The sequence below is a fragment of the Ammodytes marinus genome (genome assembly GCF_949987685.1).
Source record: "Ammodytes marinus genome assembly, chromosome: 17".
In the NCBI taxonomy this organism is placed as follows: domain Eukaryota; kingdom Metazoa; phylum Chordata; class Actinopteri; order Uranoscopiformes; family Ammodytidae; genus Ammodytes; species Ammodytes marinus.
In genome coordinates this window covers 21,667,591-21,811,769 of record NC_137221.1, presented here as the reverse complement: position 1 = coordinate 21,811,769, position 144,179 = coordinate 21,667,591, and the positions used below count along the sequence as shown (strand labels likewise).

Below are 144,179 nucleotides of genomic sequence, written 5' to 3'. Positions count from 1 at the left end.
AAGACTCTGCCATTATTGTACTCTTGATGTGGAGAATGAGTTTCATTTTCTGTTTTATTGCCCTCTGTACCATGGGTTGCGTCAGAGATTGTTCGATCAGTGTGGTGATGTTGATTTCATGTGGATGAATGATGCAGACAGGCTAAAGTGGCTCTTTGACTTTAAGGTATTTGCCCTTGCTGGCTATCTGGAGAAGGCCTGGGCCAAGAGAACAAAACATACTTATCAATGAGATCTTCATGTTTGCTTTTCTTTTCTTTTCTTTTGTTTGCTTCTGTTTCCTTGTTTCCTTGTTGTCCTACTGCGAATTGTGATCTCCATTTATTTACAGGAAGTGAATGTTATCATGTGAATTTGATTTAGTTGTTGGTGTCTTATAATCCCGAAGGGGATGGGTCCTTGTTTGGACATGACACAATAATAAAAATTCATTCATTCATTCATTCACTCACACACACACACAAACACTCTCATATTACATCGTAAGAGCAAAGGCTTTTCTTCATTCTATCCTCATTCACTGTGTGCCAAAGTGTGAGGATTAAGATTAACTTGGTGGCACATCTGATGTGCCATATAGTATTTGCGCTGCCATGTACATAGTTTGCATCTTTAGCATTCCTTTCATCTTTTAAATCAAACCCATTTGTGTTCACACCCTCAAAATCCAATTCAATATGAAAGTGGCAGGAACCCTTCTTCTATCCTTTTAACCATAAAGATAAAGGAGAAGCGATATGGTCCTTTTAGCTTACTTTCTGTAAGTGACTGCAGTTAGCAGTCCCTTTCCTCGTCTCTACATCACCACATGAACGCGCAGCAGACATCTGCGTCAGATAGTGCCACGATGAAGAGCAGCGAGTCATCGTTCACGGGCACAGAGACCCGCCTCCTTATAACACCCTGTCTCCTGATTGGATGAAAGGGAGTGGGATACTCAAAATTTTATCTGGCAATTACTGCAAAAATGAATGACTGTGATGAACTGTGCATACTGTTCAAGGGATTCCTGTATGAATATAGAGTGATTAAACATGTAGAAAACATGTTTTGCTTACTTCTCCTTTAACAGAGAGGTGGAATGCCTTATAAATAAATTAAAGTACTTTTTTGAAACCAACCTTTAATAATTCAAGATGTTGATATTTTCTGCACACCATGTTCACATTTCACCTCTCTCTCTCTCTCTCTCTCTCTCTCTCTCTCTCTCTCTCTCTCTCTCTCTCTCTCTCTGTCCATCAGCAGGTGGCCGTTGTTGTGACCGAACCAGATTCCGAGCAGTTGGAGGAGATCTCCACCCCACCAACTGAACCCCAGGTGGAACCCATAGAAGATCCAAACACAGAACCCTGATCTCAACCCAACACTGCCTCCTCCTGTGGTCTCATGTCATTTCATGTCAAGTCGGAATGTTAACTGGGATAAAAACTAGGCCTGAGTTATATCCCTTTATAGCCGATATCTCATGTATCAACTCGGGAGACGAAAAAGTGACTGCAAATCAATAAAATGTAATGTGAATGTCTCAATAAGTTGGAGGTTATAAAACAACAGGTTGCCATCCTATATCCTTTCTTTTTCTGGCATGACATGAACACCACATTATGTTAGTACGTACTTAGTTACAGTATATGATATGGATCAGTGTTATTGGCAATGTAGATTTATTCTTCAAATACTAAGATCACTAAAATGTTTAGTGGAGAGAAAAAAGGAAAGAGAACCAAATTCTCAGCCTTTACCAGAAGCTGAGCTGTCAGCCACAGATCTTTGTCACTCTGTACTGTGTACCATATATTCACTTCACTAATAGTGTGTGCACATGTTGTGTTCATTATAATGAAGGCAGATTCCATTATGTAATCTTGAACTATTTGGGCATTTTAGTCCCTGGTATCAAGCTCCAGAAACACTGGATCATACCATTGCATTAATACTAATAACCTCAATAGCATCTTTGTTAGGATCTTCCAAGACTGGTAAATACCCACTTTTTCAAACTCCGGTCGCCCTGTTTGTAACTCTGGGTTCCTCTGTATTAATTACTATTCCAGAGGGTGCATTAAGACATCTTTCCCCCCCTTTGCGGACCTAAAGATATCTTACAGTTCTAGAGTCCAGGCCCCTAGTGACATCACAATGATATGATTGGGGTTATATTTTATTATTTCATATTTTCAGACTTCATTCACCTGTTTTTATTTATTTTGAGATAAGATTCGATAGAAAATGTATCTAATCTGATGGAAATTGTTGCGCAATAGTTGCAGGGCAAAAAATGACACATGGTGTATGATATCAATGAAGAGATATCAAAAATAAACACAATGCCAAAAATGTAAGACGAAGGGTCATAAGTCACTCCCATCTCAAGTGTCTCCTTGGTGAAGTGCATATACAGTAGACATGTATGGTATCCATAGAAGTGAGCAGTGCACAACTCTCCTACACAGTATATGGCATTTTGGAGAAACTGAATTCATAGACTGAATGTATAAAATCTAGTTAACACTTCTGTAAAAAGTATATACCCTCAGAATCAGAAATACTGAACACGTTAACTTTAAACTTGTTTGTGGGAGCCATTTATATAAGAAAATGCTATTGTAGCTTATAGTCATTGTATTTTCCCATTGTTCGAAACAAACAGGCAAAACCACTTGTTCTTCATTCAATGGAAGTAATTGGGACTGATGGCATCATTATTTTATAGTCTAGGCTAAGGCCATGGCTGCCTGACGTCATTTTTCCAAAACACTGTTTTCCTGTACTGACTTGCGAGTATTCCTTGTGGAAACCACAGGAAGGCATGTTTAACTGTAAATTAATGAATAAACATTTTAATCACAATGAAAATAAAGTTACTGAAAAAAATAACAATATATGTCCTTCACTCTCCCTCACCAATCACTGATAATCACTTTCAGTCCTGTAGTGTTGCATTGTAATTTAAGATTTATTTTAATTTGAAGGTAGTACACACAAGAATTATGAGTCCATACCACAGTTTTTGATTTTCTTTTACTTTATTTTATATTTTGTTGAGTATATATAAGGGGAGAACGGGGGAATCTGAGGCATCAGGTAATGTGAGCCACCCCCTGTATCTAGGCAACGGAAAACATTTGTGGTCATGTGAGATATATGTTTTCAAGCCCCTCTCATTTCCCCATGGCCCTGAAAGAGAGGACCTCATTGTGCTGTGGTAAGCATGTTTTTTCACCAAAATAGGTATTTTGCATGTAAAAGTAAATTTTCTTGCTGTCAACTTAATCAACTGTTGTGCCAAAGCAAATGTATTCACGTAGAAAAACTTCTATCATACGTGTTGATGAACTACCAACATATGAAACCATGTGATGCTGATAACTGAAGATTAGCCTGAAATTCTAAGAGAGGTAGTTTTTTCTCAAATTGTGGTGGTGGGGGAAAGTGAGCCAAATGCTGTGGGGGAAAGTGAGCCACTGTCTCACTTTCTCCCACCATGAGGCACAAGTTAAGTTTAGTCTTAAACATATTTTAATGTAATATTACATGACATATGTTTTATTTTAATGTCATACACATTGTAGAAAAGCCATCATGCCAAGGAAATACACCAGGAAGACGACCTGGGGCAACCACACGGAAAGAGCACCTTCTCATCTTTCCCTGTAACCTTCAGGTGTAACGGTTGGGTCTGGAGGACACAGGCGCGGAGACAGTATAAGTAAAAGAAGATTTATTTCAGGAGAAACCAGCAGGGTGTTAGGACCGTGATCCGGGGAGGGAAATTGGCTGGCATGGGGGTCCAGGGAGAGAGCAACGGGGCAAGTCCAGGGGGCTGAGTGGAAGCAGGCTAGAGCAGGCAGGCAGGAGGGGTCCGAGGAATAGTGCTGGAGAGCTAGGGCTGGAGCTGGTGGCTGGAGTCAGGCCGGGAGAACTGCGGCAGAGAAACAGGGGTTAACCAGGAAAAAATGCAAAAAGCGGAGCTGTAAACAGGTGAGCAAGAGAGAGCACTAACTGTGTGAAAACAGAAGCTACAATCTGGCAGTGTCTGGAAGGTAGGACCGGGTATATATAGAGCAGTTGATGATGATTGAAGGCAGCTGTGAATGTTGGTAATTGACTCCAGCACACCTGACTCCAACCCTGCAATTAGACCAGCACACAGACAAGGGTGAAAGGGAAAACACACACAAGGCCAAGGGGCCCAAGCGGGATCATGACATCAGGGCTGGAATGTAGAGTAGGCCTAGTTGTAGAGTATGACAGGCTGATGTTATAATCCAGTTGGGTCTTCGCCTGTGTTCTGAGTCCCAGGCTGTTCTCGCTGGTTCTGATTTTCCTATGCTTTGACCCCCAGACACTAGCTGGCTCTAAGGGTGCTGTGTTCTGACCCCCAGACTGTGTTCTAATCTAACTGGTTCTATATTTCATTTGAATCTTATTAAAACCTATTGAATTATAATATGTTGTATTTGATTTTGTTACTTTCAAGTGTTGAGAAAATTTGCTTTGCTTAATTGACCAAACCTCATCATTCTTTTACTAGTTCTGGAATGTGTGGCTAGCTTTCAGGATTCTTACTGTTACAATATGTGTTGTTATGGTAGTTTCAGAGTGGAAAAAGTAAGTGGATCAGTTTACCCCACAGATGGGGTAAAGTGAGCCACACTTTTTTTTAAACAATCATATTTTCACTGCCCTTTGTCTTGAAAAAATTCTGCTAATGCCCATTTCTAGGAAACATCCTGAATTAATGGGAAATGTGTAAATTTGAGTGATAAATAATTTTAGCTCGCTTAAGGTGCCAACACACTGCACTCCGCGGCGCGGCGGTTGGCCGCGCGAATCGCAGGTTCCGCGCCGCGTGATCATATTGGGTCATATTGTGTCCTCCACCGGCCGCCCAACCAGAGTAGCCTTCTCCTACTTTGGGGATATGCTGGCGCTGGTGCTAACCGGTGCTGAGAGCACCAGTCTGCTGTGCTGATGGTGCTTTACCCAAGCTAAGGTGCTAACTTGGTTCATAAAGCAAAACTGATAACTGTACACAGCAGGCAACAGACACATAGGCTATTCACAGAATGAGCAACGAGCAAACTGTGACTATTATGTTTTCATCCATCTTAATTTCCTCTGTCCGTCGTCCCGAAGTGAGTGACGTCGGGAGGAGCTCAACGCTGATTGGCTATCGCGGGGCGGCCGGCGGCAAAAAGTTCAATATTTTCAACTCCTGCGGCGGCCGCGCCGCCCAATTCGCGCCGTCATGGCCGCACGAACCACTCGCCGCCGGCCGCCCATTCGCGCGGCGGCGCGCAAAATACATTGACTTTCTATGTGAACTAGCCGCGCGGCGGTGTGCAGTGTGTTGGCAGAGCAAATGTAAAAAGTGGCTCAGATTACCCCGTTCTCCCCTACACATATATTTCAGTTAATTGCAATTCTTTAGATTAAAATAAAACACCCAAGCCGTTTCATTAGGAGATTGGCATAGCTATTTATCGTGATTAATTTGTAGCTACATATCCATATACAGGGAGTCCAATGAAATTAAGCAAATTAATCCAGGCAGGAAGTGGGAGAAGAAAAAATCTAAAACTAGGCATAAGAGTTTATTTATTTTTTAAACACAAAGACTAACAGTAGGAAAGGTCTGCAAAGACATGAACACACAATAGTACATAAGACAATCTGGCTATGGAACACGGGAAGTTCACTTGTGTGTGTAGACAGAATGCTGATGGGATGAGGTGCAGGTGATGCCAGCAGAAAAAACTGTATTGTTGGTGTGCTGTATTCCAGACCCTTTTTCATATCCCAGAGCCTATATTGTACTTGGTGCAATTTGAAGTATAACCCGACAATTTGTACTGAACAAGTGAATAGTTTTGTTGCTCTGTTTGGTTCCTACAAATCTTCTAGAAGTTATTAGCCTGGAAATCAAGACATGAAATTTAAATTTGCTCAGCCTGTTGGTCTGGACACGATCCATTGAAGCTCATTTATGGAATGAATTCAGTCTCAATATTAATGAATGCACAGAGAAGGATTCACACTTGTATTTTGTGATTTATATATAAATGACTCTCTTCTCACAAATACATTTCAATGCACACACAAATGAAAACCGTCATATATAAATGTAAAATAAATCCATCTATAAGAAAAACGTTTCACAAACACATTTCCGATCCACACACAAATGTGTATTGTTTTAAATAAATGTTATATAAATCCATAAATATATTAATTTAAAAAAGATTTGCAATTTTCATCAAAAATGTGTTTGGATGTTATTACATTTATATACAAACTGTTACATTTGAATTTACAAAATGCTTTTAATTTGTGAACTTCCTTGCATTCATGTGTGAATTGGTCTGTATTTGTGTGTGGACTTTTGAGACTGCCCTGAGGTCGCTGGTTTCACAAATGTGTTTTTTTCAACCAGGAACTACCTATAGCCAATCGGATGTCTTCCTCGTTTTCAGCCAATCACATGAGCGCAGTCTCACAAGGGTCCGTTTACGCCCAGAGACAGAGGACGGTACGGTACGGCACGACTGAATGAGCTCAACCTCAATGCATTATTTTTAAAACTGCCGTGGAGTTGTTTTGCTGCAGTGGACCACGTTTTTGGTGAATCATAAACGAGTCACCAAAAATTCCAGCATTTGCAGCGTCCATTTAATTTTAATAATACTTTCTCCAGGTCAGGAACGAGGTGCTTCTGGAGCATCCAAGGTGCAGGACGCTTCTTCAAGGCCTTGAACCAAATGTTTCTCAACCCTTATGCCTTAGAAGCTGCTCTACGTATATAGGGAACATTATGGAACCCTGCCTTTGAGAGGGAAAGCAGCTTACTAGATAACTCAATATGGAGTTGCCAATCATATCGTTCTATCTGATATGGGCGGGCCAGAGCCCTTTGTATGGTGCTCTGGGGCGGACGTAATCGGATGAGGACAGTGCTGGGCATGCGCCGTTGAAGCCGTGATAGTAAACAATAAAGATGGCTGCGGATATGTTGTTTGAGTTTGAAACGGCTTTGGCCTCGACCCTTTACGATTTGGAAGACAGCACTCAAATCTTTCATTAGCAAGAAAGAAGAATTTTCTGTTGCCGACTGACCACGGAAAAAGTTTAATTTACCAGTTAACCCGCTGTTCGCTAAATGAACGGGGCTTAATACATCACCTTGTTCATTGCTCTGATTGGTCGTAGTGCTATCCAATTGCAAAGTGGTATTTGAAATGCACACGTAGGCGCCACCCCTTGAGCTGGGTAGGTGTATTGATCGTGGCCAGACCCTCTATCGTTCTAGATGTGGGTCTGGATTTCCAGGCTAAGAAGTTAATCAAGGCTGAACAAGAAGAAGAAAACTGGCCACAACAGTTGTAGTTAATAACACATCTCAATTTGTGTTTTATTTTGAACCAGAATACAGCATGCTAAACTAAATCTGAAAAACGTTCTCCACATTGCTTGACTGCATGCTGGGAGCATACGGGCATTGCATTTCAACACTTGTATTCATTTCAAGCCAATATCTTTACTATATCTTTTTGATCTTTAAATTGTATCCTCATTTGTAAAGCACTTTGTCAAGTATGTATTGACATTAGTGCAATTAATTTATCATTGCCTGGCGTTCTTATGTTTAGTTATGATGACTGAGATATCGCAGCCCATTATGCTTTATAGATATGGTGATAAATGAACTGAACTATAAATAGCAACAACCAAGTAATGACAGCTGCTTAGAAACGGTTTGACCAACAAGTGATGTATCGTATCCATATGCAAACAAGTGATTCAGGGCTTATCTACATCAATTTATATATTTTAAAATAGAGCCAGGTATGTATGCGCCTTTATAAATCTGCCGACAGGAATGTGTATTTTTGTATAGTGCTCTCTATTGATGGAATTATAGAAGAAAATAACATTAGTTTCTCTCCTGACCAGGCATTTTCCTCATGTAGATGTCATGTACGTTATTGATGATACACATATGATGGATCTCCAAAAAACACGTGACAATGTTTTTACCAGTATAGCAGTCGTGCGAACAGCAGTGTGGATTTGAGTGCAATGTGCAAACCCTGAAGGCACTCCCTTTTTCTTACATGGTCCTTTATCTGGATAAAAACGGGGACTGAATGAAAATGATGTCTGTTTAATAGAGTACTTGATAAATTAGACACAAAGCATTTGTGTGACGCTTTCCTTGAACAGTATGACGCTGGTTTGCTTAGGGCAAGTCATCCACTCTGTTCCTGTAAATGGCAATCAAGCTGTCCGAAACAATGCACTATAGAACACATAAAAGGATTTTTCCCTGCAGGAAGAAATGGACTTCTTAATTGAGCGTAATCAGGCTTTCATTATCAGTGTCAGTTTTTATTTTAATCCAACATTTTGAATGAACCCATGCTATTTCACAGGCATTTGAGAAGTATTGAGATGCTCCAGCCATTTGTGTCCTTTTCTAAGATAAAACCTGCTTGAAGGGTTAAACAAGTGTTTATGCCTTTATATGTTAGTACGCCTAAAGGTTTAGTGTCAAAATATGGAAGGATTTTCAGAATAAAAGTGTTCTTTTGAATCAAATGCCCTATAGGAAATAAGTATAAAACCTTTATCTATAGAAATACCAATAGTCTATTTTATCTAATCTAAGTTTTTTCAGCTTGATTGAGTTTTGCCAATATTCTACTAAATGTTAAGGAATGCTCTCCTATTCAAACGTTGAGGGTTTTCTCATTTCCATGATCATATCTATTTAATATTCTTTACTTTGTTAACCTTTTAATTTCTTATTTTAAATGAAGTTGTAGTTTCTTTAACGTTAATCCCGATGGGAAAGGTGGTTTGTCACTGTTTCAGTCACTGATCCTAGGATTGTCACTTTTCCTTTCACTTTCCATATTTGCAGCTATCGTATATGAGTATGCATAGTTAAAATATGAATATATAGGGAGAACGGGGTAATTTGTCACACGGGTTGGTTGTCACAATCGTTATATCTCGGAACCAGAAGGCGCTGTCTGTGAAATTTTGGTATGTAAATATCCAGAATTGGGATAAGGGGTCACCTACATAGTCTTCCTTGGAGTTAGACTGAATTTGAGGTGAGAGGACTGTTTGTGTTTTTCATGTCAAATTGAAAATATTTAGCTCCTCGGTATTTTTCTTCTAGGCTTTTACAGAATGGGTTTATAACAAAACACTTGTTACCCATAAAAAGTGTGAAGGGTAAACTATAGTTTAGATTGTGGTTAGCAAGCTAATTAGTTGTCAGATGGTTGTTGGCATTGATGCTAGCAAAAAATTCAAGTTGGGGTTGGTCGTCACATTTTTGGGGGGGTTGGTTGTCACAAGTTATCCAAAGGCTACAGCCAGAAAAGGAACCCATTAACGAAATAAATTGTCAAGCTGTATCCTCACTGACACCCCAGAGAAGGAAAGAATAGAGCAGGAAAAGGCAGCTAGCATGCAAAGGAAAAAAGGGCAACAAAATCAAAACAACCCAGTGCATCCCAAACTAGACAAGCTGCCAAGGCTACAGTAAGTTATATAGGCCTATTTTTCAACTTGACAATGCAATTGCATTTTCAAATTTAGTCCTACTTTCTTTCCTTCTTTTCAAGATTATTCCCATTAAGATAACATTGTGACAAACAACCCCATAGTGTATGACAACCGACCCCTTGATGGGGTTGATTGTCACAATGTGTTAGGGTGTCTTTGATGATTAATTTCTTCTTTATTACAATAAGATAGAAAAAGTGAGGGGTACACATTTTATTTTTAATCCAGCCTGTAACATAACGCAATCTGGAAAAAGTGAAGCGCTGTGAATATTTTCCGTATGCACTGTAAGTCCATTTACATGTGATGCGTATAGTGACTTAACTGTTTTTGAAAAAAGTGAACTCCAAAATATTTAATGGAAAGTCTGAATTAAAAGCACATTTCCATTTTAACACTCTGACAAACAGGCACAATCCTTTTCTTCATGTGCATAAATAGATCCACACCTCCTCAACAATAACCGCATACCAGAGATACTGAAGTCTTACTTCAGCACCAACAAGATGGACAGCTGCTGGAAAAAGAAGGAGAACAATGGGAAAAAACGAGAGATGAATCTCAAAGAAAGTGTGTGTGCTTACTTGTTTGTGGCTTTGGCACATTCGAGTGGCCACAATAGCATTGTATTTGGTTACACCCTGTATTGTGTGGTTGCCTTTTCACAGTGCTATTTGGTGTTGTTCCTGTTGAACAATTACCATAGCCATTAATCTTGTTCTTAATAGCTCTGAGTAAATGTGCTTCTCAAACATGGATGAAAGAGTGAAGGTAATCCCTTGATAAGTGCATTCACAATTCTCAAGAATTTTATGATTGAAGTTCATGCACTGATAAACAACGGGACTCCAAGTGTTACCTGCGCAGTACTGTGGTAACCCATAATACCAATTAAACAAAAGTGACAATTAGACAATAAGTTCCTAGCAGGTATGTATTTGTATGCTAGCGTCACAGGTCCATGAATAGCCTTGTGAAAAGCCTCATCAAATATTTACATTCTTTAAAACAGGACGCACTTCTTCACTCCACATAATGTTCGTCAACGCATTTGGTGACGCTGTTAGATAGTGATTGATATTGGCCTGATAAAGAAGAATCAATAAATGGAAGCCCAATGAAATGTTCATAATTGTGACAGCTTTTGATGAAGAAGAATTATATATATTTTTATATACTATGAATATAATTAAGAACGAGCCCAATATGGGGCTGCAGGCATTGCTGATAATCAAGGTGTAGTTTTCTTAAAGCGATGTATTGTCTAATGTGGTCTGAATGGAGAAAATGAGGTTATATTGCTTTTCTTAAATAAATCAAAGTCACAAACAAATCTGAAAGTGGCTTTCAAACCGTTTTAAGGCCTGTACTATGATTTCACAACTCCACAAATCTAAGTGGTGCAAAAACGGAGTCGACTAATAGTGTCTGCCTCAACCTAACAAAACAACCCTCACTTTAGCCGCCAACTTTAATGAATCATTTATTGTTTGTGTGCAGGGAATATGCTGTTATTAGGACTATGTTCAGTTTGAATTGGATATGTATGTATTCTAAAGATATTTTTTTGGCATTTTTATGCTTTATTGATAGTGTAGAGACAGAGTTGAAATGGGGCAGAGAGGGGAGTGACATGCAGAGAACGACCGCGAGCTGGAATCCGCTGCTGGCCGAGGCCCACATACGCCCTACTTGGATATGTATGTATGTATATATCTATATCTATACTGTAATTATATATATGTCATGCATTGGTGTGTTTGTATGTATATGCGTAGCAACCCACCTTGTCCTGTTTTTACTCTGTGATGTAGAACAATGCCTAAATCACAACTAAAAGCAATCCCCCGTAATTTGTTGTTGTTGTCACCTTTATTGTAAGTATTGTTATTCTGTGCCTTTATGTGTTTTTACACTTTGCCTCGTCTTATAATTCAGTATGATTCACTCTTCAGTGCAATCACTCAAATACTTACTACTTCCCTCTAACGTGCATGCATCGGGAAGGTTAAAGTTCCAGTCTCATATTAAAGGAATACTTCACCCATACGGAACCAGCGTTCTATCATTATAAAATAACTATTATAATATAATGAATGAGGTTTTTCTTCCCTCAGTCTTCCCTTAGTCTTCCCTTGGCCCAGCTGTCCTGTTAATCCTAACCCTTACTGTGATGTCACAAGAAGGAAACTGTAGGGTTAGACAGTGAGACCATAAAACACTCTTTCTGCCTTTTCTCAGGCTAAGATGATCCGATTTCAATTTTTTTTGCACATTTATACTAAATAGGATCTCCGAGTTTAATACACCTTCATATTCCAACCGGTGAAGTAGGCCTTTAAGTCTCGTGCAACTACAATCTGTGATTGTCTGTGATACTGTAAGAGTAATTTTTTATGTATGCAAATGTGCTTTGTGTGTATATGTAGATGAAAATGAACAGAGGTTTAGCCGCCTGTTAGGTAGAAGTAACACAGTAAAAGGGCCAAACATGCAAACACACCAGCACCTTGATCATATTTGGCACAGCTTTAATTTGATTTGCTTAATCATTCAACATAATATTGAAAACATTTGAAATTAAATGTGTAAACATATTGTATATTGTAATACTTATTTATTTTGTGATAAATGTTCCAACAATCATGCAGATAAAACGTATTAAAGAAACTGATCGGCCAGTCCTTATTGGTTTGTAGTGAATAATTGCTATTCGGATAAATAATGTTACCACACTTTATATTGGTTATATATACAATATTTACTTATATTAATCTTAATTTCGACATTCTGTTAAAAAGAATTGAAATGAAACAACAAAACAACAACAATAATGTAATAAATTAACATTTCATTTCATCCATTAATCCATGATGTTCGCTGTTGAAGGAGCTCATGCATCTTTCCTCTGCCTCTGTTCACTGCAGTCTGCCTGGACGGACAAGCACATATGGGAATAATACAAGGTTAATTTATGTTCTGTTACATGATCATCCGTTTGGAACCTTAGCCACAGTCCTACTGTTTTAAGTTTTGAAGTTTGAAGTTGAATTATCATTGTCTACAATATTACACTTACTGTCTGAGTAAAACAAATGCAGTCATTTTAGGCATTTCATTGTAGGACTTATTCAGCTTTAAATGAGGATGAATAGTGTGGTCACACCAAATAAAAACAGGCTGTGTTAAATGCATTATTAATTGTTAGACTATTTGATTACATTGGTGTCGCCAGTGTCATCATAAATAGTATTCACACAAACGACTGAGCCATGTTTGAGGTGCCCACTTCATGTATTAAAAATCTTCTGTAGGCATGGTAACATTACCAATCCTACATAGGAGACACAAGCAAACCAGGCAGTGTATCTTCAGAGTATTTACAGCCCTCACTTAAGACATATCTGCTCCCAGCTCTGTCCTTATGCTCGAATGAGTCAGTTGTTGTTGTTGTTGTTGTTGTTGTTGTTGTTGTTGTTGTTGTTGTTGTTGTTGTTGTTTGTTTATTTGTTAGGGACAGTGCATATTCATGAACAGCTGTAACATTTACAGCTGTAAAAATGCCAGATTTTAGCAAAAATGCTAGATTTCATCTGTTGTCCCTGGCATGCAAAGAAATACAGGTTAAAAAATCAATACATATACAAAAGCACAAATAACACAAGAAAATAAAAGAGTTTAAGGGTGGTCACAGACTTGGTTTTCTTTTATCCACTGTTTGAGGTGTGTTTTGAAGGCTGAATAAAGTTGAGTCATAGCATCGTTGTTTGTTGAATTGTGTGCTTTAAACCCTCCTCACACCTTGGTAGAAAAATGTCCTTTGTTGTCCGAATAAAAAGGCTTTCTTCATAAATCTATACATTCATACATGAACACACAAAGCCCAGCCTCCTTTTATTGTCAGACAGAGCCTTGATTTGAGCATCAAACAAACCGTTAATGCGTAAGCAGTGATTAAGATCCACTGTTGAGAGAGTGGGAGAGGTCAGAGACACTTCACTCCCTCTGCATCACAGCAAGGCCTTAGATAAATAAAGGTCAATTTCAACAGTTTTGATTTATGTATCAATAAAAGTTAATGTTGCTGTAGTTACAAACCCCTGACTCACCATTAACAACATAGCCTTTGTGTTGGGCTTGGTGATGAAGATGCATATTTTATAATCCACTGAGTTTCTATGAGTCAAATATAGGTAGGACATTGTCCTACACCCACTGAGGAGAATGTACTGCCTCAACTCATCTCAAAAAGTGACAGGTAAAAAAAAGTCACCAAATATGGAGATAGAGTGCATTTTCATAAATATGCACTCAATTCAGATGTGGTACCCTGAAACCCAGTATTTTCAAGGTGTGTGGTATCCAAAACTGAAAAAAAAGCGAAACTGAAGTTTAAAAATGTAAAACATTGAATGTATTTTTAATGAAAAAATTAAAGAATCACGTTACTTCACAGATAGTGACAAAACTTTAATAAAAACAACTTTATTACCTTATCCAGTTAGCGAACTAAACTGTCCAAAAAATCAAACAGCCTTTAGAACCCTGAGCCTCCCATCAGAACTAAGTACTAAGCCTCTGACACAGGATGTGACTCACATGTGACAGATTACCATTCAGATGGTACATTAATCAAAAATTGGCTTGATTGTTTAAAAGGTTAAGCAAGTACAAACATGCCAGAGTTGGTTTTGAGAGGAACATGTGGCACCTCATTACATTCTTTACAGTCAGTAATCACTGTATGCATATTGATAGAAAGCATTTTAGTCAACAGTAAGTATTTAAAAACTTATCATTTTTATACTACATACTGTATATAACTTTTTTTATACATTTGATGGTGTTAGGCTATGTGTCATATACTGTACATGTATGGCAAAATCTGTAACAAATTAATTAAGTATCATATACTTTGATTAATTAATTAGGCTACCTGTTCCTTGATGGCTCCCATTCATCAAGGGAAACTCAGGGGTTCACTGCATAGAACCCGAACCTGTTCTTTTTGGGCGTGCCCCCCTGTTGAAAAACATGAGAGCATCAAGTTCAATCAATGATAACTTGCTGTGCTTTGCATTTTTATTAACAAATGTATACGAAAATGATAAACACTGGACAGGTCTTACTGTAGTTTGAAGTACTTACAATAACGGCTGGGGCCGACCCTGGTTTGTCTGTCACTGGGGCTTGAGGTGTGTACACTGGCAGAGGGGCCTGGGGGGGTTGTTTCTTTTCAGTGTAATATGGATCCTCGGTGGTGTCCATGTGGCCGCTTTCTGTTTTCTGACAACACCACCGTACCAACTGAAAACAGCAGAGCATCAAAGTGGAGTTCAGAGAGAAGAAGGTAGAAGGAACAACCATGTCAGGAAGCTACTTTATCCCCCAATTGAATTCCTTCTACTGTTAAAAGAGTGATCTTATGGTCCTGAACCTATGTCATGGTGATGGAGAACCCTAGCCTGGAAATCCAGACCTGCCGCTGGTAATTTAAATGTGCCCAGCCTGACGGTCCGGACACAAACCAATGGAGCTCATTTAACTATGTCAAAAAGCTCACATATAGGCCTATGTTGGGCTTTCTTAGTGCTGATCAGGGAGAGTAAATTGGGGTTCCCAAAACTTTTTTACAGAGCTGCCCGCTGCTGCTGGAACTAGTAGCCTAATGATGGGTGCTGTGACACTTAACAATATCTTTAACATTACACAACGTCATGTCATATAGTTTATACTGTATGGTATACGAATATTAATGGCCCCCAGCTTCAGATTTAATGTAACAAGATTTTCAGAGGTTACGCTGTATATGTAAACTCAGCTGAAATAAGCAGTTAATACCTCACATGTAGCTGAGCAATAAAACTGTGGATCCTAAATCAGTGACATAACTCACCATCATGATAAAGATGATAATGAGCAGCAACAAGATGGCAGCAGCTAATACCAATAGGGCAATACCCCATCCAGGTACCAAGTCACTGCTCCCATCGCTGCTGCTGCTGCTGCTGCTAGTGCTGCTGCTGATGTTACTGCTGCCACTACTGCTAATGCTGCTGCTGCTAATGGGGCTTCTGCTGCTATTGCCACCGCCTGCTGTCAGAGGATCATTGGGCTTTGCCGTTGAATCACTGTAGGAATCGGGGTGTGTGTTATTCTGATTCGCCGTTGTACTGTTGTTCACTGCTGGGTCTTGCGTGGTCATTGTTTTTCCATCTGTTGTATGATTGTCAATGTCACTACGGTTCCCATGTGCTGTCGTTGGTGTTGAAACCACTATGTTGTCATCAGTAGAGGTGTTTGTTTTGCTTGCGGATGTTGTCAGACCCCAGATTGTAGCTGTTATAGATGTCTGTGCAGCTGTTGTAGTTTTTGTGGTAGTTTCAGGTGTTATAGTGGTAGTCGCAGGTGTAGTTGTGTCAAGTGCATGTGTGGTTGTGTTAGGTTCAGGTGTGGTTGTGGTAGGTTCAGGTGTGGTTGTAGTTGTGGTAGTTGCAGGTGTAGTTGTGTCAAGTGCATGTGTGGTAGTGGTAGGTTCAGGGGGAGCTGGTTTAGGTGTAGTTGTGGTAGGTTCAGGTGTACTAGGTTCATGTGTTGTTGTGGTAGTTGCCGGTGTAGTTGTGGTACTTGCAGGTCTAGTTGTGTCAAGTGCATGTGTGGTTGTAGTAGGTTCAGGTGTAGTTGTGGTAGGTTCAGGTGTAGTTGTGGTAGGTTCAGGTGTAGTTGTAGTAGGTTCAGGTTCAGGTGTGGTTGTGGTAGGTTCAGGTGTAGTAGTAGGTTCAGGTGTAGTAGTAGGTTCAGGTGTAGTTGTAGTAGGTTCAGGTGTAGTTGTGGTAGGTTCAGGTGTAGTTGTAGTTGTGGTAGGTTCAGGTTCAGGTGTGGTTGTAGTAGGTTCAGGTGTAGTAGTAGGTTCAGGTGTAGTTGTAGTAGGTTCAGGTGTAGTTGTGGTAGGTTCAGGTTCAGGTGTGGTTGTAGTAGGTTCAGGTGTAGTAGTAGGTTCAGGTGTAGTTGTAGTAGGTTCAGGTGTAGTTGTAGTAGGTTCAGGTGTAGTTGTGGTAGGTTCAGGTGTAGTTGTAGTTGTGGTAGGTTCAGGTTCAGGTGTGGTTGTAGTAGGTTCAGGTGTAGTAGTAGGTTCAGGTGTAGTTGTAGTAGGTTCAGGTGTAGTTGTGGTAGGTTCAGGTTCAGGTGTGGTTGTAGTAGGTTCAGGTGTAGTAGTAGGTTCAGGTGTAGTTGTAGTAGGTTCAGGTGTAGTTGTGGTAGGTTCAGGTTCAGGTGTGGTTGTAGTAGGTTCAGGTGTAGTAGTAGGTTCAGGTGTAGTTGTAGTAGGTTCAGGTGTAGTTGTAGTAGGTTCAGGTGTAGTTGTGGTAGGTTCAGGTTCAGGTGTAGTTGTAGTAGGTTCAGGTGTAGTAGTAGGTTCAGGTGTAGTTGTGGTAGGTTCAGGTGTAGTTGTAGTAGGTTCAGGTGTAGTTGTAGTAGGTTCAGGTGTAGTAGTAGGTTCAGGTGTAGTTGTAGTAGGTTCAGGTGTAGTTGTGGTAGGTTCAGGTGTAGTTGTGGTAGGTTCAGGTGTGGTTGTGGTAGGTTCAGGTGTAGTGGTAATTGTAGGCATTGCAGTTGTTATGGTAGTTGTTGTTGTCGTTTTGGTTGCAGTAGTTGTTGGTTTTTGGGTCGTGGGACTTGCAGTTGTGGCCGTTGTAGGTTTTGTTGTAGTCGTAGTAGGTGTGGGTGTTGTAGTTGTTCTAGGGTCTGTGGTGGTGGTGGTAGTTACTGTTGCAGGTATTACATTGTCCGCTAAAGAAAGAAAAGTATTAATTACTATGAAAAATGTCACTTCAACACACAACATGCAAATGACTAAGGAGGAACAAATGGAATTGTATGTACAAAAGAAAATCTTACTGGTTGTAAAGTCCATATTAAGTTGGAGGGTTTTGGGTTCAACTTTGTTGGCATTCCTTGCAAATATTGCTTGGACGATGAATGGATTGGTGATATAGCTTCCATCAAAGACTACAATTGCATTTGCGATCACTGATCCAGAGCTGTGAAAGAAAGTATTATTTAAACCATATAGTTTAAAAGTTTTATGCAACTATATTTGTAATTTTTGTAATTCTGGCCATATAATCATATCAGCTGTTTTTGTCTGTCAAAATAGTCCGTCATAGAATATACTGTACATTGAAAATCACTTACTCCAAGATAAAGAGATCAATTTACTACAATATACAATTAACAATATACTAATGATACCTGAAAGTCATTTCCGCAACACCTTCATAGAAGGTCTTTGTTGGGCAGCCCACAGGGCAGCGATAGATGCCTTCAAGCTGCAAAATTAAAATAAATGGTTCAGAGAAAAGGACATTTCATTTCTCTAGAAAACATCTTTTCTGGATTTGTTTCTCCTTGCATCTTTTCCTTCATCTCTCCTTGGGTCTACAGAGACGAGGGAGTAAGCTGTGAGGAAAAGACACAATTTAGGGAAACTGGCTTCAACTAAGAGCAGAGGGATGTAGCAAGTGAACAGAGTAGGTTTCTACAGCAAACTGGGTATCAAGTTTTTGGTCATTCTGTATCCTCCAAGCTGCATCCACAGATGCGTGAAAACTGTCAAACGTACGACTCTCTGCATCTGGTACTCATCCAAAGATGATTTTTGAGGGATAAAGATCCACTCTATAACACAACTATTATAATTATAGCCCATCGATTGTTTCTGTAGATCCAATTTCCAACCAGGTGAGAAGTCTTCTCTCAAGGTGATCAAATCACATCTATTTCAAAAGACCCACAATTTCACAGTTAAACTTGTAGTAACATTTTGATTAAGAATTCAATATTAGGATCAAATCAGGATTTTAGAAAATCCCCGTCTAAAATAATACATTTTGTATTTACATGATGTTATTGTTACTTTTTAGGAATTTGCAACAGAAAGGCCTGAATGCATTTGTAAGTATTTTCTTCATCATTTATTCTTATGCATCTTACCAAGTTATTGACTTCTTCATACATGCTCTTATATTCCTCAGATGCTTGGTCAAGCAGTGCAGCTGTGAATTGTCTGTTGGTGATCTCCATTGGCAATAAGAAGGACTTTGGTGGAATAGAACTGAGTTGCTCTACTCTCTGAAGGTCTTGCAGAGGAAGAGACTGAACTGTCAGAAGCCCTGCAGGTTAGTGTGACAATTAATATATTTACTTGAGAAACATGTACCAGAATATCACTCACATTCAGTGATGTTTTTAATTAATTGGTTTATAAAATAAGAAAGCTAATCCAGAGTTTCTAGACTCTTTCTTGAGTATGGCATTGCTATGTATGTTGTTATTCTATTTTCAACAGCATTGAGAGAGCTACAAATAATCAATTAAAAATGTATCATAAAAAATATTATTATTATATTTTACCAAAATGAAAGGTCAATGACTCACTTTCATTCCAAAGTCAAAACGGACAAGTTGTTCAATGTGCTCTGAGTAATGGATCATTTACGTTTAGAATTCCATCACAATTGGGCAACACCTTTGGCTGATGTAGATGTTGCAATACCATTGAAAGCCCCAGAAGAGCCACTATAGATATTCTGGTGAGATGTATTTGCCAAAAAAACAATACTGTTGACAATTGTAGACTCTAATAGGATTATCAGGTATTTTAATCACACCTGCATGTCTAATTGCCATTAGGATTTTGGAATGTATTCTCTGGTATATGTTCAGTGAATCACTAAATGTTACATTCCCTGTTATTTGGCAGCTTTAACTTTTTCCAACAAGCTATAAATGCACAAGTATTTTCTTACCTGAAATAGCCATGGTCACTAAACACAGAATATTGGTCGAGAGCCATCTCAGTTGTACCATGGTGAAGACAAGCCAGTTAGTCCAATATTGCTCTGGTGATCTCTGGGACGTACTTGCTGACTTATGTAAATGTCTTGCTGGTCTTTCATGTCAAGGGTTTTATTCATTCATGATAAGAATGGGCAGGGAGTAAAGGCTGGTCCAGAAGTGAATGATATCTCCTCCTCATTACTGATCTATGATTCAGTCGTACAACCCTTTGAGTTTACTTTGGCTAGAAAATAGTTTAGCTTTGGTATCTGTGTGTTTTAATCACTATCATTATCTAATCAAGTTTACTTGCAAACAAATTCAGTGGCGAGGGCGTGCTGTATGGGCTACTGTCAGGGTTCATGGCGAAACTAAAGGCCTTACGAGAATGGTGGTATGAAGAGAATGCTGCTCACTGTGAATGCTGATCCTTCTGGCATTTCATGGCATTTTATAATGTTAACTGTGCTGGTTCTGCAGAGAGTCAAAGAGAAGTGGAACTTGCATTTAGGCACCTAAAATACCTTTTATCATGATTAAACAGACCTTTATATGAGGTTCAAGGCTTAACAACATAATCCAACCAATTTTGTGTTTAAAGTCCTCAGTTTTACATGCTGTTACATGCATTAAAATCAGCAAGACCACAAGGGTTCCCATATTTTTGCACAGCCAGTTTTTCACATTTTATTTAATTTCATAAAACTAAATACTGCTTTTCAAAAAAACTTTGTTTGGAAAACATCCCAGTACTTAGCTGTTCCTGGTAAATGAAAGACATACCACTTTTATCTTTTTTGTGTTAAAGCAGAGTCAATTATAATGCTGGCTGAGGCATATATGACTGTATATATATATATATATATATATATATATATATATATATATATATATATATATATATATATATATATATATATATATATATATGAGATGGACTTAAAGATCTAAAATTCATTCCAGATACACAATTGTACCATTTCTCTCAAACATTGTTCACAAATCTGTCTAAATGTGTGATAGTGAGCCCTTCTGCTTTGCTGAGATAATCCATCCCACCTCACAGGTGTGCCACATCAAGATGCTGATCTGACATCATGATTAGTGCACAGGTGTGCCTTAGACTGTCCACAATAAAAGGCCACCCTGAAATGTGCAGTTTTGTCTCACAGCAAAATGCCACAGATGCCACAAGCATTGAGGGAGCGTGCAATTGGCATGCTGACAGCAGGAATGTCAACCAGATCTGTTGCTCGTGCATTGAATGTTCATTTCTCCACCATAAGCCATCTCCAGCAACTTCGCACAGCCATTGAAGAGGAGTGGACCAACATTCCACAAGCCACAATTGACAATCTGATAAACTCTATGCGAAGAAGATGTGTTGCACTGCATGAGGCAAATGGTGGTCACACCAGATACTGACTGGTTCTGAGTCCCCAGACCCCCAATAAAGCAAAAAAATGCACATTTCATAGTGGCCTTTTATTGTGGACAGTCTAAGGCACACCTGTGCACTAATCATGATGTCAGATCAGCATCTTGATGTGGCACACCTGTGAGGTGGGATGGATTATCTCAGCAAAGCAGAAGTGCTCACTATCACACATTTAGACAGATTTGTGAACAATGTTTGAGAGAAATGGTACAATTGTGTATCTGGAATGAATTTTAGATCTTTAAGTCCATCTCATGAAAAATGGGAGCAAAAACAAAAGTGTTGCTTTTATATTTTTGTTGAGTGTATATATATATATATATATATATATATATATATATATATATATATATATATATATGAATGTTTAAATGTTCTGAGAGATGTGCAAGAAATTATAGTATATACTTGATATGAACATATGAATAATACATATTTTTTTGTAAAAAATTCTTTATTTGCATGGTTGCTGGCTGGATGAGTTATGATGAACCTCTATGTTCTGGGATCCACAGAACATGAAAAACTCTTTGCTTTAAACACAGTATATGTTCTATTTTTCTCACATCATCCCACCACAAGGTTATTTTCAAATGGTTAGCAGCATATGTTAGGGTATTCAGGTTAAAACATGCACTATTGAATGGAGCTCACTCGCTAAGCTGCCATCTTAGTCGCGGTCATGTGACCTCCCAATCTATTAATCCTTAATGTTTCTGGACAAAAAAGGTCCTTATTGTTCTGCCAAAGAATTTACGAATTCTTTTGAGCCGTCCATTCTTGACTTTAACAGGTGGGCCTTCATCAGGTGACCCATCATTGGGCAACAGCTTGTCAGCTGCTACAATTGAACCTTGGCTGACCGCTGAATCCACTTCAGTTGAGTCAGTAGTGTCTTCGACTTGAGTAGCTGCTGGTCCAACATTTGAGGAAGGCATATTTGTTAGGCAATCAGAGGAGCGACGTGTGGCTGTGCCTGTACCACTTGTAAGAATGGCAGAGGTGTCTCCATTTGTGCCAGGCATGACTGATGGCATTTTACCGCCACCCTCTTCATCACCCTTGTTCTTAAGAGGTAGGTCCTCTTCTGAGTCTTTTATTTTGCAGACCAGCATTGTGTCAGGAAACCCGTCATTGGGCGACACGTCCTTAGCTGGACCTTGGCTGACCACCAACTCCTCTTTAGCTCGAGCAGAAGCCTCTACAACTCCAGAAGTTGCTGCTCCAACATTTGAGAGAGGCAGATTTGTCATGCCGTCAGAGGAGCGAGGATTGGCAAAGCGTTCTCCAGTTGTGCCAGTTGTGGCCAGGCCTGTGCCAATTTCACAAAATATGACTGAAAGTATTTCACCTTCAGTCTCTTTATCACCCATATCCTTGAGCTGTAGTTCCTCTTCTAAGTCTTCCTTTTGGCAGAAGATACTTTTTTCACAGGAACCGTAGAAACCTTCATCAGGAGACTCGTCATTGGGCGATATCTCCTTAGCTGGACCTTGGCTGACCACTGACTCCTTTTCAGTTGAGGAAGAAGAGTCCACAACTCCAGAAGTTGCTGCTCCAACATTTGAGAGAGGCAGATTTGTCATGCCTTCAGAGGAGCGAGGAGTGTCCAAGCTTTCTACAGTTGTGCCAGTTGTGGCCAAGCCTGTGCCAATTGCACAAAGTATAGCTGAAAGTATTTCACCTTCAGTCTCTCTATCACCCATGTCCTTGAGATGTAGTTCCACTTCTGAGTGTTCCGTTTGGCAGACCAATATTTTTTCAGAGGAATTGTAAAAACCTTCATCAAGAGACCCGTCATTAGGCAGCATCTCCATAGCTGGACCTTGGCTGACCACTGACTCCTCTTCCACTGGGGCAGAAGCCTCTACAACTCCAGAAGTTGCTGCTCCAACATTTGAGAGAGGCAGATTTGTCATGCTGTCAGAGGAGCGAGGAGTGGCCAAGAGTAGTCCAGTTGTTTGCGTTGCGACCGGGCCATTTGTAAAAGGTGCGGCTGAATGAGTTTCACCTTCTGTTTCTTTATCAGCTATGCCCTCAAGAAGAAGTTCCTCTTTTGAGCCCTCTATTTGGCAGATCAGCATTTTTTCAGAGGAATCTTCAACACTGAATAAAACATGACAATCAATTAATTAATTTTTCAATCAGAATACAAAAATGTCCATTTCTTTAAAGAAAAAAGGTCTATAAATGTTTACATCAGACACTTACTAATAGATGGTGTCAATCTCATTCTCCAGATGGACCATGGTGACAAACGGGTGCAGGAGAGCCTTCTCAGGAGTGATCCTCTTTTCAGGGTCCGTATGTTGAAGGCACTTTAGCAGACTCACAAATGCCCTCAAGTCTTCACACTCAATAGGTTCCTGCATCTCTGGGTTGCGCTGGGTTTGAAACAAAGTCAATGGCAGTTCAGTTTCTCTCCTTCCTTTCTCTTAGCCACACGGAAAATTGGCTGATGTAATGGACCACTTACTGTTATCAGGTCATCCAGGCTTGCAATAGTCCGCAGCCATTTTTTCGATGCAATGCCAGTGTCTGACTGGTATTCAATCGGCGTCTACAAGAACAAGATTCATAAGTCAGACTATTCTATCTAGGTTAGATTTCATTTTTTAAGGGAGTTGTTCAAATTATGGGCACAGAATAAGTTTAAGGGCTCAGGGAGAATCAAATGTTAAAATACCTTGAGCCACCACTTTGGGGTTTCACAGTACTTATTCTCCTTGAAGAATTTGCTGGTGTTATTGCCAGCACTGAGGAGGTGGTCAGCTGGCTGGCCTAAGATTTTAACAAGGCCACTCATCTGGAAAGATAAAATAAAGAATCATAGCTGACATCCTACATCAAGTCCACTGTTTGGTTTAGACATGTTTCCAGGTGGTAGTCTGTGAATTCAAACCTGGATATGGGTTGGTTACTTACCGCCTGGTACTCGCAGTTTATTGAAAACAGGTGCTTGCCAAGGAACAAGTAGGTGAGCAAACAGCCCAGACCCCACATATCTATGGCTTCTGAGATGGAAAGACCCAGGAAGACTTCTGGTGCTCTGTAGCAAGATTCAAAAGAGCTGTTTAGTACATTGTTTAACGCTTTGACTGAAGCCTCTGTTGGGTCTTTTCAAAATGTGTAAACACACAACTCCAAGATTTTAAAGCATGCACTTTGCAGGTTGAACCTACCTGTAACCCAAAGGTTGAATTGTCATCCCACAATATTGTGCCTTTTCTGTGGTTGTGAAAGACAAGCCAAAATCTATCAGTTTGACTCTGAATGGCTCACTCAGGTGGTTTGTGAGCATGATGTTATCTGGCTTCAGGTCTGCGTGGACCACACCGATGCTTTTCAGAGCCTCAAAGGCCGTCAGCATCTGCATAGACAAAGGAGAAGACGTTCAAAATACAATTGACCAGAGTGCATACTTCTACAGACACATTTTAAACGTGTTCGTTTGATGTTTAACTATCCAACTGTTAACTCAATTTGGCTGATTGTAATGCCGTTACTTGTTAAAAGGTTGTTACAAAGTCTTATACAGTCATTACCTGCTGTGCAATCGGCCGTATCTCACAGAGAGACAGTGGCTCTCTTCTTTCCATCATCAAATCCATTAGACTCCGGTCCAGCATTTCAAAGGCTAAACAGGTGTGTCCTTTGTGTTCAAACTTTTCAATGAACCAAACCACGTTTGTCTTGACTGGGTCAAGAATGCTCACAATTTCGAGCATTTTGATCTTTGGAGAAAAGAGGAAACATTTCATGATAGGTGACACAGCAAGTAAGAAAATCTGTCAAAAAATGTAATCGGTAAAACAAAATAAACAATCTACCTCTCTTATAGAGACCCGGCTATCCTCAGTCTTTAAGATCTTGAGGGCCACTTCCATCGATGTGATTATATTCTCACATTTTACAACTTGGCCAAAGACCCCTTCACCGATGAAGTCCTCAACAAAGTAGTGATTTGAGCTGCTGGACAGGATTTGGCATCTATTCACATCAAAGGTCTCCACCGAATCCTTCTTTTCATCGGTGACAGCTGACAGAGAAGAAGCACATGGAGAAAAGGACTACATGTGAGGGTGATGACAGACATGCGCCAATATGTAGTGAAGTGAAGTCTTGCATTGAAAAATAGTTATAGTTGAAGAATACTTAACATTTCTAAACGTATAATACTTCTTATGTGGGCATAATGCTAAGTGTCATTGTTAATTTCAATATATTATTATTTATTCAATTGCAGCATAACTATTACTGATTCATTTAATTGTAAACAGTATTTGTAATATTATATAAGTTAATGTTTCCATATTTGTGTGTAAAGTACTTCAGTATATCTTATGTAACATTGCAATATATTTATAGGGTGATTATAATTTAAGTTTTTAAAAATCTCAATCTGTAAAGTAACTAGTAGCTTCAACTGTTATACCAATGTAGTGGAGTACTATCACTTTTCTCTGAAATGTAAATATAGTAAATATAATAGCATTACTGATACAATACTATACAGATGCTCAAAGTACAAGCAAATACAGCACTTGATAAACGTACACACTGTGGTGTCATTGTTTGGTCTACCTTACCTGTGTTAGATTCTGTCAAACAGCTGGCTGAATGTGAGCTTGATGGCTTTTCGCAGACGAAAAGGTTTTTCAAAATGTTAAACATCGTAAATTCTTCAAGTAAGTCTGTATGTCTTGTCTGTATGTGTGAAGTGTTTGCAGTTGAAGGCAAACTGAAGAAGTCAAGCAGTTTGGAACACTTCATGACAGAACATCAGTTCCATTCCAAGGACAGGTCATAATGGGTCCATTCCAAAGAAAGCAAAAAGATTCTATGGTCTGTTTATTTGTTTATTTTCAAATCTAAGAAATAAAGGACAATCATTTTTTTTTTTACAGACTTTAGACTTTATTGTCCCCAAGGGGAAATTATTTTCCACTTCACATTACATTACATTTATGGGCTGCACGCCGACAGACAATAGACAGATGGACAACAAACACAACAAAATAAACATGCATAAAGAATATATAAACAAAAAAAAATAAAGAACATACAGGGTTGTCCTCCTTAAACGTGACGCACATTGGCATGTTTTTATTTACAAAGCCTTGACCGGGAAGCTTCCTCGTTATTTAACAGAAATGCTGCAAATTTCAGATGGGCTTTATCAGACCCGCTCCACTGACATGCTTATGCTTTATGTCCCACAAGCCCGGTCTGAGCTGGGAAAGACAGCTTTTAGCTTCAGAGCCCCTGACTCCTGGAACAACTTACAGCAACAAATTAAACTAAATACCTTCATATCCTTTAACCAATTTAAACAAACTATCTTAAATCTGCCAAACTCTACCTGTAATTGTTTTATTTAGGCTATATTGTACTCTATATTCACCCATTTAATTTTAATTGCTGCCACTCTTCACCACTATGTAAATGTTTCAATTGTTTTTTTTTCTCTTCACCTGTTGTTGTGTATTTGATGTATTTGCATTGAATATTGTGTATGTATTGTTGTTTTTCCATAGAATTTGTTTGAACTCGACATCATTGTAAATGAGGGTCACCCCTCAATTGGTCTCTCGAGGATAAATAAAAGTTAATAAAATATTAAATATCAAATATTTCTAATAATGCAAATGTAAGCATATTCACAAGTTGCATGTGCTTGTGATTGCTGGTGTGGAGGGGAATGAGCAGGTGGACATTCAAAATGACACAAGTAAACCTACAGGTTCCACTGAGCAACGCTGAAGTCCAAACATATGCACAAACAACATGGCGGGCGTATTGGGACATTAGTGAAATAGGAAGACATTTAAACAATATACAAAGACACGTTTGAGATGGGAGGAAGGTACTTCAAGTGTAGGTCAGAAAATCTCATCACTTGTTTTAGAATTGGTCTCAGTTCTTCATTATTATTTATAAAATATGCAAAATCCAACTGGAAAATGCACACAAATTACAAACCAGCCAGAAACAGTTGAACGCATTCATCGCACAAAATAGCCTAGATACAATACCCATATAAACCACCTTTTCAGACACATAGAAAGGCCAAATACACAGGCCTATACATTTCACTGTCAGGTAATTTGGGGAAAACAGCAGACAAGGCATATCATAATATTACGATTCTAAGATAAATAATTTGAGAACAAATTATCTAGTTTTAATTCTTTCTCACTCTTTTTTTCTTCTATTTTGCATCTATCTGGTGTTTACTTTCCAGTCCAGTTGGTGGCGGTAATGCGTCTACAGGTTTGTTTGCCAACTGCCAATACAACTCTAAAGAAGAAGAATATCAGCTGCCGTTTACAGCTCAAAGAAGAAGAATCAGTGGCACCCACCAGAGCAAGCGGTGAACAATTCTCCTAGGATTTTCACATTAAGTCATCAAAACGTCGTACGCAATGAGGTATTTCTATTGCGATGCTTTACATACGAAATTCAATTGTTTTTCTAAATTTTCAAACACATTCTCTAGCGGTTTTGTTAACGTAATCCGAAGTGCATGGTACAGTAGCATGAAGCTAGCGGCGTGCATTGTGTGAACGGTGGCTACTAAGCTAACATGTTAGCGACTTAACGTTGTATTAGCATTATCAATTCGTCCAAGTATATGAATGGTATCATGTTTGAGCTGCAGAGGAATGTGTTCCTTTTACACAGGTCATATATCAGTTATCCACTCGGCTAATGTCGGCTAACAGCGCCTGGCCACTTAGCTGAATGAATGAACACAGCAATGGGTGTGTGTGGGGGGGAGCTTGGCAGCTGAGCACGTTAGCTTAGCGAGATGCATTGATGCCCGCAATGGAATTAAATAGAGACTTAACGGAATTGGTTCTCCTAACACAAATGCTGACTGTTATATGATTTTATGTGACTTTGTTTTTGTGCAGAGGGGACCGTGGCAGGGGCCGGGGAGGTCGCTTCGGCTCCCGTGGAGGACTAGTCCAGGGGTGAGTTCAGCCAGCTTCCATTCGCTTCAAGGGAGGAAAACACCATGGTTAAAACAGCCCAGCCCCCCACCCTACCCTACCCTACCCTCCCACCATTGATTACTATTCTATAATCAGTAGATACAGCTGCACTTTAGAATACCTATTCATGAACTGTGTTGGAGGGGAATTAATAATATATGCTCCCCCTTACAGAGTTGATACAGTACCTTGATTTACCTCCAGAGTCCAATTCAATATCACTGTTATTAACCAGAGGAGTTCCTTTAAAATATTTTCAGGGCTGGTTACAAGTGCATTGTGTGTATAATTAACTTGGGCACTCAATCAAACAGAAATTGTGTCTCACCACTAATGATATTGAGATGCTGTAAGAATAATGACATTGACATTGGTTCAACCACTACTTGACTTTGGTGTAAAATATTATCATTCAGCCATATTTGTTTCTCCATGAGTAATTATCACCAAACGACCGGCTGTTGACCTTTTCTTCATTCCTGTTTAGGTACCGTCCGTTTGTCCCACACATCCCATTCGATTTCTATGTGGTGAGTAAAAAAAAAAACTTGGGACGGAGCTTCAACATGTGAAATATGACCGTACCTGTGGACGCATTGATCACGTTTACATGCACAGCAATGATTCGATATCAACCCGTTTTACATCATATTTCGATTAAGACATCGCTGTGTTCCTGCTTGCCTTAATCAGAATTAGGTTCCAGTTGGAGTAAGCCATACTTGCATTAAGACAACTAGAGTTTCCCGATGTTTAAACCTCCCTAAAAGACGAGCTGTTGTTTCTGGCTGACACAACAATGCAAGACAACAATAATGACATAAAGAGTATATTTTCCTTGACACATACAAGCATGTCCACTGTTCTTTTACACGTTCAGGAACAATAACCTTCCGTGCGGTTGTTGTGTAAAAACCACATACCGAATCATATTATCAGACTCGATCGCCCGTCATATTTAATTACTGTGGGAATTCTGTCCAGCGGCGCTGGCAGTGCCCACTTTGAAAACGGAGTGGGTGAGTGTTGACGGATGTGGGCGCACGGAGCAAAACCGTAGGACAACGCACGCGCAGCTCGTGGGATTCCGGCGTTACTCTACCATCGTAGTGTACTAGTGTGAGTAGGACAGTGGCTAAGCAGGTGAGTTACTAACCCAGTGTGTTTGTTTCTGTAGTGTGAGATGGCCTTCCCCAGAGTCAAGCCTCCGCCTGATGAGACGACTTTCAGTGAGGGGCTGCTGAAGAGGAACCAGGACCTGAGCCCCACCCCCGCAGAGCAGGTCAGACCAGTAACATAGCAACCACTCTCACCTACAGTAATCTCTGTGTTGTCTACTTTTGACTGACAGAAAACCCCTGTTTATTGGTCTGTTCAATCTAGTCCTCCATCTTGTCCCTGGTCACAAAGATCAACAATGTCATTGACAACCTGATTGTTGCTCCTGGCAACTTTGAAGTGGTGAGTCCTCCTCTTTTTCACTGCACGTGCTGAATGTGTCAGCCATGTGCACATCGTTTAAATATAGATGTATATGTGACAAAATATTGATTTGAATGGTTTTCTACATGATCATCATACCAATTTCCACTTTTAAACAAACATGAACATAACAAACATCTAGCTCACAAGATGAGCTAGTTCATGATATTAGAACATTGCATGATGTTTCTAATTGTGTACTTTCTTCTCTACTTTATATAGCAAATTGAAGAGGTGCGTCAAGTTGGCTCTTACAAGAAGGGTACCATGACAACAGGACACAACGTTGCTGACCTGGTTGTTATCCTCAAGATCCTCCCTACGTGTGAGTGTTGGATGTGATGTCAAATGCTCAAAATTTGGAGAGGCTATTAATGTTAACTATTAACTCTGGAAATAGTTAGAAAAAAATGTTCAGAGCCTCAGATTGACCACCCATGCTTCCATCAGATGTGGATTTCTATTTTTCTTTTTAGCACTGGTATCACAAATGTAGTTTAGAGTTCACTGGGTCAGTTTTTTATTCTTTGGTAGGACCATTTCACAATTGACCACCAGATAAGGTGAAGTAGCGATGCCATTCCCAAACAGTACAGTTACTGATAGGGTAACTCATTCTCAGAACAATCCAACAAAAATTATACTTTTGTTCAATGATTTATCCTTTGAGAAATTGTGTCAACCTCTACAACATTCTACACTTTTTCTTCATTTAACTTAATAATCCAGGGATCTTAAATGTCTTAATAGAAGACGCCATACCCACTTTTACTTGGAAAAAAGTCACAAAATAAGTGAAAACTGAACCGTCTGTTTCAATGAATAAATCTAACCAGGGTTTTTATTCAGTATTTGACTGTTTTCAGTATTCAGTGCTATTGACACATTTCCATCTGTAAAAGAATAGAGGAAGTTGAATACAAAACCCTTCTGCCAAAGAAATGGACTTGAGTTGGTCATTATGTCTGACACCATTGCTGCCTGCTTACTACACGAGTCTCCTGTGGATCAGTCAAAGCCTGGTACACTTTGTCTTGCTGTATGATTTATGATGATTTTCTTCTTGCACAGTGGAGGCAGTGGCTGCTCTGGGTAACAAAGTAGTGGATACCCTTCGCACACAGGACCCCTCTGAAGGTAACACATTGAGGAAAGGTTCACACCCTAAAAGCATACACATCACAACTTTTCTTGAACCTTTCAGTTGAACAGGACTATACGCAGGAAATGTTTGTTGGTGCAGCAGTTTAGAATGACATTATTTAGTTAATGGAATTGAGTGAAATGGTTTGAAAATAGAAAATGTTCCATCATGCTGCCCACAATTAATTACCAATGTTATATTGCTTATGTAATGTGTATGTTGATTGGCAGCTGACTGTGTGTGTGTGTGTGTGTGTGTGTTGATTTCAGTGCTGTCCATGCTGACCAATGAGACGGGCTTTGAGATCAGTTCAGCTGATGCTACAGTCAAGATCCTCATCACCACCGTCCCTCCTAACCTGCGCAAACTGGACCCTGAGCTGCACTGTATGAACTCACTCAACACTGACTCAATCACTCACACACACACTCTGTATATAGAAGAAATGTGTAGTGTAGCTATAGACCTTTGTTTGCTGCAACGTAACCAATGGTCTGTTATAAATTCCCCAAACAATTTCTTTCAACAAAAATTATCAAATTGAAGCCACTGGCACCGTATAAACATCATATTTACCTTACAACTACACTATATTTATTATGTAAATATGGAATTGTTGTGACTTTCCTTAAAGTAGCTACTTGGAACGTTCAGTTTGTTCATTCTAGCGGCCCCTTTGGATAAAAGTAGTAGTGTTTTTATTATGCCAGCTGTTATTCGTGCAGTGTACCTGGACAAAGGCAATTAGAAAAACTATATACAAATAGCAAATAGAAATTTTCTCAGAGCTACTTTTAAATGTAAATGTTAATTTGAAGACACTCATTGTTTCCATTGTGTCTCCAGTGGACATCAAGGTGCTGCAGAGTGCTCTGGCTGCCATCCGCCACGCTCGCTGGTTTGAGGAGAACGCCTCTCAGTCAACGTGAGTTAAAGTCTCCTTAAACGGCCATTATTCATAGACATGAGCACATTATATGTTGACCTAAATGTAATATTTGCTGTTGCTAATGTTCAGGGTCAAAGTGCTGATCCGCCTGCTGAAGGACCTGAGGCTGCGCTTCCCTGGGTTTGAACCCCTCACCCCCTGGATCCTGGACCTGCTGGTGAGACCACAGTCTCATTCACACCCCTTTTCCACCCAGGAAGTTTTTGGGGCCGGTTCAGAGCCGTGGCCAATCAGGAACTGATTCTAAACTTGTCATAATACGATGCTGTTATTGTTGTGCTTGAATTTAGCGCTAGCATTAGCCGGGAGAGTAGCGACGTAAAAATACGTTAACAGCGACGTCATGAAGTGACTCTGTAACTTGGGAAAAGCAAACCGGTTGTTAATAGGTTCTTAGTTGAAACAGCGGCGGCCCGGAACTGGAACTGGAACCTGGTTCATGTTGGTGGAAAAGGGGAATATGACTCCTCGCATATATACATCTTCTTTTTTTAAGTAAACCCTGTGATAGCATGCACAGCTCAAGCCTTGATTGTTAGTTGTTGTACACTGGAACATTGGGTGTGTAACGATGGTGTGTGTTTTCCAGGGCCACTCTGCAGTGATGAACAACCCGTCCAGGCAGCCCCTGTCCCTGAACGTGGCCTACAGGTTGGTTCCCATCCACCTCCATTGTTGATTTTGATTTACAACAACTATAGATGGGACATTGTCTAATTTCTGTTTGTGTGTGACTTGTGTTTATCAGACGCTGTCTGCAGATGCTAGCTGCTGGGCTCTTCCTGCCCGGCTCTGTGGGAATCACTGACCCCTGTGAGAGTGGCAACTTCAGAGTGCACACAGTCATGACTCTGGAGCAGCAGGTAGGTCTGCTCATACAGCCAGCTCCATTATTCTACTCTTCTTTTTTTTTTTTGCTCTTTTTTTATAATTTATTTTAAAAAATAGGTAAAACATTTTTTTAAAGTTTAGAAACAAATATATAAATGTTGCACAGGCAACCATTTGTATGTATCAGATCAGATGTCAGGTTGGCATGATGTTATGCAAGAGTTTTCAATGTTTAATTGTGCAGTATTTAGTAACATAACATTTGTGGGGTAGAAACAGTTTTTTAAGTCTGCTTAGGTTTTGCTCTGATTGTCCTGTAGCGCCTCCCAGAGGGCAACAGTTCAAACAGGTGGTGACCTGGGTGGGCTGAATCTCTGAGGATGCTGTGAGCTCTCCTAAGGCAGTGTCTAGTAGACATGCATTCTCTTTTAAAAGTTCTGCTATTCATTACTGCTGTTTAATGGAATATGGGGAAATCCTGAGACACCCAATGCTAAGCAGTAGCATTATGGGAGATAGCTGTGATAACTGGCTCCTCAAATGACCCAGATGGTTCACACTAGCTGTTTGAGGAATATCTCTCAGAATTGAAAGGTCTCTTAGTTTTTCATGAATGTGATGATGGTGAATTGTGTGTGTGTGTGTGTGTGTGTGTGTGTGTGTGTGTGTGTGTGTGTGTGTGTGTGTGTGTGTGTGTGTGTGTGTGTGTGTGTGTGTGTGTGTGTGTGTGTGTGTGTGTGTGTGTGTGTGTGTGTGTGTGTGTGTGTGTGTGTGTGTGTGTGTGTGTGTGTGTGTGTTCAGGACATGGCGTGTTTCACAGCTCAGACCCTGGTGAGGGTGCTCTCTCACGGAGGCTTCAGGAAGATCCTTGGCCTGGAGGGTGATGCCAGCTGTAAGTCTTATCTCATTCTTATACAAACTTTGCACTATAGCTTATGTTTGAACATTTTGGCCATTCACATATAAAAGAAAACCAGGGACATTCTTTTTACAGGCAAATGTGGCTGTGACCCTGGCATTTCCAAAACATTTTCTTATCACACACTTTACACTGATAGACACAGTCAGTTTTGGCTAGCTCACAGGACACATTGTAGTGAGGAAAAGCCGTTCACCCCACTAACACTAACCCCGGCCTACCTGTAGAGACGTAGCATTAGTATTTAATTCCCAGTTGTTTGCCAGCAGCATACGTTGAGTGCAGAGAGGCCTCCTATAAGTGCTAGCCTTCAGATGAATGTTACTCTGCAGTGTACACAGAGCTTTTGGAGAATGCTTGTTGTCAAAAGCACTTTTTGTCAGTGAATATCTCCTCATGATCCACTACCTGTCCGTACTCTGTGCTGAAAAAATAAATACATCTGGTGTGAGTACAGATCCTAGGCTCTGTAAACGGGCATGTGAACAAAGTGGGCCCCCCTGTAGCTAGCTACATGCCCGTTTACATAGCCTAGGCTGTTTATTAACATTGAATTTTTCTTCAGAACACAGAAAGAAGAGGTAGTGGAGATATGCACTGATTTTGACAACTAACTATTGCCAGAATTGCTCACTCTCGGTCGTCCAATATGATGTTCCCTTGCATAAGTTTTTGATTTTCTGAATAGATGAATCTGCCGATATGCATTAGCCTTTCTGTTCCCTTGTTTTCCATATGGACTTGTGATAGCACAGGTTGAGTCTACACACTATTCAGTACTAATGGGCCTGTTCTTTCTAGACCTGGCCACAGAGATGTCTACCTGGGACGGTGTGATCGTCACTCCGTCAGAGAAAGCCTACGAGAAGCCTCCAGAGAGGAAGGAGGACGAGGACGAAGCTCTGGAGGAGGGAGGGGACGCAGAGGACGACAGCATGGAGACACAGGAGTGACCAGCAGGTAGGAGAGCCTCCATCTTCCAACACTCATTTTAATGTTGATTATTTCCATCACATAGATACACAAAATAAAATGTTAAAAACAAAGCCTTCATCTTAATTTATACATTGTCACTGTTAATCCTCAATACATTCTTTATTTTTTTCTAGTAGATCCCTAAGGATCTTAGAATCTTTGTTTTTTTTCTTAATTATTGCTATAATTAATTCCTGTATATTTTATACATATTATGCATCTTGCATGCAAAGTGATGACACACACCAGTTTACACATTAACCAGGTATTGCATTAGATTGAGTTTTCTCTTTCAAAATACATTCAGGACCAACGGGTTAACAAGCCATATTAGAGTGGTCAGTTGGCCGCTGTCTTTATCAGCTACTCACCTGTTTCTCCTCTTAAATGGCTTACAATGTGTTTCTTTCCTGCTTAGCCCTAAAAGATTTTAAGCTGTGCAGATAGTATGATTTGTTTAAACTGACGATAATAGCTTTATATGTATATACACACACACACACAATAATATCTATTCATTCATAACACACTTGTTCTGCTCTCCAATCCACAGTGTATGTTTGTCAGCTCATTGAAGAAGTGGAGCCAGCCTGGACCATGGTGTGACGTGTGGAGAACCACCAGCAAGGAGATCATGTTCCATCTCACTGCTCCACCAGCGTGTCCAGACAAAGGAACTGCCTCCAACTGTCACTTTGTAATGTTTTTATTTTCCCTTTGTTTGCTTTTTTCTTAACTTTGTAACAGCTACATTCTTGATTACATTTGTTTTTATTATTTACCTTGACTCTTGTCATTTGTGCCAAAAATGAAAGCAGATATTGAAGGGTCAAAGCAGACACACACACATGCTTTTCACTGCAGAATGCAAAATAAACATACCAGCTCTCCTACAAAAATAACTCATGAGAATGAACAGGTTGGATATGAGAACACAAAATGTCAATGTCGGATAGATTGTGTCGACATCTAGTTCAAGGTCCCAACTTCCAACAGTTATGTTTACTGATGGGGCAAGGGAATCTGTTGACTTGGATTTGTTGTATTCATTGATTTTTAAAGCTGCATTTGAATAATTCCAGTCAATCACAATAATACAGGAAATTATATTTTATTCCATGTTAGAAAATACGTATTTGTTCGAATTCTGAATGTGTCCCTCACTAGTGCATTAACATTTTCAATTTGTAGTAAAGCGAGTAACAGACAGTAGTAAAGCCCTTAAAGATCAGTGCACGAAGAATGTTCCGATTAAATGGTATGTAGTGGCTGTCATTTTGATTTGTTTAAAAAAAATAAGCAGGTTCTGACCTAATATGGGCCTATCAAAGCAATCCGTGTATTATGGTCAGTAAGCAGCAGCAGGTACAGCCTTAGAATGAGTGGTAATTAATCCCTTAGACCTAACAGTTAACTTTATCGGGTAGTGATGGCTATGATGTGACACAAAATACATAAAGATGATGCAGGATGTTTCTTGCTCAATGTACTGGCTTGACTGGAAGGGGCCATTCTCTTTCAGGGTTCATCAAGGTTTCTTTCCCCTGTGTTCTAAATCATATACCTTTTCTTTTTACTATACTACAGCTGACCATGAAAATGATTTAGTTAGCATGCAGTATGCTTCAATTTGGAAATACTTTTAGATAATTATTTCATCATGAAATCACGGCTTGAACTTTTGCTTATACGTCCGTCATTGCTGATTGATTTCACTTGTAGGCTCCGTTGATGTGACGCAACTTCCTCTGCTGCAATGGATTGTGGGTCAGAATCACCAAAAAAGCATGCAAATTCCCACACAAAGTTATGCCCAGGTATAGGACATATTGGCATGTTCAACATGCTGCATTTGACATGAGTTTGAAATTTGAACATCTTCCCTGTAAAGAATTGAGTCTTTGTCCATGAGTATTTGGAGAGATATCTTTCAGAAAGAGTGATTTGAAGAATGATGGTGGTGGATGAGGGGAAAGTTCTATGTAACAGATGAGGACAACCGTGAGCTCTGTGTAGCATCACTACCTCTGTGTAGCCCTGGGTCATTCACAGCTCATCAGGGTTTCAATAGTCCGCTACATGTCACTCTTTTCTTGTTATTCAGAGGGTTTGGGTGCCCAGGCCAGTATTGTAAAATGTGTTAAAAGTACATCGCACAAGTCCTCACACGATGATCAGTATGTTAACCCTAGTCCCTCGCCCCCTCTCTGTCTTTATGGCTTGAGTTTGAGCCAGGGCTGGACTATGGTGAGGATGGAGAGGACAGAGGAAGTCAGGCCACACGCCCCCACAAAGCCTGAGCCGGTGGGGTAGATGCCCAGCCGGTCCAGGGGGATGAACACATCACAGCTGTTCTTCAGCAGGTCCAGCAGCAGAGGAGGGTTGCTGTACAGCACGGTGGCCAGCAGGCGGAGCTGTGTGTGGAGCCGTGTGGGCAGAGAGGGAGAGGGGGGGCCCAGGGGAGCATCAGGGCTGGGGGAGGCCGAGAGCTTGGAGGCACGGTAGCGCTCTTCACCCTCAACCAGGAGGCGCAGCTCGTACAAGTCTCGGGTCAGGTTGAGGATCAGAGCAAAGAGATAGTACCTGCAGAGTTCAAACACATATAGTTGGTATTCTGGCTACTAACAAATGATCAACAATACTTAGGAGTATTAGAGCTACCGGAGAAAATAAAAAGGAAAGGAGAAGATTAGTTTTATTTTTGTTATGCGTGCTATAAAGTTGAAATTCAAAGTTGAAATTCAATGTGGCGATTAAGGGTTCAACAGTTCAAGACTGCGTTAAAGTTGTATAACAGATTTGAATTTCTGGGATCAATAACTCATAATTAAAACAGTTTTTTTTAACAACGATGCATCTGTGCTATGGTCATAAGGCAGACAATGGGCTACAGCCTCATTTTGACTCAAATCTAACGTCCTCTGACTTTATTCTCGAAGTGCATAATGAATAAACAAACTTCCTCCAATTGATTTCTCTCTCTCTCTCTCTAGTTGCTCTTAAACTCTTCTCTAAAATAAGGGTAGCTGATCGTTTGTTCCATTGATTTATCCATGTAGAGATAGAGCATTACCACATTAGTATTAAAGCTCCCATATTATACACTTTTCAGTTCTATTATACACCATATTATATGGTCTTAGTGGTCCCTAATACGTTTTTCTTTAATTGTTTGCTGAAAAAAACTTTCAGATAATTTATTGTACTATGCTGATGTTCAGCTAATCTCACAATGGCCTATTTTTTAAAAAGAGCTGCAGTTCCCCTCGTAAATATACAATCTTTGAGCTGCCCTTGCCCCCTGTCCGGAAGCGAAGCCAGATACGCCTCGCCCTCTGTCTGTCAGGGCCGTGGACCAATAAGAAATAGGGGTGTGGGCTGCACAGTGGAAGCTTCTGGCTTTCCAGTTTGTGAGGTCAGAAAAGGGGAAAATTCTGACTGGAGTATATTGGGGGGGAGGGGTGGGGGTTTCAGAAAGGGGGAGAGTGAGAACAGGAGAGATTGTTATTTTTTTAAATATTTTGGCAGTCTCTAGGCACACCGTGGACCCATGGATATATTGGAACACATTTAAAAAGTGCATTTAGCATAATATGTGACCTTTAACACAAAGTAGCTCACCTGAAGGATCTCTGGCTCCATTTCTGCTGGTCCAGGCTGGAGATGAGGCCAGTCTTTCCGGCCCACAGAACGTTGTCACAGGCAAAGTACATGGCTCTGTTCAGGTGGCTGATGGTGAGACACAGCCTCAGCACGCTGTCAGACAGGTGGATGGCCCTCTTAGCAGCCTGCAGCGCCTCCACCGAGTTACCTAGACGCAGCACTGTGGGACAAACACATGCAAACACACACAGACACATATAAGTGACGTGCCTTAATCTTTGCAGGTTGGAAAACAGTTCTAAAAGTGTGCGCTCCACTCACGCTTTCTGGTCAGGCTCATGTGTGCTTCCAGCTGACGGACGGTTTGGAGAAGTTCAGCCGCGCCCCCACCCTTCTGCAGAGTGTAGCCCAGCAGAGTGCAGGCATACTGTGCAGCCCTGAGGATTCAACACACACACACACACACACATTAAAAGGGATAGTTTTTTAGCTGTATGAGGTCGGCCTACTACTTATGCATTGGTCTGTTCTGTTACCTTATGTGGAGATGGTGGTGTACATAGAACGGATATTTTCTTTTTTAGGTAAGCAATGCATCTACTGTATATATTTGGAGAAAACAAGTTTTTTTTTGCTTGTCCCCTCTGAAGCAATACTAGGCTGACTTCTGCTACAGCAACGTCTCTCCCAATCATAAAGTGATTGCACTGATCTCCATAATGCAACATACTTACTATGCATAAGTACATCATACAACCACACTTATACTGAACTATGATAATGACGTTAATGATACATTGAAGGATTAAGGTAGGAAATCCTCCTCTTTCTTCTTCCAAATAAGCTATTGGATCAGCTGGGTCTGGAAAGTGCCGTTTTTCTTAAGGTCATGAAAAGTTTGGAACTTTCTGGAGAAACGACAGCCTCGCTAAAAACATATGATCTTATAGAATATGATGCATGGCTGTAGATTTAGCTGCAATACAGCCATGCATCATATTACATACAGCAATACAAATGTGCACAGACCATAACTAACTTAAGTACCTTAATAGTTACAGTAGCCCACATATTGCAGATAATTCGTACACATACATACTTGTAATAATAGTTTAAATGCACGATTTTTACTTAGAAGGCAGAGCCTGATACATCATACAAAAAAAACAAAAGAGCTGTTATCGTTTTATGTAGGTCAAAGGTCAGGTTATGTCCCGAGATGAACTCAACATTACTGTGAACGTTCAGGAATCATAGCGCTCCGCGAGAGAAATGTCTTTTTATCATTGGTGATGAATATTAGTTGTACTCCATGTGTAGGCTACGACGAGTCATGACATTCAAATCACTTTGTAGCCGATACGACCTCAGCCTGCTGACCAACTGTAAAGCAATAGGACGAAATCAATAGAACTTTCTGAAAATTAAAGTTAGAAATCGACTGTGTCACTAGAGCTGAAATGATTTAACTTTCATATCATATATATTTAAACCAAGTCCGACCAACGCAGTTTAAAATGTTATTAACACAACTTGTATAGTTGTTTTTAATACGGCTAGCCTAGCGGAAATTGAGTTAGATAGCGAACATATGAGTACTTTGCGTTAGTAGCTACAGATGAAATATTAAACTATCGTGAATGACAGTCGTAACATTACCTAATAACTCTCTCCTTGGCTTGGCTTTGGCCATTAAAGCGGACCCATGAGTCCATAGTGGCTGCTTCTTGTTGTTGGCCTGTGACAGCTCCTCGCAAGTGAACTACCTTCCAAACTACAACTGTTAAGCTAATGTCAGTAGCCTAACTCTTGAGCTGCTAGTTAGCAGCTAGCTAGATGTGCATACGCTAAACGTGATGCTTTCAACCCGTTCGTTTGAATCACAGAAGAGCTTTATCTATTAGCAGTCTGGCTCTGCTCGCACACAGAGATGACCAGCTTGCAGCTTCGGAATACCTCCAACTTTGTTCTTTCCTACTGTTTTGGCGGTTGGCAAACTACTTTTTTGAAGCATTACCGCCCCCTGCTGGACTGGCATATCAGTGAAGGAACAGATTAAAGGGTTATTTCACTGGTGGAAATATGAAGGTTTATTGAATTTGTAGCACGGTAGCACGTCTATATAATAGAACATGCAAACCATGTTGAAATCGGTTCATCCTGACCTGGGAAAAGCTACATTTATGTAGCCTATACGAGGAAGAAAATAGGCTAATCAAATCAAATAAAAATCACAAGAAAAATAATTTTCACTTCATAAATTTCAAATGTTAAAGAGTCCCTGACTCACCTTCTCTTCATACGATCTTGTAATGTCCCTTTACCAGTTCATCTTGAGTGGAATTCTTGTCACAATCACACATTTGATCTTCACTGTACTGTACAGCATAATGAGTTACTGGTTTGAAGCCTATAGTGTAGTTGAAAAGGCCCAGTTCTGTCTGTGCCGTTTGTAGAACACATCCTCTGTTCTCATAGTGCATACATTTTCATTTGTCTCTCAACATGGTTAAGAGTGGTTTGACAGGAGATTCAATTATCAACTGGTAGCAATACTGCATCAACAAAAACTTGTATAAATATGTCATTTGTTTATTTTATTTGAATATACAGTCAACATTAAAGAGTAGCACATCTTTACAATCAAATAACTACAAAATAAAACATGACAAAATGATTGGACTTGTGGAATGGATTACCAGTGGTTTTGATAAGGTATGAAATGTTTCTGCTTATTTATACTGTGAGATATTTAAAAAAATAAAAATAAACCCAAACCTTTTTGAAATGTTTTATTCCGTTCCATTTCATTAATATTTTTTTTATTTTCCAACACATCGTCGTAAGTCCAGGTGCCATCCTCAAAGCCAAAAACTATTTAGAGCCACCTGTCCTTCATCCACAATATTATTTAGCAAACCTTTGTAGATTATTACTTTAACTTGTAACAACAGTATTCTTTCAGATTTTTTAAAAACATTTTTAGAGTAAAGCTTCTTCCCCCCCAACTGCAAAGCATTACCAAAGTCATGTCTCACAGCAACTAGCCTACTGCTACATCCTTCTCAGACGCAAGGTTACTGTCCATCCTTGACATTTTGGAGCCACAGTTTGACCATAATAATCTCAACTCACACAAATTCCATTTACTAACTTTTTCTCAGAGCTTTCAACCACCTCACTTTAGCCTTCATCAGCAACATGGAGTCTGTTCACTTACTGTATACTTAGAGTATGTTTGAATGACTGTCTACCTGAGCAAATGGGACAGTGCTGAAAGGGCAAACAAAGCCAGTATGTAGACCTTGAGTTAAGATTAATTTTGACAAACATCTTTCAGAGCATTTGTAGAGCAGCTCCATATGTCTGGAACAGGTATTGTAAAAAGATTTGACCACCTCCAATGACATACACAGATTGTGCAGTTGTTCCATACACATAAGCCTCTTGCATAAAGAGATTATTTTCTGCATTTTCGGCAATGATTGCATTGATCAAAGTATTTTTATTTGATCTTGTAAACTGTATTCATATTATCAAACCACAGTTGTGACAACCAATCATATTCTTCAACCAATCGTGTGGAGTATGGGGTTTCATATTGTGTGTGGACTTAATAGAAGATATATATTATATGTGAACTATTGAACTTGCTTGGTACCGTCTAATCACCAGGCGCACCGCAGAGTCAGGAGCCTTTTCTCTTATACATGGATACTTCTCTTATTATCTCTATTATGTCTGAGTCCCTTTTCCTTATTTTGTCTATTGTCTGTGTTTATCTGTGAGCTGAATGGGTTTGTGTGTGTGTGTGTGTGTGTGTGTTTCAGCTGTTGTTTTGTCTTGTTAAATTTGATGGTGTGGTGATTGTGCTGTTAACATGAAAAAAAGAAAACCAATAAATATATTTTTTATTTAAAACTGAGGAACATCCTGAAACGTATTGGAACTCTAAAACTACATGAACTTGTTCTTTTCACACATTTTTATTTTGTTGTATATTTCATATCATGTACAGTTATATGTATTTTATGAGGAATCTCGGCTTTCTCCGATAACTCTCATGTTGTCAGCTGAAATGAAAATGTCAACATTTCCCATCATTCCTCCAAGAGAAAGAGTCACTTGTATCTAAAAAAAAAAATGACCTGTAATTTAATCGAATCTGTTATATGAGTAGAAGTGTCTCTCCTTGACTTTTTCCCACTCTTAATGTTAAGATAAGACACTGTTATTATGGCCCCAAATGGCATTTCAATGGGTTAATGTCTAGAGCATTATCAGCTCCATTTTCATTTCAAATGAGTGTTCACAGAAAAAAGAGGAGACAGGAAGCCATTTTCTATATTTTTGGGCACATTCACACTTGGCCCAGTTGATCCGTACCGTGCTTAAGCGTGATTGCCCCCCTCCCTCATCCCCAGCTGGCCAGGCCCGGCCTGCACACTCACACTGCTCCTAAAGATCTGGTCCAAGGCACCATTGCTGCTTTGCTTATACGCCTTATTTGTAATACGACAAACACATTTGATGGGAGTCGTCACGATGCAAATTTTTTCGTTTGTTAAATGCGCACGTTTGGGGTTGGGTTTCAGTGCGTTGCATCATATTGTTTTTGAATATTTTTATCCGGACAAATTTGGGGCAAACATTCCACATCAGACCAACGCAAACCCGGTGTCATTTTTTAAAATAGCAGTTGCAAGTAAATAGACGTCAGGTCCGCCGCCGTCTATGCTCGTGCTCGTACATGAGCATCCGTACCGTGCTGAAGCTCACCTCTTCCACCCGGGCCAGGGAAGTGTACCGTAGGCGTAGCTTAGGCATGGAACGGAGCACTCACATTGGTCAAACCAACTAGACTTTATTGCCTAGTGTGAGTGCACCCTTACTACCCAGATTGAGCAGGCCACTGATTTCAACCTGTTCTCTCATCCTGGCCAAACACATGTAGGACCTGTAGGAAACAAGCCAGAGGTCAAATGGACTGTGAGAAATGATATCCTAAAAGCGGCCAGAACAGAGAGGCACTGGTGACAATGACAGTACAAACAGTCAGGTTATTGTTTCTGCTAGTTTTCCCATTGGAACTGACTATAACCCTCTTTCTGCTTATCACACATCAGTCACCTTCACCCACATTACAGCATGGTATACAACACACAAAGCTTACTAAATCGGGTGATGGATCCTATCAAGAGGGCTTCATTGTTGGCACTTTGCTTTGTTTTTAATAGTGCTTTTTTCTGGTGCCCAGCACAGATGAACTGATTCCTGTCAGTGAATGAAGAAAGCGTGTGTGGTTAATAGGAGGAACACTAAACTGTGACTGTTGCGCTGTAGTTATGAGGTATTCTGGCTTCTGGTGAGCGACACCAACCATTTTGGTTCCATACAGGGCAGCACTGTTTCATTACAAAGAACAACAACAATACTTTTTTAAAGCTCAATGTTTCTTTTGGCTTTTTTTTAAGTCTTTTGGTACAAAAATAATATAGCTTGAGCCGAGCGTAATAAGAGGTCTAACCAGCTATCGATGCTAACAGTTTTAGTTGATATTCAACATACAGTGAAGAGCACAGTACAAGCACAGAGATGACATAACACTGGTTTTCCTTAAAGCCATACTTCTACATGAGTTCTGTAGTTGATAAGACATAAAGAGCACTGTAACACTGTCTTCCACTGACTAATAGCAGGTATGCACTCATCTATCAGGAGTGTTTGTGACTCCTGGGTGACGTGAACCATGCATGACTTTTTGTTTTACATGTCTGTTTGTATGCCTTGTAATGAATGTGCAGAAAGGCTCCTACAATGAGAAGAAATCCAAATTGCATATGAGGAAACTGGATTTCTGAAACACATCCCTGGGTTTCTACAGTGCATACAAATGTCTTTAGTACAGAGACACATTGGTCAGAACACAGGCTCAAAATGTCAACCATCAGAGGTCCCAACTCCCTTGTGTTTTGAGTTTAGATTGTAGAGAGCAAAGCAATAGAAAAATACCAAGGACATCAGCACTTTTGTATCTGTGTGTCTACAGACGTTTTGGTTACAGGTTTTGCGTGTGCATGTGTGTGGGTGATTGTGTGTGTGTGTGTGTGTGTGTGTGTGTGTGTGTGTGTGTGTGTATGCCTCTGTTACAGCATGAGTGATGTGTGCATTGATTGTTACAAGCATAATGTGTGGTTGGTCATTTAGGGTTTCTTTCGGTGGATTTCTAAATGGATTTACTTAGTGTATCAATTAGAGAGTGTATTTGGCCTGAAGCAACAACAAAAAAACTATCCCCCAACCCGTGTGTCTGTGGGCCCACATTGGTAGAGTAATCCAGACTGTAATTGATTGGATGTAGATTGTTGGTTCCTTCAGTTGGCGGGCCCTGGGTCTGCTAAAGGCATAGTGTGCAGCACCTCATCCAGGAGCTGCAGGGCGCGGTGCAGGTGGACCTCCACCCAGCAGGGCGTGTGTTTGATGCTCTGTCGGGGGTAGTCCGGCCCCCAGCCCTTCACGAAGCTCAGCCGCAGGATACACAGTCTCCTCAGGTCGTCCACACCGATACCAGCCGCTGCAGACAGACCTGAGAGAAGGGGCCACGCACAAAGCACAAACATCACATGGGGCTCAATATCTTCTTCATTTTTATACTTATGCTTTATTTTTTCCCAAAATTATTTTCCAATTTCCAATTTATACATCCAAATATACAATTCATCGCAAGGAGAAATCATAATCCACCTTTTCAACCTAACAAACAACAACCCATAAAGTAAAATAAGTACATAAATACAATAAATAAAACACACATGGGGCTCAGTATCAAGGTAAGTTAATTCAGATTTAACCACTGACTCAATGTTAATGTTACTGTAGGCATGATCGGTAGCTTCTTAGGAGCTTTACCTTCTTTAAAGGTTGACTATGCAATATTTTCATAAAAAAATAAAATCATAGAGTCACACAAAAGTAGTCCGACTTAAGGATCACTTCTGCCTCACTAGAATGTGTGGTGGTGTGTTTATCTGCACAGTCCCCCCCCCCCCCCCCTTTGGCTGTATTTTGCTATGTTTTGGTTTATTTTGCTCCGTAGGGACGTTTCTAAGCGTCAATAAATTGAGCAGTGCACATGGAGAGTGTTTAACCCTCAACCAATAACCATGGTGCTGCACGCTGAAGGCGAATCACTAGACACTCGTCAAGCTCTCCCACAGCAGGGCACAGAGCAGCAGTCTCTCCCCGCTTCCTTGACTGGGGTTAGCTTTGGTAAGCTCCGTGGCTAACACACTGATATAATAAAATAAAATAAATAAATAAAATAAATAAATAAATAAACTGATTTGATTTGATATGTACTGTATGAAGTGTCCTCCATCCGGCAAATTTCCGCCAAAGTGTCGGAGGTGCCTGCTCGCGCGTAGTATATGTTGCATTTGAAAAGCTGGTTTCTGTTACTGTTGACAGATGACTAACTTACTGACTGCAGGTGCGATCCCTCCCACGCTGCCCGGCCCAGGGATGTTTCCAGCCACAGCAGCAGCCTGAGCAGCAGCAGCAGCCTGGGCCGTGGCCGCCTGCTGCTGCATCTGTCTGTGACACTGACGCAGGTCAAACACCTGACCGACACAAACACAGTCAAACGTGAACACACTTGTATGTATTATTGTTCCAGTTCATTCTGTTCCCTGGTCACAGCTAACAATGGCTCATTTCAACTGTAGATGTGATGTATTTGTTTGTTTACCACACTGTTAGGAAAACAGTTGGATTCAGACCTTGATGTAGGCTCCGGGGTAGATCTTGTGCACGGCGTCCCCTGGAGCCCTGCCCGCCTCCCTGTCCAGGTAGTAACTCTGTACAAAGACTGCGTGGTCGCTCATACAGCGCATCCACACATCGCCCTCACCACGACACTCCAGCTGCACACCTTTACCTATGTGTAATCTGAAACACACACAGGACAACACAGCAGGACAAATAAGGGCTTGTTCTCTTTTTGATTGTAAAAAAACAATGTAAACAATTGTAAATGGGTGGCAGGATGGCCTAGAGGAAGGAGGGGCCGACCAGTAACCATGAAGTCGCTGGTTCGGTCCCTGGCACCGGACAGGAGGGTGTTAGCAGTAAAACTAGTAGTAGCTGGTATTACATGTACAGTGCCCCACCATTCCTACCATTGTGTCCTTCAGTAAGGCACTTAACCCCAAACTGCTCCAGGGGCGCTGTACTAAGGCTGACCCCTGCCCTCTGACCCCATCTGAAGTGTGGGTAACTTGAGAGGGGATATGCGAAAATAATTGTATCCGATGTGCCTTGTGTAAATTGACAGATATAGAAACTTAACTAAATAGGTTGTCTTTAACTACTTGACCTACTGTATAAGGCGCTTGACATAAAGCAGGACAGGACACTACATTTCTTAGTAATGTAAAAGAGACAACATGAAGAGCGTTAGTCCTCCTCCACACACCTGGCTCTCTCGCTGGCGTCCGTGCGGTGGACGTTACTCAGCTGGCCGAGGCAGAAGCGGTCGCCTCCTGACGGGTCCACGTAACCATCCACCGTCACTATGGGGCAGCTGGAGGGCACCTTGAACATCTCACCCACCTGAACGTCCATCTCAAAGTAGGAGATAGAGCACCAGAACTCTGGTCCTGTAATCAACACAGTCAAACAGAGCGCTAGGTCACATCTGTCAGTGAAAGGCTTAATGTATTCTATGTGAAACATTCAGTTCAGATAAGTAGTGACAATCATCTAACCTGGATGATTGGATACAGACGGAGGGAAAGAAGTTGAGCCGTGATGCTGAGACCCTGAAAAAGCACAATGTATGAGAAGATCATTTACCAAGCTGGTAACTGACGCAGGAAATCTGGGCTATCTGGCGATAATTCTTTGTGTGTGTTCTTGTGTAAATTTACATAAATCTCTTAAACTGAGACACTTAATTCAGAAGTCTTATTAAAAACCCCAAACTACTGCCAAATCAAATTTGATACTAGCAGTGGGACGCCCCATCAACTTCAGAAATGTTTTAAATCCTACAATGTGTCTTTAAACTGCAATGTGAGCAGTCTTACTCTAACAGGTAACTGATACTAAGACAAGTTAACTGCTAGACCATACCGATATAGTAGAATGAAACAATTGTTAGCAATGCAGCACATTGGTGAATGGTGTGATGTGTTACTCTAGAACTTTATTAGTGAGCAACACGTCAATATACTTTGTGCTTTGTGAAATTTGTGTCCACACAAATAAGTAATCCAGTCTTACAGTGGTGGTTTTGGTGATGTTGTTGGTGAGCACGGCCGTTCTGCTGGGGTCCTATGGGGGTGTAGGAGGCTGTGCTGCTGCCTGTCCACACTGCTGAATTAAAGGGGAAGTAACAAACGATCAGTGATGGCCAAGTACAATCAATGTACAGTGAAACAATTTACAATGTCCCTCTCTCCCTCACTAAATAACTGCTCGTTTTGTAACCCCATTGAAACACACAAAACATTTGGCATTTTCTATACAGGAAAAAAGTAAAGCCTCCTCCATGTGTGGTTGTGTTCAATAGTTGGTTGCCACTCAGTCAGCTATGGCATGTACCGATTTCTAAATAATACTTTTATTGAGAGTGTATACTGACTGTGGAAGGCGGCCTTATTGCTGCTGTATCCATTCTGTACGTGCGGGTGAGAGGGCGGTAGCGGGGGCTGTGAGCTCTGCTGGGCAGCCTGTCCCTGAGCAGGGGGCTGGGTGGGGCTGGGTGGTGGTGGTCCCGGGGTCATGACCGGAGCCTGTGGAGAGGCAGTCTGGAGGCGGCCGTCACCTAGCCCGCCCCCCTGGAGTGGTAACATGGTGCCTGAGCCCGACACTGGTGAAGACAACAAACGGGAACAGTGGCTTTCATTATCTTAACTTGTTTTTGTTTTTTTTATATTATTACAAAGAACATGAACACACAACTAAAGGCAAAATAAAATAAACAACTAACGTGGCGTACTCTACTTAACAGGTTTCTAAGGACATTGTTTGAATTAAAAGGTAAATGTTAAGCAAAAAATTAAAAGTCAAAAAGGTGTCATGAAGGTCACTTCAGCGCTGCTCCAAAGTCCAGGAAAGGCTGCCATATCTGTTCAAACTAAAACAGATTTTCTCCATATATACAAGAGAACTCCATGAGCATTTGACTTGGTTTTGAGAGCCCTGTAAGAGCCTGAACTGTAACAATTTTTAATAATACCATAAATGTAATAACTGATCCATAATGCAACTTATGACATTTTGTGTCACTTATTACATTATGGAAAAATATTCAGCTAATTATTTTGTCCCAAAGGCTTTTTCTTGTTGTATTCTGATTGTGTTTTTGATTTTATTGTTAGTGTGTATGTGTCTTAAAATTAAATTAACCAAAAAAGTATATGTATAAAAAAAGAATGGCCAGCATCAGCCCTAAGAAGCAATGAGCAATGAGTAGGGGTTGACACTAACGGTTGCCCGCTTTCCCGGGGCAAGTGAAAATAATGTTTGGGCAAGTTGATATTGCTTTTTGGTTGCCCGACAGGGCAAGTGGATTTTAGATGAGTTGTCAGTAGTCTAAGCTATTTGTTCATGTGTTTTAGAGTCTGCAAAACAATATTTTCCCCCGCTAACTCACACAAAATATATCGGCTATATTTGCAATTGAGCAGCTGCGCGCGGCAGCCAGCAGCATCACGGTCTCACACACACACACACACACAACAGCCTGTGTGCGCGCAGTTTCGCTGTCTACGTTCCGAAAGCCGGCTCTATTAGGCTAAGGACCTGGTTCCCCTATTCAAAACCCAGAAATCAATAACGTTTGAGCTTATCGATACCGCTATGGAGTCTAGTAGGTCACATGATGTAGCCTAATTTTAAATATCGAGTAGAGTCGGGTCATCTTCAACTAATTAGGCCTACTTCAGCGTATAATTCCATCACTGGTCTGCATCATAGACTGTAAAAGTGTTGTACCTTCGACTGTCTTGAAGAAACTCCTTCAACCCGCTTCAACTCCGTCTCAAAAAAAATAAATCCGTCCGCTGAGCCGCTGCAGACGGGCTCGACACCGTCTCATCATTCATTCAAAGCAGAGGTGATCATCAAACGCAAACGAGAGACTGTGTAGTCCCGCAGTTACATTTTTTATAGTTTTTAAATCCATATTAAAATCTGCAGGATAAGAACTAGTTGGCTTTAAAAAATATCGCAAATGGTTCAAATGTGATGTGTTCAGGTCGGCTCAGCAAAATGATTATTAGGCACAGGTCAATAAAATGACATCATGATGTGTTCAAATGTAACATCAAGAAAAAAAGATTTTTTTGTTTTTCGCGAGAAGCTTGAATAATACAGTTTGGGTGAAAAACTTGTTTCCCCATCAATATAAAATAAATAGTATAGGCCTAAATATGGAATTATGACCTGTTTAAAGTCCTATCCTTGGCTCTTCTAATCTTGTAAGCAATTAAAGCAATAATACCAGTTCTCTTTTAACAAAATAATAGAAAAGTATCGATAAAGATTTGGATTGTGGAGTCTTTATAATGGTATCAATATGAATAGAAATTAATGATCCCCCTCCCTACTTACAGTATAACTGGGCAATAGCTTTAACATGGTGGACTTTAATAATTTTATGGCAGACGATCGCTTTTTGGCACAATGTAACCGTTTTAAATAAGTAAAATAAGTTAAATTTTTCTGAACACATTTGTGTGGAAGCTAACATTCAGCTTGACTCTGAGCTAGACTGAGTTTTCTGAGACCCCCAAAACCAGGCCAGGTGCAGGGCAAAAAGAGGCCCTTTTACGATGCTGCAGCAGGACCAAGCACTTGGTGTAGTGTGATGTCATGATATCTAGGCTTATATGTATTGTTGTTGGTCAGGATGAGACAAGTAAGCAGTGTTTGCATTTAAGAGATACTGTTTGCTAAAATGTATAATTCAATTAGCCAGTATATATCATTGTTTAACAGTTTTTTTGTTTTGTTTTTGGGCAAGTCAACACGACATTCGGGCAAGTAAAACATTACCTGTACTTGCCCTATGGGCAAGTGCTTTTGAAACCTTAGTGTCAACCCTTCACTAATAAATAGGTAGCAGAGATAATGAGGGAGCTAACCTTTGGGCGAGACAGGCAGGTTAGTGTATCTGGTGAGAGGTGGCGGTCCGTGGGGCTCTGCAGACATGGGCTGGCCGTAGTGGTCAGGTGGAGGCAGTTTGAGGGCCACCTGCTGGTCAGACAGGGGCATGCCAGGCGGGAGCTCCATCTGGATACAGTCATGGATGTATTCCTCTTTGATCAGCCCTGGAGCTGTTAGGGGAGGACAGATGTTAGCTCCAATGCAGTGGTAGAAAGTGACTATGTTCATTTACCTACAGTACTGAAAGTAGCTACGAGGAACTTTAAAATGTTTCTGAAACAGTCAGTAACAGTAACACATGCTATGACTGCATTACAATTGTTGACTTGATACAAATGCTTGCGTGTGGCAACCAAGAAATGGAAAGGGTTCCATTCTATGTTTTATAAATCAGTGCTGTGTTGCTGTGAAATGCAACTTACCTGTATTCTGTAGGCTAAGGCCAACTGCCAGAGAAAAGACAGAACACATCACCAAATGAAAAACATGAGCAAAGATATCATATTGATAAATGAAGCATTAATACTGCTATAGTCACTTCTAAAAGGACCTACCGATGCCCGGCGACACAACCCTCTCATAATGGTAGGGGTTGACGCACACGTTGTCATACTTGAGGTCAAAGGCGTACTGGCAGAACTTGACGTGCTTGAGTTCATTCTTGTGGAGGTCGGGCCAGCGCCACAGCCGCGCGTAGATGACATGAGGGAAACCTTTCCTCCCTGCCACCTGTAGGAGACAAACACAGAATCATTACAACAGCTCCTAAACCCCTCTCCGCCATGCTCACTCAATCTACTACATTATGTGTGTATTTGCAACTTAAAAACAAAAATAAAAATCTAGATGTTGGATAATACCAGTGTTAAAATCTGGATTTCAATTTTACAACATCTTAGTGTCCACATTTTTTTACTGACCAGATTGTGGATCCAGCCTTTTTTCATTTTATGAATCGAAAAAAGGATAGTTCTTAATAATGCATTTTCTGTATGTTTTTTTTAGAACAAAATGTATGACAAATCAAATCAGACAATTAACCAATCCTTCTGTAATAACCTTCAGAATAGTGCTAATAATGATTATGGAAAGTTTAGTTGATGAAATTGCTTTATATGTTGATTTTTGGTTCAGAGTACTGAACAAAACTAATGTTGAGATAATGGCCGTTAAAGATGACTGTAAAGGAGAAATATACAAACATAAACAGACAGATAGGTTTAGTCAAATAAACACCTAACTGTACGTACACATTGGACCTTGGATTTATGCTGGTATGAAAGAAGATATGTTATGGAAGCTAAATAGACAAAAACCCTTAAATTGACCAGTGGTTGAAAAAACTATTAAACGTTAAAGTCCCTTGATACATTTCAGACGATGGCACATTGTGGTCAGTCTCAAGCTGAGCCTAATAATACAACTTTTTTTTCGTCAGACGTCCCTGAATTGTGTTGCCGGAGCTCCTGTGGGTTGACTGACTGACTTGTATTCAATCGGGGTTAAACACTGGGGTTAGGCACTGTCCATGGTGCTGAACTACAGGCCTGTCCAGACCAGCTCAAATAGCTTCAAACAGACAATATAATACTACATTCACAAATATCATCACAAGAGAGTCAGCTGCTAATCACAACTAAACTACAACCTGATAAGACTCAGAAAAGGGGGCACATTTCCTGTATAGCAGTCTCACTATCTACAATGAACAGTTAAAAGTGTCATCCTTGTAAACATTACTTAGTTGCTGATACTTTTATATAGTTTCTTCTATTTAATGGCTTATTTAATTGTTTGTGGTTTATTCTCATGTGAATATTTGAATGCAAATTCACAAGAGAAAACTCTTGAGAGATTAATTTGGATAAATCAAGTGCAACCAGTGCAGGCATTGGAAGCCTTATGGGACTGTTAGACTGTGTAGGGTCTGACCTGCAGCCGGCCGTCCAGCGTCCTCTGGATGGTGACACACTTGCTGGGATGGACCCCGTTGGTGGTGATGGCGGTGATGAGCGAGTCCAGCTCGTCCTTCTTCTCCTTCAGCTTCTTGACCAGGCTCTCGATGGCTCTCTTGGCAAAGCCCTCGTTCTCTCCGCCCTGCCGGTGGCACATCAGGCTGTGGACGATGCTCAGGCACGCGTCGTTACTGCTGGGAGGATTCACCGACATGATGCTGCTGAGGTCAAAGGACACACAGGTTCTTATGCTTTAAAAAGTTCCCAAAATTCCCCTGGTCGTGGTTTTTCAACATTAACATGGGTCCCCTGGTGTGACTAGATGACTCCCAAAGTAGGAGAAAAAAAACATACCTCTCTCTTCTTTTCCACCTCCACTTTTCTGAAAGCCCTGTGTTCAAAATGTTATCTCCCCGTATGACATCATGAGGGGACAAGCCACCTCCCCCCATCACCAACCTAACTTAACACAACCTCCACCTGCGGTAAGCCATAACCCCAGATCCACTTCAATCTAACTGGCAGTTAGATTCAAACCAGCAGTTAGATTCAGGGCCAATCAGAGCAGACTGGGTTTTAATGGAAGGCGGGGCTTAAAGAGACAGGCGTTTCAGACAGAACAGATTCAACAATGGCACTGTGAGAAATGTAAAGGTTATTTTGGACAATACACCATGAAAACAGTTTCTAGTAGAAACCCAGAACACCATTTTGAACCTGAAAATTAGCATTATATATGAAGGAACCTTTTATATACTATCTATGGAAGGAACACATATTGTCCAAGTGACAAACACCATTCCCTGGATGGGAATCTCATTTGCTGCTTGACTGTGTGATGAAGGGAAGAATGTCCCTGGTGTGAGCCCAGTTATCTCACCTTACACACTCATTCATCTATGTATGATGTACAGTGTTGGGAATAACGCCGTTTAAAATAACGGCGTAAGGTAACGCCGTTCTTTTTTCAGTAACGGGGTAATCTAACTAATTACTTTTTCCGTCGTTACAACGCCGTTATCGTTACTGAACATTAAATTTGGTGCGTTACTATGAATTGATTGAATAAACTGTGTAATCCGAACGCACCCCTGGCTCCATACTACACAAACTGCTAGTGAGGAGACCGGTGTGTTTTAAGTTGTGTTTTATTCAGTGTGGATGACATTATAACTGTCAGTTAGCGCCGTCACGTCAGTCAGCCGGAGCGCCTGTTTAGTGAAGTTTCTTTTTCTTTCTCTCTCTGTTGTGTGAGCGTGCACATTGCCGCAGTAACCACCTACCAATCCACGGTTGAAACGTGCTCTCCCTGAGTTTGTTTGCATCGCCCTTGTGAGTATTGCTATTGTTCTTTTCCTGGGATCTGTATGCTGCTGTGCATGTTAAAGAAGGAAATACATAGGATAAATCCTTATTCCTCCTCTCATCGTCTCATGCTTCATAGTCTGACGTGTTTGGCCTTAGTGTTTTAGCCGACACCCCTGAAGTGAATCCAGTGATATAGCAGATCAGCACGGTACATTCAGCAGTTTCCTCTACTACTTTTGTTGAGAACAAAATACTTGAAGTGCAGGATAAACCTCTTGCTGTTTGTTGATGTGCAATTAGGTCTGTCCCCGACTCGGAATTGTCTCAGTCGAATCGGATCTGCCTGTTCAAACCAGAGATTCGACTATTCGTGATACTATTTGTCAATCAGAAAAGTGCATTGGAGTGAGATCTTTGACCAACCGTCAACCCGAAAACAGTTGAAAACAGACTTCAAGACAGAGCTTAAAATAAACAATCTCCAGGTTGGATATATTTTTTAAAAATCAGTTTACGAGTGAACCGGGGATTAGGAGCACAGCTGAAGCGCGAGCGTACCCGAGCCTCGACGAGCCCGTGAGAGAGAAACAACACAGAGCCGGTGACGGCTGCAGAGAATGGTGATTCGCACGAGTAAAAAAGACGAGATGCTTGCGGTCTACAGGGGCTTAACTGTTTCCAAGGCGACCTATCTTTATTACAGCACATAGCAGAGCAGAATCAATAGGCATATATGGTGCGCAATTTGCACAGCGCAAACATACATCTGCTTTGGTTTTTTCTTATGCCATTTCCTCTTTAGTTTTCACCACTCTTCTTCTATGGCGTTTGACCTGACGTGACACATTACCGCCACCTATTGCCCTGGCATGATAACGTCAGTGTTTTGCTCTTATTTTCTCTTTTATTATAACTAGTGCAGTGCCCGTAGGAAGCAGGTAAACAAAGAAACATATTAGACAGTACATTTGGCTGCTATCATTGATGGCTAATTTTACACTGTTAAAGGTTATTATCAGTAATTTACTTTGTAGAAGTTGGCTATAGAGTAGGGCAACATTCCTTAGTGTATTGTGTAAAGATAACCACAAAGTAATTCCATGTGATTTGTTAAGTGAAATGAAACAGAAAATGTGTAAATTAATTAAGTGTTGAATCCTAAAGAAGAATCGAGCTGTACAGGTGTTACCTATACAATCTGATATTATGGTACCTTGCAAACTGCCATCCATACTGCGCAATGCACTCAAACTTACAATGAGTTGCCTATATAGTAAATGGCTGCACTGTGTATAAAAGGAGGCTATGCTGCACGCCATGACAACATGGTCAACCCCATTACCATTACTGTTAGGTATTTGAAAGATAAGACAGAGTTTGGATAACTGTCAATTAACGTTACTGTCAGTAGCAGTCAGCTGTGTGTGTGTGTGTGTGTGTGTGTGTGGGGGGGGACTTGTGTCCGCGCGCGGGCGTCCGCATCCGAGACCGTGCTGTCAATTAACGTTAACGTGTCAGTAGCAGGCAGCAGTGTGTGTGTGTGTTTGTGGGGGGGGGGCGGACTCGTGTGCGCGCACGCGCGCTCAGTGTGTGGGAGCGGACTTGTGTGTGTGCGCGCGGTCGCGCTCGGGCTTTCAGTTTAGATTTTAAACGGACATAAAACATTTTGTGGAAGCATCCGAGACCGTGCTGTATTATTACAGTGAAAATAGCGTGAAGTGCAGTCTTTACCACTAAAGCGGACAGGTGGAGCAGATGAGGAGTTGATAAGGAGTTGTTGAGGAAGTAAGGCTGTGTCGGTCTGCTGTGTGTGTGTGTGTGTGTGTGTGTGTGTGTGTGTGTGTGTGTGTGTGTGTGTGTGTGTCCCGCTCGTCAGAGGGAGGCGGGGTTTAGTCGTCTCTGTGCACAGTCTTTACCACTAAAGCGGACAGGTGGAGCAGATGAGGAGTTGATGAGGAGATGTTGAGGAAGTAAGGCTGTGTCGGTCTGCTGTGTGTGTGTGTGTGTGTGTGTGTGTGTGTGTGTGTGTGTGTGTGTGTGTGTGTGTGTGTGTGTGTGTGTGTGTCGCTCGTCAGAGGGAGGCGGGGTTTAGTCGGCTCTGTGCGCACGTAAGCTACTATTCGCCAGCATGATATAAATATGATAACTTCTACAACTTCAAAATAAAGGATGAAGGATGAAGGATGCACACCTTCGTGCTGTGTTTAAGCAATATCCGGAAGCTCATGCCGATCTGACCAAAACTCAGAGAGATATGCGAGCCACAGACACACAGACACACACACAGACACACAGACACACACACACACAGACAGACGTTTCTTGCTTTATAGATAGATAGATAGATGTACACTGACTGAAAAACACAACACAATGATTCGACTTGAAGAATCTGCGTCGACTGCAGGGGTTCCCGACTGATGATTCGAATCATCGACTTTCAGAGGGCAGCCCTATGTGCAATAAATATTGAAGGTTATGTAGCCTACAAGTAGGCCTACCTGTCTGTTCTACTCATTTCAACTGACTTGTACCTTTTCTTTCGTGGGAATTGGTTCCCTTTTGATTGTCTAGGTCGCTGTATGAAGGCATTAAGTCCTTGGCCAAAACAAACTCAGCCATGTCAATCATTTGGTTCGTTTATGAGCTTTGTTTCAATCCTAGTATTGTAATACCACTTAGCAACCTTTGTCAGGGTCAAACAGCATAGGCAGGATTGACTTCTTCCTCTACTACTACTAAACTGAATTTCACGCAAATATGAACTACAAATAGAAAACATTTACTTTGGCTACTCCTTCCAAAGAAACACCGTAACTAGAACTTAATATATTTACAAAACTTTGGTCAGGTTTGACTAGGGCACGGTATGGAAGTTTGATCCTTTCTTGGCACCAAGTGAAATGCCTCCATAACATCTGCATGGAGCATGAAAAAATTGTGTGTCGTTCAATACCAGATTCCAATAGCTAAGGGGTTAATCTCATCACCGTCAGTGAGCCAATGAGCATGCAGCATTGCTTGATGTGCCAAGGTGTAAAAGTGCTGGTGATTGGCTGTGTGAAGGCATCAAGGAAAAATATTACACAGTATGCATCAGTGAGCCTTTCATACTGACTGCCGCCTTATCATTTTGCACTGAAAACTATTTGCACTTATTAATTGTTTCCATTTTGTTTCTTTTCTTTGTGTATTTGGTTGGAGCCGCAATGGCTCAGGAGATTGGCCATTTGTGCTATTTTGAAGGCAGTTAGTTCAATTTGAGTTTATTCAAAGTTTGATTTATTCATATTATGTAAAAAGGCCAGAGCTGAAGAAAGGGTTCAGAGAAAAGGTTTAGATTAAGATTGCACATTCTCTGCCATCTTGAAATTAGGCATGGGCTGATAACTGGTTTAAAAAAAGTCAGGGTTCCAAAACAGATATCATTTTCCATCATAGTCACTATAGTTATTACAGAAACTCATACTTCAAACATGAGCAAAGCAATGCAGTTGCACACGGTGTCAGTGTATAAGGCATACTAGACAGGAGGACACCCATTCATTTAGGAGGCAATGTGAGGGTATTATTACAGTCAGTAAGGGACTAGATTATTGCTATTACTCATACACAATGTGTTGCTGTCTTGCTTACCTGGTATTAAGTTGGTCAGCCAATGAGTGACCAGAAAGTTCACTGGCATCATGGTGGCCCAGCTCTGAGTCAGTCCCTGTTAAGCAGAGCGGGAGACCAGGAATTAGTGGATGCCATGTTAAGTGTGCAAATCCAACAGTTATTATTAGAGATAATCAGTGGTAGAAAAAGATTAAATCCCTCTCTCTATAGTAAAAGTAATACCACAGCAATACCCTGTTTAAAGTTAGAGCCGGGGGGAACTCAGGTGGCTCACTGGTGAAGTGAGTTTCAAGTCGGATATTCAACAGACATTCATCAGTGACGTCTTACTAGTTTCACCCGCAGTACACACAGCAACTGAACAGTTTAACACAACCACCTGACCACTGACTTACCGTCCAAAAAATACCATTACGTTAACACAAAACCGATTTCAATACCGAATCTGTAATACAAATATTTTCATAAAATAATAATAACTTCTTCTTTAATAGCTTCCAACGTTGTGTGACCCAGTGTCTCTAGTACCCATCAGCTCATATTGGACTAGGGCTGGGTATTGAAGTTCAATACTGTTTTGGCATCGACCAAAATGCCTCGATACCATCGAGTATCGAAAAATGGTGAGTATCAAAAAGTCACGTATCGAAAGATGACTTGCCGTTCAACATCAGTGAGCCAATCAGCATTCAGCATGATTTGCCAAGATCTAAAAGTGCTGGTGATTGGCTGCAGTGGCTTAGGAGATAGGGCATCTGTGGTAATCTTAAGGCAGTTACTACGATTTTAGTTTATCCAAAGTTTTATATATTGATATTTTGTATTAAAAAAAATGCCAATGAAAAAAACTTTTTACCATAATGTGTAATGTCATCTTGGGGGGGGGGGGGGGGGGCATGTATACCATGTCCTGTAGCGCACACTAATTGATAATATGTCATTTGTTTATATTTTACAAATATTTTCATAAAAAAGAATAACCTTTTCTTCAATAGCTTCCACGTTATGTGACCCAGTGTCTCCAAATTATTCCAGAAAATAGTACTTATATAGTAATACATTAGTACATTCATCTGTGCAGTGTGCACACCTTTATTTACATGAGTGGGGCTGACTTTTATTGTGTTATAAGGAACCTTATCCGGTGGACTACTATGAAGATGATCACAATTCACTTCATTTGGATGAAGTGACCATATTTATTTGAAGTGGACACAGTCATCAAATGAAGGAAAACCTGAAGAATGTAGAAACATACTTGAGTAAATTGGTGGTGTTGACTGCACTGTCTGCTCCATATATGTATATGCCCAGAAAAGAGCACAACAAAGAGTTGAATTATATTGATTTAGCCCTGGATCATCATTTCTTTCCCAGTGTGCTACTGTGTGCATTTCCTTTGGGCCGAACTCAGAGACAAGTGTTTGAAATCATTCATGGTTGCTGTTTTATTGAAAGGCCCGGGTCCTCATGTCAACCAGTACTTATGTCTACACCGGAGCAGGAGAATGCAAAGTTAGAACGACCCATAAAAATGACAACGGCCAGAATTTCCTTTTGATATTGTAGCTTCTAGAGGTGGAGCTCATTTGAACTTCTTCATATAGGCTGTTGTTGAACTTTTCTCTTTAGCAAATTATCAAATCATTGGTTTCAATCTTAATCTGCAAAGTGAAGCCTACTTCATCTAGAGCTCAAATAATAGTAACCAGTTCATTAACAGAAAATGAATCAAGGCTTTTTTTTAAGTCAATTAATTTATTACGTAGTTAACTCGTTTTAATTCATTTTAAACAAAACCTCAAATACGGACTGAATTCATCTTGTCAAAGGAGAATATTTATTGTTTATTTGTTTTATTTCGTTATTATATTTACTGTTCTTTTTTAGTTAACATTATCTCTGGACTGTTGCTCGCACAGAACAAGCTAACAAAGATGTCACCTCTCAGGTTTTTATTTTATTTTATATACAATTTTTCGTTATTTGCGTTCCTAACTAGGCTTAATAACACCTGCAACAGTAGAGGAGAAAAAAGTACTATATTAAGATCACATTAAATGTGGTAAAGCTCATAACATGGCAATGACTAGTCAGCTACTTCAAACCTGTAGGCTACAGTAGGCTACAGTAGGTAGGCTATAGTTACTATTATGGAGATTATAACAGCCTTACAAAGCCTGCATATCATATCTAAGCTTTCTCTACGTAAAATTGGCTACTAACATTTACATGATTTTGATCAAACACACTGTGTTGTGGGATCAGCATTTTGAATCAAAGGCTATAACCACAAGATGTCCAGCAGCATGCTATTTATGTAGCCTATTATAGCAAAATAACCCTACATGCTGACGATCACAGGTAAATGTTGCTGCATACACACATCCTCACCACACACACACACAGCTTCCATCCATGTCTACTCTCAAACATTCTGTTCATCATACAGAACAGGCCCCAACATCTTAAACCAAGGTGATACCACACTGCACATGAAAACTTCCGTCAATGTGATTTGTCAGGTAAACAGAGCCAAATGGACTCTTTCTGCCTATAGAACATCCTTCAGTTTTCCAGGCCATACATTCACACATCCTAATGTTGGTTCAACGTGCGTCACCAAGTCTCCTGTTGTCTCAACCATATGCAGTCTATATGGTCTCAACACACAGCTCAGTTAAAATATAGCCTACATAATAGCCTACATAGAAGTCACACAATTCATATTGTATGAGACTGCTTTAAGTTGAACGAATAGACAGGAATAGGAATAGGAACTATTGGGTGAAAAACAGGATACATAAAGGCTAGTAGCTACATAGTATCGGCCAGTGTGAACAGAAACACTGGAAGACGTAGACACAACAACTGCCATTTGTTGCGGGTAAAAAAAAAAAGCAGGTTACAGTAAGCAACAATTTAGCATGCTAATCTGACTGACTTGCCCCCTTACATTATCGGCTATCTGGTCTGGCTGAGATACCCGGCGAGAGCCCAGGAGAAGGAAAAGATTCCGATGAATTGTTTTCTACTTACACATCAGCCGGAGTGGAGCGAGGAACTTGGACAGAAAGGTCGCTGAGCTATCCGACAATTGCCCCTCAAGTGTTGCACTCGGATAGCTTTACGTGTGCTGCGCTCTATGTGTGTGGACCAGAGCTGGCATTTGTGTTTAATACCGCTTGTATTTTAACCCGTGTATTTCTGTGTGTGTGTGTGTGTGTGTGTGTTACAGGGGGACGTTGCAATAGAATTCCTGTAATGTATGTACGAGCTAATGTTTATTTCTCATGTGTTGTACTGCGCTAGCTTGATGTTCCTCGGTTTGTTTTATCCTTTTATCAGCCTCACTGTCTCCTCGTGCATCCTGTCCGTTCTCCTCGCGCACGCCACAATAACAATAGAGGGGGAGACGTCGTGCGCGTCGGTGTCTCGACATGCCACAGCCAATGAGCGGTCGGGTCTCGCGAGGGATCCGGCTCTCGACCAATCACCCGGCGGTTCTCACAGCAGGGCCGCGAGCCAGGGTCTGTCTGGTTCGTCTAGATTGACAGGTCCACGAGACTGTTTTTTTAAGGTGGCGCCGCTGAGATTAGCGCCCCCTCCTCCCGCCCGCCCCCCAAACACACACGCACACACACACACACACACACACACACACACACACACACACACACACGCATTATTGCAACTGTGATAGGCTACTGATTTGAGGAACACCCGACCTTTCGATGGTCAGAGTGAACATGTTTGAGAAAACGATATAATGCCTACTCTTTGACTTTACATTATTACCTCAATGAAAGTGTTAATTGAATAAATGTAGGCTATTGATTTAATTCAGTCTTATCTAACTATGTCTATTTATTTAGCCTATCTACTTAGCCAATCTATCTATCTATCTATCTATCTATCTATCTATCTATCTATCTATCTATCTATCCATCCATCCATCTATCCATCTATCTATCTATCGATTGTAGTGAGCCCCTTCCTCAAGTGCAACAGCCAGAAAACATTACCCCTTGCACCTATGTCTAAATATTTTAAAGCATTTTCCATTCGATAAGGATATTAGCCTTATTGTCCCCCAGAGAAAATACTTTTAACATTGAATCTTTACAGAAAGTATCTTAACGTCTGTAATAGGCCTACGTAACTAAATAATTGTCTAAGAACGTTGTCTATTTTTTCATTTAAAAAAATAATGAGAACATAATGCATATTTAATAAAAATGCAAAATGAAACTGAATATCATACAAAATACTGAACAACACAAGCATTGGCATTATTACAATGCATAATCATGGAAACACAACATTCTACATGGTTAGTTGTATTTGTTATAATTTAATATGCAACTGATTCGATATCATTATGCCATACGGATATTATGTGTTGACTTGCTACAACACGTATTTGTCAGCAGAGCTTCACAGACAATGCAGTGGCACCCATAAAACAAAGCTTTGAAACACAATGAGATAAGATAAGAGTTAGCTAAACTCATTCATTATATCATATATTTTTTTAATAATGCTTAATATGAGAAGCGCAAGCAGACATGATCTCTCAAGATGGGGTTTGCAGATTGGGAATTAACTTAAAGGGGGACAGTTTCTCCATTTAATGAAATTTGTTTCAGCCAAAAAATTCAATTTTTAGTGTTGCAGCAATCTCTAACAAGGATAAGTCTCTCAATCCTCATGTGCTCATCAACCGTGATGTAATTGCATTCACATGTATTGACATAGTTGACGTGGAAATGTGTGTGTGGTAAAAACAATGCAACACCAGTATCAGTGCAGAAACACACAGCTACAATGATAAGAAGTATGATGATGATCCCTTTGTCTTGTTGCATACAGTATTAAGACATAGGAAAGGACTGCACCAATGGAGGCTTCATATAGCTCGCTTAAAACTTCCATGGGTGCACTACATCATGTTGAGTTTATACAGTAGCTGTGTTCGGCGTAATGCAGTGATTACCCCCAGAACACAGCACACACACACACACACACACATGCATTTTTAAACGTGTAGCCAGGGGCAAGTTCCTTTAGGTTTAGCTAGACCTAATCTACAGTTCAGATGGTCCAATGCTAAGTGACGGAGTAACATCCCCGCTAACTTTAACTTCATACATTATCCCACCCCCACCATAGAGGCTCAGTGCTCTTCACAGCAGACCCGGGTTCGAATAGGGCCCCGGGTCGTTCTCTGCATTTCTTCCCCCTCTCTGCCCCATTTCATCTCCGCACTGGCAATAAAGCATTGAAGATGCCAAAAAAAAACTCTTCAAAATAAAACAAAACAATAACATCAACAAAAAAAGATTTAGACAACAGTAGAACGAGCAGTGGAGGACATCAGCTCGTCATTTGACACGCCGGTGTTACAGGTCCATATATGGCCCTGTCCCTGCTGGTCAGGACAGTTGACAGTGTGTTTGCTGGGCAGAGAGCAGGAGGCTCAGGGTTTAGTGGGGGAGCGGGTCGGGAACACTCCTGAAGCCTCCAGCATGGTCTTTCTCCGGGCCGTCTCCTTGGCCACATTGTGGTTGAGTCTCCTCAGACGCTCCTGGGGACAGAATATCTAGATTATGTTGTTGCTTCTATGTTGTTTGACTGTTTGTTAGCTTGTGACCCCTTTTGTGATTAAACTTTATAATAGTAGTTTTAGAAGTTGTAGCTGCAGTATTGGTAGTAGCAATAGTGGGACTTATATAGCTATTGTGGTGAGACCATGAGCTTCCCATTCGTTTCTCTCCTGCAGATCAACCTGACCTTTCTCCAATCCCTGTGGGGAGGAGCCCAGCCAAAAAATGCCCGGCCAATCAGATCCTGCATTCTTCTAATCCAACGTGCGTCCCTAAAAGTGGAAGGCAGCTTCTGATTGGTTTGTGTGGTCTTCAACCTAGCCTTCAGTCAGACCAGGCCCTCCCCACTTTCCGTCCGTTGTGGCTAGATTGGACGACTACATGAACCAATCAGGGGCTTCCTTTCACTAAGGGTCAACCGTTAGGTCTAAACGCGGACCCTGATTGGCCGCTCATATTTTGTTTCCTTAAGATTTGAGTAATGCCACACTGATCTGCACGAGAGAAACAAATGTGAAACTCAAAGATCCGGCTGGTCTCACCAGGCTATAACATATCTACAACAAGTAACAATTGTCATACTAATAGAAGTAAAGCTAACAGTAGTAATATCAATAGCACTAGTAGGGTCAGTATAAGCAACAGCATTGGCTGTATATAATATACAATAGAAAGCTGCTTTAACTGAACTTCTTATCCACTAGTGGGCAGCAGAGCAGGCCAAGGCAAACAACAGGAGTTTTGTTTGTGTCCACCTGATAAATCTAATCTAATAGATCTAACCCTGCATTCCAATACCCATCCTTCCATATTATTTAGTATGCCAGAAAAAGATTAAGGATGTCCCAGTTCATGCTCGTCAAATGCAGTATGGCAACAATACCAGGCTGTCCTAATACATCCAATTACATTTTGCAGTATGCTAACCGGCATGCAGTATTATATAGTACAGTAAAAATAAAAAGTAAGTGAATTGAAACGCAGGGTAAGTCTCATTTGACGGCATATTGATGGGAGCAGAGGTTGCAGGCTAAAAAAAAACAAAGCAACCAGTTCAATTTGCTTAAAAGTTCTACTAAACTGAAGAGGTGGTGATAATTCTCTCCGTGGGGTTTTTTGCCAAAAGTGACACCTTTCACATGACACATAGTTATTGTAATGCATTTTGATTAGCACAGCTTTTAAGAAATAGAAAAGAAAAGTGCCACTGACCTGGGCATTCTGCAGTATGTTGTTCACCAGCACAACTCTGCGTCTTGCATTCAGCAGCTTCTTTACATAAGGGTCCAGATCTAGAGCCACCTTCTGATGTTCATTTATCCTGCATAACTCTGCAAAGAATGCACATTACAGGTCACATATAACCAAACATAGCCTATGTTACTTCATGTGCTCATACATTTATTCTTCATAAAATACTCTTTAAAACCAATGTAACAAAGAACCAAAACATTCATGGAACAGACATTATAGTGCATTACCTGTGGCAAGATTGTCTATGTGTTCTCTTAATTCCACCTGGCTTTCTCTGAAAAGAATAAAAGAAGCATATCAATCCAGAGGAAGTATAGTGAATGTCAGCCTTTCAGTGAACGAAAAACCCCACATCACACAGCTGAGAGCATTGTTTTTTTAGTTTTTTTTATTTAAGGGACAAAGATGAAGGACATCTGTAGGAGAGGTAGGCCTATGTACAAAAAGTTGCTTCTCGATCTTGCAAGTAGGATAATAAGTAAATAAACACGACCGAGGTCGACATATTGTGTGAAGTCACGAGACAGACTGTCAGCCAGCTCGTAAGACTGAGAGAAGATGAAGGAATAACGTCAATCAGGATTGAGCGAGGAAACAAACCAACCTGACTGAGTGGACATGCAGGTCGAGCTGCTGGATCGCTGGTTTCAGGAGGTCGAGAAGCCCCTCGGCAATAGCATCTTTACCTGCAGAAGTCTCCACTACAGCCGCTGCAGCCATTTTAATAAACCATCAACACAAGACAGACAGGAAGTGACGTCTTCGTGACGTAGGAGTCATAAGCGCCTCTCCATTTTCTTCCCCAGAATAGTCCGGTTAGATAGCAGCACCATTTTAGGGAGACGCGTCGAAAAAGACTACCTCCGGTGTTTTTTTAATTATTACTCTGAAAAAGACTGGAATTCAAATAGTTTGTTTTGCCTACGACGCTAGTGTTTTGTTGTCTATACATTAATTTAAACTGAATAACACAGGGACACCACACACGAATACACCGTGTTGCTACAAGCTAGCTAGCTACTGAAGCTAACCCTAGCTAGCTGGAAGGCTTCTCTCGACCGACGCACCGTTAACTGTAAGTAAAAGTTGTAGGAAACAAATAATAATTGTATTCTGTTGAGTTTTAGTTGAGCTTTTCATATTAAAAGATTAAAAGTAGTTATCTAGAGTTGATATATTGGTCCGCTGATATAAGGCCTAGTTGAAGTGTACGTCCGCTAAGCTAACCTATTTAGTTAGCCAAGTTAACCAGTTTACAGAAATTCGGAATAGGATAATTTTCAAAAAGATGAATCAAGTATGTGATATTAACTCAACTATCACATATTTTTCTTGCCAACCTGAAACTCAAAATGCATCCAGCTTTCCAAACCAACGCTGTGTGTATTAAGGAATGATTCCATCATTTCAAATGCACTTTTGAGTGAAATGGCCATTCTCATGTGTCTGATGTTTTTGAAACCCTAATTTACTTCCTGCAGCTGACCCTGTTTTATTTTCTGTCTGGTCTGTTTCCAGGAGCCTGCAAGAAAAGCCTGTCAAAATGAGTGCTCCCTCCTCCCAAAAGGTTGTCCTGAAAAGCACCACCAAAGTGTCCCTGAATGAGCGGTGAGGCGCCACGCACCCTGACAGCAGTTAGAGACGCCCGATGCAAAGGGCCAGCCTTGGGCTTGTGAAGGTTCTAGTGCTCCCAAAGGAAGGCTTCTGTTGGGAGACCGGACCTGACATGGATGCTATTCTGACTGTCCCCACTGTGTGCACTGCTCACTCAACTTTGGCCGTCCTGTTGACGTTTGTTGATGGCCCGGATGGGTTAAATGTGGCTGCCACATGGGACAAAGGGGGCTTGCCCAGGCCATGCCTAGTATGTATCCCATGATTTTCTTGTGTGAGCAGTGCACACATGTAGACAAAGGGAAAGGGTAGTGGTCATACTTGGTAAGCCTTGGTAAGCCTATGCTGGACCAGACCACAGTCCACTCCTGCTCCCTGTTACTTACACAGCGCAGTATACATCCAGTATACACCTTTACAGGGGAGAGCAAGGCTTAAGCTAAACCAGGGACACAGGGCACCTCTCAATCCTCTCTGCCTCCCTCTCTCAAACCAGTGGAAGCACATGTTCCTCTATCCTCCTGTTCTGTCATGGTCTCTCTCTCGCTCTATAAATGATGAGGTACTCAGTCCTAGCTTGGACGTGACACAGAGCTCCAGTGGTTGAACCACCAGTCACGGTCCATGCTGTAAGTGGCTGGGTGTCCAAGCACTCCTCATGTCCCGGGCCTCTGCTGCTGCAGCATGATGACACCCCAGCCACTCAGTTGGAGGCCTGTAAGTGGCAAATTGTGCTCTTCTGGCACCTTCTCTCTGCTTCTCTCTCTTTGCTCTCTTAACTAGGGCTGGGTATCTTTACGTAAGATCCATTTTAAGGTGATGACATTACAAATTATATTTGAAAATAATTGTTTTATTTATAGCTCCTTGTAATTTTTACATATCAATAAATCAAAATTTAAATAAGATGAAATGTTACTAACTGCCTGCAGATTAGCAAAAATGAAAGATCTCCTGAATTATGCAGCTCCAACAAAATATACGAGCAAAATGGAGAGTTTACAGTGATCGGTGCAAATAGTTTTCAGTGCAAAATGAAAAGGTGACAGTCAGTATGAGAGGCTCACTGATGCATACTGTGTATGGATGGCTCCACACAGCCAATCACCAGCACTTTTACATCTTGGCACATCAAGCAATGCTGCATGCTTATTGGCTCACTGACGGTGATAAAATAATCCCCTAAAGTTTTAAAATGTGGTATTGAATGACGAGGCATTTTTCCATACTCGATGGAATGGTATGGAGGCATTTCAGTCAGTATGAAAAAGTATAGAACTAGATAGCCAGCCCTACTCTTCATTTTCCTTCCTTTGTCTTAGTTTGCCTTTTCTTCCTGTGCTTGTTTGAGAACACATACTAAATTCAATGAAATCATTCTGGAATATCATATGATTGAGAGAGAAAATGAGTGCCACCAAGTGGAATGCTAAAGTCTAACATGACAAAAGAGCCGCCACAGTCTTGTGCGTGGGCGCATCCATGGTATGAGAAATGACTTGATGTGGAACCCTGCTCCCTCCTCTATATCCCCTCTCCCCTTCTTTTACTTCCTCCCTCTTTTTCCCTCCCACTTCTAAAGCTTCACTAACATGCTGAAGAACAAGGCGCCCGCTGCGGTGAGCATTCGAGCCACCATGCAGCAGCAGCATTTGGCCAGTGCCCGTAACCGCCGCCTGGCCCAGCAGATGGAGAACCGTCCCTCAGTACAAGCTGCTCTCAGTCACAAGCAGGTGAGCTCAAAGGGCAGACAACCCCTTTTACCACGCACAAACCATGTTCTAAACTAGAGACTGACCTGCATCAATATGTTTGGTTATTTCTATATTCAATTTTTTTCAGTGTTTTGATTTTACGGCCCCCATATTGATATAGTTATAATAGCTCTCATCAGTTCTCTGTTAAAGCTCCTGGTTTTGGAAGTAAGTCGTGTTTTGCCAAGTTGGTAAGGACTCATAACTGACACAATTTAGTTTCAAAGTCGTGTCTCTGCTCAATGGTTGTTGGTTTTGACTGTGTGTAATAATGCTTCAGGTAAAAAATCATGTCATTACCATATCATAGCTTGACATTAGGGCTGAAACGTGTCAATGCTGGGAGGTGCTACTGTAGCGCTGTGTCTTTAGCACATTGAGTTAATGGGGATTCAGACCAAAGCAGTCAACAATAGGACCATGTTCTAGTGTTTTTTTTTTTTTTTTTTAATATGACCTAGGAAGAACATTAGGTAAGTTTTTGCTAAATTGACATGTTTATCAGAAGCAAAACGCACAACAGTTTGTAAGGATTTTAAAAGCTCTTTGGTCACAACAATTGGAGGTAGACTAAAGTTAACTAAAAGTTGAACCTGGGGTAACTTTTTTTTTTTTTTTTTTTTTTTTTATTATATACCAGACGACCCAAAGTTGTTAAGCTGTAGACTTGAGTAGAGAGACATGCCCCATTTGAAATAAATGAGCGGGCTGCATTTCCCTCCCCCCTTCCTTTTGTCATAATTGTGTGAATCCCTTGTCAGAGCCTGAAGCAGCGCCTGGGGAAGGGCAACATCCAGGCCAGGCTGGGCCGGCCCATCGGGGCTCTGATGCGTGGAGGAGCTGTTGGAGGCAGAGGAGGCATGAGAGGGATGACCAGAGGAGGCTTCAGAGGACGTGCCAGAGGAGGAACTATGAGGGGGGCTCTGTCCCTCAGGGGTGGGTTACACAGCCTCTCACTGCTTAATATGGCTCTTAGCTGGGGCTTGGCTACACATTCAGGGCCTGTCCTGTTTGCCCTTGGTTTGCTTTGAGTGCTGTTGCTTTGTGTTGCACAGGAAAGCGAATGTCTCCGGGTGTGCCCATGCGAGGCCGTGGGGCAGCTGGCCGTGTGGCCATGCGTAGAGGAGGCCGCCAACGTGGAGGACCTGCTGGCAGAGGAGGACCTGTGCCCAGAGGAGCAGCACGCGGAGGAGTAGCCAGAGGTGACAATTGTTTATTTTCTCTATTATTTAAGATTGAAAGAATTGTACCCTTTACTTGAATTAACATGAATAGTGACTTATTCCAACCCATTTTTAGTTGATTATTTTCCTGTTGATCAGCTCTACTGTTACGCCCCTTTATGCTCTGTTTTTGTATTGTAATTTTTGCTTATTTATCTTCAGATGTATTTGCACATGTGTGTGTTTAACCTCCTTACTAACTTGCTGTTGTGTGTTTTGGTGGACAGGCCGTGGTGGACTGCGGGGGCGTGGTGGTATTGTCGGTCGAGGAGGTTTTGCTGGTCGAGGTGGGCGTGGTCGCGGGCTTGGTCGGGGCCGAGGTGTAACTCGAGTCAACATGACCCGGGAACAACTGGACAACCAGCTGGACGCCTACATGTCAAAGACCAAAGGCCACCTGGACGCTGAGCTGGACGCATACATGGCCCAGGCTGACCCCGACAGCATGGAGTGACCTCTGAAAGACTCTGAAGCAAAAAGCACATGTCGAGGCACTGCACAACTGGACAGCTCAAACTCGTACATACAGTGTAGTGTGTTTTACACCAGATTGAAGGTGTTCATAATGTAGAACAGAGCGGTGACCAGTCCAGGACTCTTAGCTTTGGCACAGAAGGAAACCCAAGGTGTCCCCTGAATGTGCTTCGACCACTACTCAATTCTGCACCAACCTGCTTCTGCAAAACCCTTTTTAATTCTGGAAATGACTGTGTGAAGGGACCCTTTTAAACATTAACGAACCCTTTTGTCTCTATACTTGTATGGTTTTTGTTTTCATTTAGTTTTTTTTATATGTGACTTTAAAAACACTTCATACAGATCTGTAATGGTTTAAAACAGTCCAGGACCTTCTGTGGAAACCCATTTTGAATTATATATGTTGTGTGTGTGTTTTTTTTTAACTTAAATTTTGCATTGGGTTTTAGCGTTGATGTGCTCCAGATCTTTTGGGGATCGACTTGTTGGCTTACCTTGGAAACATCGCGATCCAAAACTTTTCTAAATTATTTGTCAAAAGAATGTAAGCAAAGAAGTTCTGCCAAGTATCCATCTTCTGTCTTTTGTATTTGTAAAAAAAAAAAGTAATGCTTTGAAGTATTTTGTTCCTCCATATCTTCCATCTGTCAGCACTCATCAGTGGAGTGCTGGTATACTTTACATTACCCAAAGTAAAATAGGTTTTAATTAAAATGGAAATGTGATCTCACTTATTGTGTCTGAATTTGAAACGAGTTGACCACAGAACAAATTAAAGTGGGTTAAAAAATGTGTATCTGAGACGAGATAATTAAAGAAGCCTGTCATACAGATTGATGTGGATAGATTATGCTTTCTATTTAGGCCCAAAAAATAAACATGTCTTCTTGAGGCCCATCATCATAATTATCAGTTGTATTTTGATTATGGGCATTTTCGTTGTCATTTGAGAGGGTTGGAGAAAACCAAAGTATCTGGTAATTTTTTATTAGATTTTTAGCATTTGTGCTAAAGTTGCCAGAGTTGGTTGACCCTATATATATGCATATATATATATATAGTTTGATATAGAGATATATGAAATAGGTGTATTCCCTACATGTGAGAGATTATTTGAAGATTATTTAGAGGGTTGTCTATGGTAACTAGTGATGTTAACTGTTAGAAATAAGTTTTTTCTAACACTATAAGGACTTTTATTTGTTGCCATAATTCTATTCATTACATGTAAAAGGTCGATTTCTAATTGTATTCTTGTTTCTTTAAAGGTACGTTTACATTTTACTGCTCCAACATTCTCTTTAGAGGCTGAAGTGTTCATACTCTTGTACTTTCTGCAGAGTTGACTGGCTTCCTCCATCAGGTGTGTATCAAGATATTTTCCAGAAATATTAGAATAATGGTCCGGGTTGGGTTTGGTGGTTGTTCGTTGTAGTTGGTTACATCAACATATATAATTGTAGTTTTTCAGCAACAGAGAAGAGTGCTGGTTGACAACACAGAACGAACATATGCTTCTTTGTTTGTATTGTAAAGTGCAGAAATAAAATCTCTGGTTGTGACACACATTATATACAGTTATAACGTTAAATATCTAATGGTTGTATATTATACCCTTGTAATTATCAAGCCTTTTATTAATATGATCAGATGCTGAAGAAAGTCTCAAAAAAAAAACGTACTTTGTAAATATTACTGTGATGTCACAGTAAAAGACATCACAGTAATATTTACAAAGTAAGTTTTTTTTAACCCTATATTTCTCTTTCTGTGATGTCACGAGAAAGAGAAATATAGGGTTAAAAAAAACACTCTTTCTGCCTTTTCTCAGGCTAGGATCAACCGATTTAAATTTTTTTCGCACATTTATACTACATAGGATCTCAGAATTCAATACACCTTCATATTCAAACCGGTGAAGTAGGCCTTTAATGTTTAAGCAATAACTTGTTATATACTGCCCTTAATAACCCCCTCTGGCAGCATCTGAAGTCCTCCTGCATCCACACTATTCGCGCTTTACTTTTAGTATTACCATGTAAACATCTCGTCAATTATCAAATTACTTCGTGATTTTCTCCACTTATGACATCTATTGCAGCATGTCCGTCCTGGGAGAGGGATCCCTTACTTTGTCGACTCTCCCTGAGATTTCTTCAAATATTTTTTTTTTATCCCGGTAAAGGGTTTTTTACTGGGAGTTTTTTCTCAGCCGAGCTAAGGGTGTAAGGGCTAGGTGTCATATTGTATCATATTGTATGGAATGTAAAGCCCACTGGGGCAAATGTCTATTTGTGATATTGGGCTATACAAATAAAACTGATTTGATTTGATGATTTGAAAGGTAGGCTACTTGAAAACTTTTGAAGTTAGGAATTCCGAGTTACTTTGAACGCGCAATTGTCTATCGTAAAGCGGTTTAGACTGTCGTAACGAACACTATAAATAGTGAAGCGGCACAGCTAATCCATCTCTTGCTTCTTGTGAGTTCACAGAAGAACGTACGCGCAATAGGTAAATATATACACAACTGAGTTATGTACTGGACTTTCAACAGAAAGACACGACACTTAGTTCAACACACGGTCGATGTCGTTATGTAAATATAGTTTTTAATTTGCAGTTGAAACTCGACAATTTGGGCACCACGTTGTCCTCGTCAGCATGGTAGCCTGATAGCTTCAAACTAGCTTTATGCTACTATGGCTAATGGCGTCTTTTAAAGTAACCTGTATGGACAGTCTTGAGTGACTTACTTTATGATGACACGTATTAGTTGTACTTTTATCAACGTAACCACCACCGCAGTAGCAGAGTGCGAGTCGAAGTTCCCCCTCAACAAACAACTTTTTAGGGATTTAGGTTATGCTTGGGCGGAACATTGATAACTGGCGGGCTAGCAACAAGGTACAATTGAGTGCAATGCATAGAAAACCGACTTCAATGCAACACCAGTTAAATTTACATTTCCTAATCTTGATAACGAACAACAATTTACTAGCGGCACAGTAGGCTCTGTTCTGTCGCAGTCTCATTAATTGTTTCACTATATTCATTTGGCCCAGATGAGTAGATGAAATGACACGTTTGGAATTACTTTTCCAGACGTTACCTCGCTTATATATGGGCATTTGACAAAATCAAATACTTTCTTTGGGTTTAAAGGCCTACTTCACTGGTTTGAATATGAAGGTGTATTGAATTCTGAGATCCTATGTAGTACAACTGTGCGAAAAAAATTGAAATCGGTTCATCCTAGCCTGAGAAAAGGCAGAGTGTTTTTTTTAACCCTATATTTCTCTTTCTCGTGACATCACAGAAAGAGAAATATAGGGTTAAAAAAACTCTTTGTAAATATTACTGTGTCTTTTACTGTGACATCACAGTAATATTTACAAAGTACGTTTTTTTAACCCTATATTTCTCTTTCTGTGATGTCACGAGAAAGAGAAATATAGGGTTAAAAAAACACTTTCTGCCTTTTCTCAGGCTAGGATGAACCGATTCTAATTTTTTTTTGCCCATTTATACTACATAGGATCTCAGAATTCAATACACCTTCATATTCAAACCGGTGAAGTAGGCCTTTAAGTATGTATCAAATAAGGTTGTATTACCATCTGAGACAAAAATAAATGCATGATTGATTCGTGAAATTGAATGTTCCCTTAAGTGGTAGGCCTACATAACAAATAATCCAAAATGGCAATCAACGCCTCATTACTTTAAATACGAAAACCTAAACTCAAAACGCATCTTATGAATATTTTAAATATGGAGTTATTCAAGATTTAAAGGAGTTTTAAATAATTTTCAGTCTGGTCCATATATGTGTATTGGTGATGGTCACTTTACGCTCCGCCACAGTGCACACTAGTGTGTGGTTTGTCCTGTGCAGTGGACTGATCCAGACAGCAGTGGCTAGACAACATCAGGTTTTGCTTTCATCGCAGCACTGTCAGTTGCTGAATGGTGTCAATGAGGCCTGGCACATTGACCCTCTGTCTGCTGCTTTAAAGATGGTTGAAATACCTTGATAGTTTAATTCAACTTACTAGATTTGCTGATTGCTTCAAATTAAAAAATTTCCCTTGTAAACCAACCTCTCTTTTGCAGAATATGGCCTGTTTGCTGAAGGTGATGGAGAGAAGTTCTCCTGCTGATTGCCCCTCTGGAACATGAGGTTAGTTTGTGTCCTTGGTACATAGTTGGTTTCAGAGCAAACTATGGAATATGAAAAGCGGAAGCATAACTGTTTCCTCATACAAAGTGAGGACCTATGGGCAGAAGTTGCTCAATTGCAACGTTGAAGGGTCTTTATCTGTATAGCACTGCCCATGGTCTCTCTAGGTGACGGGTTTATCAGCTTCAGTTAGATCACAATATGGTGTGTATATAATTTGTTGTCTGCCAACTAAATTGGTCATTGTAATGTATTATATCCTCCTGCTATTTAGTCCCAAGGACAAACTCAGTCTACAGCGTGTGCACCTGACTATGGCTTATGATTTCCTTTTATGTGGACATTGTTATGTAGTGTGCTTGTTTTGCACAGTATACCATGTTCTTTGGTCCTTTCATGTGGGCCATAGAGTTATACAGTGCATAGAGCAATCAATTCTCTTGCAACCCACTGCTGTGCATTCTGCAGCAGTGTTACTTATGGGAACTTACAGCTGTGTCATATGACAAGTTGAAAATGTGTTTTACTGTTGTGAATCTAAAAAAAAACATTCTGTTTGGCAGGTGGTGAAGAAGACCTCGGGACACCTTGGTGAGTTGTATTACATCACTAATCTACTGTTGACTTGGTGTTATGATGATAGCAAAATATGTTCAACTGCTCTGAAGTGTGATTGACAAGCTACATATCTGAACGGCATTCTGTCATCATGGCACAGTGTTGTAATGTGGAAAGTGTCTGACCTTTGTCCTGTTTCTCTGCTGCAGGTCCCCTCACTGTCCAGGCCTTCAAAGAGCTTCAACAGCATTATGTAAGTACATAACTATTCCCAATGATATCGCCCCTGAGTTGCAAAGCAACAGGTGGATTAATGTGATACTAAGAGAAATAATGTCTCTAGAAGTAGAAACCTATCAGAGGAGAGGTAGACTGACAGCACTGTACGGTATCTGCAGCCTGCTGTGTCTCAGCTGGTTTGTTCATAAGTCAGTGCTAGACAAACTCAACATAGGCATCGTTGGTCTCCATGCTGCCTGTGCATGGAGTCCTGGTATATTTGTTGAAACAAACATCCTCTTCAGAAACAATCCTCTCATTCATCTTAGACTGGAACTGTTAATTGTTTATGGTGTTATTGAACTGCTAGTCATTGTAGAAAATATTTGACATCAAGAGGACCTAACTTTCACAGTAAAGCAGTTCAACTGCTGCGCTGTTTCAACCTGATTTTAAACTTTCCTTTCTTCCTCCAGGTTTGCTGCAGGATGACCTCATCTTCCCAGACTCCAGCAGGGATTGGCTGTTTAAAGGTGAGTGTTTGAATAACAGAAGTGATTTGAAGTTGAGGTCTATCCCGACGGGCCTTTAACTGTAGGGCCATGTCGTTGGAAATACCTCACAGAGTAAACCTGTGGTTTCGCTTTACTCACATGTTCCCTGCAATGAGCGTTGTGGGATATTACTGCAGAACACATGAGCAGTAGAGTTACTGTATTGACCTTCGGTAGTAGAAGGAAGCCAGTGCCCCCTTGGGTATAATGCTGCCAATTGCATTCAATACTAATGTTTGTAATACTGTAGAGTGATCTTGCTAAAGTTCATCTAAAAATTATTTGATCACCAAGTATGCTAACAAGGTTGAGCTTGTTAACTGAAATATGTTGCTTTACTAAAGGTTGTCATTTGTCTTTAGGTCAAAGATGGCTGACATGAGACACTCATGAGCTGGTGATGAGCAGTAAGTGTCTTCGTCTTCCTTGATGTCCCTATCTGACCGTAGCACTGTACGGTATCTGCAGCCTGCTGTGTCTCAGCTGGTTTGTTCATAAGTCAGTGCTAGACAAACTCAACATAGGCATCGTTGGTCTCCATGCTGCCTGTGCATGGAGTCCTGGTATATTTGTTGAAACAAACATCCTCTTCAGAAACTATCGTCTCATTCATCTTAGACTGGAACTGTTAATTGTTTATGGTGTTAATTGAAAGCTATTAGTCATTGTAGAAAATATTTTTGACATTAGGACCTAACTTTCACAGTAAGTTCACCTGCTTGTACTTCTGTGCTGTTTCAACCTGATTTTAAACGCTTTCCTTTCTTCATCCAGGTTTGTGCTGCTGCAGCAGGATGACCTCATCTTCCCAGACTCCAGCAGGGATTGGCTGTTTAAAGGTGAGTGTTTGAATAACAGAAGTGATTTGAAGTTGAGGTCTATCCCGACGGGCCTTTAACTGTAGGGCCATGTCGTTGGAAATACCTCACAGAGTAAACCTGTGGTTTCGCTTTACTCACATGTTCCCTGCAATGAGCGTTGTGGGATATTACTGCAGAACACATGAGCCGTAGTCACTGTATTTGTGATAGTTTCACTAGTAAGCAGCCAAGTGCGCCTGTTATCCAATGTATTTGAAGGACTGTCCTTGATGCCTCTTCTCTATATATTACCAAGGCACAATTTAATGTTTAACTGTTCCATGTTTAAACTGAATCATATTAACGGGGAGACGGGTCACTTGAGCCTTAGAAAGAACCCAAACTATTAAATTGAGATTAAGATAGTGAATGATTTAGTAAACTAATAAATGTATCTAATTGTTTCAGAATTCCCAAACCATCCTGGAGATGTTGCAAGAATGTCTGCAGCATTTCACAGTAAGAAATGTTAATTTGCCTATCCATTTCAATGTTAAAATGTTGGTCATATACCAAGGCTTTCGGGCTCTCTGTTCCTGATTTGCTGTGGAATTGACCAGAAATAAAAAAAACATCCCAGTGGGCTTCTACAGCAGCTTGCTGCTGAGAGAACCTGTTGGGAACATGCTAGTGTATAGTGCCATCTGTAAATGGTACTGTGATACTATTAGTGATAGAGTGGTAAATTAAGATAGTGAATTACTTGGTAAACTAATAAATGTATCCAATTGTTTCAGAATTCCCAAACCATCCTGGAGATGTTACATGAAGAATTTCTGCAGCATTTCACAGTAAGAAATGTTAATTTGCCCATCCTCAAGATGTTAAAATGTTGGTCATATACCAAGGCTTTCGGGCTCTCTGTTCTTGATTTGCTGTGGAATTGACCAGAAATAAAAAAAACATCCCAGTGGGCTTCTACAGCAGCTTGCTGCTGAGAGAACCTGTTGGGAACATGCTAGTGTATAGTGCCATCTGTAAATGATACTGTGATACTATTAGTGATGGAGTGGTCATACTTCTGTTAGGTGTAAACATTCAACCTTTGTTTCCTTAATTACAGGAGCAGCTAATTGATGCCGATCCATCGGTGACCAGCTGAGAACACAACTGTTAGCACTTTGGAAAAATGTTCACTTACTAAAAAAAATATGCAGCTGTGAGCTTGACATTTTGCTTTGAATGTTTCTCTCCAATGTGCTCTACTAAATAAAATATTTAACTTCAACACTCTTCTCTTGACTCATCTCTTCACATATAAAGAAACATTTATTCAACATCCTAAAGTCATATGGTAGAGGCTTAGTTGGACAGTTCACTGCTAGAACTAGTTTTTGACTCAAGGTATGTCTACTGTTAACTAAGGGAATCCTGGCAGAGCACCGCTGGCATCTTCCTGTAGTTTATTGACTGAAGCGGTGATATGGCATCATTTGAGGCTACCATACACTATGACTTTCATAAAACTCGCATCTAAAGACAATTGTAAGGCCCTCCACAACCTCGCTCCTCCGTACATACAGGTGAAACTCCAAATTAGAATATCGTGCTAAAGTTCATTTCAGTAATTTACAACTTTAAAGGTGAAAATGTATTGTACAGACTAATTACATGCAAAGTGAGATGTGAATCCTTTGTGATTATTATGGCTTACAGTTTATAAAAACCCTAAATTCAAAATCTTAGAATATTACATAAATCAATGAAGGTTTTTAAATAAAGAAATGTCTGCCCTCTAGAATGTATAATCATGCATATGTACTTGGTTTGGGCCCCTTTTGCATGAATTGTTGCCTCAAGGAGTGGCATGGATGCTATCAGTCTGTGGCACTGCTGAGGTGTTATGGAAGGAAGCCCAGGTTGCTTTGATAGTGGCCTTCAGCTCATCTGTATTGTTGGGTCTGGTATCTCATCTGCTTCTTGACAATACTCCATAGTTTCTCTATTGGCTTCAGGTCAGGAGACTTGTCTGGCCATTCATGCACAGTTATACCATGGTCAGTCTACCAGTTACCAGTGATTTATGGTACTGTGGGCAGGTGCCAAGTCTAGCTGGAAATGGAAATTGTCATCACCATAAAGCTTGTCAACAGACAGAAGCATGAAGTGCTCTTAAATCTTCTGGTAGATGTCTGTGGTGACTTTGGGCTTGATAACACAGTGGACTAACAGCAGCAGATTACATGATACCTCAAATCATTACTGATCCAAATTAAATGTTGCGTTTCTGTCCAGAGTGCCCAAACCACTCTGGTTGACTGACCATGTTATTACTGTGTTGATTGGCCAGACAATTCTCCTGACCTGAACCCAATAGAGAAACTATGGAGTACTGTCAAGAGGCAGATGAGACACACCAGACCCAACAATACAGATGAGCTGAATGCCTCTATTAAAGCAACCTGGGCTTCCATAACACCAAAGCAGTGCCACAGGCTGATAGCATCCAGGCCACGCCGCATTTAGGCATTAATTTGTGCAAAAGGGGCCCAAACCAAGGGCCTTCGGCCGATCTGGACCGCCCTCCCACCAGATATACACCATTTCCAATTTCAAGTCTCATCTCATATTTTTAAACTGGCATACACCGTTTTATTGTCTATCACCCATTTCATCCCACTTGTGTAATTTGGTCTTGTTCTATTTCACTCTGCCTTGTAAGGTGACCTTGGGTTCTCTGAAAGGAGCCTATAAATAAAATGTATTACGACTAGATTCCTTACGATGATTTCCCATCCTGCTCTTGGGTGGGAGCATCATGTTATGACAAAGTGGGTGACAGTTCACAGAAGGGAGCAACGTGATCTCGTCCTATCCAAATCAGCTTCCACTGCAGGCAATGAAAGTAAATGCCCTGAGTGTGTCACACATTCAAAAGCTGCTCTTTTGTCACATCTTGAATCATTAGATCCATATCGGCCTATATAGTCAAAATCTTGCCAGACGGACCAGAGCTCTCAGGAATGAATGCAGAACATGGCTTTGCACAAAGTTGCACTTGTTGCAATAGGGTTTTCCAACATGTATATACTGTATGATTTATGTACCATAGAAGTGTACCCCTGTCTCCCCTTATTGATACTTTAAACACACTACTGTAGATCTAAATGGGATACATGAATTTGTCCCTTTTTATATGATTCTGCTTTTGGTTTGTCTGATGCTGATGGGGAACTCTTTCCAAGAAGAAGCACTACATAAGATAAGTGATCATTGAATTTGTTCACGGACTTGGGACCAGCAGTGCTCACTTGACATGATATGTCCATGGCAAAAACCTGCGTAAACGAGCTTGTCACAAAGGAAGTGTGGCGTATAGTTCTCGATAACATGAATACTTCTGCATCATTCATTAAAGTTACTATTGTAGCAGCACATTTCCTCCACTAGGGCGCAGTACATTTACAGTAGAGAGGAATGCCCTCCTGGCTCATGTTGATATTTCATTTTGTCCTTTCAAGGAGATGTCTTGAAAAAGAAAGGACCTTTGGGATTTAATGGAATTTTTTTTTGCAACAAATTTCTTTGTATATATATATTTTGAAATGCTACTCTTCTGTCACGAATATGCTCATTCTGTCTGACAAAGCATGACCCTGCAGAGTTTCACAGCCTGCTTATATGTTGGTGTTTGCACGTTACAGCACCCACCTCCAGCTCTTCCAATGGTCACAGTTGTTTTGCATCTCTTTGTGTTGCTCCTTCTCTTTTTATGGGGGAACATTCTCCTCATGGGGGAATGACATAAGGAAGTGGGTGACAGTTCACAGAAGGGAACAGTGGGATCTCATCTTATCCCAGATCAGCTTCCACTGCATGCAATGGGGGAAGTAGACGTTTAATGTCTTGAGTGTCACACACAATCATTAGATCCATATAAGTCTATAGCAAAACTCTATGGAGTCTTATAAATAAACGTGTGTGTGTGTGTGTGTGTGTGGACAAAAGCTCTCAGGAGTAAATGAGGAACATTGCTTCACCAAATCTTTTGTTGCAAACAGGTTTTCCTCATGAACTCTTTCAAATACTCTCACTTCTTTCTTAGATCCTGGGGGTAACAGTGAGCTGCTATAGGCCTTAATAAATCCAATCCTGCCACTTTCTAGGGCTGTGTCTTGGGTTTTCTATGCCTGGCTCCAAGATTAGCCGTGAAAGATCAGGTTATAAAGCAAGATCCGCTTCATGGCTCTCGCAGTGTCAGTTGATATTGTGCTTCAGTGTTGCATTTTTCTTTTAATTGAGTAAGCACAAACCGTTGACATACAGAGAGTCTGGATCTTTCTGTCCACTGAAACGACCCCTGCCTCTTTGCCATCCACCCATGAGCAGGGTGGATGGCATATCAATCTTCAACACCAACAGCATTTTCATATAGGCTACTATAATACTCGTCATTTCGTCAAATGCTGTTCCCAAATTCATGAATCACCTGTAATGACATTAAGTCCTAGAGGTGCTCATAAAGTTTTTTTTTTTAGTTTTCCATGACAACTGAGAATACTGGACCTGCTTCTGTGGAGTAGGTGGCCCAGTCAAAGGCCCAACAACACGCCAATTATAGGAGCTTGTGTTGAGATTGTTGAGTCAACAAAAGTCAGCTGCTGTTAGCCATATGTCAACTGTCAAGCTCGACACTTGTATCATTTTACCAGTGAAGTTTTTTTTTTAAAACACGTTTGTTGTCTTCTGTGGATATCGAGTAGCCTAAACCCAAATAAAACATATTTTTTAAAGCAGTGAGTTGGCAGTGAATTATTTTCCAGAAACAATCCAGTATGAACATTCCATCTATTTAGTAAACATTTAGTTTGGGCTTTTCCTACAAAATGCATTATGCAGTCATATTGCAAATTAACACTCTTTAGATCAGGGGTCACCAACACAGTGCCCACGGGCACCAGGTAGCCCGTAAGGACCATATGAGGCGCCCGCAGGCCTGTTCTAAAAATAGCATAATAATCTGTTTCCCACCTTTTTTTAGTCATTGTTGATCATTATTGTGAGAAATCATTAACCTGATCAGTGTCTTCATATAGATGAATATCATTAATCATTAATAATAATATATAACTAAAGGCAAACTGAGCAAATTTGTTATTTTAGAAGAGTGTATCAAACTGGGTGCCCTTCGTATGACTCAGTACCCATGAAGTAGCCCTCAAGTTCAAAAAGGTTGGTGACCCCTGCTTTAGATTATAACATAGGGTTGGCTTGTGGTAAAATGGAGATAGCTAATTAGTCAATAACATGTAGGCTATCTATAGGTAGGCAAATATTCAGTAACATGTGTAGCATTTTACTGAGGCATTGTCTGAGGCTGTCCTAATATCATTAATCTCTTAGCTGAGAATAACAGCATGCAAGTTAGAGGTGTCATGAACCACAATGTCTCTGCTTCAAATCAGACTAGAGCCCTTTCCCCCAATTCCTCTACCTCTTCTGTCATATCTCCATAAGGCATAAATGCCCAACTAAACATGTAGCCTATTATAAGCTTACTTACTCATTAGAATTTAGTGTAGGCTATTAGGCTAGCTATATATTATTAGTATATACTGAAACATTTTCGTAGTTATCAAAATCCAATTTATTATTTTCTATAGCCTATATAATATAATACTTAGAATTGGTATATTTAGTAGTTTTTTATAGGCCTAGGCCTATGTGTAGTAGACTAAACGTTCTGCCCCACATTAAGCTCCTAAACTAATGATAGCTTGTGCATATTCGGGATCCTATAATGAAACTTTTCATTGTGCAATGTCCTCTTTTATATACAGTCAATGTGGCAATGACTCATTCATTAGTCAAGGGGCAATTCCTACATGTAGGCTTATAACCGTTGCCACTCTGTTTACAACAAATGTACTAGTTTCTGTGTTCTGTACCTTCAACTTCCTGTGCACTCATGAGCTGGACACGCTCTACATTCTCCCAGCCATGCGGTGTCCACGCGTCGCTTTCGGCCGCTGATTGGCTAGCTCCGACAAAAACAAAGCTTTTCCACCAATAGGAGCGGTGTGCACGCGCTGAGCCATGCTGTACATTCCGACTCCTCATGCGCCGCGGAGGCTGGTCATATAAAACCCAGAAGCGCTCCCTTTGTTTACAGCAGAGTGAATGAGTAAAAGCTGGTGCCTCCGCACATGAACGGTCGCTCCCAAGCATCTTAATCCAACAGTTTTATCATTGTGTGGGATATTCTAAATTGAGCAGTCATGGTGGCTATGGCAAAGAGGTTGAAAACCTTCCAAATTGTCTTTGCGGATCCCAGCAAGACGTTTTACTGCGGCGGGGACAAGGTCTCGGGCCGTGTACAGGTGGAAGTGAACGAGATGACGCGTGTGTCCGCAGTGAAGGTGTTGGGTCTGGGCAACGCTAAAGTGGAATACGCTAAAGGCAAGCAGAAGTGCAGAGAGGCGGCCGAGTACCTCCGATACGAAGAGGTGCTGTGCCTGGACCAGCAGCCTACAGGTACGGACATTAATCTGCCTCTGCATTCACACACTGTAGGCTACCAATGGCAACTTTGTTCTCTTTAGCGAAAAAGCTTTGACACATGTGTCAGTGTATCTTTAATGGATTGCTATCGACTCGAAGCACTTTCTTCGCTGTTAAACTTTTTAGCCAACACTCCTTGTTTTTCAGTTTTTTTACTGACTGGCTATGGCTCCACCCATATACAGTAGGCTATATGGCCCGCCCAAAAAACGAAACGCTCCTTTTTTCCAACAGACTAGAGGGAGTTTCTTTATAGGTCCATGGGAGTTTCCCAAATATGACTGCATAGGCCTAACTAATTGTTTCCCATGTTGAATTAAACGGCTGACAATGTCATCCAACCACACTTCAGAGAACTGTAGTCAAGCCAATTAAAGGCAACTTTTGACCTTTATGCATTGCATGTAATTGATGAACACCTGAAAGAATTCCATATATTTTTCCTTTTCAGACTCTGATGGCTCAGTCGTCTTGAGGCCTGGCAACAAATATGAGTACACCTTTGGATTTGAGCTCCCACAGCAAGGGTAAGGCAGCATTTATCCATTCAAATAATAATATGACCCCTTTGGGATGTTTGCGTCTGGCTCTTCATGCAGTTCACTTGTATTTTATAGGAATCTTTTGGTTTTTAATGTTCTTCTTCACACATATTTTTTCCAGGCAGCTGGTTTCGTCATACAAGGGGAAGTTTGGCTATGTGCAGTACTATGTCAAGGCCATGCTGGAGAGGCCACAGATGCCCACCCTAGAGTGCAAGAAACCCTTTGAGGTGGAGGAGCCTCTGGATGTTAACACTCCAGACCTGCTGGTGAGTTTGCTGACATTGAACAACAAGAAGTATTTACAAACACACACACATTATTAAGTCATAGTGCTACATGCAGGTCGATAGAGTAACATTTTTATCCTATAGATATCAACATGAAACTTTGCCAGATAACTTTGTATTACAATTTGTTATACCATTTTTAAATAAATATCTACACTTGGCAATATCTACGTAATTATGCATCAATTTGCGTTTCAAAAACCCAGATGTTGGATAAAGCTGGAATTCAAATTTATATTTTTTTAATTGCATCTTTTAAAGAAGAAAATGTGTCCTAAATCAGACACTTAACAAATAATTAGTATGGAAGGTTACGTTGATGTCAGTGTTTTAGAAGAACAGACCAGGTTTTATTCAAATAAACACCTTAATGAACATAGTGCTTGAAATACCTATTTTTCTGCCTGCCGGTGTCTCCCCTTTTTAGTTTGTCCTGTAGTCTGCTAGATTTGTGAGTGTAACCCCTCCTTTGTGTTTCCCTAGTCTCCCACGGGTGGCATGAAAGAGAAGAAGGTCACCTGCATGTTCATCCCTGACGGCCAGGTGTCGCTCAACGCTAAGATTGACCGGCGGGGCTTCTGTGAGGGCGAGGACATCTGCATCAACGCCAAGTTTGAGAACACCTGCTCTCGCATCGTGGTGCCCAAAGCCGCCATCATCGCCAAACACACATACCAGGCCAACGGGCGCACCAAGGTGGACCGCAAGAAGCTGTCCTCAGTCAGGGGCAACCACATCATCTCTGGCATGTGTGACGCCTGGCAGGGCAAGACCATCAGGGTGCCCAAGCTCAAACCCTCCATCCTGGGCTGTAACTTCATCAAAATGGAGTACGCTCTTGTGGTAAGCCTATAGCCAGACATTTTGTGTGACTGTTAAAGGGATAGTTCAGTGTTTTTGAAGTGGGGTTGTATGAGGTTCTTATGCATAGTTACCTTATGGAGATGGCATAGTAATACATGGGCGAACTACGCTTGGTAAAACAACGCTAAGAGAAAAGGCTGTCCGCTCATGCTGTGCAATTATTATTATTTTAAATCAGTGTTTAACGTATCATTGATGATCCTCCTCTCTTCCTCCTCCAGATCTACATCCACATCCCCGGCAGTGAGAAGCTGATCCTGGAGCTGCCTCTGGTCATAGGGACGGCCGGGCTGGGGAGCCGTAGCAACAGTGTGAGCAGTCAGGACAGTTCTATGACCAGCTCCTCTCAGAGCTGGCTGTCCCTCCGCATGTCTGAGCCCCCCAGCTACTGTGACATCTCCAGGGACTGCAGGCTGGAGCAGCCCCTCACCCCACTGCTTGACGACGTGGAGGAAGACGACAGCCCCATCTTCATGAACACTCCCGTCTTTGACTTCCCCCCGTCACCTCCCGCGTACAACGAGGTCAGTTTGAATCAGTGACCCAATACACTTCTGGTCAGGCTACTCAAAAATCCACTTTTCTTTTCTGTTATCTTTTATTTAACTTATAGATGGATAGATAATACCGTACCAATCTTCTAGTGATGGGGGGGTTTTGTTTTAAGCCATTTCCTTGTAATTGCTTTTCTAAAAAAAATGAACTTGTCCTAATAGGTTTTCTAATCAAACCTATCATTTTTTATTTCACAGACCGAGGAGGAGTTCAATGGCATGGCTCGCATGATGCCGGTGTGCTGAAGGTGCAGCAGGATTGTAGAAACTGTGGGTCCAGCTCTCAGGGAGAGTTGATCTAAAGACAGTTTGAACAGGAGGAGCAGAAGGTCCAAAAGCCTAGAGGAGATGTGTTGGAGATAAGCCAGGGCCCGGACGGACAGAAAGAAAGACGCTCAGCTGTGTGTGTGTCACTGCGCTTCTTCACCTCCACTCATTCTTGAGTCTTCCTCTTCAGGTTCCTGGGGCCTTTTGCGGGGGTGTCAGGCCTTTTGGTGGTGCACTGCATTCCTCAATAAGCTGTCCCTTCCAGAGGCTTATCAGGGCCTCACTGTCCATTTATACAGCCACTTTATGACTTTGTTATGGGGCCAAGCATTGTATGATTCAGCCCCCCTCAAGTCTGTCTGCTGGAACATTTTTTTACCTTTTTTTTGGGACTCATCTTTTTCCTCGCGATGCTCTTTTCATTCCAGTCAAACCCTGTATTTCAAAAGGGATTTGGTCAAGAGGAGAACCACCTGTTTGTTTTAGTCCAGTCACTTTGTGTTCATGTAAAGGATGTGTCAGGGATATCGTCGCCTCTGAGATTGACATCATGTAGAATTATCCTCCATCAATGCTGCAAGCCATGTTTTCTTATGTACCAGTTTTTGAAAAACTTGGTTTTCCTGTATATTATTGCACTTTTTTGATTGATGTATTTTGCTTTGCTTTGCTACTGCCTTCAACCAGTATGTTTTTGTTTGAACAATGTTTGTGCTGTGGAGTGGGATTTTTTATTCTGTAGATAAACACTCTTTAAACTTGCTGAAACCCCACATTTTGATTTTACAAATTCCAGATTATTGATTGGCCGTCATTGTGCCAAACATGATCTATAAGACATAAACATTTCGCTATCATGGAACACGCCTTGTGTGAGGCGAATCACTGTTCTAGACAACTTCTCATTTGAGGTCGTCTCTGTGGTGGTTTTACAACTTCTGTTTGTTTAGGGCACAACGAAAAATCATTGTTAAAAAGACTGATTTGTGAGAAAGTATGTTTGCAATGCATCCTTGATACTTATGAAAAGTATTTTTGTATGAAACCCTATGGGTTGTTTTTTATTAAAGAAATGTTGAAAATATTGGACCTGTCTGCTTTTTTCTTTTGTATCTAGTATAGGTCAGCCAACAAGGTATACTCTCATCACTGAATAAATAACCTTTCCTCCCAGGAAAATATGATCCCTGGAACACTGTTTGAAGTCAGAAAGCTACTTTAAAAGTTACTGTTTCCAGGAACCACAGTTTTGTTAACAAACATATTCTAGTCTTGCGTTTGGTTCCAAGTGGCAGTGAATTATGATGATAGCATTATTTAATAGTAAGAATTACACGTAGTGAAAATATGTTTTGAAAAAAACAAATCCCCCCTCCCTTAAAACTGCATAGTGCACCTTTGACAAGTTCATCAGAGGATTTTGGATGGAATGACTGGGTCCATCACTGAAAAGCATTCAGTGCAGGATGGTAGTGCTTTACAATGAAGATCTGGAAAGGCCAATCATCTAAGAGGCACAACAACCTTTTTGCTATGGCCTACCATGTGGGTCCTCCTGTCTCCTTCAGTCTCGATCCTGGCCCCCAAATGACATTTAGTCGCCAGAAGAACACTAATACTATGGACTGGTGGTCACTTATTGATGTGAGAGAGAGTTATCTAGCAGTCCATTGTTGTAGTCACTCAAGCTCAGTCAAGTTCAGTGTTTTTTTTATGGATTGCTCTCTTGCTGTCTGTCTATTGAGGGAGTGGCAACTGTGTTAAAATGGCAACCAAACATGTCTCACCCACCTCTACTGCTCATCTCTACACATGCGGAACTTGCAGGTTGATTTTGCGTATAGGTAATGGAAAATGTAACCCGGCTCACTATAGGTTCATGCTAGGAATGTTGTGCTGCAGAAACATGTCATGTGATATTCTATATAGTCGGTGTGTATAGTTCTCCTTAGACACTTTTCATTGTGGTTTATTTTCTGCAATAGAAAGCAGTTAACAATGTGTGTTCAGGCCTTTTTAGTAGAAGAAGTAAGGAAATTCAATTCATCTGCTGTACACTTAGCTCAGCAGTGTTTAGGCTGGACACAATGACTTGCAGTTACTGTCTTTGTTATTGAGACATTCATTAGAATAGAACTGTCCTTCAGGATCTGTATGGCATTATGTTCAAAGAACAATGAAGATCTGGAAAGGCCAATCATCTAAGGTACAACAACCTTTTTGCTATGGCCTACCATGTAGTACTATATTACAGTTTTTTGCCTAATGCTTACACACTGATAGTGGTTGCTAGGCCCAAAGCATCACAACCTCTAACTTTGGTGACCATGCCCTAAACACAAACACCAACCCTACAAACACAAAATATGCTTTGCACTGTGTTTGAAATTCTCCGAAACACTTCTTGCAAAACACTACACACAGGTTTTTACACAAGACACATTGTTCAAAAATGAAATCTCCTGCAATCATTGGGAAAACACATCTATGTAAAATACTAAACACATCCAAACTTGGAAAAGCACACAGACTCACACACATGAAATGTACAAAATAAAGCTAATTGAATACCAATCAGTGTGTGCCTTAGCATTACAAATAGACCTCAGGTGAGCTCGGCTTCTTTGTGAGACAGTAAGAGTCAGGGGAAGAGGACAAGAGAGAGCGGTAGGAGGACGAGGACAAAGAAGGCAACAGACGGAGACAGGGTCACTATAGTGGACCATGTTATAGATCATGGCCTATCAATGTAGGAGCCTGGGCAGAAAGTCCAGCCCAACAACACAATAGCTCCATAATTAGGTCATTTAGACTGGATATCAGGAATATTTTTCGCTGTTGGCTCTCAAAGGATGAAATTGCATGTGATGTCGATGAGGCGATGTGGCCAGACGCAAGCGTGAGGCGGTATCCAAAGGGTTCATAATCCACCTGCCCCATTCCTTACAACACTGTTTTTTTTTCATTTTCTCGTATTTGTTTCAGAGTTTACAGTATAGTGATACACTGAATTGCTTCTTGAACTGCATCCTACCTATTGTTTTTTTTGTTTGCCAAAACCATGACATCGCAAAATACACTTTTTTCCAGAAGCTTTTTTTATTATTATTTTCATGTGTCTAGATGAGCTGTAGTGAATCAATCTTTCACAAAAAAAAATCAGTATGAGACTTCTAAAATCAAAAACCATCCAAAGTACTGAATACAGCTGTGTTTTGCATAAAGCACATCTGTGTGTTGTTGCTGTCTGGAAAGAGTCATTCAAAGGTGCATGTGTGTATTGTTTTGATGCTAAAAACTGTTTTGAGATGGGATTGTTATGTTTTGTTTCAAGAGTTTCATTTTGCCGTATAAGTTAGAAGTTTATCTCCATGTGCTTTGTCTCATTCGGCCTGTGTGTTAAGTTTTGACACAGTGAGCCAAAGTCTGCAACATGTGTGTCAGCAATCGGCAAAAACTGTATTAGCCAATTATTATTTCTATAATTATTTTTATTATTCATAAGACTCTACATACTGTAGAATAGATGAGTTTTTTTTTAGTGAGTACGTATCTCTTATTGGGATTTTGACCCAACTATACAGGGGTGAAGTTTGACTCACAAATAAAAAGGCCACAAATAACGCAGATGCAATCTTATCTTAAATGCCGAGATGGATTAACCAAAATAAAATTCACAGACAGTGAACAAAAACAATGAATAGGAGTTTCTATCTTGCACATGCTGGACCGCACTGATAATGGTGATGACTAATGTAAAAAATAAAGCCACATTTCATTTCTTATCTTGGACTTGTTTAATGTTTGAGTAGATAAGGGTCTTGTTGTTAGCTGCGAGTTTGCAGAATGCTGGGTGCGTAGGTGAGTTGGTGAGTGAGAATTCACCCATGTTGCTGCAGCTGTGTGGGGGCAATGTATTCAAAAGTTAAGCCTAAAATGGTCCAATATTCCAACCATTTTCTATGTGCTGCTCACTTTTTACTTTGTGGATATGAAGACAAAATGCTTGTCTCTTTAGTGTAGAAAAACTCATGTTTCTATTTTCAACACAAGTAGACAGCCAGTTTTACGGTCACAACACAGTCAGTCAGTGAGGCAGGGCATCAACCGTTGAGCCAGGGCCTTCAAAACATCTCCTCCTCTCTGTGTGCTGCTGACGTCTGCTCACTGCTGAACACCACAGATAAGGAGACTGTTCATCTGTTTAGTTTCTGTTTCTTCACAAGCCATGACCTGAACCCCATGGGTAGGATTTTACATGACAACATCACATGTCATTTAAGTGGCCCTTTTTATTGAATTATTTATTTCAGGTTTATTGAACTGAGACAATGTGCAATATTAATGTGTCCCTGGACTGATGGTAAGAGATCACCCTGAAAAGATAAAAGATTAAATAAAACATAGAGATGTACCCCAATAGATTAAAAGTTGAACATGCTTATAATCATAAAAAACAATATCAGTTTTTCAAGATCAACACGAGCACGTACATACACAGGCAAGCCAAGTACATTAGCTTAAAATAAGCCAAACTAAAACGTGCCACATGCTAAATGCTAAAGATATAGGATGATTTTTTGTTAAATCATCATATTCTTATATTAGCTCAGTCGGAAAAAATGTGTTTTTGTTTTTAGCCTGTGGAGGAAGACGTGTAGACTTTCAAGCTGTCTTGATGTCAGTGTAAATGATACCCTCACACACACACTGGTAAGGTTCTCATATATTACTGTGTTGTTGGTGTGTTGTTTGTATCATCAGCATACATTGTAATCCTTGTGTTTTTATCCCTCAAAGAAGCAGAACATTTCAAACTTTCAACAGTTAGAATTGACAATATTTCAAGCCCACATTTATTAATAACGTTTATGATTTTTTTCTCCTTTCCTGCATGGAGTTCACACTGGCACTGTTTCTCTTCATCATGCCCCCATACTACTCATACCATGACTTGTCTAAAACCTGTTGTGTATCTAAAACACAACAGTTCCAATACAGACACATGCAGTATTCTTTATTGCTGTTCCAACTTCCTGGTCTTATTGCACCGCAGTGAAACGCTGTGGTGGAAATCCACTTCTCCAATTTTGGTGGACGTGCTCTCTGTCTCGTTTGCAGTTCCTGGCACCACTTTCTATTCTGTTCCACTGACCTTTATTTTTCCTTTGTTTGTGATAAAGCTGGCTTTGCTGCCTGTTGTTGGGACTCTTGTATGTTTCTTTTCCTTGAGCCTGGGTGATAACAAAACACACCTCTTCAGAATAGCCTTCAGCCAATATCACATTATACTACATTACAATATGTATATTTTTTGCATTACGTATTTATTTTACATAATTACATTACACCTGCTTTTATATGCTGATTTTAATGTTTCACTTACTTTTAATATAGGTGTATTTGCTTTTGCTTTTGTGTGTGTTGGCCTTATTGCTTCATCTGCTTGTGCACTAATGTTATTGTTAACTGTCTTTGAATACCTTGAAAAGTGCTGTATAAAATAAATGTATTATTATTATTATTATTATTATTATTATTATTATTATTATTATTATTATTATTATTATTATTATTATAACAGGGAACGTATTCTTGTTGCTAAACACTAGTGGTGGGGAGGATCACACTCAGTGACACATTTAACAGCGGTGTAAAGTTACAATGGCCATGTAGAAGCAAACATACCTTACTTTAATGCTGACAGCAACAAACAGTAAGAGGGAACTGTATGTTCCCTCTTACTGTTGTCGAGGCTGTCACTTTTAAGAAGAATGTACATAGGAGCAGGAACAGGTGTGTAAATGTGGGTTGTACTGTATGCTTGTCGGAAGCTTTCAAGTGTTATTGCCACCAGGCAGTGTGGATGGGTGTGTGTGTGAGGTAAGTCACATGAGAGCAAGTCTTAACATTATGGAACGCCCACCATGTCCCTGGAAAATACTGTACACACCTGTTTACCAAGAAGGACTAACAGCTGTTCCTCTCTAATACATAATCGCTGTGAGCAAAACAATGTTACATCACTGACACAACAGGTCAGCAAAAGTATGCGAGTCCATAAATGGTGGGTGGTAGGATGGCCTAGAGGAAAGGGGTCCGACCAGTAACCTTGAGGTCTCTAATTCGATCTCCAGGTGTTTTTTTGTAACATTAGTGGTGGGTGGTATTACATCTACGGTGCCCACCATTTCCACCATCTCTACCATTGTGTCCTTGAGCAAGGCTCTTAACCCCAAACTGCTCCAGGGGCGCTTGTAGAATGGCTGACCCTGCGCTCTGACCCCCTCCGAAGTGGAAAACTTGAGAGGGGATATGCCAAAAGATGCATTTTAATGTGCCCTGTGTACAGTTGACTAAAATGGAATTAACTTAACTTACAGTTTTTTTCGATTGCTTAAGCACGATTTTGAAAACATGGCCCGATTTCTCAAAACACTACACACAATTAGCCCACCAAACACCCAATTAGCAAAACACCTCAGACCCTTTGCAAAATGAAACACTCTTTTCAAAACTATACACTATTTTATAAAAAACATATTTTGTCACCATATGAAACACACACGCTTCATATTACTTAATTCTGTCTTAAGCAGTTACACACTGCTGTTGCTAACCTTAAACACTTTTAGTAATTCTACTTCTCAGTGATTTGAGTAATGTATATGAAGTACACAGAGAAAGTGCAAATATACAATAAGTTCACCAAACACTTGACAAGACCAATGCTGCAGATTGAGGAAAATATAATTTATTTCTCTCCATACACCCAAATCAGTCAACATGGAAAATCACAACAAAATATGTCTGCAGTAGTCTGCATAACACTGTTATCCCAGCAAACAACAACACACATACAATACTGTATCCAGTACATGTTACAAATGACAGATAATACTGTAAATAAATTCTGATAAAGGAAACAGAAAATACAGTATAGAAAATACTAGACATTATCTCTTCGCCTAGCTGGATCTGTCCAGAGAATTTCATCCACATCCTTCCACCACCATGCAGAGACAAACTGGATAAGGAGAGTTTGGTGGAAGGTATAGAACTGTGAACTGTGGATGGTTTTGAAACCAGTTTTGGACCAGAGCAGCACGGTGGAATGATACATTGTCTCAAATGACAATGTATTGCGTCTGGTGCATTTGGTTACCTGCTGTGACTATGTTGTGCAATCAGTCTAAACATGTGAGTATGTGAGGTGTGTTGTAAGAGCTAATATTGGCATGACGGAGGAGGATCCCCTCTCCTCTGTGGATTCCCCCTCTCACCCTCACTCTCACTGTAATTCTGACCCCTTCCATTTTGGTTACTCTAAAGGCAGGTGAACCTAGCTGCTGCATTTTTATAGTGCTTGAACCTGATTGGAGTGTCTACAATAAAGCAATCATGTGTTTGCGCACTTGGGGGTTGTGTTTACTGACTGGCTCATGGTATTTTGACAGTCAGTGCTTTGGAATTGCAATGAGGTGACATCATGATATACTTCTGTGTTTAGTGTTTTGCAAATCACTGTGGGTATTGTTTTGCAAAAAGTGAGAGGCTGACTTTGTGCTTATAGCGGTGCACATCTGGGCCAATGGTTTGCTTCTCGAGTTTAAGATTTTGATAATTGTGTAATACTTTTGATTTCAGTGTTCGCGCGATCGTAAAAAACTGTAACTTAAATATTGGAGGCAAAATCTGTTTGCATTGACTTCTATTTTTATAGAAGATTCTTTAAACATAGACATGAATCACTCCACACACTCTAAAATCATTGTCGGATTCTACTGAAAGGCTGAACAGCATTATTTTAAAGGAACAGTTCAACATTTTTTATTTTTAGCTTTTTGCTTCACTCTCCGGCTTAAGAAAAGGTGACAGAAACCATTCCTCTATCTGTGCGTGCATTTTTTAATTTAGAAGTGGTTAAAGTTCGCTCATCCAGGTTAGCTTAGCTCGAACACTGGTAGTCAAGGGGAGCAGGTCAAAAGATAAACGTCTCTAAACGCTCCTGTGTGCTTGTGCATTTAAGGTAGGACCAAATCTCTTTGTTTGTTCAATAAAGCATTCTCCAGAATTGCTTACTCCACCTTTTAATGCTGTGTCTACACTTATTTGGATTTTTCCCTTCCAAGGAAAAGTCTGATATTCCTTTACTTTCTTCTCTCTTCATTTCATTCTCTATTTTTTCTTTCTTCATGTAAATAAATCCAATGAAAAAGGCCGCGAGCATTGTGTGTGTGTAACCACAGTCTGGTATATCCTATTCCTCTGTGCCATAGAAATCTAGAATAGCTCTTCTCTCAACACACAGCAGTTAAGGATGTGTAGACTACAACTGAATAATAGAGTGCAGCCCTTTGTTTTAAAGGTGGAGTCAAGGATTCTGGATAACGCTTGTTGTCAAAATCACTTTTTATATACGTATATATTCACAGAATCGCTTACTCCACCTTTAAAGGGGTTCCTACTTTTTCTTTCATTTGAACGAACCTCCCTTCCCATATTGGATAGTTGAACAGTAGAAAGTGACTACCATGGTTATGGTTACATCAAAGCTAACATATACACAGTCACCATGCAGGGAAAGTAACTCGTATGTATGGCACAGGTCATAGCGTGTGCACAGCAAGAATACACCTCGTACATTCCTCATGACTTCATTCCTGTGTATCGGCCTTAGCTTGAAATAAAGCTGACACCTGGCATGTACTCTCCTTTTTGAGGTGTGTGTGGGTAACCCCATCATCATCATCATTACAGTCATGCCATGATACCAGCTTGTTGCATGCCCCCTGGACCTGTCTTCTGTAACACGGCCTGTGATTGGCTGAGGGGGCTGGAGCACTCACTTCCTCATTGGCTGAAGCCAGTTTGTTCACAAGGCCGGGCATCGGAGAGCCGCGTGCTCACACATCTCAAACTGCTTCCGTCTCAGTTTTCCCTGCATGCGTGTCTCCTCAGTTTGGGGCGGGGATGTGATACAGGAAGTTTCATTACACTAACACAGCACAAGTGTGGTCATGAGCCTGCTATGATTCAGACGCATACCTCTGATAAAACACACACAAGTTCACAGTTATTCTGTACAAGAGGAAGCTCTGGGAAAAAGAGAGCTGACTAATGGTTTTTGTACTCTGTAATAACCGAGTTAAGAGAGACTAGAACTAGACTGATGTCCTATTGTTCAAAACTAGGGCCTGTGCTATTTCTATATATCGTTAGGGGAGTCAGTCACAAGAGACGGATTAATGAAGAAATGTGAGTCGTCCTGACCTTAGGGTTAAGAACACTCCACTCCCTGTTCTGGAGCTTACTGTGTTGACCCGCCCTGCCAGGGACACACCACTCCTCCACTGAACTACTGTTGTCTCATGTCGAATACAATCCCATTCTCCCATATTGACTCTGCTGCCACATGGCCATGCTATGCTAACAGAGAGGCGTTTCCTCAGACACTGTCAAGCTGCTAAATGTCTTTAGTTTAGCATTTTAAAATCTCCATCTGGATCATGTTATGTGTTCTCAGTGTCTCTGTTGTTGGATGATCCTTTTTTATTTAGCAACGTGGCCAAAATATCCCAAGCTCATGTTTTCAATGAATGACATGTGACAATCCGCTACCTGCCCGTACTGCTTGTGTGCTGAACAAAAATCCAGTATTAATAGACAGCCTAGGTTCTGTAAACGGGCATATTGCTAGCTAGGTGAGCCCCCTTTGTTTACATGCCAGTTTTTACAGAGCCTATAGGCCGTGTATTAACAGCAGATTATTCTTTTCAGCACACACACAGTATGGACAGGTAGCGGTGTGTTGATCAGAATGTATCTCTTTGAGTTGGCTCAATTCATAATCTTTATGTTACTTCAATGTAGGTTTATGAACTTGGATAACTTTCTAACTAACCTAATACAATGTTGTGGAACCGGTTGCCAAAATAAATGTTATTTAAGTAAATTTTTTTTTTTTTTGATAGGACATAGGACAGAAACGTCTTGATCATGTTGTATTCTAAACATAACTCTGACTTTAATGCCAGTCACTGGGCAGTGAGAGCAGGGAAACAGAAAGTAAAATAAATTAGAATACATGGAGAAACCTATACACAGACATGGGAAACATTCCATTCCTCTGTGTGCCCATCACATCATGTCAATTTGTCAGAAGTTTGACATGTTTCCCCACTCTCTCTGCTCTTACATTCATCCTCTAAGAACTCCACTCTGTCTTCTGAAAACCTTGCCGAACACTGATTGGCTGAAGTTCCTCGCCATGCGCTCTGTGATTGGCTGAACACTTTGTCCATGCACGGGGCATGTGGGCAGAGCATGTCACCATCCTCTGGGGGAAGTCAGTATTTATAGTGCTGCTGATACACACAGTTGGATTGAGACATTACAGATTCTCTGCTGCTGAGGCTACTGTCATTTTGGAATTTTGGTGTGATCTCAGCTAAAGGCTGGGTCACAGTACATACCTGTCTCTCTAAATAAATATGTCTCCTCCAGTCTTTGCATTTTAACCAAAAAAGTTCCTTTGTGAAAAAGAAGAGTTTACTAAGCTGTGCCCCTAAACCCTCATCCTAACACTAGTGCACTAAAAGGTCCATAAAGACATGGATGAGAGTTTGGTGTGGATTAATTTGACTGGCCTACACTTGATAGAACACCTTTGGGATGAATTAGAGCGTAGACTGAGATCCAGGCCTTCTCGCCCAGCATCAGTGTGTGACCTCACAAATGCGCTTCTTGAAGAATGGTCAAAGATTCCCATAAACAGACTCGTAAACCTTGTGGAAAGCCTTCCCAGAAGAGGTGAAGCTGTTATAGCTGCAAAGGGTGGACCGACATCATATTAAACTCTATGGATTAAGAATGGGATGTCACTTAAATTCATGTGCGAGTCAAGGCAGGTGACCTGATACGTTTGGCAATATAGTATACTGTATATACTGCCATAAAGGTTACAGACAAAGACACAGGGCCACAAGATGATGTCACTTTTCTGTTAGTAGTGTATACATAGAGTAATTGAGAAAAAACACCCTGCACTATAGGCAGACGATGAACCTGATGCCTAATATGATTCAAAACAATAAGTTACCAATGAAGCCCCCCCCAAAGCATTATTATTAGTATATACAAAGGTTGTTGTTACTCTAAGGCACACCAGTCTGCACTGTGGGCTGTTTGCAGAACAGTGTGAGCAGGGCCCAGACTGAAAAACACCCATCCAGCTGCCAACTGGAAGCCCAACCTTCACACACACACGCACGCACGCACGCACGCACGCACGCACGCACGCACACACACACACACACACACACACACACACACACACAGACACACACTCATTATTCTATACCTGTTGTTTTGCATACACACAGACTCACATGAGTGGTACGTGAACCAAAGTGAATAGGGAAATAAGGAAACAAGAACTGTGCCGATCCTGGGAGCTGTGGACGTGTGAGGGCCTGTGAGAGAACCAGAAGAGAGAGAGAGAGAGAGAGAGAGAGAGAGAGAGAGAGAGAGAGAGAGAGAGAGAGAGAGAGAGAGAGAGAGAGAGAGATAGAGTGGAAGAAGTAAACAGACTGAGAGAGAGTGTGGAATGTCTGCCTCGCCTTCAGCAAACCAACTGCAAAAACAAGTTTCCTCCACGAGGATAGGAGGATCTCCCATTGACCTGGATCTAACTGTTTATGAAGCAATGAGTAGCATGTCACGTATGAAATAAAGCTCCTGTTTCATAGATCAGAAGCAGGTTTATTGCCATGTACTGTAGGCTTTTCACATACAATGTTGCTTGGCATTTACTTTGGTATTTGGTGCAACATGGTCATACAGTGATACACATAGAGATAGTAAAAAAAAATATTCAGTAATAATCTTGGATATAAAATAGAAATTCAGAATAAATAGTTCATATGAGATGTGTGGTACACTGAGGATGGAGTGTGCAAAACTTGTATTCATGATTTGTGTTGAGGTGAGACACTGCACCTGAATACGATTAGTGTGTTAATCATTGATTTTCTTGGAAAGTTAACCGTCAAAGTCAAAACATGGTCTCTGTTCTTTCAAGGAAATGTGCGTTGGATAATCAACATAATAACCTCAAATGGATTTGACACTTCAGAGGGTGATGATTGCTGTGTGTGTGTGTGTGTGTGTGTGTGTGTGTGGTGTCTCTGGGGCTTAATCAGCAGTAGAGAACCCTGTTAGTGGGCCTAGCCACTACACCACAAGCACCCTCCATAAGCATTTAGTCTTGCATGCAGCTCTCTATACTTGCCATGCTCTCAGCTGTGTGGCTGTGCCCTTGAGAGGCAGACAGACCTGTGGGTAAACACAAAGGACTTTATGTTCCAAACGTTTCACAGAGTGCTAGCCCCGCCCACTGTCTCATATACTATACTGTAGCACGGTCATGGCCACAACTCGTCTGTCACGTGATATCCTTTGTGTTGCATAATGTCTTTCAGTTCCTCACTCACACACACACACACACACACGCACGCACACACACACACACACACGCACACACACACACACACACACACAACACACACACACACACACACACACACACACACACACACACACACACACACACACACACACACACACACACACACACACACACACACACACATACACAGAAATGCAGTATTCATATATCATAGTGCGCAAGATAAGATTTTACTTTAATGTCAGCCTGCTCAATGAGCACTGTGTATTCAATCTGCAAATTCCTGCAATCCTTGAAACTCCATGCATGTTTGATAGTGTTTTGATCTGTATGTAATTACTGCTACTCAGGAAATCTAGGATTTCAAGATTGTATTTATTGGTATTGATCTAACCGCAAAAAATATTCAGATTAATATGAGAGTTGTCCTTGAGGACACACAGACGAGGGATTATGATTTGATACAGCGTTCAAAAGACACACTCCCAGGGCATACAGTATGAAGATCATTGAGTGGAGAGTTGGAGCTCCATAGAGAAGGAGAAGGTGTAGCACAGAACTGTATCGTTTGAACTTGGAAGCCATGTGTCTCATGTCATCCTACTGAGGGCCGTATCTTCTGTTTGGAACTGCTTTATTTATTGGTTTTTATATTGTATCTTTATTTTTGTTTTGACTGACTTTCTGTTTTTATTTGTTTATCTTAACCTTCATTTTACCCTTTGTTTTTTATCTTTGTACCATTTTTGATTCTGCATATTTTTTGCTGACTTGGAGAATGGAGAGCTTCACTCCTTTTGTGGACAAGATGATATCGGCTTTGTTTAAATCTCTTTCTGTTGACTGCATGCTGATGTGTGTGTGTGTGTGTGTGTGTGTGTGTGTGTGTGTGTGTGTGTGTGTGTGTGTGTGTGTGTGTGTGTGTGTGTGGGATCAAGCCACCATAAGTTTGCTGAGGCAGCAATGACATTTGCCAAATTCATAATATTTTGCACAGTATTGCTGTGTCAGTAAAATGAAGGTTGGAACATTGGTCAACCGTCCACCTTGCACGGGGGGCCCGGTCCAGTTAGACCTTGTGTGGTGGGATAAGTGGGCATAAATGTAGAAATAAAAGATAGGTGGATGGATGGATGGGAAATGGAAAAAAACACAAGAGCAACACTTAATAGACCAAGGGTGAACTGTCCCATGGCAAATAAGCACACTCTGTGTGATACAGTTAAAACACTCCAGTAAAAGCCTGTAATTGGACATTGAATTGTGAGTATTTTATATCGATTGCCATTCCCAAAAAGTCATTACTGTCAAACTCTGCCCAGATGAAACTAAAAGTCAAGTTGTTGGACACTTTTGAACAGAATGTCTGTGACGTATGAGACATAAATACTTTGCTACCACTGTCACTATGAACAAAACCTATATAGGGTTTATTCTTAGACTGAGTTCCTTGAAAAGTTCATTTTCTACCTTTAACAAAAACTGCTCCTGTTTAGCAATACAAATCCATGTTTTTCAAATTTCCCAATCAACTATCCGCTTCTATAACAATGACGAAAAGTGTGTTAAAGGTCTGTGGAGTGTTTACTGTGATGTGACTCCAGTGTGTGTGGTTGACACATGAACTTGAAGTTCAAGTGACCAAAACCTATGGCCATAAGAGCGAAGAAATACAGCTGGATGTTTAGTCAACACCGTTTATATCAGCCTGTCCACAAAACACATGAGATAATGGAAGGAAAGTTACAGTAGGATGTGGATCACAAAAAGCCATATATACAACATCATAAATAGACTGTTATCCACAGTATACCATTAAAAAGAAATGGAAAAAAAAACATATAAGATCTTATTAATAATCAAAAGGTCACCATCGTGATATTTATCATAGGAATTTCAACGTTTTGGAGGGTGGGACCTTTTAAGCCTTTCTCTTGTTCTATGTTAAAATGAGTTTGGTGAGAAACCAACTTGGATAACATGTATCTCTGCCCAACTCTGCCCCCTAGTGGTGGGTGAACTTCAGAGGGATTTTGAAGTTCACTTTTAGCTTGAAAAAAACTGTGTAAAGGCAAAACAAGTTCTATGTAACGTTTCAACCTGAACATGAATACTTATATGTCATTCTTATTTAATTGTTGTGTTATTTAACGGAGAAGTGTGTTCCAGTTGTCCAGTGTTTAAAGGGGGTAGTTCAGTATTTTTGAAGTGGGGTTGTATGAGGTACTTGGGCATAGTTAGTGTGTTACCTTATGGAGATAGTGATCAGTGCAGTCATTTCAAGGAGTTTATGGGAGATATCCCTGTAGCAGAAGTCATCCTTGTACTGTTGCAGAGGGGGATAAACATATTATAATTATTATTTTTTACTTAGATGAACTTAAAAAAATAAAAGCAAAGAAAAAATATGCATTGTCTGTTTCACTTGGCCTTCCCTGTTGTTGGCTTTCTTAAATATTGCCATAAAGGACTTCTGTATTACTTTCCAGCAGCCTGTGATTATTGAAATAAAAATAAGGATAGAATAAAAAGTTAATATTTGTGTAGAAAATGAAAGAAACGCTAACATTGCACCACAGGAGCCTTCATTGTTTTGGATGAAGGTTGGTTGACCCCCCAGCAGCATCCAGAGCTCAATAATATAGCCTAATAATAAAATAAAGAGCTGATTGAGAGTGACACCAGATAATATGAATGACTTCACACTTGGGAGCAAATTGTTTCAACCTTTATTAAACATAGCTTGCAAGAGATAAATATTACAAAGTTATTTTCCTCCAAAATTAGCTTATTTTTTCAATCAATGCATAATTGTCAATCAACTGGCAGTATTCAAACAGCATTATTTTCTTTTGACTTTTTTTTGAAGATCGTTAAATATCAAGTATGTGCAAAAGGTCAGGATTGATGTAAGCAAAAAAAACAAACAATATGGACTTCAGTTAAGTCTCCGGTTTGATTTCATCATCTGTGTGTGTCCGCTTCCCCTCCGGATGTTTTGATCCAACATTGTCAACACTTTGCAAAAAAGAAAATCAGGTATCGTTGAAAATTTATAAAAACTAATTTTTGCAAATTAAATGTTTCCCTGCATTTAGCAAAACACCAACTAACAAGAGGAGAAAGCCAAAGAGTAGAGAAGAGCTGCAGCGGTATGTGTTGTATGCTGTCGGTAAGGGAAAAGTGATCACTGATTCAGGGTCAGCTCTCCTCAGGTTAAAATCTACTATTTTATAGGCAGCACATACAGATCATGTAAGTGTTTATTAACCCAGGGTTTGAGATACATCAGTGCTGCCCACCACACTGAAAGATGAAAGCAACGTTAACATGTTTCCCTTGTTAAATGTGAAGAGAGCTAGAATGTATTTCCAAATCAAGACACAGCCCGTATGACAACAAGGACACTGAAAAAGCATGGGATTTTGAAATATAGAGCTGTTTCTATTTACTTCTTGAAATTTCATATTTTAATGCTGTGGGCAACAACAAAAGGATCAAGCATACCCACTGTCCCAAGTGCAAAAAAGAAATCAAAGTCCCTTCCTATAGAATTCCAAAATGGCTGCTGTGTGAATATGTTGGACATAAGACAGTGAGTCAGCAGTAATATAAATGAGTTAACATGTAAAGACAGCAGGCTCTAGTGAAAAGGCTAAGCACGTCAGCCTAAACATCTGTCCATGTAATCCAACACTATATAGGTAGGCTAAGTGCTTTTTTATTTAGAACAAGATCAGGAAAATTATACGGTAAGACGTTTTTAAGTTTAAAATGCCCTAATCATTTTTTTTTAAAGTGTTGTAATGTGTCTGAACCAATGAACACTTTCCCACAAACTCTTAACTAGTCTACACAACCAAAGCCCAATGCATTCTGGGAGAGAGAGAGAGAAGGGGGGAGAAAATAATCCCAAACATTTTGCACATTTGTTACACAATAATACACAGTGATCACAAAACGAAATGACAAGCTTCACAATATTCATGGCTTTTTGTTTGCTTTTTCTACACAATATACAACCATTTAATTTCTTTTTTTTCAGTACAAGGGAGAAAAAAAAAGCTTATGTACAATAAGTCATTATTACTTCAAACCTAGCAAATATCGTGTCATTTATTTCATAGTCAATACATTTGTTTATTTTTATTTTATTTTTTTTAAATGCAAATAGAAATAAAATATAAAGAGAAACAGACAACAGAAAAATAACGATTTTTGAAATCTAAAAATTTAAATTGGAAAAAAATAACCTGCAGTCCAAATACAAAGGTGTGTGTGGATGCATCTGCAAAAGAGAGAGAGGGAGAGAGAGAGAGAGAGGGAGGAGCTTTTTTGTCTTCTTTTTCATTTCAACGTGGCAGCAGGAGAGGCATGACTAAACATTGCTCCAATTAAAGTGTGATGAGTGGCAGTAAAAAAAAAGATATCTATATCCAATTTCAACTGTTTCACCCAAGATGTTTTTTCCATCTCTGTATCTAGTCCTAGGTAGTTTCATTGTCTTCCATTTTGTCTGTGCGTGTGTGTGTGTGAGGCGCTGACCAGCAGGTGTGGATCCATCAAACTCAACAGTTCATCTGACAGCTGGAAATAACACATGAGCTGGAGCTTCAATTGAATTCAGTTTAATAATATTATAGTGAAAGTGAACAGTTTAAAGAGACATTTTTTTTTGTTTACAAAGTATATATTCCTGTCCTGTCTTGGGGGTTTGTCCTAAATGTTCTTAGCTTGAGAAGAACTGAAGGTCTTAAGCTAGCCTGTAGGCTACTTAACTAGCCTACTTCTGATGCATTTGCTAACAATAAAGCCCTTTTTTCATTGGGCTTTAAAAAAAAGGCTCAAACTAGAACATGTTCTGCTATTGTATTAGCTTACTTGATATAGGAAAACTCGTTTCCCAGAACTTCCCAGTCCAAATTTTGAGTTTAGAGTTTGACCCGCAATGGGAAAAGCTGTTTGAACTGTAGTTTAGACCATGGACAGATACCCCCAAGTATCAGGTTATATAGCTTTACAGAAGCCTCCATCACATATCACACTGAGCAATGAAAAGGCGTTGTGAGCTAGCTTAGCTAATTAGCTGGTAGGCTAATTCAACATAAATCACCACTTCCAATTAAGTGCTTTAGTTCCTTTTCCAATTGAATTCTTATCCAGAAATCCAACTACGACAAAGTTGAGAAGGTTAAGTAGCATGTGTAATGTGTTTACTTATTCACCATCAGAGTTCAGCACGTTAGTATGCTTACAATTCATTTTATTCATTTTGCAGATACTTGGTCAAAAACGTGTGTGTGTGTGTGTGTGTGCAAAAAGTTGTACAGATGACTGAAACTGAGTTCAGACTGACCTCAAATGACTGTTCCAATCACACACACAAAGTGCAGGATCCAGAAGGTGTATGATGAAGCCAGCTGCTAGTGTCAATGGCTGAACCCGTTTCACACTACACATTACAACCTGGAAACACTTCATGTGCACCTGCCTGAAAGATGGTGGGACAGTGCTATTGGGACTTTCCATTAAGCGTTGTCCTAAAAATACAGTCACTTCAACAGTCTTTTGCATGGTATTTCTGTTCCTGGATAAGACATCAGATTTCAGAGATTAAGAAGCGACAGTTGAAAATATCTTAGTTGTAAAGACTGAAATGTGTCGGTTTCTCCTCATGTCAGAGTGAGCTCACAGCCTCCCATGTTAATAATACTGCACATTGACTCAACACTGCTTGAGATTGTGTGAGCTAACTGCTAACTGGGAGGGAACCGTTGGCCATTTGACGTCCCTAGAACTGTCAGGTGACTTCTCTTTGTGACACTGCATTGGAACAGAGAATAACTGGAGTGAATAGTTGAGTTATTGCTGGCTTTGAATGGGACCGTACTGATGCTGGTATACACAGGCTGGGGCTCTTAGCTCCTGCACACAGGGCACCAGTGATCGGGAAAAGGTGGAACTTGAAGTCCAACATTTGACAGAGATCAACACTGGCAAAGTCAATTAAGATGAAACCATTCATAACAAGCATAACACACACACACCTTCCTGCAATCCACAATATTACCGCCGTCTCCTCTGACTCTCAGACCCTCTCAATTGTAACATTCTTTTCCTCTTTTTAAAACAAACAAATGTTTTTTTTTTTTCCAAATTGGAAATATGCAAAGTGCTCCTCTGGATTGAGGCAACTTGTGTGTGCAGAGAATGCACACAATGATTGATCCATGTCTCTCCCATTAAAAGATATACTCCACATCCTCTGAAGCTAGGTACCTATACATAATCCATACAGATAGTTTTAATAGTTTCTGTTTTTAGCTATGTTGATTATTATCGTCTCCGGGGGGCTTTTTACCTCTCAGGTACGCCACCCATTCATCAGGAGACGCCGCAAAAAAACAAAGAAATAAACAAACAAAAAAAAGAAAAAAAAAGAAAAGGGGCAACAATCAGTAAACAATCTCAAATAGAAGAAGAAGAAGAAGAAGAAGAGGAGGAACCCAGGTTTCTAGGTTTAATAGGTACATCATCTGTGGCTGGGAAACACAAAATGTGCTTCCAGCCTTCAGACTGTTGAAGTTCTTTTCACTTTCTCATAGAAGATGTGATGCTGAGGAGCTGCTGGGCAGATAGGGTTCAGTCTGTGCATACTGGAGAAGCAAAGGGATAAGGGGGCGTGGCCATGGAGGGTAGTGACATGACATGGAAACCAGGAGGGAGAATCAACCTGCCTCCTCTCATCATGTGTAGATCACTGCTGCAGTGGGCTCAGTCCTGATTAGAACCACTACAGTATGGTATGGCCCGCGTACATCCATGTGGGGACTGATGAAATGTGTAACAGGCGAGGCTGATGACCTTTGAATGGGGAACAGTGGGAGCCGAGCAGCAAAGCAAAAGGTTCCCCAGACTGTGAGCACATAGGATCCTCTGTTATTGACATGGGAAACCTTCTAGTCAGCCGTTCCACTCCCTCAGCTCTGGTGGTAGCAGGATGGGGTGCTGCCCTGAACACTGTGAAAACAACTCTTGAAACTTGAAAACTGACCCTTTGGTCAAAAATGACACATTCTCCATTTTCACAACTAGCTCCTAGCTCCTCTTTTCAAGAGCAAGCAGAGCACTGACTAACTTAACATTGTCTGTTTTTCTCATCAACATGTTCCACTTTGTTACTTCAAGTTAGCGAGCTAACACTTTTTACAAAGCTTCAAAGTTGTTAAAACTTTATGTTGCATAGCAACCAGAATGCACCCTGTTGATCTTCTGTTACTAGCAATAATCACATGTAAGCTTTATAATTGAGTTGAGAAAATAATCCTATTATGATTGTGGCCTAAAGTGGCCCTACAATGATTCACCATCACTCCCTACAGTAAAGGAGGGACAGCAGAGAAAGAAACAATGGACCAAACACTTATAAAAGAAAAAAAGCATAATGAGTAATAGTAACTGAAGCAAAACTGGTAGTTGCAGGTATAATAACAGTGCTACCAACAGCGATAATAATAATGAGAATTATAATTGTTAACGCGCTGACGAAGAAGAAGATTTTTTTTACTATAATAAGAACATTTTGAGATGCACTGACAGTTTAGTGTCTTTGTCCGACTCGGTGGGAGATTTGATGGGTTGGTTTTAAGGTAGGCACACGGACAGGCACTGCATGCGATGGGGGGGGGGAGTGCTTCAGTATGGGGGCTGGAGGGAGGGGGGCTGGGCTCATTTCTGTCCACTGATGGACTGCGATATGGATCGAGGTGGGATCATGTCCAACAGGTACTCTCTCTGCCGGTCTGCTAGGCTGGAGCTCTTATGGGCGCCCACTGCGGCTTGGTTCAGATAGGCAATGTTTAACCCTGTGGGCACAAGACACACACACACACACATCAAGACCATAAGCTAAGCTTTTTACTACAGCTCCTAAGATAATATATTTACTTATTCTATTAGACACAGTTATCTTGTTCAGTCATTGAGTACTCTTGATGAAAAATGTAGCCACTGTCTGTGAGGTCAATACAAACGTTTATTTTTTAATATTCAGATGAATGGGATACACCTATGTTCAACATCTTAGCTCAGCATGCTTTGTATCTACAGCTGTTTCAATGTGTCAGATATCTATTGAAGGTACAAGTAGGCCAATAGAAGTGTTGGATGGGTCTAATCCCTGGTGAACACAGTGGCTAGCGTACCTGGGATGTTGTAGATCTGGCGGCGGCTGTCGTGCTGCATTCTATTGCTGCTGCTCCCCCCTCCTCCGCTGCCACAGTGCTTGGAGCTAGTCATGCCCATGAGGCTGCTGGCCACGGACAGCTGGGAGGCCTGGGCGAAGTTAGACAGCACCCCCCGCGCTGAGTTAGACAGACCTCTCTGCATGGAGGCCTGGGGCTGTGGAGCCTGTACAGGAGACAGTACAGATATCACATTCACACCACCATCACTGGTTACACACTGCTGCTTTAATCGACAACATCAAATACACAGATTTTCTGCTTAAACCACAAAATAAGAAAATATTATTATTTATTTCTTTAAGATAATCTTTTGGCATTTTTGCTTTTATTTGACAGTTTGGAGTGGCAGAGATAAAGAGGTTTATGTTTTTGTTGCAATTAATGCAATGCTGGGCAATTAGGCAAGTAGGAGAGACGGGTGTACCTGGCGGAGGGCGTGATGGCGGATCATGGAGTCAGTCTTGGAGGCGTTGGGGCCGGTAGGGGCCGAGCTGGGAGAGAGAGCGGCCTGCTGCTGCAGCCTCTGTTCAATCTCCTGACAGGGACACACACACACACACACAAGCACATTCAGAAATCACATACATTACTGATTACTACATTCATGGTCGAACATTCATTGAACTCCTTGTGGTTTAAAAGCAGTTATACCTAAAGCACTATCAGACAACCAGGCTAGCAGCAGACAGAAATACACTAGACATTTGCACTAAAAACACCAGGGCATGTATATGTGCATCTGACAAAGTCCCATTTCTTGTGGTCAGATAAACCATGCTTAAAAATACCCGGATGGGTGGAGATTTTTAGTGTTGAAATCAGCATGCTATTTTGGCGATTTTGACCCACAATCCAGTGCCCACCGGAAGTGATGTCACATCGATGGAGCATCCATATAAAAACAACCAGGTAAAATGAAGGCGCCATGTTATGATGAAATAAACAAGTAAATGTATGTCCCAATTGTATGCCTACTGCATGCCAACTAGATTATAAATCAGCTGTAGTATGTAGAATAGAAAAAAAGAAAGAGTATGTGATTTGGAACACAGGGCGGAACTTGTCCTCCACTGAGGCTGGTAAATAAAGAGTAGAGAGTGCTGACCTGCTCCTGCTGCAGGGCCTTGACGAAGGCGTTCTTCAGCCTGTTGGTGTGCTCAGCCTTCAGAGCCTTCTTCTGATTGGAGGTCATACACTGCTCACACAGGATGCGCCCACTCTTCTCCTGCTTCCAGTGGGGGGTGAAGTCAGTTCTGCACTGGGCACAGAAGAAGGGCTCCATGCGGGACAGCGATCCTCTCAGTTTACCTGGAGGAAAGAGAGACCGGGTCAGATCACAGTGACAATCTCAAGCCCCAAGTGTTCAATCAGTGTCAACGCATTTTTGTTTTCTTCTAATTGTGTCGCTGACTTTATGGATCAGTTTGATCTGACAGGATTTGAAGCTATCAGACTGAATCAGAGAAGGCAAAGTGAGTGGATGTGTCTTACCCTGACTGTCTAGCACACTCTGCACCACCTCCTCCAGGCCCACCATGTAGATGAACTCCATGTTGGCGGCGGAGGGCAGGAAGTGGAGCAGGGGAGCGGGGGGTTTGGGTGGAGGGATCTCCAGCAGGGTCTTCTCCAGCTGTTTCCTCAGGGCCAGCTTGGCTGCAGCTTGGCTGCTGGCCTGGTCAGCCATGGAGCTGACCCCCCCTCCTCCTCCGCTGGCCGAGCTGGACATGGTGGAGGGACTGACGGCCGAGGCTCCGCCATGGCCACCACCGGCCCCGGCTGCTGCTGCTGCCGCCTGCATGTGGGCCAGGTTCATGTACATGGCACTGGAGCCAGAGCGCTGGGAGGCGGCCACCTGCTGGCTGGCCTGTAGGGAGCCACACATCATCCACTGCTTAGCCGAGAATCACAAAAGTCACATGTCGTCAGAAACACTGCTACTGAATAACAAAAACACATTTGCTGCCTGGCCTTTGAGTCATTATTGTAGAAACTGGCTAGACACTGCAGGTGAATAGAGTCAACATGTTAACTCTTACATATCGTCATGAAACTTTTTGCCAGTTGATTATTGAAAAATCAAAAACAACAATAGACAAATGCGAGTGGTGTTGTTCACTGCAATTTCAGTCATTTATGCTGTAACAAAAAGCGATGGGATTTTGACATATCTTTTCTTGTAGAACAGAGCCTGAAGTGCTGCTTTGACTTATGTTCACACTGTGGTGGCAGTAAAGCATGCTGTGATTCAGACTGAACATGCTGCTCTCTCTCTCTCTCAAATAACTGTCACTGAGTTTGGTAACTTTGAATGAAGAATCCCAAAGCGAGAAACAATCATTTCTAAACAAGTTCCTTTCTTTTGGGTAAATGCAGCAGAGAGGTAAACTGTCCACCTCTCCCACAGTACATGAGTGGATACAGTGTATCAGAGCTTCATACCTGTTGGTAGCTGACAGCGTTGGCCATACTGGAGCTGGAGCGGGACATGCCAGGTTTGTTGGAGAGCCTCTGGCCCTGCAGCTGGGAGGGGTTGGGGGCTATCACCCGCTGGGACATCAGCATGGGAGGCAGGTTGGCATTGGCTGCTGACCTGATGACCGTATGACCCTACACACAAAAAGGACAACAGTTTCATTCAAATGCGCAAAGTTCAGGACAACAGCAGCTTGTTTTCTCAAAAGTGGTCCCCCTAATGCCTTGCTTCCACTTGACGAGGCACAGTTTGGCATGGAACGGTCACTCCAGATCTGGCTTTGCGTTTCCACTGCTGACAGCACCCTTGTGGTAGGAGGGGTTTATGCCAGACGGCGATAGACTCGCTCAGAGCATAATATAACGCTTATGGGTCAGAGCGACACTTGCCCTTATAAACGGTCTATGCTCTGGCTGTGACAGCTATAAAACTATGGTGACATCATAGCAAAGGGACACAGTAAAGAAATGCGTGCAGTGCCATACCGAACCGTACCGCTCAGTGGAAACAAGGCTAAACAACTATTACTACTACCGCTGCTTCTACTACTAATAATAAAACCATAAAGAAGACTTGTAATCTAATGTGTTTGGATATCGAATTCACAAGCAATATTGATTCATTTATGATTTTCATGTATGAAGTGTATATCATTTCAGCCAGATTAGATCATACCAGTAGCTAATTAATGTTCAATTAATATAAGGCCTAATTAAACTGTACTCTGAATATTTAATGGATCCCTTGAAGTGCCAAAATAGATATTTTTTTGAAAATGTTTTTTTTTTCCAGGGCTTTGGAGGGCTTAGATACTCTGTCACACTTTCTGATAATAAAAAAAATATAGACTTCTCTGTAACAACATTCCACACTGGTGAGTGGATAGAGTGATGAGTCATCATAGTGCCTTGGGCCCTTTGTTCCTGAGACGTGGCTTTATGTCATGGTAACCCTGGATTAGTAATGAAGCTAGAAAGATCCTCTTCATTCTCATTGGGCTCATTTGGTTTTCCTAACAGAGCTCGAGGATTGATTTGTTACGCTTGGATAACGTTATCTTGAATAACATAATATCGTATGAAGTTAGTTTTAGGTGTGTGTGTGGTCAAAGGATGGACATGGGTAGCCCCCTGCTTCGATATGTGGCTCATGGAGTTCTCCAGTACTCTATATATGGAGAAAATCCGCTATGAGATTTCAGGGAAAGCAGAACAATTTAAACAGATATGGCAGTCTTTCCTGGACTATATAGCAGCGCTGAAGTGACCTTCATGACACCTTATGTTGTGAGCTTGATTCAGCAGATTAAACTACATGATCTCATTACAGTAAAGTCTGTTTGGTAGGTGGGCAGGTTTAGTGAGCATCCATATTAAAGAATGAGTTCTCTCATGGTGTGCACAGATACTGTATAGGCTATAGTGTTTAGACAGGTGTTATACACAGTATGGCCAACAGAGGGCAGCAGCTGCTTGGTTAGTACACTGACAACACACACACACACACACACACACACACACACACACACACACACACACACACACACACACACACACACACACACACACACACACACACACACACACACACACACACACACACACACACACACACACACACACACACACACACACACACACACACACACACACACACACACACACACACACACACACACACACACACACACACACACACACACACACACACAGATCTGCTGAATATTTAATCCCATCTCAACATGTAATGGAGGAGCAGGGCTATGTCATGCAGAACAAAGGCTTCCAGCAGGAGGCTGTCTCATAATCAGAGCAGGACCTTCCATGGACCCTCTCATTCTCTCAACTGAACCCAGGTCCTAGTGTCAGTCTACTACAGCCAGCAGCCATTTCTAATTTGACCTGATCCCTTATATCACATGTTGTATCTCACATAGCAGACGCATGTCTCTGCACAAATTATTCACAATTATTCGAAGATGGTTGGATTTTTTTTTTTGGGGGGGGGGGTGAATCCTTTGGAATCCCACCATTCGTTTCGATCCCGATTCTTGGGGCCAAGATTGAATTCATGAAGATTCTAGATTCAAAATAGATTTCTTGATTCGGTTCAAAGGAGGACTTCAGGATCTACTATGTCCTCTATGTGCTAAAAGGCGATGTGGCAAATCAGGCATAAAAGCAAAGTCCATGTGTTATGTATCTTCATTTGATGTCTATTTTAATGTCGAGCTTGTAATGCATGTGATTCAAAGGCAAGTCAACATTACAAGCAGAGTATATTATATATAATAAAAAATTATTATTATTAAAAAATTGGATTCAAAATCGCATAAAATATGAATTGTGATTTTTACATGATTAGCTTTTTTTTCCCAACATCCCTAGAAATCATTCACTCCTGGAAAACGCTGCTGTGCTTTTGTGGTTCTTCCAAATGGAATATTAGGGTTGTAGTGAAGACGATACCAAGAAAAATCACTGTCAAGTCCTAAAGCCATGCTCAAACTAAGTCCTTTAATGATCTCAAACTGCACAAAGCTGACACACAGGCTACAGATCTAACAAAGAATGGTCCTGTGTGTGGGTCAAGCTCCAAATACACTGGATCCTCCATTTCCCACAATGCAATGGGAGAGCATCTTTACTTTACATACGCCCTGCTTGGTAAACACCCACAGTCATGAGTTACTTCCTCATAGATATTTGATTATATGAGTGTGACCTGTCAGAGCGACCAAACACCGAAAGACACTTGAGATGATCAAATAACCTGGAGGTCTGCCCTTCACTTTGCTGTCATGTTATGAAGGTGATAGTGCTGACTGTATGTCAAATATGCAATGTAATGCTTTTTCGTAAACTTTTGAGCATTTTATCCTATGTATTTATAGAATTGTCTCTCGTAATCTTCCTAATGTATAATCCTATGTTTATGTATCATTGTATCTTGTATATTTTTCGTAGTATTTTATTAGTCTACTTACCTGCCCAGGCACTACAGGTGAAAAATAGCAATTTGCCATAACCTGGTAACATGCATCTCTCCTTGCCCTCAACAAGCCGTAAATATATATTTTTGTCCCTGTTCAAATAAAGTTACATTACTGCTGATTGCTAACCAAAGTGTTAGCCTCTCCTCTGAAGATAGAGCCATAACATCCCTCACAAGTGAATTTTATGTATGAGAATAGGGGGTGCAGCTCAGTGGGTAGGTTTGTCGACCCACAACCGCAGGGTCGGTGGTTCAAGTTTCGAGGCCCAAGTGTCCCTGGGCAAGACACTGAACCCTAAATTGCTCCCGATAGTTAGCTTGCACCCTGCGTGGTAGCTGCTGCTATCGGTGTATGAATGTGTGCTCCAGTTGTAAGTCGCTTTCGATAAAAAACGTCTGCTAAATGATATGTAATGTAATGTAAAGAATAGACAGACACAGACCTGTGCAGTGCGGAGGTTCTGGGGCTCGGGGCTGTGTAGGCCGGGCCTGACGGGCAGCTTCCCCAGGCCAGGAGAGCTGTGCATGGCAGAGGGCTGCTGGACAGAGGACGCAGTGTTCTGGACCACCGGGACCTGCACATCAAACACTGGAGTATTACCAACACAGCTCACATGTCTCTCATACTAACCTGTATACATAATAATAACCCCTGCTATTTTACAGATGATGCCTCTACCTCACATTACATTTCAGTAGCAGAAGATAGAAAACACTTGCATAGTAAAAACCACAAGATTAAAAGGTGGATTCAGTGATTCTAGAGAACGCTTATTCATCAATTTTTGTAAAAATGTGTCAAAAAGTCCTTGCGATCCGCTTCCTGTCCTTACTATGAGTGCACTGAAAGAAAAAAATCCAGTGTTAACACACAGCCTAGTCACTGTAAACTGGTTTGTATACAAAGGGTATGTAAACAAAGGGGGCCCACCTTGCAACATGCCAGTTTAAAGAGCCTAGGCTGTGTATTAACACTGGATTTTATTAAGCACACACACAGTATGGAAAGGTACGGAAACGTGAGGTGATATTCACTGATTTACGGCCTCTGCACACATCCTACCTCTACTGCGCGTCTGCGTCTGACTTTTTGTCACTGACCGTGTAATCAACCTAGAGCGGGCACACATCCAACCTCAGACGCACTGCTGATGCGCGTCGGAGGCACGTCTGCAGCGACGCTCCCCTTTACCTCAGGAGGCTCGCCTATTTTTTTCTGAGAGCCGCGCGTCTCTCTCGGGTCTCTCTGCTTTAACTGATAGAGAAATACTCTGCTGAGAGTCATATTGACTTCATACCGGCAGCTTTCGCAGTAGTTTCACCATTTCCTGGTGTGTCCCTTTCAAAATAAAACTTCCAACAAGCGAAAATGTGGCAAAAATAAAAAAAAATTAAAAAGGCAATGGGGCGCACGGATTACTGTCCAGACTCAATATTAGACTCAATATAAATCATATGCATCATAAATTACACGAAAGAACTTCATTTTTAATGGGAATTATCTATGAAAACACTATGTAGAAAGATAGGGCTTTTAGAAGCAGCGCTGCAGCAGCAGCTGCTGAGACGTTCCATGTGTCTCCGAGAAAAGTCAGAGAGACGCAGCAGTAAGGTAAGGCGACGCGCTCCAGAGGTAGACGCAGGATGTGTGCAGAGGCCGTTAGAGTACTGGGGTGAATGGACTTAATACCATTCTACCACTGTATACTCCAGAACCAGGCAGAGCACAACTGCACTGCTGCTACACCGTGCCCAGACTGTAATGCGTGGTGTGATTGTTGGTAGGGCTGGGCGATTTGACCTCAAATCAGTAAAAATCAAGTTCAGCTTGCATTTCTTGCTAATCAAATATTTGAAAATATTTCCATGTGAAAATAACTTGAATCTCTTGTCAACAAATATTTTAAACACAAATGTCTCATACTTTTTTTAATTTTTTTTTATAAATCAGTGTTGATTAAGAGTAAACAAAGAAGGACTTGGACAGGACCCCAAATCAAAATGATCGACATGTGCAAGTTAGAGTCGATAACAGGGTCTGAATGTTGTGTTTGGATGAATTGCCAAATGCCCAGCCCTTTAGTTGTGTGTGTGTGTGTGTGTAGGTGAATAAACAGGTAGGTTTATCATCAGCAGTAGCAGCAGCAAACACTGACCTTCTGCACCACGTTCTCCTTCTGCATCTGACTCTGCCGGAGCTTCTTGAGCAGCACCAGGCGAGCCTCCTCCAGACGCAGCTCCTCTCTGAGAGCTTTGATCATCTGCTGCCTCTCCTCCCCACTCTTCCCCTGGACACGGTCACAACACATGGCATCCAGATGAAGGAACATTAAGGGACAACTCACTACACACCTTGGAGCTCAACATCCTACCACACATTAGCATCAATGTGTTAAAAGAAGTAAAAAGAGCTATATTTTGACCTGTGTGCTATCTAAAGTGTGTAGCTTTGGATGCTAATGTTTGAAACATGTCCGGAATTTTCTGTTGTAAGGTCTTTTTTGCGTGTCCTATAGAACAGGCCTGATGCAGTGCACTTTCACATTCTGTCTCTTCAAGTCATTTTCAAATATCTTTTTTTTTTTTTTTTTTTTTTACTTGGATTATTATTATTGTGTTTTCAAGAAATATAATTTGACAGAACAAATGCACCTGTAAGTTATTTAGTATTAGTCACATAAACACATCAAAAGACAATGATATGAAAAAACCTTCATTTTCTAACAATGTTTTTACCGATTATGATTTTCCATGTTGGTGTGCCATAGATGCCCCTTTTATAAGAAAGCCCTGTTGCACATGCTCTACTATAGCATTAATGTCTTACTGCATTCATTTTGCGTGATCGATCCTGGACTTTTGACAGATTCAGCACTCACTATGACATGTTATTTAAGATTTCAAAGCCATGCATCATAGATTGAGTGTGTTGTGTTTCAAAGTGTCCTGACCTTGAAGAGGTCCAGGTTGACGTGGTGCAGGCGCTCCTCGGGGCGAGGGCTGCTTCTGGGACTGGACGCCTCGTTGTCCGACAGGATGATGACGTCTGGAGACGGGGTTCTTCTCTCATGGTCTGCCTCACTGTAAGAGACAAACAACACATCCTATCAACTCCTGGAACCATTCATTCATGTTCAAATGTACCACTGTCTGAAAAGACTTGGTGTGGATGTGAAGCTTTGAGAGTGCAGGCACTTCAAAGCACTTTCTTGGAGTTGGGTGTGAGGGGAACCATGGGCCTGTTATAGAGCAGGCCCTTTTTATTTCAGTTTAGTAACCTTCACACAGGAAATGGGAGAACGTTGGACCTGCTCTGACTAGCCAAGTGTCCATCGAAAAGAAAAGAAAACTTTGACGAAATGTTTTCTGAAATTGGGCTTACCATTCAGTAGTGTGAAGTCAGTCATGTGCCATTATACCATTGTATTGGTTATCACAGGTGGAAGTAGTGCTAAGTTAGTTTGGTAATGGGGGCTTCTCCCCTGTCGATGTCATAAGGGGAGAGAAATCTGACTGGGGTTTTTGAACACATCTTTTCAGAAAGGTAGAGCTGGAGAAGAGAGACAGGCGGTTGTTCTTTCCTCATACTTTAGGACTCTTTGGTCACATCCATGTTAATGTTGAAAACAAATGAAAAAGTGCATTTTGCATAAAGGGTGACCTTTTACAGTAGAACGAAATGTAGAAAACATGACATTTCTGTTTGTTTCATGTATTGGTCTGAGGGAAGGTTGCAGTCTCGTTATCTCTCCAACCAGGTCCGATGTGTTCGTCTTTTCAAACCAAAATTGTTCCATAAGCATCTCTCCATTTGAAAAGGTACAGGCTAAATCAAACCTGAAACATTTACTTCTTGATTGAACAATTAATATAGAGTAGAAGGCGCTGGCTCGTCATCACATTCCCAAACCTTTGGAGTAGAGAGAAGATTGCAGGGCTTGATGCATTGTAGCACTGTTGAAAGGCTAACAACGATGCCTAGATGTGTCATGTAGCTGTTTCTACACAAGTCTTAACCCTAAACATTCTCATTGCTTTCAAAATGATGGAATTATCAACCATCAGTTATGGATATCGGCATCAAAAGATGAGAACTGGGGAACAAAGTACAGGTAGATTTTTAACATATCTTCTAGTGTACTATACATATATATATATATTATATATATATATATTACGCTAAGTAGAATTTTTAATATAGTTTTAGATTAACAATTTTGAAAGCTCTGGGTGTGGAGGGGCTGTCTTGGACACGTCTCTTTAGCATTGTTTGGAAGTCTGGGACAGTGCCGAAGGACTGGCAGACTGGGGTGGTTGTCCCCTGTTCAAAAAGAGGGACCATAAAGTGTGTGCGAATAACAGGGGTATCACACTTCTCAGCCTCGCTGGTAAAGTCTTACTGCACTGTTGAAAAGAGAGTTGGGCTGGAAGGTCGGTCTTCGTTCCCATCCTTCACCTATGGTCATGAAGGCTGGGTTATGACTGAAAGAACGAGGTAAGCAGCTTAAATGGGTTTTCTCACGAGGATAGATCGTGTCTCCCTTAGAGATACGTTGAGAAGCTCACCCATGAGGAACTCGGGGCAGAGCAGCTACTCCTTTGTGTAGAAAGAAGCCCGTTTACGTCTTTAGCTCTGGTAAGGTTGCCCTCTGGGCGCCTCCCTAGGGTGGTAATCAAGGCACGCACGTCCAGCTGGGAGGAGGAAGATCCAGGACTAGGTGGAGAGATTATATGTCCATAATGTCCTGGGAATGCCTCTGCAACACATCGGGATCCCCCAGTCAGAGCTGGTTGATGTGGCCCCAGGAAAGGGAAGTTTGGGGTCCCCTGCTGGAGCTGCCGGCCCTGCAACCTGACCCCAGATAAGCGGTTGACGATGAGATGAGATTATTTTTTTGTTTGTTGCAAAAGTCAGCTGGAGTTTACACAGGACTGTGCTGCCACTACGCTCAGAGGCCACTGGAGATGATGCTGCCACACTCTCTGCCCTCTGTGGTCACCGTACCCGACATTTAGCACATGCTGAATAAATACCTTGCGGTGAGCTCTGGTCCCTCTGCCAGTCTTACAGCATTCAGGACATCCACCTCTGTGTCTAGACATTTTGTTTAATTTGAGGAATTCTGTTCAGTTTGTTGAGCTGACTGCATTACCAGCTGCTGCAGCCATCAGCCCTCAGAGTTCCTTTAGTTTGGAACACCACTGCACTTCTCCACAGGAACAACAGGAGCAATATTCATCAAAGAATTTGCATTTACCATACATGCTTTACTGCAGGGCGTGGTTACAAAACGCGCGTTATCTAACATCATCTCAGATCCACAAGTGTGATAAAACATGACAAAAAACATCAAAACTGACATTGGGAAGGATTTTTAACTGCTCCGCCATTGTAGGCGCATACACATTCACCCATCTGTTGCTCTGCATGTGCACCAGCAGTGAGACGGGAGCCAGTTTGTAGCATTCTCTCTTCTGATTGGTTATTAGTAGCGGGATCCCCGAAAAGTTTATTTGCCGATTACATGCAGAGCGAGTGACTGAGAGAACGACTTTATGAAACGCGCACACTATATAAGTGATCACTGTATGAATAAAGAGCTATTTAACACTTATATTAACATAAATTAATCACTTACTTCACCTTTAACACAAATGGTAACAATGGCGGATCAGAACACACAGAGAAAGCATTCTGTACGAACTGCCAATCTACTGACTTCATAAGGTCAATAATGTTCGGTTTTGAAAGAAACTCTGGCCAAACAGCAAAATTAAACTGTTCCATGTGCTTGCATCTGGCGTGCCGCTCCTCATGCAAACTATACGGGATATTTCTAAAAGTAGTCCTACGTGAACACGTCGGCGATATCACATCACTCTATTACCTTTGGATTCACAGCAGAAAAGAGTTTCAGAGGGAAACGGTAGTCATGTGATGGCAATGTTGTCTTTCTCTTATAGACCAGCCAGTCTATTGTGGTTCTTATGTGTAAATAAGAAGAATATTGAATGTATTCTCACCATCTTCTCCCGGCGCTCATATCCACTGGCTCATCCATCATGTTCTCCTTGCCATTCTTGGGTCCACCATGTCCGCCGTGGCCCGCCAGCCGAAGACTCCCGTTCAGCTTCTCCTCGTAGGCAGCGTTCATGAGGCTCTGGTGGTGGAGGCTGCTGGCTCCGGGGCCCTTCCCGTCTCCCAGGCCCCCCCCCATGTCCAGCGCCGCTAGGTCGGCCAGGTCCTTGCGTTTGAGCAGTGCCAGCATCTTGAGGCGCTCCATGGCCTCGTGGCCCTCCATCTTCAGCCGTTTGGCCAGAGCCTCCTCTCTCTCGTTGTTTGATTCTAAGCCTCGCTTCAACAGGTTGAGCCTCAGCGCCTCCTCAGACATGCGCTCCATCCTGGAGGGGAGACAGGGGGACAAACAAACAAGGGTTAGCACAGCCACATCACCAACTGTCAGCATATCAAAGCTCAAACACACAAACACACTTTGCGCTTAAGCACTGAATAGCTTTAAGTGCTGGTGTATTTAATATGTTGAATTGGTTAAGAAGTCCCTGTGCCCCACACCTCTACCATTACCGTGTCTATTCACTTTCTGAACCAACAATGTGACATCAGTGATCACCCAGCACTAATTAATTAGTCAGCTATTCTTCACACAATCACTACTGTCAATTTTCATATGGAAGTGAAACACTTTGAATGTGTACCAGGAGAGACGGTTTGACAATCTACCCCATCATTTTCATATTCAAATGATTATCAAGGCTAACCACCAAGTCTATGGCATCTGGTGGTTCACTCTGCCCTCCACTGTGGTCGTTAGGAAAAGCTAGAACCACACACAATTTTACGACGTGTTGGGAGAAATATGCATCTAATCTAGTTATTTCCATTATATTCTGGCCTTCTATTCAAAACAGCTATTAGCATTGTTAAAGTTACGATAAATTCCATGTTCCAACCTATTTGCATGTTTTTATTGTTTGGCAAGTTAATATCCAAGCACTCACACACCAGTTAATATCTGATCCAAACGGCAGTCCATGAAATCCATTCTGGTAGTTGCTGGCTTGCTGGATGGACTGTGCTAGCTAACAGTGTGTAATGAAGAAGGGAGCTTCCCATATCCAACACTCTCCCTAGTCAGATTAAGCTGTTTAACTAACCAATACAACAGGGATAATATAATGTGACAACAGGAGCAGCAGCTGATGATGATGATGAAGATGATGATAAGCTTATTCGGATGAAAGTGGGTTAAACACAGCAAGGCTAATAATAGACGGCATCTCTGTTACTTGACGGTGACAAATGCAATTTGAGAAATGTTTGATGCGTATGTGAGTGTGTGTGTGTTACCATGTGACTCATACCAGTAGGGAAGACTTTTGTAGGGACAAGTCTTATGAGCACATAAGTAAGCTTAGTCATGTGACTGGTTCAGCGTGGGAGCAGTGAACCAATCAAGATGCTGAGAACAGAGCACAAGCTGGATGAGGACCTGACAACACAGGAACACTTTAGTAGACCTGACCATTATACAACTCTTACTGCAGATGTAGCAATGAAGCTATTGGATTATATGAAGTGACTGTATCCTCTGGTCTCATCTGGACTCAGTGTTTCATAATTCACAACCACCGAGTGTTGGCTTCTGCAACAACATTATGAAGTGGCTCTAGTCCAATCAAGCCCAACAAGCGACAATATGAAGGAAAGGGATCAAGTCAAGTGTTATACTTACTAACATTTTTGTCAGACTTGACAAGTGTGTACTATGCAGCTAAGCTAACAGTAATTCTACCAATGCTAGCCATGACACATGATGTACAATCAGCAGGTAAAAGCACAGCTGCTAAAGTGTGAGTGCTCCTAACCAGTCAGGTGAGGTCCATCTGTTAAAACCTGAAAAGGTACAACAGTGTGCGGAAGTGCTTCCCTTGCCCCTTGGTTTTCTCCAGAACCTTTAGATGTCTTTTTCAAAGCTAAGAGATTCATCTCAATAAATAAGCCAGAAGAAATCTTATTCCCACAACAGCTCAAAGTTTATGTAATAGGTCATTCACGACGGAGGCTGTGCTTCTACTATAATAATAACTGGTGGTTGTATTGAACAGTACCCTAAAGACAATGAAATCACTGCAAAGAAGGACGGGCACACTAAATAAATGGTGGGTCCAGGAACCTTAATAGGTTTAAGTCTGAACCAAAGAGCAGTAAGATCAGGGCTGCCGTGATGCCATGGCAGCAAACAATACACATGACAATTTACAACCAAAAAGAGCCATGTCCTCAGAACCTATTCAGAACCTTACTGTACATTTCTGAAGTAGACATTTGGACACTCGGAAGGAATCCTCATAGAAACAAATCTTTTAACGGTTCCTTAGGAGAGACACCAGCAGAGTGCCAGTGATTTGGTATCTTTTTCAGTGAAGTTAACATTATTTGTGGTTGTGGGGATAAAACTGAACCTATTCTCTGTGTATCCTAAATATGGGATTTTTACCGCAACTTTTTTTTCTAGGTGTTTAACGACTTAATCTGCAGGATTCTCCTCCCTTCATGACTGACGCTAAAATCATGTCAGTGGTCAGACCTAATGCAAATGGATGCCTTTTATTTCCAGCACTGCACCACGGCATCACCAACAACACCTGGGCCAACAACACTGAATTTGGCCCAACAAAAGAAGTCATGTGCGCCGGGAGCGTCGTCTCATCAGTGACTGTAATTCAGACAGAGAATTTAATTGGCGCTGTTATCTACTTAATCAGCGGCCTATTTAGCAGATGATTCCTGCTGGTGTTGTTCTATCTCTATTGTACGGCGGTGGGGCTGTGTCTGTTTTTTTCATTCTGTTATCGGGTTCACATCTACAGTAGTCTTAATGATGGCACAACACACGAACCCTCCCCGACACTTCTTCTTCTACATCTAATTAATTTGTGACGCAGCTGAAGATAGAGGCCACATCGTCGTCGCCGCCTCCATTTGCTGAGAGAAGAGAAGAAGAAGAAGAAAAAAAAAAACACAAGCAACCTCTCGACCGAGCCTCCACCTTTAATGAGCCACAGAGCACAGCACTGAGAAAGGGGCTACTGATGAGCCAATCAGGGCCGGCCGTGTGCTGCGCGTCAGTAGCTAGCAACCACCACCAACCCCACGCCCCCCCCCCCCCCAACCACACACACACACACAGCCGCCGACTGCCTTTACATAATATAATGACTGTTTCAAGTCAGCTGCTGCCTGCTACACAAGCCACACATACACACACTTTTACTCCCTCTTTCTCCTCAACCAAACCAGCCCACGCCCCGCCCCATAGTCCCGCCCACCCCCACCCCACCCCTCTGGCTTGTGGGCTCTCTGCCAGGGCCAATGCAATAAAGGCAAAAGAAAGGGAAAAAGAGACATGGCGAGAGAGAAAGAGGTAGAAAGACAGAAAAGGCTGTAGGGTTGATAGAGGACAAATGGAGCTCCACCTTGAGCCAAAAGGACACTACTTTTTCTTACGACCCAGCACCAAGTTGGACAGGTATCTTTGATAGAATATCTGACGACTCCTCACACTGGTAACACTTAAGCCAAGGAAGTGTGGAGTACCAGCTCAGCCATTAAAAAGCCGATAGAGGGTGTCCAGACATCCACGTACAGCACCACATTCCAACAGAAGGCAGGATTTTGTAACCCCCCTCTCCTGCTCCAGCTGTACAGTACCACAAAGAAAACCCCTCCCTGCTCCTCTACCCTCCCCCAACCCCCCTCCGCTTCCACTGTAAAAATAAACACATGCTTACTTTCAGGGGCCCCCTTAAATGTAGCCAGAGCTGAGGGCTTCATTTGTTCATATTACAGCAGCCAATCAGGAGTGGATATGGAGAATGTGTGTAGGCATGTGTGCATGGAAGCAGTGTGTGTGTGTGTGAGTGTGCGTGCATGGAGCTGTGTGTGTGTGTGTGTGTGTGTTCGTGGGGGTAATAAAGAAGTGACACAGCCAAGATACAGAGGGATTTTTTTTTTCTTCATCTTGCGCTATTCTCACACAAGTCTTTGTGTGTAGGCGCTGTGTGTGTGTATGTGTGTGCGTGTGTACAGGGCTAGGAAGGAGGCAGAGATGGCAGCTCTCTCCTGACATAATGCCAACTCTTAATTCCCTCCTCCCATCCCCCAACAATCACACACACACACCATGTTCTTTATGCACAGAGCTGTCGATCAGACGGCTGCTGCTAAAATGTCCTCCTCAGAAATTAAAGCAGTGGCCTGTCGTCACGCTCACACTCCTCCTGTATGTCTGTCTGTCTGTCTGTCTGTCCCGCGTGGCTCAACACCAGTCCAACACCAATCGGGACCATCAAAGGCCATTTGAAACTGCATTGTGGAATCTGCTGCTCATTTCATGCATGATCTGCATCATGACAATTCATTTGGCTGATGCAATGCCACTCCTCCCAGTTCCGCCTTCTGTCTCTCCACCACCTCCACTTTCTCCCTTTGTTGGACTGTTTTTTATTTTTTTTTACACACGACCAAGGAAGCGTTCTGTCTCATTTTCTGAACGCTTTGATTCATTGGTGGATGTCAGGCTTATCGCTGAGGTGCAGGAGCCTGATGATGTGTCAGACCTGACTTCCAATCCCGACTCAAAGACAAAGAAAAAGGAAAAAAAAATGTGCAACTACTGATCCGGTGTTGCAAATCACCAACCGCCTCCATTTGTGCCATTAATCCTACCTTATCAAAATGGTGGCGATTGGTGTAAAATGGCGGCAGTGGCACAAAACTGGCAAATCAATATCATGTACGGCACCGCATGCCGCCTCTTCACTTATTCCTTTGATCAGATGGTTATGGATTTAAATCGTTGTTGCCAATTTGACACTGTTTTCTCCCTTTCTCTGAAAGCACTTTGGAACTATGTTAAGAAAGGCAGGGCTGTCAATGCACAGGAAGGAGTGATTTAATGTGCTTTAGGTCGAGTAGATTGAATTAGAGCTTAGCCTAATGACTGTACCAGTACTAAACTGGGATTCAGAACAAACAACAGTAGGGAGCTATGTAGGTGGTGTGTTTATAAGGTGTGGATGAGACAATGAAATACTATCCAGGAGTAACACATTCATGCATTTGAAGGCTTATCACTCAACAAAACAGTGCAAGGTTTGTAATTCTTAGACCGGATCCTACAACTACGAAAAGGTATTTATCTTTGGTCACGATGTGCGCCAGGTTTAAAGTCCCAACAAGGAACTTTTCAGTATTTTTAAAACAGTCAAATCTTTCCTCTGATGATCATGAATTACCTGTAACAGCAAACAAAACCATCAGTGCAAAGAATGCTGTTTAGATAGTTTTTATAAAAGGCATTATAAATGCATTCGGGTCTGACGCCATTAATCGTGATCCATCCTGCCGTCTCTCATTCATTCGCTTTCAACATGGACATAGACCTTATCGCGAGACACTGGCACCCTGTCACTGGCCGGCACGCGCTGGAAAAGAGCTTTATGACAGCTGGCGTCGTGAAAAAATATCTACCGTCTATTGATAAATATCTATTGTCCAAAGAGCGCTAGTTTACAAAGTTTCTCGTAGCGCCTTTAAGGTACATGGGAATTTTGTCTTGTATGTTTGTGAATGGCCAGTGCCAACATCAAGTTGTGCTGCAGTAAAGGTTAAGCCTGATGCCTCTTTGTGTTGGCATCCTGGCTGCGTCCACAGACTGCTATTCAGATGAATAGGAGGGCTGTGTTTTTTTTCCATTCAGGGCTCAGGTTGGTCTGAACTCTAGTACCTAACAAGCCATAAGATATCTTCTGTTGCCAATCAAGAAGGAAAGGATGGAGGCCTTATCTAAAACACAACAAGCTTTAGTAATGTTTTACTGTTGCTGTACATGAAGCTTGCCGTTAGTTTCATGTCCTTTTTTCAGTTGCAGACAGAGACTAAACCAAAACACTTCAAGGATGAGGGTTGTCATTCATTGTCCAACAGTCTCAACAAAGAGTTATCCAGCACACCTCTCTCTCTCTCTCTCAAGCATCCATATCTCTAGTCTCACCGTCTGCCCTGGCCGAGAGCAGTTTATAGAATCCATAAAATGGCCAAATCCAAGTCAACCCTAATGACATCATCAGGGTTATTTTTGTTGGACCCCATTTTCCCCCTCTCCTCTCTCCGCTGCCCTGTACTCACGTTGCACACACACAGCGCAAACTTCTGTTGAGGCTGTTGTTTAGTGAGTGTACTTTCAAATGTTGTACTGTTACGTTCAATCCGCTGTTACCGACTTAAATAACTACTGAGTTAATGTTAAGCTAGGTTAGCCTGACATTACCTTGCTAACATAATAAACATAGGCATGGGGAGAGAGAGGCGGGGTGGAGGGGTGGGGCAGCTGACCATGTTGGCCGAAAAAGCAGACACACACACTGAGTAGTGGAGTCGGAGCCCGCTCTACTGGATAAATAGCCAAGCAGCACATTATTAGTAAGTCAAACAAAGGCTTTGTATTACGAAAAAATTAAAGTGTTAACATATGCGTTTATTATCCAAAACATTTTGATCAATGATGATTATTCTGATAGGCTATAATCAACCAATTGAATCTGCTAGCAGAGTAATCGGCGGTCAGGCTCTTATCAGCACTAGTATTACATTTTATCAATTGTCAGGTAATCTGAAGATAATTAGTTCGGAAAATACTGAAAAATACCTATTAGTAATTTCCCAGAATGCTACACTTGTTTGAACAGAGGCTTTGAGCCAAAATGGGTTCAACGTACTATCACACATTATTAAAAAAAAATGGGACCCTCTTCAAGGCAAGGAGCTCAACATCAAATGCCCTTATCATGTTGTTGGCACTGTGCATATAATTCCCATTGATATTGATTTACAACAAACTTATTTTTACACAGTAAACTTAGGGCTTTTTAACGCTCCTGTGAAAAAGGCCCCCTTTGTAATTTGTTATACCTTCTTGAGGATTGGGGTCAGAACTCTGGTACAAACCTGGAAGTCTGGTGTCGAACATTTTCAAACAATACCCAGTCCTAATGCCTAAGTGCTTCTCATTATCAGTCAATGTATTAGAGACATTTACAGACAGTCTCAGCTCATCCTCAAATGGATTTGCTTGGGAAAAACTGTTAAAATCCTGTATGTGCATGATGAGCAGGCTGTGTCTTTATTTCTGCTCCGTTTCACCTCAGTTCTGTTATATCGATACAATCAGACTCAATCAACAAGGCAAGATTTAAAAGTCTGAATGTAAAATGGAAACAAAATGGCTGCCAGGGACAAACCCAGCAAGATCCACTAAGATGCATGACGCCTGCAGTCCACATTAACAGCCAGCTTCATATAGAGTAGCATGAGGGCAGCCTGCAGCACTTCTGGCATATAGGTCATGTTAACTGTGGCAGTGCTGGGCTTTGGGCTGTGTACTATCAGGCTGTGCTGAGGTCACACAGGGTGAGCACAGCAGGAAACTCCGTACTCGTACACTGAACGCACACAGCATCCGGCCGTGCTCCAATGTCCACTGGAGTGTCTGTTCACCAGTCACATCTATTTCAAAGTTTTTTTCAGATATGTATTACAGCATAAGCACAGCCTCATTTAACAAATGCATGTTGGCTATATCTTGTTTCCCAGGCCAGTGTGGAGATATGATCTCTCCACCTAGTCCTGGGTCTTCCTCCTCCCAGAGGACGTGCCTGGAACACCTCCCTAGGGAGGCGCTCAAGGAGCATCCTTACCAGATGCCCCAACCACCTCAACTGGTTCTTTCTACCAAAGTAGTACTCTGAGTGTCTCAGGATGACTTAACTTCCCACCCTCATCTCTAAAGCCAGCCACCCCCTGAGAAAACTAATGTACAGTGCTTGTACCCACGATCTAGTTCTCTGGGTCACCACCCTGCCTTAGAATGTGTCAACGGGTCAGTTTTTAAAGTTGACCACACCTCTATGTACTTGCTTGCTACGTCATGACGTCAGTGTTTTTTTTGGCTGAGAATGGCGGTTGCAACAGAATCTGACTGTTGCAGCAGAGTCTGAATTGGTTCAAGCTAAAGGTCCCTATATTCCACCAGCTGCATGTTTGGTCCTTCACTGTAATGCCTTCTTAAGGATTGGTGTCAAAACTCTGGTATGAACTTGGCACTGATGTCAAACTTCTCGTAGCTCCAGCAGTCTGGAGCCATCTGCAGCACAATACACAAGGCTTCAACTGTTACCGGATGCAAAATACTCCATGTTGACGTTTTCATTTATTTTCCGACCTATGGTTTTTGTGCACCCAGGGAATATCACTAAAACTGGTGTTGGTATTGGTATTAATGTAAGAATTATAGAATTCTATAAGAATAATCATAAAATTAAAATTAAATTAATCATTAAAAATTATAATAATATATAAGTGCCAATAAATGTGGGCATTTAAAAAGGACTTCACAAGTTTCTTTTATACTTGAGCGACACAAGCTAATCCAGCAGAAATAGACCTGGTGCGTTAAGATAGCAGAGCTCAGAAAAGAACAGCACACTGGGACTGTCATAGACCCGCTAACTTTGCAACATGTAAGCATGGTCTGAAAACTAGGTTTTAACACAGGTTCTGCCTTGTCTTCAAGGCAGAACCTCAAGACCCAGTGCAGGCAGCTGCAATGATTTGTACATCAGCTGTAATCTTGTGGAGTATGCGGTTCACAATCCTCACATGGAAATTAATGTAATGATGATACAACAATTAAATGTAATTAAATCAACTACGCAAGACAGAATGACAGAGGCAAATAGAAAGGCTGCATGTATGGCTAAGTGAGAGAGACAGTGTGAGCAGAAGAGAGCCGAGCATGGAACTAAACCAGTTATGGGGCCTTTTCATGGATATATTTCACTGACTTATCACTGAGTGTATGAGCTACATGACAGACTGATAGCCAATACTGACAACCAGAGAATAACCTATGCCAGCTGCCTTAAATAAATCGCTCCAACATAGGCAGAAGCAGGTAGAGACGAGCCACCTTCCAGCAGCCTTCTACATGAGAGGGCCAGTAAATGAGGCATTCCATGGTCACAAGTCACAACCTTGGCGGGGTTTTCCACAGTGTTCTGAATCGGGAAAGAAAAGCTATGACAAAATGATCAAACACGGTGTGTCGTACACGTTTAACCGTTTCATATGGGAGGGGGGCGTCTTTTTTTGACAGAGTAAGGGGGGGCGAGAAGGAGAGCAGGGATCGATGAATAAGCCTGTGAGATATCGCTGCTTTGGATTGACGACTAAACAAAACCAATCAGAAGCTGCCTTCCACTATAATGGACAAACATGAGGTCAATTGGCCCGATCCTTTTTAGACCAGGCTCCTCCCCACTGAGATTGGCTGCTCTCACATGATCTAACAACACACCACTCACTGGAGCACATGGACGGCTCCACCTGCTTTTCCATTTCCTTGATGCTGCTGCACCTTTGGGAATAAGGACAGCAGGAATAAGGACATGTGTATGGGTGGTTGAAACTACTTGTCACTTATCATCATACAGTCCTTCAGGATACTACCAGAGGCTCCTTTAGCCAGAGAAGATGGAGAAATGTCCGAGAACCAACCACACGCACGCACGCGCACACGCGCACACGCACACACACACACACACACACACACACACACACACACACACACACACACAGTGACTGTCTGGCTGTAAAGGATGGTGATGATGACAGGGCTGCTGGGAATACGACCAAAATCTGCATATGGCCAGTTTTTGACACTAATGAGGCCAATCAGAATGGCGCCCATAGCAACAGAGTTGTAATTGGTTTGTGTGGAGCAGCTTAGGAGTTGATGGTTTGTGGGATGCAGAGTCAGAGCCAATGGGAGTTTAGAGAGAAAGATGCCTCTGTTTTTTTTTTGGTTTTCTTTTTGTTGGTTGAATTGATTGGAGCATTGACTGCGTACTTAAAGTCTCATCCAGCGGGCCAGGACCGCAGTGTGACAATTAGACACACACGCTTTAACCTGCTGACTGCGGATAAACAGAGGGACGGAAGGCAATAACACACACACCTTCCACCTAGCACTCTAGACACAACGCCGCTCTTTATTTAACTAGACAACAGCTCATTGTGGCCGTTGCTATGACAACCAGTCGTCTATTTTTAAGCCGTGCCACTAATCAATTGGGTGTTCTGCTGTCGCCCCGAGGGTTGGGGGTGTGTGTGTGCGTGTGAGGGTGCTGATGATGGGAGGGGATGCGGGGCAGTGGTATAGGGGCAAAGGGGAGGGGGGGGGGGGGCAGTTGGAGACAAAGAACATTGGAAAAGGAGAGAGAGAGAAAAAGAAGAGGATTCATCTCATTCCAACACACGTCTCTCTCCATCCACATTATTGTCTGAAGGATTCCACACAGACCCAACCACTGAGTGCTGATCATTAGTCTGTTCATCACTTAGGGCTCTCATCATTTTGATTGTTGATTCATCACTTTCTATCAAAATACCAATATTCAGCGTTTACAGCCTCTCCAGTGTGAGGAGCACACCGTTATGTTATGGCATTTTAGTAAGGGTTTGGAGGATAGTTGTTTAACCCTCAACCAATAACAGCAAGGGGGTTAAGCTAAGCCCCTAAAGAAAATGTCCCTTGTTTTTTTTTTCAACCTGGATGCGTCTGTCCGCAGTTTAAACAAAGCTTAACAAAACAGGTAAACTGCGGCACAAACTACAGCCCCCAAAACGACTTGAAGATTAACCATTGAAATGTGGAAGTACAGCAAGCCACTACTCATTTTCTCTGACTATAAGGGAAACTGTGGAACAGTAAGAACACTCGAGTATTCTACTGATTAGTAGTCTTGTGTTAGTTTCCGGTGTCACCGGTCCGGTATTAAACCAGATTAACTTCCTGCCAAACAGCTAAAGCAGCATTTGTCATTATGTGAGATCTGCACGGTACAGGGCAACTGGGCATGGCGTGTGTGTGCAGTGCACCCCCTTGATTGACACCTCACTTGCACCAATAGGAGCTTTCATGTCCTGTCCACAGCCTAGCCAATGACAGTTGGCTTTAGAAGGGCAGGTTTGCACAGTGTGAGTGCGTTCCCAAATCCCATGTAAACTGAAGTAACAATACTATAGAAAAATCGCAATAAGACATTTCTCTTAAACCTCATAGCTTCTCTTTAGCAGGGCAATCATTTAAACAGCACCTTCAAAAGCTGGCAAACTTGGGTGTATCAAAATGTGGAAAATGTGTGCAGCAGTTTCTACAGAATTACAGTTCACATACAATAATGCAGTGAAAACAAGTCGACTGATTTACAGTCTGGTAACTTGATGAATGAAATGAACGTGTGTGGTTAAAAAGTGATCTTATTATTATAAAATACAGGAGTTGATCATATAGCAGTCATATGGATTACTGCGATTCTTTGTGATAAAGTGAGGTCTCTGAAGCATTCACCCAGTGAACCACCCAAAAATATAAATGCAAGAGAGACAAACAAAAAAAAATAAAAAAAAGGGTTTACACAACAATTTGAAGAATGATTCCTTACTGTCACGACAACAGAGGTGTGTGCTTTCCTGTTGCTATGGTACTGCTGCTGTAAATTAACCTCATGTCCCTTTAAAAAAAAAGGCGACAATGTCATTTTCTCAGTTTTCTTTGTTGTTTTTTTTTTTTTATTAGTTTATTTTTCTGCCCAGGGAACAGAGGAATAAGTGAAAAAAAAGGCAGTGAACCAGTCTGAGCCGGTTTGTAACCTCAGGGTATGGAATGATCTCTTAATATGTAGCCGTTAGCGGTCAAGACGTGGAACAGTGAGACAGTCACACACACAGAGAGAGAGAGAGAGAGAGAGAGAGAGAAAGAGGGCCAGGGTGGGAGGTGAGGGGGGAGGAGGAGAGCGGCCCCGGTGTTTTCAGAGCAGAAAGGAGGAAAATCTCTTCCTTTAAGAGCTGGCACTTTGACAAGAAAAGACTGAGTGCACAACTTTCAGACCACAGGGTGGGGCAGACACTGTTTCACCAGCCGAAGAAGAGAAAAAAAAAAAAAAAAAAAAAAAAAAAGCAGCGGGAACATGAGACATTTAGTCCGAGCCAGAGGTAGCACACACGTCTTAAAATGGGGCTGAATATGGCAGCCAGGAGAAGTACCAAATACACAGTACACACAAGAAACAATAAAGCACAATTAGACCATCACACACATTAAAACACAACACTGATATTAACACTACTACAAGCACTACTCTACGCCACTCAAATCCCACAAAGTCAGCGGTGCACCTCTTTTAAATTCCCCCTCGAATCACAATGCATTCTGGGTATTTCAGGAGCAGCTACATCAGTTTTATTAATATATGCTATTTTTGGTACATCCCACCACATGACGAAGGCTAGGCAATCAGACAATAACCAATGATCTGGATACAACTTTTCCCGATAGCAAATAGAAACCTAACAGATGTTTCATTAAAGTTTGATATAATGCCGAGACACTGGGGGAGGGGTGGCGCTAATGCACCTTAACTACTAGTTGTCACAATTAACTTTCACTCAGCAACAATCCTGGACCTGGAAGAAATAATTGGACATTTATCCTATTATCAAATCAACAGCAACTAATATGGACATTTTAATCATGAAAAAGTGTTGAGCTATATTGCCCAGCCCTACACATCACAGGGTTTTTTTTTTAAACGGTAAATTGAGCAATGAATGACTGGGCAGAACATGGGCAGATGTGACCTGAAAAATGAGTTCCTTTTTTCCATTACATGTAACTAAGTCATTTAAACTTAACCATGAAATGTTCTAAATCAGCTGGCTTGTCACTCTTACTTGGGTGAATTAAGAGCAACTTTTCCATTGTGCTACTTTTATTTACATCTTATTATTCATTCATTAATTTATTCACTCAGGCACGTTTCAATTCAAGATAGAGATTCAGAGTTGGCCTCACTTTTTTCAGATGTGTAGTACTATTGGTGTTCAAATATCGTTAGTAGCAATTTTATTTTTGTTTGTTGGCATTTTTGCTTTTATTTGACAGTTTGGAGATGAAATGAGGTAGAGAGGGGAATGACCCGCAGAGAACAACCCGGGCCAGATTTGAACCCGGGTCTACTGCGATGAGGAATGAGCCTTATACCAAATAAGCTTAATACGTAAGATACATGCTTTGAAACAAACTACCTCCTGTTTTTGGTGCATACTTTTGCTTCTAGTTGACTGTTTGTCCTAGATGTTCATGCCAAAATGTCAGTTTTTGATACCTGGTGCTGCAGACATATTGGGCTCTAGAGTCTGTATAAATAAAGTCCTGAGCCTTAGTTAACAACACCCACTCCTTATGATAACATACTGGAAGCTGGTAACAAGCGGTGCAGCAAAAATAATGTTACATCATGTCAAATAAACGTGATGACCTGAAGTAGTTTTTACAACTGAGAGAGAGAAGTGGCTCTAGGTGGGGAAACATACTATTAAGATGCTTTTGTAGACACTATAACAGAATATATTGCAGTTTTAGGACGTGCATTCTTAACTAGTGGGTACAGGGTTAATATATACGAAATGCAAAAAAAGCTAAAATAAATACAAAGTGATGAATTGAGTATCTGAAGGCAGTATCAACAAAGAGCTGCTAGTTTACTGGGTGCTCCTCCATAACAGAACAGAGAAGACACAACAATCTCGAACTTAGGGGGCGCCTTTAGCTCAGTTGGTAAGGCGTCCCCCTCCCGGGCCGGGCCCAGCAGCAGACCCGGGTTCGATTCCCACCCGCGGTCGTTCTCTGCATGTCACTCCCCTCTCTGCCCCATTTCACCTCTGTCTCTCTGCACTATCAATAAAGCATAAAAATGCCCAAAAAATATCTTAAAAAAAAAAAAAAAAACAATCTCTAACTTCAGTCCAGGGCAGGCTGCCTTGTGCATTTACTCATTTGTGAGAACGGCTTTATCAAATTGACAGCGTGAATGACTGCATTGGTGTGTGTAGCAGTTAGATAGGAGATATTTTGACACCTGCCAGGCTCCATCATTTCAAGTACTTCCTGACACATCTATAAACTATTTTAAAGCCACTATGAATGACTTGTACATGTGTAAGAACGCTACGGAAGTGCTAAACATAGGTAGGGGCTAAAATAAAGTGCCATTGCTTGAGAAAGGGATTTCAAACTACCACTGTATATTTTGGTGTGCTCTATAGCTTGTTCTCCTTTTAAAAAAGAAACATTTCTTCTTCAGCTTTTTTGCACTATATGTTTGACTCCAGTCAATATGCAGATTAATAACACCCACTGCACATACTCTGTATACCAACTGGCCTTTCTTCAGTATCTGAGACCCCGTTTCCACTTGGCATTAACATCTGACTTTTGTAATCGGATCACATGAATAAAGCTTTAACTACAGGTGAAAACACTCAAGACGCATTGAGATCGGATCACAAAAACCACATTCGGAGGTGGTTTACGTCCGTTGTGACTATTGTGTCCGCATTCATTTGGTAGTGGAAACACCAATGTGACTTTTGTCCACATTAGGGACCTCCTACTCAACTGCTGCCCCCTGCCTGAGCAGAAATACGTTGAAAATGCATCACTGGCGTTCATGCAGCTTTTATAGAAGCCTCATGAACGTTAGTTGTATCCGCCAGTATTGCAAATGACAAGCTTTCTGTCCTCTGTTTTCATTTCACTGCGTACATCTGAAAACACGGAAATCGCTGCTATTGACTGGAGAGCTGCAAGGCAACGACTTCCTGTTCTTATCTGCTTAAGAATAAAAGTCAACTCGCGTTTGGCTAGTAACAGGCTTCTAATGTGAAGGCGCACAGGAAATATTCTGTTCGCATGCAGTATCTTAACTGCATATAAAGCCGTGTACTGGTGGTGGTGACAAGAGTGTAGCAGACGTTAGAAAAGCCGCCCGGCAAACACACATCTTTCACCAGCCAAAGAGGCTTAATAACTTACTCGCCTATAGTTTTTATTTTTATATATTATCTATGATATTTCCCCCATTTGGCGAATGTAGAGCCCTCTAAGCAGTGTTGTGCATCGCTCCGCCTTGTCTAAATGAGACAGTAGCCTATCTCGTCAACCTAGACTGGTAATTATCTTTGCATGTAATGCATTTTAATAGCAAATGCGATTAAAACTGTGGCACTGTACAGCCCTGTGTAGGGCTGGGCGATATGACGATATCATATCGTGGACGATATGAAAGGGTCTACCGGGAGAGATTTGGCCATACCGTTTATATCGCGGAGAAAAAAATGTGGCGGGAGCATATATGGAGCGTATATGGAGCGGGAGGCAGCTGTCCCTCCGAGTCCCTATAGTTACACTGCAGTTACACCGCCGCGCCACACGGGGGCTCTGCAGCAGAGTTCTGGGCTGCAATACAGCTTCTCTAACCGCAACAGAAGAAGCCTCATCTGTTGCTCTAGCTGTCTAGCTCATGGTCTAGCTTCGGTGCGCCGTCACTAAAGTTAACAAACCAACTCCGTGTCACGGTGGCAGAGCAGCTTTTAACGGTCAAAAATGTCATCGGGCAAAGGAAACTTGCTTGCTGCTTCAGCGTGCTGTTGCCGTGACGCAGAGTTGGCTTGTTTTAACCCGCAAACTACATGGGTTAGCTCTCGTGAGCTAGCTGGCTAATAATGACATCTTTAGCCTACTCGGGGCTTCACCCCGTGCTGTTATTGTTGGAGACAGCCAGCAAGGCTGGTTTTATGTAACTTTAAAACATGTCAAACTTGAAAATATTATTTGTGTTGAAGCTGGAGTTAAAGTATTACCAGACATTTGCTCATTAGTTAATTTTGACAGCTTTTTTAAATGAAGATGAGCAAATACTGCAGGGAAATTCAAGTCTTTCATTATTTTGATATAGGCTACTATCAATTGGAAAATGTAGGCTCTTTGGTTGATGCTGTCATTTTTATTTTGCGCTGACTGACTAAAGCCAGACTGGCGTGGTATTTTGCACCAGTTTTTCTTTTGTATGGAAATTTAAGTTCCAAGCAAAAATTAAAATAATCTAATGTGATTAAAGTTCAGTACGGTTATTGTAATCCATTGAATTTTAAGGAAAAATACTATATCGTGATCCATATCGTGATATAAAATTACCTATATCGTGGTATAAGATTTGGTCCATATCGCCCAGCCCTACCTGTATGTTTACTTGTTTGAACCCCACCGGTTAAAAACACCAATGCAAACGGAAATGATGGACATGTTGATTTACAGCGCGGTTAAATGGAATCGGATCACAAGTAGACAAAGAAGTCACATTTGAAAATACAAGAACACACGGACTGAGAGCTGGCCACTTGTAACCAGTAGGGATGGGCATTTTAAGAAATTCAATTGATCGATCGGGAAAATTAACGAGCAATTATCGATTAATCGTTATCTTTTTTTACATATTAAAAAATGCCAACAGAACATCCAAAATACAGCGTTTTTACCATAGACTACAAGAGGTTTTTACTCAATTACATCTTTATTCCAAGATCTTCTAGGCAAACAAATCTATTAAGACAAGGCAACTTTTTAAAATAAAATAATAAAATGCGGCGCTGATTAAAGCCCGAGGCTATGAGCCAACAAGGAGCCAATGCTACGATACCTTTTAAAGTTTTAACAATATGCGCCTCCTAGGATGCTGCCAAAGACTGCATAAGGGCACGGCACGTTTCTCTGAGTGGTAAAGGACCTAACGTCACTTCATCTAATAAACAAAATGTGCAAATGAGTTCCCTGATGAAGGCGAAGTAGGAAAGCATATACGCTAAAGTTAGCCGCTAATGCTAGCGGCGCTAACGTGACACGTTAAACGGGGTCGGATGTAGGCTTCAATGTACAAGTGGTTGGTACATAATTCGGTTTGTTTAAGTGTTGTACTTATACAAGGTTTCACAATGCTTAATGAACTTAGTTATTTTCGGTTCTAAAGCTGTCCGGTCCGATGCCAAACTTCGCCTTAACTTCTTCCTGTTTAAGTTTTGCCATCTACGGCAGCTCGCAGGCTGCTGCCTGAGCCTGTTCTGTTGTCTCCTACTACTAGTTAAGTATCTCCCCCTGCTGGTAGGATGTTTAATTGCTGCCCATTCAGTCTTTGGTGCTGCCACATAGTGAAACTCATTGCTGTGCTGCCGGACTCACACTGCGCAACACAAAGGCTATATGATCGATAACAATTTCACGTGATCGACAATATTCTTAACGAGCAATGATCGATTAATTGATTAATTATGCCCATCCCTAGTAACCAGATTCAAAAAGTCAAATGTTAATCCCAGGTGGAAACAGGGTCTTAGTCCTGTAATACTGATCAAACCCCTTTAACAAAGAGATCATCCATCAGTATGTCATTTGGAAAGATTCCATTGTGTAACACACTGCAGAAGAAATGCTTCATATGCTTCACATGCTGATCCTGGCTGTGTGTGTGTGTGTGTGTGTGTGTGTGTGTGTGTGTGTACAGTAAGCATTAGAACAATTGCATTCACACAAGTTGACTGCATGGGGTGACCTTGTGCAAGCACCTGGCTAAATGCAGCACAGCAATGCAGCAATGATCTGCAGCACACGGCTTATTCACTGGCTGGATTAGTCACAACTGCACTGTCTACCACTGAGTGAGTGCTGTGCTGCTGGGCCATTTCTCTAAAAAACTAATGACAAAACCTAGAAGTGGATCTTGCCCCATTCCCCTTTCATTTGACAACAGTGAGCACCCTTCCACCACTCACAGCTTTATTGGTTCATTCACACTACGTCATTAGTGCCACGTTGCAGGTATGAACCACACCCACCCACTCTGAAATATTTGATTCAAATGAAGAACTGACGATGCAGATGTGTCACACTGATGGGATACAGGCACTCAATCAAACTTTACGGTGACATGGCAGGATTTCAGGTTAATGCGTATGGAAATGACTTCCAAGTTTTATAAAAGTATTATGATGACATGATCTCATATTAAATCGTCATGGGCATGAGGATAACATTTTAAAAAAAGAACATACGAATAATAAAAGGAAACCATTAGCTATTTACCTTGGTGGCAAGAACTGATATAGGGTCTGCGCACGTACCAAATTTTTTGGTAGAAATCTACCTAAATGAACCCAAATTGGGATAAGCCTCTTTTGGTAGCCCAATTAAAATGACGCCATGCTTTCAGACATTCTGTGTGTTACCATTAAGTGTTTGCGCCAGGATTTTTTTTAGATACCCCGTAATATTGTGTAACTTTTAAAACTAGAATGAATCAATCTGGGGTACTTTGAGGCTAAATGTGATTACTAGTGCTGTCTAGTACTATTTTCTGGAATAATTAGTAGACAATTGGTTTGTGACATGAAAGCTATTGAAGTAAATTTGATTGTTTTTCATTAAAATATTTTTGGAAATAAATAAATTACACATTTACCCAGGGGGCAAAGTGATTTTATGGACATGGAGCGTTGTAAAAGGTTGTTCACCAAAAATGACATCTAGGACCTTCCATGATTACAACCTGGGTGGACAACCTTGTCAACAAGCTGCTGGAAAGCTACAGGGGGCCGACATAGCAAATCAGAACCACTGTTTAAGTGAATGGGGGTGAATGGGGATGGGCTAATGGGGAATTTTTTAAACTTATAGATATCATTATGAGACTTTGCCAGTTGATTACTGACATTAAAACAAAAACTTTTTGTATTACAGTATTTTCCAAAATGTTTAAGTAAATATGAAAAATCATCAATATCTTACTAATGATGCGAAAATGTGCATATCTGCAAAGCCCCAAAATCTAGATATTGGAAGAAAACCAAGTCAATTTGTTTTTAAATTTTGAAAACAAAACAAGTGTCCAACTGCCTGAAGCCTTTCCTAATCACAGTTCAAATTTGATCAATAACCCATAGAAAATAAATTTTTTACACAGTTACATTTCATGTGCTATGGACCAAAAGTGTCCTTTTGGAGTCTCCAGCTGGTATTTTAGGAAACGGCTAGACATTCCCTTGGAAAAAACAGTGTAAAAAATTCATTTTCTATGGGTTATTGATCAAATTTGAACTGTGATTAGGAAAGGCTTCAGGCAGTTGGACACTTGTTTTGTTTTCAAAATTTAAAAATAAATTGACTTTGTTTTTGTCCAACATCTAGATTTTGGGGCTTTGCAGATATGCAAATGTACGCATCATTAGTAAGATATTGACGATTTTACATATTTATTCAAACCTTTTGGAAAATACTGTAATACAAAAAGTTGTTGTTTTAATGTCAGTAATCAACTTGCAAAGTTTCATAATGATATAAATACGTTTAAAAAATTCCCTATTAGCCCACCCCCATTCGCTTAAACAGTGGTTCTGATTTGCTCTATGTCGGCCCGCTGTAGCTTTCCAGCAGCTTGTTGACAAGGTTGTCCACCCAGGTTGGGATCCTGGAAGGTCCTGGATATAATTTCTGGTGAACAACCTTTTACAACGCTCCATGTCTGTTTTTAAAAAAAAAAGGGGTTTTGCCCCCTAGGTAATTATCATGCTTATCAATCAAAATAAGTATGAAAACATGAATGCAAATTGAGTTAACCGTCCTCCTGCTGCGTCCTCGCTGATGAAGGTCTGTTGAATATCCAACTCAAGACCAACTTCACCGCCAGACAGTTTCTTTCAGCAGCTCTGCCTCACACAACCTCGGTCCTTCGCTGTTGGGAGATGCGCACAAGCAGCGGCCAGTATATGAGACAGGAGAGGTTGCTTGTAGCGGGCGCGTACACAGTGGAGGAGGGAGGGGCTGCTTGACTGGTTGAAGGTGAGATACTTCGCTGAAGCATAGGCAACGGCTCAGTGATCCAAACACAGCCTTTAAGATCTGAGGGTGCCAGTCTCACATATGTGAAATTGAAAGACTATTGTTATGGTCCGTGAGTGATGTTACAATCAGTAAATCCGTTCAGATGTTTTCCTCACCTCCGCACTCATAGAAAAATGACTCCAGTGATGAAATAAATCCGTGTCATCATAACCATTTAAAATGTTGAAGTCAAGTATTATTATTCTGCAGGGCAGGATTACTCTCCTACCGTAATTATCGGCCAGCAAACCTTGCGACTCCCTGGGCGACATTCCCCGGGAAACACACTGGAACACACTGTGACTGCGCTGGTCCAGAGAATACACATAGCCTTTAAATGGCATAGCCAGACCGATTACTTGGTTCTGTTTTTGTGGGCCAACTTCTGAAAATACTTTTACACAAGATGTCATCCTGCCATCATTTCTGCTTTGCTTTTTTCTGGGGTCTTGAGGAATATTTTTCTGTCGAGAAATGGACGTACTGTTGAACAGGGAAACTGAACTGAGAACTCATTGACAGACACCACCAAACCTGTCTGTAAAACACGTTTTAAATCCACCGTCCAAGGAGTCGACAGACATGCTGACGACCTGGTCAAACTATTAAAAGACGACAGGTTAGAGAATGTGGTAGATTACATAAATCACCTCAAATATATTACAAACCAGAGTTTATTTTGTGACTACTTAACTGTTTTCACCAACCAAACATACAGGTGAAACTCGAAAAATTTGAATATCGTGCAAAAGTTCATTTATTTCAGTAATTCAACTTAAAAGGTGAAAATAATATATTATATAGATTCATTTCATGCAAAGTGAGAAATTTAAAGCCTTTATTTGTTATAATTTTGATGAGTAAGGCTTACAGTTTATGAAAACCCCATATTCAAAATCTCAGAAAATTTAAATATTACAAGGGATTTTAAATACAGAAATGTTGGCCCCCTATAAAGTATAATCATGCCCATGTTTGGGCCCCTTTTGCATGAATTCTTGCCTCAAATCGAATTAATTTTCCATGATATTCTAATAATATGAGTTGCACACCAATTGTGGTCCAGCATTATACTAGGTATTCACATAGTCTTGTTTATCTCCATTTGGATATGTGTAGAAATATATATGTGAGAAACGGACGTAGATTTTTTTTGCATGATCTTTAAAGAATACTAGTGGTATTGAAAGTTGTAAGTAATGAAAATGAAGCATATTCTCTTATGTTTATTGATAAGCATAACATGCTCTTGTAAAAGGTTCAGCTAAAAAATAAGCTGCAAGTTCTAAAAACCCAGTGAACACTACCTGCTCAGCAGCAAACAGACAGTTAGCGACTAGCTGGTACACACATGGAGCAGCTAAAGAGAGAATAGCCAAGCCATCATCATTAATGTGATTAGTAACATATGTGCTTTTTCCAACGATGACAAGTCCAAATGTCTGCTTTGAAAAAGGGCTATGGAGACCAGGAGGAAATAATGAAACCACAGCAATCCCAACACAGCTACACATTTTAATACATCTTCTATTGGAAAGCCACCACAGCATCCTGCAGCCTCAGTCAACACCATTACAAACGCTGACCCTCCTCACTGAGTAACAGTTGGTCTGCATGAATAAACTTCTTGGTCAGCACAAAAGTTTGAAATACAGCAGGCTGGAACCGCAACAAACAAGCAGCCACTGTGAGCTGCTTTGGTAAATAGATTCAAGTGTCAGGACAATACAGCCTTGAACGCCTCGTTTCTACATACGTATTTTAAACGGATTCGAGTCCATCCATTCCTATGTGAATCGCTGTGATATCCCATGTGCCTGCGAAACTCCAGACGTCGGGAATGCCATTTCAGTATTTTCTAACAAAAGGAACTTTTGGGGTGGATTTTGGAGAGGCCGTATGACAGTTTGCTAAACCTAGCTAACATGCTATTTCCTTCCATTCCGTTAACGTTGCTTGTCAAGTCAGTTATATTATAAAAAATGACTAGTTTATCTAGTTTCAATAATCTCAACTATGAAGCCAAAACATCAGGACTGTGGATGTGTCATCTGTTGCTGTCAGTATATTACCAGACTTGTTTGCCTTATCTTGACAGTTCCTTCAGAAACACCGGCAGCTATGGTTACTTCCTCCTGAGTTTAGTTCCTGGGGCTCCTTAAGTGCCTGGAACTACTTGGTGAAACAATGCCAATGAAAATGACACCTAGTGGAAATAAGTTTCCAATTGACTTAACCTGCATGTCTTACAACTTTTAGGAGAGCACCAGAACACCCTGGAGAGTCCAAAACACTGTGTACTTGCACTACTTTTGTGTTTATTTGTGTCTCAGGTGTTGTTCCTTCACTTGTGTTTTTCTTCTACTACATTGCATTGTTGAGAGGGGCCTGGGACTTAAAAATTGCATTGCCAATGACTGCTGCTGTAATTGTTGTGCATATGACAAATAAACCATCTTGAACTGACTGGAAGATTGAGCCAAAATGTGTGAAAGCTGATCAAAGAGATTGGTCTCAATTGCATCTCATAGTGTAAATGTTCTAAAGACTATAACTCTTTAAGGGGCGCTCCGGTGGCGTAGTGAGTAGAGTGCGTACCATATTGGCTCCAGCCTTCGTTGCAGTGGTCGCGGGTTCGAATCCGACCCGTGGACCTTTACTGCAGGTCATCCCCTCTCTCTCTCTGTCTCCCCATTTCAACTATGTACTATCTAATAAAGCTTGAAAATGCAAAAAAAAAAAAAAAGACTATAACTCTTTAAGACATAGGTCCAGACAGACTACACAGTTTCCTCCTTAAAAAGAATATGTTTCAAAATGATAAGGACTTGATTAAAGGCATAGGTAGGTTACCAACATTCACACAAAACACCCACTCTCAACATCCACACAACTTGGCTTATTTGAAACCGGCTTCTTTAGTAAAACAAACCATGCTAATTTAAAAGGGTTCGGAGGATATCTTGAAATGTCAATTATTAAGACAATGATGGGTCATTTTTTAAATCATGAAGATCTCTTTGATTCAGCACCATTCATCTTCATTTGCCACCGTCTCGCTTTAGAGAAACCATCACCGAAGCCAGTGAGATATTGACTCTTTCTTCTTAGCAAGATTCACGTTGTGCTTCGGTGGGCTCTTCTTATGTTAGTCCCCAGCCACCTAAATAATGTTCAATTCTAGAGTCAACATTGAAGTGAACTTAGGTCACACAACGTGTCATGTAAACTTGACATGTCTGAAAATGTTTTTGTGTCCACAATGGATCCCACCACCTGGTTTCTCTATAAAGCCAACGTGGCCCTCTGTGCTCCTCCTCAAACACATTCATCTGTTGTATAGAATCAGGCACTGATTGTATTTGCGTATAGGCCCATACTCTCGACACACCAGAATTTTAAAAAAGATCTGCAAGTGAATGTTGGGGGTATGATGTCAACATTGAACCTTTGTTAAGTCCTACCCCCAGGGTCTTTTTCTGGGGTGATCAAAGTTCCAGGAACTATGGTTTAGAAACTTTAGACCCTGGTTCCTGCGGTGGAAACACACAGAGTTCCTCCAAAGGTTCTTAGTTCCAAGCGAAGGGGCTGCTATAGGTAAAGAGGAGAACTCCTGTTGATCTCTATTTCATACAGATCTATAACTTCATTGTAAACATTCTATAGCTTAGCTGGATAAAGCTGGCAGTCGTCTGCTTCTACAGGATTTAGAAAGGTTTTCTCACACAAAATGTGATAACAGCTGCGGGTTTGTTTGCTTGCCAGGCAACTGTCAATCAAATCTGATCAAACCTCACCTACACATAACCATGACTTTTTAAAGCTATATAGCGAATATTTAAACATATACTCGATACTTTTAATTTAAATACTCATATACTTCATATATCTATGAATGTTTTTTTATCTGATTGTAAACTGCCAATGTTGACTTAGATATGAAACATTAAATACTTCTACAGAAATGCTGATTTCCCTGAAATAACAATATGATTTTGAATTTGATCCAATACTATATAATAATAATAATAATAATAATAATAATAATAATAATAATAATAATAATAATAATAATAATAATAATAATAATAATAATAATAATAATAATAATAATAATAATAATAATAACATAATTTAATAACAAATAACAAAAGAGAAACAAAATTGCACTCAACAGAAAATGTATTAAATCAATCATTGTAGACAAAGAAAAAAATGTGTATTGTCTATGCTACTTGGCATTTCCTGGCATTGGCTCTGTAAAATATTGCCCTAAGGGACTTCTGGATATCTTTCCAGCCAATATTTGTGTTAAAAAAAATGTAAAAGCGCTAACATTGCTCTAAACAGCAGCCACACTGACGAGGCTGCCTGCATTCTCTGCAGACATTATTTCTTTGTTTAATCGGCTGGTGAGCGCAGATATCAGCCCAACGACCATTATCTCAAAATGTCTAACATAAACGGCCTGAGCGATGAATCAGTCCATCTCTAATCCCAATAATCAATACAAGTACTGGCCTCATGAATCCAGCATTAGTGCAGCTATACTACATATACTAAGGTTTACTAGCAGTGTTTTACTAAAGCGCAACTTGACAGGCATGCAGGTAACATGCAGCAGGATGTCAGAGATGTTCATACTGACAGATGAATGCAGTGGTAGGTAGAGTGTGTGTGCAGTGATAATGCAGCTCTATACCATAGTAATATCTAATGAGCACATACAGTTTAACATCCTTTCAGAAGCTATTCCGTCTGCACTGTTTATTAATTCATCATAATCTGTATTATTTCAAAAAGGACCAGCTAATTCAAGTCTTAAAGACATCATCCCTAATTGCACTGATTGCATACATCCTAAAACAGTGTATCGATCGATAGGTAGTGTATGAAATGTGTGAGAACAGTATGGCAGCCTTCGTCTGTATGCTAGCTGGGCTGCCAGGGGAAACAGGGAGAGAGGAAGGACTCCATCATTGAGAATATACTACAGTTCATTCACACACTCTCTTCAACAGCAAGGACCATTCATTCATACAGACCCACTATCACTATGTGAGTGAGTGAGTGGAGGGGCTGAGAGTGGATCAAGGTCTGCCAACGTTTGTCTCACCGAGCAAAAAAGGGCTGTGGATCTACTTCTCCTTCCTACTTCTCCTCAGATGAACATGCGTGAAGTGAGCAGCACGACTGGAGACAACTCTGGTTGAGAGGGACACACCGAACACACACCGCTGAGGACAGTCAAAGGGCTGCATGTTCCACCATGAAAAGTGACAACGCAAATGGCAAATCCCTTTTTCTGCTGTCTGTCAACTTTTCTTTTTCGTCTGACAATAATATTTTGTTTAAAAAAAATATGCCCTAGCTTTCCTTATCCAAAGTTGGTGTAGTAGGCTAAATTACAAAAATGACAACAGACTTACACATGTTAACCTGGAACTTAAAGCAACTCAGTCCTTGTACACCTCTTGCCACATTAAAATTATCTGACTTGTACACCCAATTTCACCAGTCTCCATCCTAAAGACAGAACATATTCACTAATAGATGTACAATAGGCTACAATGAAAAAAAAAATTAAAAAGTGACAGCAGTCATATCATGTGAATCCATCATGTTGTTGTGACTCATGTAAAACGTTGAGGAAACAGTGCAGGAGGAGGAGAAGACACCAATTCTGGTCAACAACAAGACACAGAAATGAGCCAGTGTACACTGCAGAATAATAGGCAGCACGCATTAAATATTGATTCCACGTTATGGTGTCTAACGTCATCTTGACATCCAGCTCCGTTAATGTGCCCGTTATAGGAAACAATCAGCGTCTCGGCCTTTAAAAAGCCTCACACTAGCCCTAAACAGTCAAAATGTTGCCTGTGCTGTCAGGCGCCAGGGCAGCCATTTAGGTGCATATGGAGCCAGTTGAGTCTCTACGTAAATGGCTGATGCATTTCGATTTTTTTTTCTTCTTCCTAATTGCTGAGAGCCATCAGCCTACCCCCGGCCTCCTCCTAGCGCCTTTTAATCCACCACTTCATACACATTCGCTTCAATAATACAACCGTTCTCACACATCTCATCTCCTTCACTGTTGCTCTTTAAATAAGCATTAAGTATTTTGGAGGAGCCCTGGCTTCTTTTCCTCCAGTCTGAGTTAACCCCTAGAGACTCGGGATCAAACAATGAAACGGTTTGGAGGCATTCCGCACAACAACGTTTCCCCCATCACAATGAAATCACAACATGTCCGTTAACAGCTCGGTTATTAGCTTAACACAACCTAGCAGGTAGCGTTTAAATGTCAGTTTATGTTTCGGCTAAGACTTCCAGACATTCAAATGTAAATGAACGGTTCGAGGCGACGGGCTGCTGGTCGCCAACATGTCAGCCTGCATCAATAAATAGCAAAGCAAAGCCGCTCTATTGTCTACGAGCCGCGTATCAACCGGTAGGGTAAACGACACAACAGCTAACCGTTCCCGTCTCAACAACACGAATCCCGCCGCTGACATTTCAAACCCACTCCCGCCGGCCGGAGCCAGAGCCAGGCCTCGCGCTCATCCTCGGACTCACCTGTGTGTCGTTCCGCCTCGGTGTGTACCGTCTCCGGGTTCACGGTCCGGTCCTGACGCGCAGCAGCAGCGGGCTCCTCACCACCAGTCCCCGGCACCGGCAGGCAACACTGAGCCGCTCATTGGGCCTCTGCACACGCTCGCCCCCTCGCTGAGGCCAGACACAGCGCTCATTGGTCAGACGGCCGCTCCGTGAAGCCCAGACAAGCAGCTCATTGGCTGTTTCTTTTTTTCCCCAAGCAGAGCCAGACAGAGAGCTGATTGGTCCTCCGACCCTCATCGATGGGAGCCGTCAGGCAGCTGATTGGTCGTTCATTTCCGCGGCGGAGAACAGAGAGAGACCCGATTGGTTGATAGTAATGTTGTTGTCTGTGTCTGGGATGGAGAGCCATGTTAACTCCAATGGGGCTAAAGAAACAATGTCTTCATTTACGTTCATGAAAGGAAGGGGGTTGTTGTAAATTCTTTAACATAGGGCAAAGCTGTTTCCTTGTCAAGCGTCAGGTTTATAGAGAAAAATGGTTTTACATTTTATTTTATTTAGGCTAGCCTATTTATTAATCGGAGTAATGAGTTATTGTTATTGCCTGCTGGGTTCCTTACAGGTTTCTATGCACGCATATGTGCATGACAAAGAGCCTAGACAGGGCAGCACGGGCAGCACTGACGGCAGCAGTGCGGATGGGTGCTAGGAAACAGCCCTTCGTCGGCTACTGACTGCACGCCGCCTGTCCTAATGTTGTGACAAAGGAAACTTCCGCCTGCAGTGTCATGCACGTGAGATGTGCCACGCTTCACACATAGGGTAACCTACTGTCAGGGATAGGGGAAGAATGTCAGCACTGATCAGCTGTAGTCTAGGCTACAAAACTGCAGGCACTAGCCTACTGTAAAGCAGCAGGTGACAGCCAGGTGAAAGCGAGGGAATCCGTTCTCCTCTTTTAACCTAGTTTCTTCCGATATGTAGCTAGAGATGATACACAATGTGAATGGAATGAGAACGTGTTGGAATGATGTAAGCGCGGATTGCGATGAATGCGGTGGACGTTATCAATGCGGGTCTGCCTCAGTGATCAATGTTAGCTTTACTATTATAGTCGCTCATTGAAATATACACAGAAGACTATATCCTAAAAGCCTATTTTTCAAGAGGTAAAAAAAACGGTAAATGGTCAATTTAAAATTAGTCGTCACATAGGCTAGATGCTGCCACCTGTGAAGGGACAATAGAGAGCCATCACTAATCGCTTATGTGGGTGGACTTGTTGACCTACTTACCGTGATTTTAATTATTTAGCATCTAATTAACATATTATTATTTTCTTCTTCCAGCTTTTATGTGCAACCCCTTCTTTGTGTCAATTAGGCCAATAGGAGTCGAT

At 41.2% G+C, this 144,179-nt stretch overlaps 7 protein-coding genes and 1 long non-coding RNA gene across 11 annotated transcripts; 4 read left to right on the top strand and 4 right to left on the bottom strand.

The window, feature by feature from the left end:
• The first annotated feature begins 27,172 nt into the window (after window positions 1–27,172).
• On the top strand, window positions 27,173–34,933 carry ilf2 (interleukin enhancer binding factor 2). The gene is made up of 15 exons (XM_080046109.1): window positions 27,173–27,284; window positions 27,772–27,831; window positions 28,340–28,382; window positions 29,030–29,134; window positions 29,236–29,313; window positions 29,557–29,659; window positions 30,406–30,471; window positions 30,748–30,864; window positions 31,325–31,403; window positions 31,497–31,584; window positions 32,017–32,078; window positions 32,176–32,290; window positions 33,060–33,150; window positions 33,979–34,137; window positions 34,706–34,933. The coding sequence occupies exons 1-14, from the start codon at window positions 27,280–27,282 to the stop codon at window positions 34,128–34,130; spliced, it is 1,164 nt and encodes a 387-aa protein (XP_079902235.1). The 5' UTR covers window positions 27,173–27,279; the 3' UTR covers window positions 34,131–34,137; window positions 34,706–34,933.
• Window positions 34,934–35,045: 112 nt separating this feature from the next.
• Window positions 35,046–39,709, bottom strand: pex11b (peroxisomal biogenesis factor 11 beta). The gene is made up of 4 exons (XM_080046110.1): window positions 39,415–39,709; window positions 38,077–38,192; window positions 37,774–37,975; window positions 35,046–36,735 (listed from the first exon to the last, which is right to left on the bottom strand). The coding sequence occupies exons 1-4, from the start codon at window positions 39,468–39,470 to the stop codon at window positions 36,366–36,368; spliced, it is 744 nt and encodes a 247-aa protein (XP_079902236.1). The 5' UTR covers window positions 39,471–39,709; the 3' UTR covers window positions 35,046–36,365.
• Window positions 39,710–41,751: 2,042 nt separating this feature from the next.
• Window positions 41,752–60,131, bottom strand: smad10a (SMAD family member 10a). 3 transcript variants are annotated; one of them, XM_080045639.1, is made up of 13 exons: window positions 59,847–60,131; window positions 56,826–56,901; window positions 51,859–52,102; window positions 50,481–50,655; window positions 50,349–50,372; window positions 49,905–50,096; window positions 47,399–47,626; window positions 47,038–47,130; window positions 46,521–46,574; window positions 46,229–46,412; window positions 45,534–45,702; window positions 45,236–45,374; window positions 41,752–44,341 (listed from the first exon to the last, which is right to left on the bottom strand). In XM_080045639.1, the coding sequence occupies exons 1-13, from the start codon at window positions 59,848–59,850 to the stop codon at window positions 44,130–44,132; spliced, it is 1,794 nt and encodes a 597-aa protein (XP_079901765.1). In that variant the 5' UTR covers window positions 59,851–60,131; the 3' UTR covers window positions 41,752–44,129. The 3 variants fall into 3 exon arrangements, with proteins under 3 accessions (XP_079901765.1, XP_079901767.1, XP_079901766.1); XM_080045641.1 differs by having other exon boundaries at window positions 47,038–47,127; XM_080045640.1 differs by having other exon boundaries at window positions 51,859–52,099.
• A 987-nt stretch (window positions 60,132–61,118) lies between these two features.
• snapin (SNAP associated protein) lies at window positions 61,119–64,406 on the bottom strand. Its single transcript, XM_080044843.1, has 4 exons — window positions 64,272–64,406; window positions 63,895–63,941; window positions 63,626–63,744; window positions 61,119–62,394 (listed from the first exon to the last, which is right to left on the bottom strand). The coding sequence occupies exons 1-4, from the start codon at window positions 64,385–64,387 to the stop codon at window positions 62,287–62,289; spliced, it is 390 nt and encodes a 129-aa protein (XP_079900969.1). The 5' UTR covers window positions 64,388–64,406; the 3' UTR covers window positions 61,119–62,286.
• Window positions 64,407–64,476: 70 nt separating this feature from the next.
• On the top strand, window positions 64,477–69,460 carry chtopa (chromatin target of PRMT1a). The gene is made up of 6 exons (XM_080046123.1): window positions 64,477–64,742; window positions 65,186–65,275; window positions 66,864–67,014; window positions 67,797–67,971; window positions 68,091–68,237; window positions 68,486–69,460. Exons 2-6 carry the CDS (start codon window positions 65,211–65,213, stop codon window positions 68,710–68,712), a joined length of 765 nt encoding a protein of 254 aa, XP_079902249.1. The 5' UTR covers window positions 64,477–64,742; window positions 65,186–65,210; the 3' UTR covers window positions 68,713–69,460.
• Window positions 69,461–71,217: 1,757 nt separating this feature from the next.
• On the top strand, window positions 71,218–76,331 carry LOC307264389. Its single transcript, XR_013845316.1, has 10 exons — window positions 71,218–71,249; window positions 72,852–72,918; window positions 73,482–73,509; window positions 73,686–73,729; window positions 74,172–74,228; window positions 74,612–74,656; window positions 75,024–75,088; window positions 75,518–75,568; window positions 75,847–75,900; window positions 76,173–76,331. It is a non-coding gene; the product is annotated as an uncharacterized lncRNA (long non-coding RNA).
• A 4,900-nt stretch (window positions 76,332–81,231) lies between these two features.
• txnipa (thioredoxin interacting protein a) lies at window positions 81,232–84,252 on the top strand. The gene is made up of 6 exons (XM_080045005.1): window positions 81,232–81,583; window positions 82,062–82,137; window positions 82,274–82,421; window positions 82,926–83,285; window positions 83,528–83,830; window positions 84,059–84,252. Exons 1-6 carry the CDS (start codon window positions 81,328–81,330, stop codon window positions 84,104–84,106), a joined length of 1,191 nt encoding a protein of 396 aa, XP_079901131.1. The 5' UTR covers window positions 81,232–81,327; the 3' UTR covers window positions 84,107–84,252.
• A 15,067-nt stretch (window positions 84,253–99,319) lies between these two features.
• Window positions 99,320–142,901, bottom strand: gatad2b (GATA zinc finger domain containing 2B). 2 transcript variants are annotated; one of them, XM_080045605.1, is made up of 11 exons: window positions 142,799–142,901; window positions 116,334–116,711; window positions 113,261–113,390; window positions 112,466–112,597; window positions 110,753–110,884; window positions 107,282–107,449; window positions 106,334–106,730; window positions 105,948–106,150; window positions 105,267–105,377; window positions 104,801–105,005; window positions 99,320–104,461 (listed from the first exon to the last, which is right to left on the bottom strand). In XM_080045605.1, the coding sequence occupies exons 2-11, from the start codon at window positions 116,708–116,710 to the stop codon at window positions 104,325–104,327; spliced, it is 1,992 nt and encodes a 663-aa protein (XP_079901731.1). In that variant the 5' UTR covers window position 116,711; window positions 142,799–142,901; the 3' UTR covers window positions 99,320–104,324. The 2 variants fall into 2 exon arrangements, with proteins under 2 accessions (XP_079901731.1, XP_079901732.1); XM_080045606.1 differs by having other exon boundaries at window positions 106,334–106,706.
• Between the last annotated feature and the right edge of the window lie 1,278 nt (window positions 142,902–144,179).

Excerpts from the sequence above, each read along its gene's own strand:
- ilf2 (XM_080046109.1), top strand. Across the intron at positions 27,832-28,339 it reads CGTGGAGGACTAGTCCAGGG|GTACCGTCCGTTTGTCCCAC; the intron begins GTGAGTTCAGCC and ends ATTCCTGTTTAG. Across the intron at positions 31,404-31,496 it reads GAGAACGCCTCTCAGTCAAC|GGTCAAAGTGCTGATCCGCC; the intron begins GTGAGTTAAAGT and ends GCTAATGTTCAG.
- pex11b (XM_080046110.1), bottom strand. The coding sequence starts at position 39,470 with ATGGACTCATGGGTCCGCTTTAATGGCCAAAGCCAAGCCAAGGAGAGA. Across the intron at positions 38,193-39,414 it reads GCCAAGGAGAGAGTTATTAG|GGCTGCACAGTATGCCTGCA; the intron begins GTAATGTTACGA and ends TTGAATCCTCAG. Across the intron at positions 36,736-37,773 it reads TGGAGCCAGAGATCCTTCAG|GTACTATCTCTTTGCTCTGA; the intron begins GTGAGCTACTTT and ends TGAACTCTGCAG.
- smad10a (XM_080045639.1), bottom strand. Across the intron at positions 50,373-50,480 it reads GGTTGTGTCGCCGGGCATCG|TTGGCCTTAGCCTACAGAAT; the intron begins GTAGGTCCTTTT and ends TTTCTCTGGCAG. Across the intron at positions 45,375-45,533 it reads ACCCCGGAGCCTACATCAAG|GTGTTTGACCTGCGTCAGTG; the intron begins GTCTGAATCCAA and ends TGTGTCGGTCAG.
- snapin (XM_080044843.1), bottom strand. The coding sequence starts at position 64,387 with ATGGCTGCAGCGGCTGTAGTGGAGACTTCTGCAGGTAAAGATGCTATT. Across the intron at positions 63,942-64,271 it reads CTGCATGTCCACTCAGTCAG|AGAAAGCCAGGTGGAATTAA; the intron begins GTTGGTTTGTTT and ends TATTCTTTTCAG. Across the intron at positions 62,395-63,625 it reads ACATACTGCAGAATGCCCAG|GAGCGTCTGAGGAGACTCAA; the intron begins GTCAGTGGCACT and ends TTCTGTCCCCAG.
- chtopa (XM_080046123.1), top strand. The coding sequence starts at position 65,211 with ATGAGTGCTCCCTCCTCCCAAAAGGTTGTCCTGAAAAGCACCACCAAA. Across the intron at positions 67,015-67,796 it reads CTGCTCTCAGTCACAAGCAG|AGCCTGAAGCAGCGCCTGGG; the intron begins GTGAGCTCAAAG and ends ATCCCTTGTCAG. Across the intron at positions 68,238-68,485 it reads ACGCGGAGGAGTAGCCAGAG|GCCGTGGTGGACTGCGGGGG; the intron begins GTGACAATTGTT and ends TTTGGTGGACAG.
- txnipa (XM_080045005.1), top strand. The coding sequence starts at position 81,328 with ATGGTGGCTATGGCAAAGAGGTTGAAAACCTTCCAAATTGTCTTTGCG. Across the intron at positions 81,584-82,061 it reads CCTGGACCAGCAGCCTACAG|ACTCTGATGGCTCAGTCGTC; the intron begins GTACGGACATTA and ends TTTCCTTTTCAG. Across the intron at positions 83,831-84,058 it reads CACCTCCCGCGTACAACGAG|ACCGAGGAGGAGTTCAATGG; the intron begins GTCAGTTTGAAT and ends TTTATTTCACAG.
- gatad2b (XM_080045605.1), bottom strand. The coding sequence starts at position 116,710 with ATGGAGCGCATGTCTGAGGAGGCGCTGAGGCTCAACCTGTTGAAGCGA. Across the intron at positions 110,885-112,465 it reads AGGAGAACGTGGTGCAGAAG|GTCCCGGTGGTCCAGAACAC; the intron begins GTCAGTGTTTGC and ends TTTGATGTGCAG. Across the intron at positions 106,151-106,333 it reads GAGTGTGCTAGACAGTCAGG|GTAAACTGAGAGGATCGCTG; the intron begins GTAAGACACATC and ends TCTTTCCTCCAG.